The sequence below is a fragment of the Euleptes europaea genome, chromosome 19 (assembly GCF_029931775.1).
Source record: "Euleptes europaea isolate rEulEur1 chromosome 19, rEulEur1.hap1, whole genome shotgun sequence".
In the NCBI taxonomy this organism is placed as follows: domain Eukaryota; kingdom Metazoa; phylum Chordata; class Lepidosauria; order Squamata; family Sphaerodactylidae; genus Euleptes; species Euleptes europaea.
The window spans coordinates 13,761,933-13,886,442 of NC_079330.1; the positions used below are offsets into that span (position 1 = coordinate 13,761,933).

The window sequence follows — 124,510 nt, forward strand, 5'->3', positions numbered from 1 at the left end:
CTCTTTTCCTTGCCTGTTAGCCCCCATAGCCTCTCCCCTTTTCTGCTGCCTCCACACCCACCGACCCACTTACCTTTCACTGCCCCTGTCTTCGCCCTGGCGGCATTTGCTCAGGAAAAGTCTGGAGGAGTTGCATGGCAGATGCCACCACTGGGTAGGGTTCAGATGCATAGGGGCTGCCGCTGGCAGGCCAGGCTGAGCTGTGTGGATAGTGAGACTCCGGTGGATACCAGGCCTGGCCCTGCTCAGTCCCCCTCCATCAGGGGATGGGACCCTTTCCAGAGCTGGTATGGTCTCTACCCCGCTCCCACATCTTTCTGTAGCTTCATTTTGTGGATCTATTGGTCGTGTACTCTGGCTCAGTTCGGAATAAGATATGATACCCCCTTTCCTCCAGCTGACATAATCAATCTCCATTTGATCCTCACAACCACCCTGGGAGGTCGGTTAGGCTAAGAGTGATAGACTAGCCAGGGTCACACAGGGAGCTCCATGGATGAACAGGGATTTGAAACGGTCTCCCAGATCCTGGTCTCACACTCTAACTACTACACCATGCGGCAATGCAACCAAAATGGCTCCTACAAATATGAACCCCCGCACCTGTCACTCCAGAAGATAAAAACTACCCTGATTTTGATATGCAATTTTTAAAAAACCTGTTGAAGCCACACCACAGACTTTCTCAACAAGGTTACAATTAGCGTGTAGAATAGACTTATGCAACCTCAGAGAATCCCTTCATCAGTGAGTCACCCAGAGAGGTTCTCTTTCCCAAAGGTGGGAAATTCTGCCACGTTTCTACATTGGAAGCCAGCATGGTGTAGTGGTTAAGAGCGGTGGACTCTAATCTGGAGAACCAGGTTTGATTCCCCACTCCTCCACATGAAGCCAGCTGGGTGACCTTGGGCTAGTCACAGCTCTCTTAGAGCTCTCTCAGCCCCATCTACCTCACAGGGTGTCTTGGGGAGGGGAAGGGAAGGAGATTGTAAGCCAATTTGATTCTTCCTTAAGTGGTAGAGAGACTCCCTTCTCTTAGCAGACTCCTCTCGAGAGAAAACCATTCAAGTAGCCAAATTTTGCCTCCAGTCTAGTGGGATTCGTAAACGGCTATTTGAAAACCTTTCCCCATAGATCTTTCCTCCTCTTCTTCAAATCATCCCTCCCAGAATCATCAACTTTTATTATTTTATTTTATTATTTTAACCTAACTTTGATTTTTATTCAGAGCTGATATTGTATCAAAATAAAACTTTGAATCAGAGTTGGAAGGGACCACCAGAGTCATCAAGTCCAACCCCCTGCACAATGCAGGAAACTCACAACTACCCCCCACACACACACCCAATGCCCAGAAGATGGCCAAGATGCCCCCCTCCCATGAACTGCCCAAGTTCATAGAACTTGATTGATTGAAGTGGTAGAAAAAGCCGGCATATAAAAAACCCAACTCCATATCTTTAGCATGTAAAGAATCTGTAAGTTTGGCCATCCGCATATACATCCATAGCTTTTCTCTCCAATCTTTAATTGAAGGTTTATTTATTTGCTTCCAGTTCTTAGCAATTGTAATTCTAGCTGCAGCAAAACTATATTGGCATATGACTATCACCTTTATCTAAATTCTTTTTAGGAATACCCAATAGACAAAAGGAAGGATCTTTTTTTATTTTTGAGTTACTATTTAAAAAAATATGGCTATTGGCAAAAATGGATTTTACAGCTATAGTTAATGAATTATAATGTGTTTTTAATAAATGATTATTATAATAGATTTTTAAATACTGTCATAACACCACTCCGGGAGTCCAAGGGTGGAGGGCACAAAGGTGGGATGGTGGTGATTTGGGCACTATATATTTTATGAAGGATAACATACATTGTATTTCTACTGGATGTAATAGTGCTGTGTGATTTTGTATTTTTTTGTATTGAATTATGATTTATTTTTATTTTTTAATTATAAAAAAGCAATAAAAAAAAAAAAAAACCCAACTCTACTCTTCTTCGGAACGATCTAGTAACTCCTAGCTCAGAGAGACAGCAGAATTATCTATTCCCAGCACCGACGGGTTACAGAAAAATTTTGCGGGCTTAAAGGAACATTTATTTGGAAGGAGTTTGGGCACAGCCGTTCCAGAAGAACTCTCTGGCTGGCTGCCCCATCCTCTGCCTCCCACGATGCATCCAGATTTATGTCTGTCAAACTTTACCACTATTTTGCCTCCGCTGCTGTTTCCCCTCTGCCGCTCTGCAGCACCGGCAGACAATTTAATTATAAAAACAGCATACATACCACTTTCCCCATCCCAGTGTACTTTCTGTTCCCAACTCAATTAAGAAGGATGAGATGTCAAACCGCCACAAACTATCTAACTTTGGGGTTCTCCCCTCCTTCCTCTGCTCTTCCCACCTGCAGCAGCTTGGACTTTTCTGGGAATCCATCAATCAATTTGCAAGTTTTTTTTTTCCCAGGGTAGAAAACCAGCTCAACACGAGGTACATTGATTAGATCCGACAATTCTCTCCTTTCACGTGACTGGGTTTACTTTACTTGTAAACCTTCCCCGTCACTTGCCTGATTTAGACAGCTCCTAAGCAAGCAAAATAAAACAGTAAATTTCTAGCAAATAACAAAAGCCATCGCTTCGGCACCTGGGTGAAGATGTTATAAGGCAAAACTCAGCCTCCACCCCAAAGGTAAATGAAGGAAACGCCAGATTTTAACTCATGGGGTAGCTAGCATGGTGTAGTGGTTAAGAGCGGTGGACTCTGATCTGGAGAACCAGGTTTGATTCTCCACTCCACATGAGCGGCAGACGCTAAATCTGGTGAACTGGGTTGGTTTCCCCAATACTACACATGAAGCCAGCTGGATGACCTTGGGCTAGTCACACTCTCTCAGCCCCACCTACCTCACAGGGTGTCTGTTGTGGGGAGGAGGAGGGAAGGTGATTGTAAGCCGGTTTGATTCTTCCTTAAGTGGTAGAGAAAGTCGGCATACTCTTCTTCATTTGGCTTCAACCTGTATCTGAAGAAATGAGCGGTGACTCACAAAAGCTCATACCCTGCCAAAAATTTTGTTAGTCCTTAAGGTGCTACTGGACTCTTGCTCTTTTCTACTGCTACAGACAGATTAACACGGCTACCCATCGTGATCAGTTTCAATCAACTTGGGTGGGCTTCAGTGAGTACAGTGCCTGAATGCTGCAGACGAGGGAAGTTAGATGTAGAAATAAAAAGTTCAGAGGCGATCGGTTTGAAATGGGACTGTTCAGGACACGAAGAAGCTATCTTGAATTTAGAGAGCCTGGGTTCAAATCCTGCCTTGGCCATTTGGCAAACCACCATTTCATTCTTGGTTCCTATGCATTAAAACAATAACAGGATCTATCACACGGGTGGGGAGGGGCTGTGGCTCAGTGGTAGAGAATCTGCTTGGCATGCAGAAGGTCCCAGGTTCAATCCCCGGCATCTCCAGTTAAAGGGACTAGGCAAGTAGGTGATGTGAAAGACTTTGGCCTGAGACCCTGGAGAGCCACTGCCGGTCTTAGTAGACAATACTGACTTTGATGGACCGAGGGTCTGATTCAGTATCAGGCAGCTTCATGTGTGTTCATGTGTGTGTCTGAGGATGACCTTCATAAAGGATGGCTTTTTCACCATTTCTGCAAGGATGAACTGGGATGTGCGGACTCTGCTATCTAGTCCAGTTGGTCCCACTGCCGCTAATCCAGAGGGTGTTCAACCAGAGCTCCGCCAAAGTCAGCTATTTTGTGCTGCCACTGATCTTGCTAAGTCCTGCAGAAAATGTGGCGGACAATGGTTTACATGGGTTCTCGTTCTCTGGATATTTGGATTTGCCTTGTTAAGCAGCTCAGGTAATAAATCCCAGCTTAAGGGAGGCACGAGCCAAGAGAACCCCTCCCCCCCAGTGCTCTAAGCCTGTGAGACTGAAGCAACCATGCCAGTTGTGACAGGGCAAGACCTGGACGAGATAATCAGGCCTTCTGCTGGTGTGGTGTAGTGGTTTGGAGCGGTGGACTCTGATCTGGAGAGCCGGGTTCAATTCCCCGCTCCTCCACATGAGCAGCAGAGGCTAATCTGGTGAACTGGATTTGTTTCCCCACTCCTACACACGAAGCCAGCTGGATGACCTCGGGCTAGTCGCAGTTCTCTCGAACTCTCTCAGCCCCACTTATTTCACAGGGTGTCTGTGTGCGGAAGGGAAGGTGATTATAAGCCGGTTTCATTCTGCCTTGAATGGTAAAGAAAGTTGGCATATAAAAGCCAACTCTTCTTCTTTTAAGTGATTCAAGCCGCCCAGATGCTGTACAAGTTTCGCATGCTTCTGTACCCCATGGGATGTTTCATCCGCCCAAACAATCTCTGGACATTTTTTTAAAAAACAAAAGGAACTCGACACCCACTTAGGTTTTACAGAGTTACAAGGCAGACAGCCTTTATTCACAATATCCCTTAAATAAATTAAATCCATATATATATATATTTATATATATTCAAGAGAAGTGGAATGGAGTGAAGAGAGACCAACTGACATATTGAGCAGTGTTTTAAGCTTGCAACTAGGAAGAAGCAGCTTCTTGTGTTCACAGGAATGGGAATGAAATATGAAGTTGCAGAGATGCCAGGGGCCGAGGCCCCAATAAGAGCTTTTCGGCTCTTTGTAGAATGCTTTGGTACTGGGGGGGGGGGCAGGGGGGGAAGAGAAGAGACAGATTTACAGAGACCAAACATCATAACCACAAGTACCAACATATTCCTGCTTCTATTCACCCAAACGTTTGGTTCATCTGTATTGTGTTGAGATTTCAAAACCGGTGGTGTACACCAGTCCTCGTTCACGCACTAAGCCTCAGAAACTGCAGGCCGTGGCTCTCTAACACCGCTTCGATCTCCCCTATTTCCCCTCCCACAGGAGATCTTTCTGATCTACATCATAGGCTGTGGGGGGCTTTTCCTGGAGGGGTGACTGGACGAACTACAATTATTGACATGACGGGTGATCCTTTCCCAGAGAGCTGGGGGAGGGGGGAGAGAGGTGGCTTCAAGGGCCACACGTGCCCTCCTCCCCCAGTCAGATCTGCAGTAGAATCTGGCCGAAATGAAGATTTCGAATGTAAATGCAGAGGGCAGCTCTCTCCCGGAAGCGAACGCTGTTGGAATGTCATTGCTGAGTCAGTGGCTGCATCTTTGCCTGGCGCTTGGCTTTGGTTTGGAGGTAGCGGCCCTTCCCCTCTTCGAAACGCCTCCGCTCATCTTCTGTTTCTACCTGTCGATTGAACCAAATATATATATATGTTATTGCAAAGCATCTAAAAACTATTCACAATGGCCTTCCTCCCCAGATCCTAAAGTTCCCCAGATCCTAAATGCCTGGTGAAACAAAATCTTTTCAAGGCTCCCTGAAAAGAAGAAGAGTTGGGTTTTATATGTCGACTTTCTCTACCACTTAAGGGAGACTCAAACCGGCTTACAATCACCTTCCCTTCCCCTCCCCACAACAGACACCCTGGGAGGTGGGTGGGGCTGAGTGTGACTAGCCCAAGGCTTCTTGTGTAGGAGTGGGGAAAAATCCAGTTTACCAGATTAACCTCTGCCACTCACATGGAGGAGATGGAAATCAAAACCGGTTCTCCAGATCAGAATCCACCACTCCAAACCACCGCTCTTAACCACTACACCATGCTGGTTCAAGGAACAGCTCTGGAGTATTTCTTCTGGGAGGCTGTTTTCTATGCAGACTATTACCACCCCAATTTCCAGTGGGGGTCAAAGCAAACAACCTGAAGCAGAGCCTCACCTCTCAAGTTCAAATCATGGCCCATGTGGGGGCTACTTATGGGAAAACTACTCCCTGAATATCCCAGACCCAGGCTGTATGGCTGTTCGAAGGTTCAATATAAGCATCTTGAAGTTAGCCCCACAGCTACCTGGTAACCAGCGGAGCTCTTAATACAGGCTCCAATTTGCTCTGCAGAGTCAGCTCCAGTCGAAAAGACACGCTGCCATGTTCTGGATGGTTCCAGGCAGCCTCCAAGTGCAAACCCATGGAGATCACATTGCAGTAGTCAAGGGGGAGAACACACGCACACACACTACCCTGTCAAGTGCGGACAGCCAACGAACAGCAGACGCAAGGAATGAGCTCATTGCAAGAGTCTTGCTGTCCTCCTCTCCCTCTGCTGGGCAGGAAGCCAAGGACGATGACTATCTCACATCTTCCAGTAATGTGGTTAATTTTACGTGAACAAGCTCTGCTGAAGATGGGATGATTCCCTTTCTCTGCTAGGATTGCTAAGAGCATGAGGGGACCCTCCTTGTGTGCCTCACTGCAGAGTGGCATTCAATGCACTGGCAAATCCTTCAAAATCCTCCATGAAAACCCTCAAGGGTATAAAATCAGGACCGCTTTATGTGGGGGAAGGGCCATAGCTCAGTGGTAGAGCATCTGCTTGGCATGCGGAAGGTCCCAGGTTCAGTCCTTGGCACCTCCAGTTAAAGGGACCAGGCAAGGAGGTGATGTAAAAGACCTCTGCCTGAGACCCTGGAGAGATGCCAGTCAGAGTAGACAATACTGACTTGGATGGACCCAGGGTCTGATTCAGTATAAGGCAGCTTCATGTGTTCATGTGATGTCATGCTCCTCTAGGAATCACCGGATACTCTTTGGGGAGGGGCTGTGGCTCAGTGGCAGAGCATCTGCTTGGCATGCAGAAGGCCCCAGGTTCAGTCCCCGCATCTCCAGTTAAAGGGACTAGGCGAGTAAGTGATGTGAAAGACTTTGGCCTGAGACCCTGGAGAGCCACTGCCGGTCTGAGTAGACAATACTGACTTTGATGGACCAAGGGTCTGATTCAGTATAAGGCAGCCTTCATGTGTTCATGTGGGGGGGGGGGGAGGGAAGCGGGGGTTTGCTCACATGACCTTTTCAGATCCTGAAATGGAAAGTTCCAATGAGACTCTAGCTGCTGCTAGTTAATACAGGGTACAATCCACTAGGATGGGGGTCCCTAACCTTATTGAGCCTGTGGTCACATTTGGAGTTCTGACATGGCACGGTGGACGCAGCCACAAAATGAATGCCACAGGAGGCGGAGCCAGCCACGAAATTACTGTCACAGCTTAACTTCAGCAATAGTGCGGGTCCTTGTGCTGTGGTGGCAGCTGCAGCCCAAGCAACATTCTAAAAAATCTGTACAGCCAATCCAGTCTCCAACAGTCGATCAAAAGCGTTGCTGGGCAAAAGCCGTACCTGGCCCCACCCACTTCCTAAAGACACTTGGGCACCACATTGGGGTCCCCTATGCTAGGAAGCACTCCCAGCGTGGTGTAGTGGTTAAGAACGGTGGTTTGGAGGGGTGGAGTCTGATCTGGAGAACCGGGTTTGATTCCCCGCTCCTCCACATGAGCGGCGGAGGCTAATCTGGTGAGCTGGGTTGGTTTCCCCACTCCTACACACGAAGCCAGTTGGGTGATCTTGGGCTAGTCACAGCTCTCTTAGAGCTCTCTCAGCCCCACCTACCTCACAGAGTGTCTGTTGTGGGGAGGGGAAGGGAAGGTGATTGTAAGCCGGTTTGAGTCTCCCTTAAGTGGCAGAGAAAGTCGGCATATAAAAACCAACTCTTCTTCTTTCCTGTGCGAGCCCCCCTGAAATGAGTTGGGGGTCCCAGCATGCCTGAATTCTTCACCGCTCCTGCACATTTCAATGGAGCTTGTGCAGGAGAACTTCCCAGAGGATTGCGCCTTATGGATCAGATCCATCTCTTATTCTGCTGGCTTTATTGGTGTTCAAAATCCACCAACGAGGCCCCGGGGCACCTAAAAGGAACCAATTCATCTCTATGCACCAGCCAACGAAGCCTTGGGGTGGGGTGGGGAGGAAACAGCTCTGGAATCTTTGCTTTTTCCAAAGCAAGCAACAAGTCAAGGACTTCCTAGCCTCGGTGTATACACAACGGCTCAAAACCAACATGTCTATTTGGTAATAACTTAGCAGTTTATAAACACTTCTCCCCCTTCAAAGACCAAACCACAACAATACTGTGATTTATAGAGGTTAGCATAGAGAACTAGATGCATATTTTCACAGAGTTGGATCAAACTGTTTAGACGCTTCTGGATAACTAAGAAGAGGAAGAAGAAGAGTTGGTTTTTATATATGCTGACTTTCTCTACCACTTAAGGGAGAATAAAACCGGCTTACAATCACCTCCCCTTCCCTTAGCCCAATTTGCAGAAGTGTCTCGGTTGTTATTTCTTTTTTTAAGTGTTACAAAAAAAGAATTACAGTCTGAGTCTTATAAGAATATTTTAGTCCATGTTTCTGGTTTTATCTGGCTAAGGGCCGTAAATAAACAATCTGAATCTGAACCCTTCCCTTCCCTTCCCCACAACAGACACCCTGTGAGGTAGGTGGGGCTGAGAGAGCTCTAACAGAGCTGTGACTAGCCCAAGATCACCCAGCTGGAGTAGGAGGGGGGAAACTAATCCAGTTCACCAGATTAGCCTCCGCTGCTCATGTGGAGGAGTGGGCAATCAAACCCAGTTCTCCAGATCAAGAGTCCACCGCTCCAAACCACTGCTCTTAACCACTACACCAAGCTGGCTCGAACACAAAGCGATCGCTTTTTCTAAACTCCCCCTCCCCCAGGTGCATTTCTGGCTGGCTCGGCCGCACCCATTCATTGATCGGGAACATCTGTATGGGGCATTCTCCATTAAAAATGACGGAGGCTGCTCGCGACACAATAAAGCTGAAAGGCCCGGCGTAAAAAGGAGATAAAAAATCAGGCAGCTGCAGAGATTAAAAATGCGAGTTCTGTTTCCCTTCTGCGAACCGCTGGGCGATACTGGGGCGGGGGAGAGGAGGGGCTGGTATTCCACATCGTGACCAAACAGGTGAGGAGGGATGCTGGCCCAGCACAGCCAGGGGTTCGCCTCTGCTTAACCCAATAAATGCAAGTTTAGACCAAGGGCAGGCTTGCGGTGTGCAGCTGTCCGAAAGCGAAACAAAAGGAAACATAAAGCCTGCCAGACTAACTTTCTAGGGTCAAGTGGCTGGATAACACACCCACACCCAATCCAGAGCAGCAAGCAAGCAAGCAGGAGGAGGAAAAGAAGAGTTGTTTTTTATGCCCTGATTTTCTCTTCCTTTAAGGAGCCTCAAACCGGCTTACAATTCCCTTCCTTCTCCTTTCCCCACAACAGGCACGTTGTGAGGTAGGTGAGGCTGAGAGAGTTCATACAGAACTGTGACTGGCCCAAGGTCACCCAGCAAGCTCCATGGGGAGGAGCGGGGAATCGAACCCAGTTCTCCAGATTAGAGTCCACCACTCTAAACCACTACACCATGCTGGCTTTTCTATCGAAAGACACTGGCAGCGCAAACAAATCCAGAGAGGGTTGAAAGCAAGAAAGCCAAGCCCATGTATCTTAAAAGGTAAAGGTCCCCTGTGCAAGAACCAGGTCATTCCTGACCCATGGGGTGACGTCACATCCCGACGTTTACTAGGCAGACTTTGTTTATGGGGTGGTTTGCCAGTGCCTTCCCCAGTCGTCTTCCCTTTACTCCCAGCAAGCTGGGTACTCATTTGACCGGCCTCGGGAGGATGGAAGGCTGAGTCAACCTTGAGCCGGCTACCTGAAACCGACTTCCGTCGGGATCGAACCCAGGTCGTGAGCAGAGCTTGGACTGCAGTACTGCAGCTTTACCACTCTGTGCCACGGGGCTCTCCACATATCTTAAGAAAGGCAAATTATACCACTCTGAGTTGGGGGAGGGGGCAGGGTTTCTCCAGTACAGCAACCACCACTAGCCGGTTATAGTGGTGAGCAAATCCCACTCAGAGACTCATCCTGTAGCATGCTCTTTCTGCCTTTCCTACGGACGAGGGCCTGTGTGATCTTTCCACCACAGACTACGCACCCTGGACAGGGGCAAGGCGCCCGGCATTCGTACGATTGCCAACCTCCAGGAAATAAATGGAGATCTCCTGCTATTACAACGGATCTCCAGCCGATAGAGATCAGTTCTCCTGGGGAAAATGGCCGCATTGGCAATTGGACTCCATGGCCCTGAAGTCCCTCCCCTCCCCAAACCCCGCCCTCCTCAGGCTCCTCCCCAAAAACCTCTCGCCAGTGGTGAAGAGGGACCTAGCAACCCTAGGCATTCTGCATACCAGCCAGTCGATGCGATTATCCCAAACTCAAACACAGAAACATATCTCATCGGCCAAGCAAGGTCATCCATCGCTTCCCAAGATGGCGGCTAGCTGTCCCCACTTGTCTGGCTTCTTGTGTAGGAGTGGGGAAACCAACCCCATTCCCCAGATTAGAGACTACTGCTCATGGTTATGGGTATGGGACATTCTTGCTGGGGGGTGGGGGGTGGAACAGGGCTGCTGAGGGTCACCGGGGGCTTTCAAAGTCCTCCTCATGAACACATGAAGCTGCCTTATACTGAATCAGACCCTTGGTCCATCAAAGTCAGTATTGTCTGCTCAGACCGGCAGTGGTACTCCGGGGTCTCACATAGAAGTCTTTCCCATCACCTGCCTGCCTAGTCCCTTTAACTGGAGATGCCGGGGATTGAACCTGGGACTTTCTGCATGCCAAGTAGAGGCTCTTCCATTGAGCCACGGCCTCCTCCCCTCCTCCAGTCCCAACCTCACCATATATAAAACACATAATTTAGCACCCAGAGCTCCTGGAATTTTGTCCTCCAGAAGAGCCTCAAAACCCAAACACATATTTCTGAGCATCGCACAGATGCCCACCCGGGAAGTTTGTCCCCTGTGGAAAGACCCTTGGGGAAGCAGCAGCAGCTCTTCCAAGTTCTGACTGATAACCGGCAATGTTTACAGGAGAAGAACATTAGCTGGGCTTCGGAAGCATTTTAAAAACACACAACACGCGCATGACCTGCTAATACTCTACAGATGCTCGATGCAAGTCAACAGCTCTTTTGTGCGAGGAAAGGATCGACTTAGCCCCTCTTCAACTGGCACAGGTCTTCGGGGTTGCTATAGAAATAGCAGTGGAGCGGTAGGTGCTTTGGAGAGTTAGCGGCGTGCGGTCACAATAACAAAGGGCTAGTGTGGGGGGATGGCATTGACCAAAAAGAAAGAGATTCCTGCGTGGGCCTCAAAACCGGTAAGATGAGCAAAGAAAGACACCGAGCCTTGTGTGAATGACATGTCAAGAGTATACCTGACTTCTCCCTGCCTTAAAAAGGTAAAGGTCCCTTGTGCAAGCACCGGGTCATTCCTGACCCATGGGGTGACGTCACATCCCGACGTTTCCTAGGCAGACTTTTGTTTACAGGGTGGTATTCCAGTGCCTTCCCCAGTCAGCTTCCCTTTACCCCCAGCAAGCTGGGTACTCCCTGCCTTACAAAACAAAAAAACAAAACATGCCCTGGAATAGGATAACCCCCCTATTTTAAAGTCTGAATAATAGCCCTCAGTATCCAGAAGGTTCGGGGCAGATACATTTCTGTACTGAGTTTATCGAAGAAGAGGAGGGGGAGGAAGAAGAGAAGGAGGAGGAAAAAGAAGAGTTGGTTTTTATATGCCGACTTTCTTGACCTTTTAAGGAGAATCGAACTGGCTTACAGTCTCCTTCCCTTCATCTCCCCACAACAGACACCTTGCCCTGGTTCAATCCCCGGAATCCCCAGTTAAAGGGACTAGGCAAGTAGGTGATGTGAAAGGCCTCTGCCTGAGACCCTGGAGAGCCGCTGCCAGTCTGAGTAGACAATACTGACCTTGATGGACCAAGGGTCTGATTCAGTAGAAGGTTGCTTCATGTGTTCATGTAAATATGTTTGTAGATTTTACAGCAATTTAAAAAACCCTCTTGCTTTGTACAGCCTAGAAATTGTGGAATGGAGCAACTGTTCCTTTTTGCTCTCGCTCTGGAGGGGCTTTTGGGAAGTCTGCCTAGGAGGACGATGGCTCTGGCAGGCTGATTTATGTTTCTTATTGCCGTCCTTTCCTTAATCCTGCTTTTATTGCATGTTGTGGAAAGCAGCTTCAGAACATGTATGGAAAACAAATAAAGGAGATTCTCAACAAGGCCTGCCCACCTCCCTCCGGCGAGCGCAGGGGGCTATGCAAAAAAGCACAGCTGAGCGGCTGATCTTCAAACTCCAGGAGAGCCTTAATGAGCCCCGGAATTTAGAAAAGCAAAGCCCTCCTCCCCTTCAAGCAGCACGTCCCAAAAAGAAAACATTCCCGACGAAACAATCGCCTCCAACTCGGATAGCAGAACGAGAGAGCTTTAAGCAAACAACAAAGGAAGGGGAAAGGCAGAGGACCAACAAATTATATAAGCGCTGTTCTGACGGCAGGACTCAAACCGGGCTTTGAAACGCTGAAAAGATCGGTGCAGCGGGGAATCGACGAGGCATAATCGAGGAACGACTCTCTCTCACCCGATCCTGGACAAAAAGTGCTGCCTGGCTGAAAAGAGCTAAAAATAGACCCGAAAGGGGAAATAGAATTGACAATAGCAGGTAGGGGAAAAGCCAGCCGGGGAGGAAAGGAGGGGGCACAGATATGGACTAGAGACCGGCTGGCCTCCGGAGCTCCATCATTTCTACCTGAACGCTTATAATTCAAAATAGCAAAAAGGCAGCTGGAAAAGGCAGCTTTAGAAACCATCAGTTAAAAAAAAATTCTCCAGTAACACCCTGGAGAATTACACATTTAGAGAGACGCAGGTTCTCGGCACCACGTTTACCTAACAAGGCAAATGCAGAGGTATTTCCAGGGGAAAATAGGGGCACAAGAGGGGTAGGGGTGTACAAAGCCCTTGTTACGCCTGCAGATTCTACCCTGCCAACCTCCCCCTCCCGGCCATTTTTAATTGGTTTCCCCCCACCCCAGAGGACGACTAAGAAGTTAAAAGAGTCCAGGAAGAAGCCAAGCTGCAACAGTGGAAGGACTACAGCAGGGATGGCAAACCTACGGCCCGGGGGGCAGGTCCGGCCCCTTGAGAGCTCTTATCCGGCCTGCGAGCCAGCCAAGGCAGGCCACCCCCGCCCAGTCCTGGGCTGGCGAGACCGCTGCAGGCTCGCCCACTGAGACAGCCATCCCCGCCCCCGCTTTCGACCTGGGCTGGCGAGGCATAGCCTGGCCTGACTAAGAAAACAAGATTCTGTTGGATAAAGCCTGGTTAAAAAGAAAAACCAAAAAACCTTAGGGACACTGCATAGGAACTAAACTGAGCAGGGTGCAATGTCTTTATAAACAAGAAAATGGATTTGTGTGGCCTTTCAACCCTAGAAGCTGAGAAGCAAAGCACAGTACCAGAGGGTGTCTGCAATGCTTTGTTTAAAGAATACATTGAAATGCAGCTGGAAATGCTTCCCGGGGGTTTCTTGTCTGCACGAACATATTTCTGACCAACCATAAGGCTCTCCTAGGATGCTTATGCCTCTAGAGAAATCTAGGAATCTGCACCGAATGTAGAAAAAGAGCCACGAGGATTCTGCCAGGGGAGTAGGGGGACGGAACCGCAACGCTTACCACCAGCTGTGGGACAGGGAGTGGTTTCCCTTCCTTATTCAGGGACACATAGGTGAAGAACGCACTGACAGCGCGGTATCGCTCCTGCGACTCGTCCACAAAAGGGTCGGCGTCCACAAAAACCGAGATCTCCATAGACTTGTTGCTTGTGAAGGTCATGCGCCCCGAAATCGTGATCACGCTGCCTGCGGGACAGAGTGGAACAGGTTAGCCAAGGGTTCCGACAGAGGGGCAATGGTGAGAACGCATGATTTTCTGGAACGCCGAGCGGTTTTTCAGACACAAGACACAAAATCATTTTGGAACGATCTTTTCTGGCACTTTCAGCTGCTGTTGAGAGTGTACAGAACCGTGAACTCTAGTAACCCACCCTAAGTAAGGATTTCCATGCAGCTAGGGAGGATCTCTATGCCCTTAACACCGACAGATGATTTGGTTTTGAACATATGAAGCCAGCAAACCAGAATCTAAAGAGAGAACGGCCAAAATACTGCAGACACCACTTTAAGAAATGTTTTTCTTTTTCAACTGTTTCTGTAGCCCAGGGGGACTTCAAAAAATCCACCTTTTCCTGCCTGTGTTCCAAAGCACCTAATATAATAGGCATGTTCCTCTGATCCTGGAGAGAACAGGTATGCAGCATGACTAGTATCCATTTTAACTAATAGCCATGAACACTTCCAAGAAAATATTTTAAAACAACATGTTAATTTTAAACGGCACCCCATGAATCGAATGAATGTTCTTGGTGTTCTGTGCCCCCCCCCACAAGAATTGTGATTAACATGTTTTCAAAATTCACAAAGACCTACTAGCAGAGATCCGCCTCCCAGGGTCAGAATTCCAAAGGTACCCACAGGCTGAACATGCTTAGGGACCCCAGCTGTAGCGCCTCTGAACAGGCCCCACACCTGCACCTTGGATCATTCTGTGATTACCACATTGTTTCCCAACCTTTTCTTTGAATTTTGAAAACATGTTAATCGCAATCCTTGGGGGTCTGGATCTATCGCAGAACACCAAGAACATTCATTGGATTAGTACATTTAAAGAGAAGAGGGGTTTCTTCATGGCTCACTTCTTATATTTGAGATGTCAACAGGGTTGCCAGGTCCCTCTTCGCCACTGGTGGGAGGTTTTTGGGGTGGAGCCTAAGGAGGGTGGGGTTTGGGGAGGGGAGGGACTTCAAGGCCATAGAGTCCAATTGCCAAAGCGGCCCTTTTCTCCAGGCGAAGTGATGTCTATCAGCTGGAGATCAGTTGTAATAGCAGGAGATCTCCAGCTACTACCTGGAGGCTGACAACCCTAGGTATAACCAAAGTAATGCATTTTAAAATTAATATAGTTAGGCAAATAAAATGGGGGGGGGGAGAGATACAACACAAACCATTTTAAAATGAGAAAATTGAAATGACTGTTATATGATGGAGAAGGAGAAGAATTGATTTTTATATGCCAACTTTTTCTACCACTTAAGGGAGACTCAAACCGGATTACAATTGCCTTCCCTTCCCCTCCCCACCACAGACACCCTGTGAGGTGGGTGGGGCTGAGAGAGTGACTAGCCCAAGGTCACCCAGTTGGCTTCGTGTGTAGGAGTGGGGAAACCAATCCAGTTCACCAGATTAGCCTCCGCCGCTCCTGTGGAGGAGTGGGGACTCAAACCCGGTTCTCCAGATCGGAGTCCACCGCTCCAAACCACCGCTCTTAACCACTACACCACGCTGGCTCCACACTGATCTTAGATATTTTGTTTGTTTTATCCGTATTTTGTTTTCTTTCTGCTTGTGACCTGTTGGTCTTTGAGCAGTAAATAAATGGGAACATGGAACACAAAACAGCGGCGCATAAACTATCCATTAAAAGGGGAGGGGGAACAGGAAGAACCGCAAAGTCAGCTGGTCTCCCCGCTGTTCGGCAATGGAAGAAGAGCACCTAATCAGCTTTGACATTTAGGAGAGAAACAGCACGTTCCTCCTGCTAAGCAGGGCTATTATCTGTAATTTCAAGCCTCTTTTGTGATGAGGAAGAAGGGAAGTGGATTCCTTAGCAAACAAGTCTGAGCCCCAGAGTGAAGAAGAATTCTCCGGCATCCGGATGAAAGGAAAAATGCAGGCAGCGGCCAGGGTGGAATTTCCAGCTGTTCGCTGGGCCGTTGAGGTGAAGATGTAGCAAAGCTGCGGATCCCAAACAAAGCGCTGTAGGGATCAAAAGAGCCTGGCTATTACGATCAGGAGATGGCCTGGCCCCCCACGTGTGCGCAGTGCGCAACTTGACAACTGGCAAGCATGAACTGGAGCCTTTAGAAAACAAACAAACATGGCACCCGAGGTGACATGCAAGTTCTGCTGGGGACCACCCACTCATACATGGTGGTCCTCATATGAGGTTATTGGTCTGAAGCTTTCTTTTTTACTGCCTCGCAACCAACCAATATCTTCCCCTGTGGGATAAAGGGAGATAAGAAGAAAAGAAGAAGAGTTGGTGTTTATACCCTCCTTTTCTCTACCTTTAGGAGTCCCATAATACTAGAACACGGGGTTATCTGCTAAAGCTGGAGGGTGAGAGATTCAAAACAGATAAAAGGAAGTAGTTTTTCACACAACGTAGAGTTAAATTGTGGAACTCCCTGCCTCAGGATGTGGTGATGGCTGCCAGCTTGGAGGGCTTTAAGAGGGGAGTGGACATATTCATGGAGGAAAGGGGTATTCATGGCTATTAGTTAGAATGGATACTAGTCATGCTGCATACTCATTCTCTCTAGTATCAGAGGAGCACGCCTATTATTTTGGGTGCGGTGGAACACAGGCAGGATGGTGCTGCTGCAGTCGTCTTGTTTGTGGCTTCCTAGAGGCACCTGGTTGGCCACTGTGTGAACAGACTGCTGGACTTGATGGGCCTTGGTCTGATCCAGCAGGGCCTTTCTTATGTTCTTATGTTCAAAGCGGCTTACAATCGCCTTCTCTCCCCCACAACAAGCAGCTTATGAGGTAGGTGGGGCTGAGAGAGTTCAGAGAGAACATATATGAACATGTGAAGCTGCCTTATACTGAATCAGACCTTTGCCCCATCAAAGTCAGTATTGTCTACTCTGACCGGCAGTGGCTCTCCAGGGACTCAGGCAGAGGTCTTTCACATCACCTACTTGCCTGGTCCCTTTAACTGGAGATGCCAGGGATTGAACCTGGGACCTTCTGTGTGCCAAGCAGATGCTCTACCACTGAGCCACAGCCCCTCCCCTAACTGTGACTGGCCTAAGGTCACCCAGTAGGTTTCATGCGGAGGAGTGAAGAATCAAACCCGGTTCACCAGATTAGAGTCTGCCTCTCATGTGGATTGAGGAAACAAACCCAGTTCTCCAGATTAGAGTCCGCCACTCTTAACCATTACGCCACGACGGAAGAGCGCCTGGTTGTCTAGTCTCTGACTATTTGTGTTGGAGTGTCCCCTGCCTTCCCCTCACCTGCAAGCCCAAAAGCTGCTTATGAATCACCTTGCCCTCAGGGGCAGAGAGCGAAAACAGAGCTGCCTCTGAGATAACAAGATTGAAGAGGGCCGCGTAAAGAGAGCAGGAGAGAGCGGAGATCGAAGCCTCTTCTGACAGGTAGGCAGGGCAGCCCTGGTACACAAAGCCATCTTTTACCGCAAGCATCCTCTTCCACTACAAAGGCTGTGCCATTCTAGCCCTCCTACATACCTGTAGCCATAACTGATCTTTTACAAAACACACGAAAAGGTTGAAGGTTTTCCTGTAACCTGTACCATGTAAGGGGGCTGGGTGCACTGTAGATTTTAAAAACTGCTCCGGTCATTGTTTGTTTAAAACATGGATTCTACTAGAAGGGTCCTGGGATTAGTGAGACCCTGCCAAAGTGAGGAAAAGGGGGAAGTGAAACACTGTGCGTTCAAGACAGTGTTTCTGGGGAATGGGAATCCTCAACGGTCTCAGTATAATAATAAAACTCATTTAATACATGGAGAAGAAGAGGAGTTGGTTTTTATATGTCGACTTTCTATACCACTTAAGGGAGACTCAAACTAGCTTACAATCACCTTCCCTTCCCCTCCCCACAACAGACACCCTGTGAGGTAGGTGGGGCTGAGAGAGCTCTAAGAGAGCTGTGACTAGCCAGCGTGGTATAGTGGTTAAGAGCGGCTGACTCTAATCTGGAGAACTGGGTTCGATTCCCTGCTCCTCCACGTGAATCCTGCTGGGTGACCTTGGGCCAGTCTCAGTTCTCTCAGAACTGTCTCAGCCCATGCGGAGGCAGGCAATGGGAAAACCGCTTCAGAACGCTTCTTGCCTTGAAAACCCTACGGGGTTGCCGTAGGTCAGCTGGACCTGGATGGCACTTTCCACCATCAATAAATAAACAACGTAATCAAGTCCATTACCTGGGAAGGGGGTTCCACTATTTGTGCGCGTCTAGTGAAAAGATCCTCCAGGAAAGTTTAAACCAGGGGCGTCGATCTGAATCGTTACGAGGGCTGGATAAGACATAAATGCCACTTGGTCGGGCTGCGCCATGCCTCGCCAGCCCAGATCAAGTGTGTGTGTGTTGGGGTGGGGGGGAATTGGCTGCCTCGTCTGGCTGGCAGGCCGGATAAGAGCTCTCAAGAGGCCAGATCTGGCCTGTGGGCCTTATGTTTGACCTGGTTGGCCACTGCATGAGCAGACTGCTGGACTTGATGGACCTCGGTCTGATCCAGCATGGCTTTTCTTATGTTCAACACCCCTGGTTTAAATGAACAGCCATGAGTAAGGAACCAACACTTGGAAGGGGTTGTTACAGAGCTCAGAAACCACCCTTTGCTATAAATTTAATATTTTCCAAATTAAACTGGAACCAAATACATCATCCCGCAATCCCACCCCCCAAGGCTATGACTTTATGGGTGTGTATCTGACCCCACTAACAGATTAGTTAAGCTTTTTTCCTCACTGTAGGCAGTTTAAGCCGTATATCTGGCAACCTGCTAAAGAAAGGGACCAGATGAGAATACCAAGGAAGGAAAGGGCTCTCTTCACCCCATCCCACATCACCAGGAATATGGGCCACGGATGCAAAACGTCTTCCCGTCGCCAACGAGAAGCACAAGCTGAGCTTGTGAGGAGGAAAGGCTCACATTTTATTATCTTCATCGCAGAAAAGGCCCACAGGACCTTCGCCCAGCTGGCTGCAGCCGGCGACGCACACCTCCCTGCCCAAATGCCCATTTACCGTTACGGCAAAAGGCTTGACAGAGAGAGAGAAAGAGGCAAGTCCCAGAGTTCATGTAATTTTAAACTCCGCTCGCGAAAGCCGTCCACCCCAGTCACTCGCAGCTGGTGAGCTGTCACTTCTGGTACCAATTCGCCTCGGGAAAGGGACAGACAAGCGGCAATTATTCCTTACTGCGCGCCCTGGCGCATGTGGGAGGGTGCCAAAGGAAGCGGCTCCTTCCCCAAATCCAGCTCCGAGAAAAAAAACAGTCAGAACCTCGGCAACGGCCTGGCTGGGCACGCGCCACATTTCCGGTTTATGGAGCGCCCTCCAGATGCTGGCCACAAGGCTCAGGGAAGGACCCCTCGAGGCGAACGAGAAGACGGCGCATCCCATGTACACACGAGCAAGCCTAGCAATACGGGAGGGAATACTTCCGTGGATCCAGCCCCGTGGAGTGGAGTGTGGTGAAAGAGTAAATATTTTGGCTGGGAATTCCTGGGATGGAGGCAATCTGTTCCCCCGGGTGGAAGAAGCCAGGCATCACCAATTTATATAAGAACATAAGAAAGGCCATGCTGGATCAGACCAAGGCCCATCAAGTCCAGCAGTCTGTTCACACAGTGGCCAACCAGGTGGTTCTAGGAAGACCACAAACAAGACAACTGCAGCAGCATTGTCCTGCCTGTGTTCCACAGCACCTAATATAATGATCCTGGAAAGAATAGGTATGTATCATGACTAGTATCCATTTTTATGAGTAGCCATGAATAGGCCTCTCCTCCATGAACATGTTCACTCCTGTCTTAAAGCCTTCCAAGTTGGCAGCCATCACCATATCCTGGGGCAGGGAGCTCCACAATTTAACTATATCCGTCTCAACAGCCTGTATTTCATATCTGTCAGCCTGCACACAGCACAATAATTCCTCATCTCATTGGCTTTTGAACATTTCTCCTCCAAACAAGGAGTGTTTTGTGGGAGGGTTTGTACTGGATTTATACTTCCATAGTCCATTCAATTGAGGAAGGGGGTTTGTATTTTTTTTAAAGAGGTTTACCTTAACTAGATCACTGCAGATCTCTGATTACCCCAAACACAGCCAGGACTGCAGGTGGCTTCGATAGAAAGGAAGAGTGGGGGTTTGAAAAAATGGGGCCACCGTGATCTGCTGCTGCTGCTGATTTTCATGGGATTTTTCCACTGCCGTCAAGAACAGCGCGCTGAACTGGAAAAGCCGGTTTCTTGGGAGACAGTTTTTCTCCACTCGGGGGGTAAGCTGCTCTGACCCACATTCTCAGTCTCTCTCTCATAAAGCTTTAAAAAGCTTTCTTAATCCAATGTAGCCTTTAGAAGTCTCTGTGTCTTACGCTGCCAGAACAGCAGAGCTTCGTTTGCAGCACAGGGCTATACCGTATGGAGCCCGATTCAGTACCATCGTGCAGGATCCCGCCACGAGAATGTGTTATTGCTTCGCTCCTGAAGGATCGGAGCTTCAAGATTGGAGAAAATGGCCACTTTGGCAACTGGACTCTACAGCGGTGAAGTCCCCCCCTCCCCAAACCCCGCCCTCCACTCCCCTCTTAAAGCCCTCCAAGCTGGCAGCCATCACCACATCCTGGGGCAGGGAGTTCCACAATTTAACTATGCGTTGTGTGAAAAAATACTTCCTTTTATCTGTTTTGAATCTCTCACCCTCCAGCTTTAGCACATGACCCCGTGTTCTGGTATTATGGGAGAGGAAGAAAAACTTCTCCCTGTCCACTCTCTCCAAACCATGCATAATTTTATAGACCTCTATCATGTCTCCCCTCAGCCGCCTTCTTTCCAAGCTAAACAGCCCTAAGCGTCTTAACCGCTCCCCATAGGACAGTTGCTCTAGTCCCCTAATCATTTTGGTTGCTCTTTTCTGCACTTTCTCAAGCTCTGTAATATCCTTTTTTAGGTGTGGTGACCAGAGCTGTACACAGTATTCCAAGTGTGGTCTCACCATAGATTTGTACAAGGGCAGTATGATATCAGCAGTTTTATTCTCTATTCCTCATCTCATTATGGCCAGCATGGAATTTGCCTTTTTTACAGCAGCCGCACACTGGGTTGACATCTTCATTGAGCTATCCACTACCACCCCAAGATCCCTTTCTTGGTCTGTCGCTGCCAGCATAGATCCCATCAGTGTATATGTGAAGTTGGGATTTCCCCCCCCCCAATATGCATCACTTTACACTTACTCACACTGAACCAGGAACCACCAGGGTCATCTAGTCCAACCCCCTGCACAATGCAGGAAATTCTGAACTACCTTCCCCCCACACTCCCAGTGACCCCTACTTCATGCCCAGAAGATGGCCAAGGTGCCCTCCCTTTCATGATCAGCCTAAGGTCATAGAATCAGCATTGCTGAGAGATGGCCATCTAGCCTCTGCTTAAAAGCCTCCAGGGAAGGAGAGATTACCACCTCCCGAGGAAGCCTGTTCCACTGAGGAACTGCTCTAACTGTTAGAAAATTCTTCCTAATGTCTAGACGGAAATTCTTTTGATTTAATTTCAACCCGTTGGTTCTGGTCCAACCTTCTGGGGCAACAGAAAACAACTCGGCACCCACCTCTACATGACACCCTTTCAAGTACTTGAAGATGGTTATCATATCCCCTCTCAGTCTTCTCCCCTTTAGGCTAAACATACCCAGTTTCTTCAACCTTTCCTCATAGAACATGGTCTCCAGACCCCTCACCATCTTTGTTGCCCTCCTCTGGGCCCCTTCCAGCTTGTCTACATTTTTCTTAAATTGCGGTGCCTTTGAGCAGGGCCTCCCCATAGCTTTCAGGCCGTGTGTGTTTGTCTTAAGGGGAGAGCCAAGCAGTCAGGCATACTGGCAAGTCCTTAACAAGAACGGGTTTTAAAGGTCAAAGGCAGTACCCTGAACTGGGCCTGGAAGCCAGAATTGTGTATGCGACCTGATTGTGCGGAAACATGTGTGTGGGGGTACAGAATAAGATACTGGGTGCAAAATTCAACTTCCTGAGAACCTTGGCTTTCCCGTTTGCTTGTTTATTTGGGGAGGGGAGTTTCCAACCCTAATGACTACCCAAACTATGCTGGAAAGCATGTGGACGATGCCAAATGGAGCGTTAAGCACGCAGAGGAGCAACTGAACACGATTTCCAGCGGTTGGGGGATTTAGTGCCTTCCATGGCTCCCAGCTCCTCCCTGACAGCTGCAAAGCGGTCATAAATTATGCAAAAGGAAGAGAAACAGTGGAGAATAGGATTAATTTGCATAACATATACAGGCAGCAGAAGGAAGCTTTCCTTGGCGCAAGAGTTGGCTCACAAGGGCGTGGAGTTTTTATGTTGCTGGCAGCGTGAAAGATGCACAGCTCTGCTGGAAGCGGGCCTCAGCATTCTATACTAGATACAGTTGGGGAAGAAAAGTCTTACCCTCTCGTACTACAAGGGAAAACCCAAAGAGCAAAAATGAAGAACAAAATCTAGATCACAGGCATACCTCGGAGATATTGCGAGCTCAGTTCCTGACCACCACAATAATAAGAAGAGGAGTCAGTTTTTATATGCTGACTCTTTCTACCACTTAAAACAGACTCAAACCGGCTTACAATCACCTTCCCTTTCTCTCCCCACAACAGAGACCCTGTGAGGTAGGTGGGGCTGAGAGAGCTCCTGTGACTTGCCTAAGGTCACCCAGCTGGCTTCGTGTGTAGGAGTGGGGAAACAAATCCAGTTCACCAGATTAGCCTCCGGCGCTCTCATGGAAGAGTGGGGAATCAAACCCAGTTCTCCAGATCTGAGTCCACCGCTCCAAACCACTGCTCTTAACCACACCACACTTGCAATAAAGCAAGTCACGTGAATTTTTTATTTCCCAGTGCATATAAAAGTTACGTTTACGCTATACTGTGGTCTATTAAAGGTGCAACAGCATTATGTCTAAAAACTTTTAAAAATATTTTTGCTGCTAAAAATGTGACACAGAGACACAAAGTGAGCACATGCTGTTGGAAAAATTGTGCCTAAAGACTTGCTTGATGTAGGATTGCCACAAACCTTCAATTTGTAAAAAATTAAATATCTACAAAATGCAATAAAGTGAAGCGCAATAAACCGAGGTATGCCTGTACATTTTTGCCCCCTCCGCCCTAGAATAGAGTCAACCATATCCGAGGAGTTTGGGGAGGGGCCATGGCTCAGTGGTAGAGCATCTGCTTGGCATGCAGAAGGCTCCAGGTTCAATCCCTGCCACCTCCAGTTGAAAGGACCAGGCGGGTAGGTGATGTGAAAGACCCCTGCCTGAGACCCTGGAGAGCTGCTGCCTGTCTGAGCAGACAATATTGACTTTGATGGAGCAAGGGTCTGGTTCAGTATAAGGCCGCTTCATGTGTTCATATCTTATGGGAGGGGCCATAGCTCAGTGGTAGAGCTTCTGCTTGGCATGCAGAAGGTCCCAGGTGCAACCCCCGGCATCTCCAGTTTAAAGGACCAGGCAAGTAGGTGATGCGAAAGACCTCTACTTGAGACCCTGGAGAGCTGCTGCCGGTCAGAGTAGACAATACTGACTTTGATGGACCAAGGGTCTCATGCAGTATAAGGCAGCTTCATGTGTACATCATGTGAGCGTAGCAATCAGCCCAGCAGATTCTTGTACCTGAAGTCACGGCTCAGATGCCTCCTCATCCCCACAGCCAGCAAATCAAAACATGACCAAGTTAAGATGCGGCATCAACAAGGAAGGCGAAGGTGAAAGGCACCCCTTGCTACCTGAGTGGCTTTATTCAGTGAGGTACCTTTTTTAATCTTCTCATGGAAGTTGATGGCATCCACAGATGCTGTGACTATGTTGGTCTTGCAGTGGCGAGCAGCGACAATTCCAGCTACCTCATCCATCAACTTCATAGTAACACCTGCAAAAAGAAGAAGATTGGACAGAGCTTTGTTGGGATGTCACTAGTCATTGTCGGGAGCAAGCCTAGAGCTTTGATGAAGGAATACTAAGTCCGGTCTCTGCAAACAATGGGCTACCCATACATCCATCCTCGACAATCCAGATCTTTAGTACTGTAGACATTTTAAAAACTTTTTCAAATAACGAAAGGAGTCTTGAAGCCCTTCCTCTCCTCACAACAGACACCTTGTGAGGTAGGTGGGGCTGAGAGGGTTGTGAGGGAACTGTGACTGGCCCAAGGTCACCCAGCAGGCTCCATGTGGAGGAGTGGGGGATTGAGCCCGGTTCTCCAGATTAGAGTCCGCTGTTCATGTAGAGGAGTGGGGAAACAAACCAGGTTCACCAGATTAAAGTCCGCCGCTTATGTGGAGGAGTGGGGAATCAATCCCGGTTCTCCAGTTTAGAGTCTGTTGCCATGCTGGCTCTTACCTTTTCCTGGCAACTAAATTCATCCAGGGCGTGCCTGGGATACCCACCTGTAACCTACACAACAACAGAGCATACCTTTTTGCATATGTCATAGGGAGGTCTTTCCATCCCCACTGAGTTCTCCCACACATCTGAGCTCAGGGGATTGAACAAGGAGGGCTTCAAAGTAGAGACAGCAGCATCCCAGTGGGTCTGAGCCCCGGTACCTCTGTCCTTTGGAAGTAACTGACTGCCAGCATGGTGTAGTGGTTAAGAGCAGTAGACTCTGATCTGGAGGACAGGGTTTGATTCCCCACTCCTCCACATGAGCGGCGGAGGCTAATTGGGTGAACTGGGTTTGTTTCCTACACATGAAGCCAGCTGGGTGACCTTGGACTACTCACACTCTCTCAGCCCCACCTACCTCATAGGGTGTCTGTTGTGGGGAGGGGAGGTGATTGTAAGCTGGTCTGATTCTTCCTTAAGTGGTGAAGAAAGTCGGCATATAAAACCAACTCTTCTTCTTCAGCCTATACCAAGCGGTCCACGACTGTCTTCTAGGAAAGACTATTTAAATTTCAAACTGCAAACTGTTGGTTTTGACAACTTAAGGTGGCCATTTAGCCTTCAAAGAAAGCGTCACTGGTTTTAACAAGAGAATTAATGGAAATCAAATTTTAAGGGCCTGGGAAATGGTTTTTCTTCTTTCTTTTTTTAGTGCCTGATCAAAGGCAACTCGCCTTCTTTCTCCGGGCTTTAATCGCTTCTTTCTGCAAGGTTGCGGAACATGAAAGGAGCCCCCCACCCACCCCCAACTCGGCTGCAAACTGTGCTACTCGATGCAGGCCAGGCACGAATTGCAGGGCAAGCGGAATATTCATTGCTGCAGGTAGGACAGCTGGGGGGAGGGGGAGCGAAGAAGAGGAGAGCAGAGCGCCGGCAAAAGGAGGAGGAAACTTAGCCCTAGAGGCAAAGCTGGCATTCTATCATCGCTTCTCCGTTGTGACAGATTCCCCGGCGGTTCGAAGCCTGTGTCGCGGCAGTCCCTTGACAGAAACAAAATGATTACTGGGGAGATGCAGCGCTTGTCATTTCGGTGCTACAGCTCGGAACCCAGAGTTGGGCGGGGGGGAGAATAGACTTATTATCTGGATGTGTAGTGATGGCCTGAAGTCACTATCAAATGGGAGGGTGTGATTTTTCTCCATCAGCTGGGAAAAGGGAGCTTAGATGCACCCCTTCTTCCAGCTCCTGAGAGCCAGCATGGTGTAGTGGTTAAGAGCGGTGGTTTGGAAAGGTGGAATCTGATCTGGAGAACCGGGTTTGACTCCCCACTCCTCCACATGGGCGGCGGATGCCAGTCTGGTGAAACGGGTTGGTTTCCCCACTTCTACACGAGAAGCCAGCTGTGTGACCTTGGGCTAGTCACACTCTCTCAGCCCCAGTGACCTCACAGGGTCACAAATCTAAGCTGCCCCACCTTATGACCACACAGGATCCAATGCTTATTGACTCGGTAGCAAGGGTTGTTCAGCTCGTAACTAGAGAACGCGATTGTTACTCTGCACCGTATAACAGTTAAGTCAGGATTGAATAACCAAGTAACCCATTTAGTGGGATTTGTATGTTCTCATAAAAATGATTTTATAGTACATTTTATTGTATAGTATCTGCATGCCCTTATATCATGATTTTATTGTAAACTTCACTGTACAATTTCCCTTTTAATGCCAATAAAGGCTTTCGTATTCGTTCTATTCGCCTAGTCACAGCTCTTTAGAGCTCTCTCAGCCCCACCTACCTCACAGGGTGTCTGTTGTGGGGAGGGGAAGGGAAGGCGATTGTAAACCGGTTTGATTCTTCCTTAAGTGGTAGAGAAAGTGGGCATATAAAAAACAACTCTTCTTCACGTTTTGCTCGGACATTCGACAGAAGCATTAATGCCTTCTCCTGCAACATGCTCAGACCCTCCTTCCCCCCGACACCCCCATCAGGAATGAAACTCCGACAGCCCACACATCCTCCACAAAAGGCCCACTTTTGCCCAGAGAAACCGGCAGAGGGAAGAAGAAGAGTTGGCTTTTATATGCCGACTTTCTCTACCAGTTAAGGGAGACTCAAACCGGCTTATGCTCACCTTCCCTTCCCCTCCCCGCAACAGACACCCTGTGAAGGTAGGTGGGGCTGAGAGAGTTCTAAGAGAGCTGTGACTATCCCAAAGTCACCCAGTTGGCTTCCTGTGTAGGAGTGGGGAAACCAACCTCGGTTCATCAGATTAGCCACTGCTGTTCATGAGGAGGAGTGGGGAATCAAACCAGGTCAGAGTCCACCGCTCCAAATCACCGCTCTTAACCACTACACCACACTGGATAGCGTGGACTACAGCTTTCATCCGGACTGTGCATGCTTGAGATGTGCCAGGGGATGTGCACCAAATCCCCTTTGGGCCTACCGTCCAAATGCGCCAGACCAGCTTCCAGTCCAGGCAAACAGAAATCTAGCCCAGCAGGAAGGAAGCTCCTTCTCCCCTCTCTTTGTTTGCCGGGTTCATTTTCTACTTGCAGGGAGTTTTTAACAACAGAGTACGTTCCAAAACTGTGCCCTCCCCCTGCTGTCAGTCCAAAGAGGTACAAGTCCGTTTTCATCCTCAGCGTTTTACTATCTTGTCCCCACCCATGTGTGTCCGTAATCAGGCCTTCGTTACTGCAGAGGGAAGACGAGGTCCTGGAAGAGCAGGAGGCAGAGCTGCTTCTCAGGAAGAGGAACCATCATCCCAGGCCCTGGGGGAAGGGCCGTAGCTCAGTGGTAGAGCATCTGCTTGGCATGCAGAAGGTCCCAGGTTCAATCCCCAGCATCTCCAGTTAAAGGGACTTGGCAAGTAGGTGATGCGAAAGACCTCTGCCTGAGACCCTGGAGAGCCGCTGCCGGTCAAGGTAATCAATACTGAGTTTGATGGACTAAGGGTGTGAATCAGTATAAGGCAGCTTCGTGTGATCAAATTATGCATTTTAGGGGCGGGGCTGTGGCTCAGTGGTAGAGCATCTGCTCGGCATGCAGAAAGTCCCAGGTTCCATCCCCGGCATCTCGTTAGGGACGAGGCAAGTAGGTGATGTGTAAGACCTCAGCCTGAGACCCTGGAGAGCCGCTGCCAATCAGAGTAGATGATACTGACTTTGATGGACCAAGGGTCGGATTCAATAGAAGGCAGCTTCGTGTGTTCATGTGAGGAGCACAGCAGAAGGCTCAGAAAAGGGCCATCAGGGCAGAAAGGGACGCAAAGGCTGCAACGGAGGCAGCCGAGATGGACAGGGTGATGGCAGAAACCGGGGTTCAGCGCAATAGGGAGCCTTGGCACCAAGATGAACGGAGCAGGGTGACATGATAAAGAGCGACAGGGAAAGACTTTCCTCCCCGTCTGTCCTACCCCAAGACCCAAGCTGCGGGCACCAGGGGCTTATCCCGACACTCCGTACGTGCCGCCGAATCAACCGTCCCTGGGTTTAGCGGTAAGCTGCCTGTCGCGTTCGGTTTATTATGCCACGTCGCTTCCGGCGTATTCCGTCGAGATCCAGCCCCCCTTGGCCCGAAGCAGGGCAGCGTCGCCAGCATCTACTGACAGAATAGCTAACAGTTACTAAAAATACCCTCGCAAGCTCACGCTCACGAAAACCGTGACTTCCTTTCCAGCTCCTTTTTGCTGCTTTGAAAGCAACGGGGTTGGGGGGGGGGAAGCGGCATTTGCTCCCCCTGTAACATGCAAGACCCTCGTGTCCATGACATCGCCTCACTTCCCCTGCCCGTCAGCCTGAGATAAAGAATGGAGGTCACATGATCATAGTGCCATGCTTCCACCCAATATGGGGTAAAGTAAGTAAGAAGAAGAGTTGGTTTTTATATGCCGACTTTCTCTACCTTTTTAAGGAGAATCAAACTGGCTTACAATCTCCTTTTCTTCTTCTCCCCACAACAGACACCTTGTGAGGTAAGTGGGGGGTGAGAGAGTTCGGAGAAAACTGTGACTAGCCCAAGGTCACCCAGTGACTTCATATGTAGGAGCGGGGAAACCAACCTAGCGCACCAGATTAGAGTCCGCCGCTTATGTGGAAGAGTAGGGAATTGAACCCAGTTTTCCAGATTCGAGTCCGTTGCTCTTAATTGTGGATTATGGGAGAATTTTATTTGCTTCATTGAAACCATGAATTTCTAACCAACAGAGACACAAAACGGCTTACATCATTCTTCCGGCAGCCATTTTATCCTCACAACAATCCTGCGAGGTGAGCTAGGCTGACAGCACATAACTTGCCCAAGGTCACTTAAGCAAGCCTCCATGGCAGAGTGAGGTTTGTACCTGGGTCTCCCACATCCTAGTCCAATACTCTAACCACTACACCACAATGGCTCTCAAGGTCATACTGAGATGCTGGGATGGGGGCTGTGGAACAGTGGAAGAGCCTCTGCTTGGCTTGCAGAAGGTCCCAGGTTCAATCCCCGTCATCTCCAGTTAAAAGGAAGAGGCAGCAGGTGATGTGAAAGATCTTGGTCTGAGATCTTGTAGAGCCACAGCCCATGGAGGGGCTGTGGCTCAGCGGTAGAGCCTCTGCTTGGCATGCAAAAGATCCCAGGTTCAATCCCTGGCATCTCCGGTTAAAGGGACTAGGCAAGTAGGTGATGTGAAAGACCTCTGCCTGAGACCCTGGAGAGCCGCTGCCGGTCTGAGCAGACAATACTGACTTGGATGGACCAAGGGTCTGGTTCAGCATAAGGCGGCTTCATGCGCTCATGTGTTCACTGTCCATCCTATGACATCAAAACTGGCCCCCAGCTCATCACCCATTCACCCATTTCACAGAAGGCCAATCAGCAACTAGAGGCCTTGTCAAAAGACACCCGGGCTCAAGCGGTTTGGCGCGCCTGCTGCTCTCCCCCTTTTCTACCCATTTCCGTCTGTTTTCCCCAGGGCTTACAGACGCCTCTCGTCTGACAGACAATTTTGGCTGCCGCCCAAAGATGAAGAATAATTACCAAGGTGTTTCTCGGTAATTCTGTGCTCGGTATCAGAAAATGAGATGTGTCATTTCACAGATGACAGCCAAACTGTAGGAAATCCATTTGCCAGGAAAGTCACTCCAGTCCCGTCCCCCCCTCCCCCTGCCATCTATTAACATGAGGGAATGAATGAAAAAATGCGGAGTGGGCTCATGTGCTCTTTTGCTCATGAAGGCACAGAGGACAGTAAGCCACCATTTTTGGTTGGTTTGGAAACAGAATAATGATGGATTTTGAAAAGCTGTAAAAGTTTGCCCGTGTGCAAAAAGAAAAGGGGGGGGGAAAGCACCATGCACCAGTCTGATACTGTTTTCTAATTCTGTAACCTCAGTAAGTAAGTACATATTTTATTTGTAGATAGCCAAGGCCATTACAAAGTAAATAAGACTATAAAACAAGAGGAGGAGAAGGAGAGTTGGTTTTTATATGTCGACTTTCTCTACCACTTAAGGAAGAATCAAACTGGCTTACAATCGTCTTCCCTTCCCCTCCTCATGACAGACACCCTGTGAGTTAGGTGGGGCTGAGAGAGTGTGACTAGCCCAAGGTCACCCAGCTGGCTTCATGGGGAGGAGTGGGGAAACCAACCCCGTTCACCAGATTAGCCTCCGCCACTCGTGAGGAGGAGTGGGGAATCAAACTCGGTTCTCCAGATTAGAGTCCGCTGCTCCAAACCACTGCTCTTAACCACTACACCACGCAGGTGATGAAGATAAAAGATAAAATACAAAATGCCATATAAATTATGATAGAATACAATTAAAATATACCCTAGCTGGCCATCAGTTCTGGCTAGTTTATACTCTGGCGCCAGTTTAGCTCTTATCTGTTTAGCTGCTGGAGTGAAAAGTGACATTATTATCTCTGGTCCTACTGCATTATCAGATGATTTATGATGCCCGATTGAACCGATTTGTTAATATTTTGTAATCTGCCTTATGTCTCAGCAAGAAAGGCAGGCTACAAATGAAGCAAATACATAGAATTCTTTTGTTTCAAATATTTATATCCCACCCCCTCTCCTAGGACTCAAGATGGCTAACAAAGGAACAGCGGGCTGCAAGAACACAAAACGTGAACATCCATTAAGGTAAAAACAACGCAGGATTAAAGACACTGCCAGTTCTGCCAAAACCAGGCCACCTTTCCCCAAACGTCCCGAAATAAAACCATCTTATGTGCTTTTGTGACCGCAGAGAGCAGACGCGCCCTCGGTTTCCGCTCTAGTAAAACAGCCAGGTATGGTTCACCCAGCAGCAATAGGGAATTTTTATCAGTAGGTTAATTCGATGCTCTTTTGACAAAGTTTTCTCCTGGTACCCATGCTAAACGAGGCCAATTGCGTTTCTCAACCCAGAGTTCTTCTTCCTCCCATCTCTCTTTTATAGGATTTGCACAAATGTATAGGGAAATATTGGTCATGTCTTGCTTTCTTGTGTACACCTTGAACGAATGTCAAACTGCACTCTAGAGATCGATCACGATGGGTAGCCGGGTGAGTCTGTCTGTAGCAGTAGAAAAGAGCGAGAGTCCAGTAGCACCTTAAAGGCTAACAAAATTTCTGGCCGGGTGTGAGCTTCCGTGAGCCACAGCTCACTTCTTCAGATGCCCAGATATCTGAAGAAGTGAGCTGTGTCTGACAAAAGCTCACACCCTGCCAGAAATTTTGTTAGCCTTTAAGGTGCTACTGGACTCTCGCTCTTTTCTACAGCACTCTAGAGATAGAGTTCAAGACACGGCAGGGGCTGAGCCAATCCCGGCTCCATACGAGCATAGGAAAAGATTTCCCAGTTATGAGCCCTTGACCTTCATTGCAGGGGAGTCCCACCATTATTATTTCTTTACTTTAAAAGCCACTTTTCTTTACAAAGAATCCAGAGTGGCTCTCGATGCAGCTGGTGACGGACGGCAAGCTACGGCAGCGGTTTCCGCTAATCCCGGTCCCCGATCTTGGTGAGAAGAGATGTTTCGCCAGTCAATCAGACCCTCATTTGCACTACGCAAAGAGCTGCGCGCACATAAACACACACACCGAGGCCCAGAGTGCAAGCAAACAGTTTGCTCCTGGCTGAGACATCTCCAAGCGCTCCTCTCTTCTCGCCTGCTGCGCCATTATTACTAGCCTGTCAGTGACAAATGAAACCGCATTAACCCCGATTTACGGAGGGGGGAGTTAAAATGTGGCATCCGTTCCCCTCCCTCCCCGCTAGGTGCGGCGGCCAATTAATCATGCCACCCAGGGGAACGGCCAGCCCCGCATGTATCACAAGAGCAATGAGGAGCTGGTATGGGAACGGTAGCCCCTCTAGGCGCCTGTGAGGAAACCAGCATGGTGTAGTGATTAAGAGCGGTGGTTTGGAGTGGTGGGCTCTGATCTGGAGAACCGGGTTTGATTCCCCACTCCTCCACATGAGCGGTGTAGGCTAATCTGGTGAACCGGGTTGGTTTCCCCACTCCTACACATGAAGCCAGCTGGGAGACCTGGGTTCAAATCTTCCCAGAGCTGTGAAGCTCAAGCCAGGCATTCTCCCTACCATCTAGCATACCTCACAGGGCAGTGGGAAGAAACCCAGGTACGTCTCCACAGAGCTCTTTGGAAGAAGAGCAGGATGCAAACGGCACCTCTTGAGGCTAAGATCCCAAGAACCCACATGTTGTTCCAATCCCAAAACAAATTCTACAAAGAGACTTTGAAAGCCAAATGCCTTGACCGTGTGAACTGTCTGGGAGTCCTACGCCCTCTTCCAAAATTTTATTACATCCACCTTGGCAAATGCGTCACAATTGTTCTTACTTGCCACACCAAGAAGTCCCGTTGTAACCATTTGCAGGCAAAAAGAAAGGGTGGGAGAGAATGTCTCTTAAAACTTCCTTGCTTGGAGGTAATTTTTATGCTCTGCAGCAGATCAGGCGAGCAGCTGTTTACAAGCCCGTCTCACATCTGGTTAAATACACTGAATACAGAACACTTGTCATTCGAGTTACATAAGAACATAAGAAAGGCCATGCCAGATCAGACCAAGGCCCATCAAGTCCAGCAGTCTGTTCACACAGTGGCCAACCAGGGGCCAATAGGAAGCCCATGAGCAAGATGACTGCAGCAGAATTATCCTGCTCGTGTTCCAAAGAACTAGTAGCCATGGATAGCCCTCTCCTCCATGAACATGTCCACTCCCCTCTTAAAGCCTTCCAAGTTGGAAACCATAAGAACAGCCATGCTGGATCAGACCAAGGCCCATCAAGTCCAGCAGTCTGTTCCCACAGTGGCCAACCAGGGGCCTCTAGGAAGCCCACAAACAAGACGACTAGCAGCATTATCCTGCCTGTGTTCCACGGCACCTAATATATTAGGCATGCTCCTTTGGTCCTGGAGAGAATAGCTATGCATCATGACTAGTATCCATTTTTTACTAGTAGCCATGAATAGCTGTCTCCTCCATGAACATGTCCACTTTTGTGGGAATAAGGTGGAGTTGTGGGGATAGGGTGGGCAGAAACACAAGGCCTTCATCTTGTAGACTTACTACACATATGCACCACGTTCCCCCGTTATTTGGTTTACAGCATAAACACAGGAGACCCACTAAGACCCATTACATCCAAAACCTAAGCAACTGCCTTTCAACAAGCCAGTTCAACGGAAAGCGGCCAACAACTTCCAGGTTTCGACCCTCGATTGCACAAATAAGTGCTTCGAGAGGCAGAAAGAGAGTATTTAGCCGGACAATTCTGACCGTGGGCATAACGCTGCCAGCAAAAAAGGCTTCCATTTCATTCTATGGCTTGATATGTGAAGGGCCCGTGCTTCTCCGAAGAGTACTTTATTTAATTATACAGGTCTAGATAACCAAGGAGCTCCTTGATAATGAGGAGTTCCTATAGCAACCACTCTTTTTGACTAGCGCCGCTGGAGTCCCCGGTTCACCTGCCTGCAAGTAGAACATTTCACTTTTTTAAAACTAAAAAAAAGAAAGAAGAAGCTTCGTGTCTATCCAGGTCGCTCGATCGCTCAACAGTTTCACCTATAATTGAAAGCGGAAATATCATTTGGGGGGAGGGTGCGCCCCGTCTCTCGTCTCGGGAGCTGAGGCGGCCCCTGGCCTCGCTCTACCCTCCATCTACCCTCGATCCTATTCGTCCTGTCCGCACCTTCTGCGCAATAGGGCGCACTCAAGCCATTCCTTCTTGGACCCAGGTGGCCATTTCCCCAGCTTTCGCCTGCTTCCCTGCTGCAGACTCGATTCCTCTCTGCTCGCTTGCCTTCCTCCCAAACACCTTCTCAAAACAGAGTTCTTCTGTTGTCTCCACGCTGAAAGCCAGCGTGTTGTAGTGGTTAAGAGCGGTGGTTTGGAGCGGTGGACTCTGATCTGGAGAACCGGGTTTGGTTCCCCACTCCTCCACATGAGCGGCGGAGGCTAATAGAATCATAGAGTTGGAAGGGACCACCAGGGTCATCTAGTCCAACCCCCTGCACAATGCAGGAAATTCTGAACTACCTCCCCCACACACCCCAGTGACCCCTACTCCGTGCCCAGAAGATGGCTAAGATGCCCTCCCTCTCATGATCTGCCTAAGGTCATAGAATCAGCATTGCTGACAGACGGCCATCTAGCCTCTGCTTAAAAACTTCCAGGGAAGGAGAGCTTGCCACTCCCAAGGAAGCCTGTTCCACTGAGGAACCACTCTAACTGTTAGAAAACTCTTTAATAAACAATCTGGTGAGCTGGATTCGTTTCCCCACTCCTACACATGAAGCCAGCTGGGTGACCTTGGACTAGTCACACACTCTCAGCCCCACCTACCTCACAGGGTTGCTGTTGTGGGGAGGGGAAGGAAAGGCGATTATAAGCCGGTTTGATTCTCCCTTAAATGGTAGAGAAAGTCAGCATATAAAAACCTCTAGCCCCCTCTGCTGCTAGGGTCTGATGCCAAAGCTGGGACCATCTTGACTGTCAGAGCTCCCTCTGTAGCTCGAGACCATGGCGGGATTTCACGCCCGCTTCTCATGCGGTGCCTCTCGCAGCTTTTCACACACCTTGGGACTTCGGCGGGATCTCTCCAAGAGCTTGTGACTCGCACCCCCTTTTAAAAATAGAACATGGTGGCAGGGCTATTCTTGACGCTGCGCTTGTTGTCTCAACCTTCCCGGCTGTTAATTGCACCTGGATTTCTGTTGAGATTCCAATTAGATGCTTGTTTAGCGGAGGATGATGGGCCTGCAGCCGGGAAGCCCGATGCTACCCTATTAAAACGACAGGTGCCAGAAACAGAAGCACAAAACCCGTGCAGCGAGGCTGACAATGCCTTATCAGCAGCATCCTCTTTTTCCTTTCTCCAACCGTTCAGTCTTGGTGTCTGGGAAAGCCACAAATTGCACACAATTGCCATCTTCAGGGCAGGGAAATTGGTGGCATTCAGTCAGAGAGCCAGCGTGGTGCCGTGGTTAAGAGCGGTGGTGTGGAGCGGTGGACTCTGATCTGGAGAACTGGGTTTGATTCCCTAGTCCTCCACGTGAGTGGGGGACGCTAATCTGGTGAACCGGGTTGGTTTCCCCACTTCTACACATGAAGCCAGCTGGGTGACCTTGGGCTAGTCACAGTTCTATTCTCTCTCAGCCCCACCGATCTCACAGGGTGTCTGTTGTGGGGAGGGGAAGGGAAGGTGATTTGTAAGCTGGTTTGATTCTGCTTTAAGTGGTAGAGAAAGTCAGCATATAAAAACCAACCCTTCTTCTCCTTCTCCTGTGGAATGGAACTGAAGGGAGAGGAAGCCGTTTCTCGTCCAGCCCCTCCGGCCTGCGTTTTAATCTTGTTTGCCGTCTAAATCAGTGTCACTCCACACAATTAGGCCTAATGGATCGCAACAGATACGTCTGCAGAAAGCAATTCCCATTTCTCCGCCGGTTATCAAACGATCTTCCAGGACAGCAAGCGATAATCTCCAGATGCGCCGACCCGTCTCAAATCTAGGGCAACTTTGCCATTTTGATTGGGGGGGAAAGCATTGCTGTGGTTCGAAAGACTCGATAAGAACATCGGCACAGCCGTGCTGGTTCGGACCGAAGGTCCAGCTAGTCCAGAATACCATTTCCACCAGTCATATACCTCAGGGAAACTCCTAAGCAAGACCCACACACAACTGCTCTCCTGCCGCTGACTGCTCCCCAGCAGCTGGCAATTCGGCCTTCTGCCAGTGAACCTGGCAGTCCAGTTGAGAAGAAGAGTTGGTTTTTATATGCCGACTTTACCACTTAAGGGAAAATCAAACCGGCTTACAATCACCTTCCCCTCCCTTCCCCACAACAGACACCCAGTGAGGTAGGTGGGGCTGAGAGAGCTCTAACTTGCCCAAGGTCACCCAGCTGGCTTCGTGTGTAGGAGTGGGGACTCAAATCTAGTTCACTAGATTAGCCTCCGCCACTAACCCCCTGCTCATCTCTTCTGCTGAGATCTGATCTTTGATTGAGCCAGGGTGGTGTAGTGGTTAAGAGTGACAGACTCTAATCTGGAGAACCGGGTTTGATTCCCCAGTCCTCCACGAGCGGTGGACTCTAATCTGGAGAACCGGGTTTGATTCCCCACTCCTCCACATGAGCGGCAGACTCTAATATGGAGAACCGGGTTTGATTCCCCACTCCTCCACATGAAACCAGCTGGGTGACCTTGGGCTAGTCACAGTTCTCTCTGAACTCTCTCAGCCCCACCTACCTCACAGGGTGTCTGTTGTGGGGAGAGGAAGGGAAGGAGATTGTAAGCCAGTTCGAGACTCCTTAAAAGGTAGAGAAAACCAGCATCTAAATACCAGCGCTCCTTTTTCTTCTTCATCTTACAAAAGCACAACGATATCATAATGTGGCCAAAATGGCTCACAAAATGGCTCTACATGAACACATGTAGCTGCCTTATAGTAAATCAGACACTTGGTCCATCGAAGTCAGTATTGTCTACTCAGACCGGTAGTGGCTTTCCAGGGTGTCAGGCAGGGGTCTTTCATATCACCTACTTGCCTAGTCCCTTTAACTGGTGATGTCGGGGATTGAACCTGGGGCCTTTTGCATGCCAAGCAGATGCTCTACCACTGAGCCACGGCCCCTCACGGTCCTACAATCTTAACAAAGGAGACCGGACACAGCCTTGCCTTCCCGCAGCCCTTCTAGCGAACATTTCCACACAAAAGACAAGCGATCCCGCTGGCTGAGCGGTCACAGGTGCCGACGCCACTGCAAGGCTCAGCTGCTGGAAGCGTCCAAAAAGCATCTGGCAATTACTGAACTACGGCTCCAATCAAGAGCGGCCCGTTTCACCCCGACACATGCCGCCATTCCTCTTTGTGGGTAAATGGGAAAATTGCACTGCTCTGCTACCTCTGGGCGGCTGCTCGGCTCGTTTCTCCTTTCGCAACCCTCCGCGAGCGATTTACCTGTCACGGCAATTGTGGAGGACTCTGCCCAGCTAGAAATTACAAGTATATACGAGTGTGCCCCAATGGAAATAAATCGCACGTTGTTAACGTGGCTGCCGATGAGACGTTGCACTGTGGCGCGGGGGGGGGGGTGAGAATCCAGGTGCCAACTGAGACTTTTACATAGGGTAACAGATGTTGCTAGGACATTTGGAACAATCCAGCTTCCCCGCATATTTGCCTGGGGTGAATTTTTCTGGCCGGAGCGTCAGTTTGATGTAATGGAACCGTCCAGCCAAAGCAACAGGAATGCCAAGACAAAAGCCACTGGGCCATGGCTCAGTTTGTAGAGCCTCTGATTGGCATGCAGAAGGTCCCAGGTTCAATCCCCGGCATCTCCAGTTAAAGGGACTAGGCAAGTAGGTAATGTGAAAGACCTCTACCTGAGACCCTGGAGAGCTGCTGACTTTGATGGACCAAGGGCCTGATTTGGCATAAGGCAGCTTCATGAATCAATCTTGGGGAGGGGCCGTGGCTCAGTGGTAGAGCCTCTGCTTGGCATGCAGTAGGTCCCAGGTTCAATCCCCAGCATCTCCAGTTAAAGGGACCAGGCAAGCAGGTGACATTTAAGACCTCCGCCTGAGACCCTGGAGAGCTGCTGCCGGTCTGAGTAGACAATACTGACTTTGATGGACCAAGGGTCTGATTCAGTATAAGGCAGCTTCATGTTTGTTCATGTGTGTGTTCAAAATTCTACACTGAGCAGCAAGAGACTAGTACAGGAGCTTCTTCTGGCTTGTCAGAGGCCCTGGACAGCGAGACCAAAATCCAGACCAACAGGAACCGCTCCGCAGATCAGGATACTCATTGTTCGGTAGCCTAAGATGGAAGCTTAAGAAGGTGGAGTCCAGCGTTTAGCAGGCAGGCTGATCCTGCGATGCATCCGGCCAGCATTTTCACTCAGTCTTGGCCAGCACCCTTCCTTACTGCTGTCTGACTTGGCTTTTGTACAGTCAAATCACTTCATCCCTAACATAGCCTTTATGGTGTCTAAAGGGGACCTCTGCCCTGACCTGGATGGCCCAGGCTAGTCTGATCTTGTGAGAAGCTAAGCAGGGTCGGCCCTGGTTAGCACTTGGATGAAAGACCACCAAGGAATACGAGGGTCATTATGCAAAGGAAGGCAATGGCAAACCACCTCTGTTAGTCTCTTGCCTTGAAAACCCTACTGGGTTGCCCTACGGGGGGCCGTGGCTCAGTGGTAGGGCATCTGCTCAGCATGCAGAAGGTCCCAGGTTCAATCCCCAGCATCTCCAGTTAAAGGAACTAGGCAAGAAGGTGATTTGAAAGACCTCTGCCTGAGACCCTGGAGAGCCGCTGCCGGTCTGAGTAGACAATACTGATTTTAATGGACCCAGGGTTTGATTCAGTATAAGGCAGCTTCATGTGTTCAAGCTGGCTGCGTCTTAATGGCACGTTACACACACACACACACACACACACACACACAAGGGGGACCTCTACCTTTCCTTTTTAACAGCAGAGAAGTTGGCTGGATGCAACCCACTAATCCACTGACTGTTTGCCAGTCATAAGGCCTCATGTGACACCATCTTCTACTTTCTGCACCTGGATCAAGGTTGGTCCAAATCTTGAGGGTTCCCAGTACAAACCCCAGAATCCCTACAGGTTCCAGTGCTGAAATCTCTGTGGCACAGAAATGAAAAACCCTGCCATGTGAGAGTGCAGTGCAAAACACAGATGCAAAGAAATCAGAGAGAGGACAGAGCGCTCACAATTAGCAAGGGCTTAGCTAGAGAGGGGCAAGGCGTCTTTTCAAATTCACCATTCCAGTATCAATGTGAGACATTAAAACCAACCCGGACACAGCATAGTGACTTACCTCCATGGACAAATCCATGCATAGTGCAGTCGGATGGTCCCACCAGGTGGATCAAGCTGGACTGACTGTGGCCGACTGTGTATGGCTCTAGAGCAAGGAGAGGGGAAAAATCACAGATTGAGAGGTAGTGTTTCAAGACTTGACCGAAGGCATTCCACAGCCCAATCCGTCAAGCCATTCAAAGCAGGACACTTTGCATTACACCCACTAGATGGAAAAACTTGTTGCAGAGTATAAGGTAATGTAAGAAGTCTATAGGAGCCCCGTGGCGCTGAGTGGTAAGCTGCAGTACTGCAGTCCAAGCTCCGCTCACGACCTGAATCCGATCCTGATGGAAGTCGGTTTCAGGTGGCCGGCTCAAGGTTGACTCAGCCTTCCATCCTTCCGAGGTCGGTTAAATGAGTACCCAGCTTGCTGGGGATAAAGTGTAGGACGAATGGGAAAGACAGTGGCAAACCACCCTGCAAACACAGTCTGCCTAGTAATAGGATGTCACCCCATGGTTAGGTAATGTCACCTGACTCACAGGCAGGCAAAGGCAAAATACCTCTGAATGTCTCCTGCCTTGAAAACCCCACGGGGTCACCATAAATCAGCTGTGACTTGACAGCACCAAAAAAAAAACCCGATGCCATAATCCTACACAATTGAAAGAAATAGTTCCGAAGGTATCAAAATGCCTCCAACTGGATGCGCCTGCTCTGGGGCACGACCATGAGAAACAACCTAGAGAGCAGTCGTTGTGTGTCCTAGATCCAAGCAGTAGAGATTCTGAGGCCCTGCAAATAACACCAATGAGGCATCTGATAAAGGAGGTTAGTCGGCATCCCAGCCATTCAGGCCAGGAGCATACTAAAATGTTGCTTATAGACGAAAATCCACAGGTTACAGCAGGAACGGCTAAGTTTTGTGCAGCGGCCCGCAGAATCCGTCAGACACTGCAGAGAACATCGGTAGGTCAATAATTTTAAATATATTTTAATTTTAAATATATATATATATATATATATATATATATATATATATATATATATATATATATATATAAATGTATACATTTTAATTTTAAATATATATAATTTTAAATATATAGTTTGCAAAGAGGGCAAACAACTTTTTTTTTTTTACTATTTGCATAAACTTGTGGGTAGAGTTTAATACCAAGGGTTTTAGTGGTAAATTGTGAAGAGCTATGCTGGTCTATGACTGTTTTTAATAAAGATTGATTGATTGATTCGGGAGGTTGTGTTACCGAGGCCAGCCAAGTCAGAAAATTTGAAACTATGAATCTACAGAACCTTTACTAGGGCTACAGCAGAACAGGGAGGAAAACGTTTTCCAAGAGCTGCTTGGTGGAACAGCTGCAATCTCTTCTGCCTGTTTAGTTTTTCTTTCTCTTTCCAGTTTAAAAAAAGTTGTGTTTTGGAGAAGGGGCGTGGCTCTGTAGTACAATATCTGCTTGGACGTGCAGAAGGTCCCAGGTTCAATCCCCGGCATCTCCAGTGAAAAGGATCTGGTAGGAGGTGCTGCGACAGGCCTCGGCCTCAGACCCTGGAGAGCTTCTGCCAACCCAAGTAGTCAATACTGACTGCGAAGGACCAATAGCCAGCTCAGTAGAAGACAGTTTCCTGTGTTCATGTGTATTCCAGGGCACCCTAAAGCATCCTTACATATGCAATGGAAAATGCAGAGATCTTCATTTTTGCATGGCTGCTGTATTGGAATTTGCAAATTTCCCAAGCTGCCTCTGCGGTGAAATACAGAACCGGTATCTGTAGTCTCGGAAAACAGGCCACCGTTGCACCATTTGCCAACTAGCCACGCCCCTATCTGGCTGCTCACTGGTTGCCTTTCACCGTGAGGCTCCGCCCCTTTCAACAGAGAAGACCGTTGACACGGGGAGGCTGAACCAATGATGTACATTCACGTATTAAAATGTTTAGATGCCACCGCTTTTCATTGAGCTGACTGGGTAGGATAGCCTACAGAACACAATTCTGTCCCCGGGGAGCTAAGCCTAGCCCAGCGTTATCCAGCATTATTAAGTAAAATGAAAAAAGACAATAAAGCTTTTTGCTGGAAATGTGGTACCGATATAGGCACATTTATGCATAGCTGGTGGTATTGTAAAAAAATTAGGATATTTTGGCAATTAGTTTTGAATGAGACTAATAATTTGATTAAAATAAAAATTAAGAGAGATCCCGCCTTTTGCTTATTGGGCATTCCAAAAAAAGAATTGGATAAAGCTGACAGAGTCATATGTCAATATAGTTTTGCAGCTACAAGGATTACAATTGCTAAAAAAATGGAAGCAAACAAATAAACCTTCAATTAAAGAATGGAGAGAGAAATTATGGATGTATATGCGGATGGCCAAAATTACAGCATCTTTACATGGTAAAGATATGGAGGAATTTAAAATTACATGGTCAAAGGCCACTGCATATTGGGATAAATCGGCAAAAACGGATCTTAAGAATTTAGTTAACGAATTATAGTATAAAGTGATTTTAACTAATTTACAACAATGTGATTTATTAATCTTTGTCATGACACCTCATCGGAAGTCCATTGGTGATGGGCACAATGGTGGGGGGAGGGTTTTTGATCTAAGGCGTAATATTTAGTTTTATATGAATAACAATGTATAATAGAAGTTTACGTTCTATATATGTATATGTATTTTTTTTACATGTATACTTTTTTATTTTTTTTATTTTTTTATTTTTTTTGTTTTGATTTATTATAAAAATGCAATAAAAATTTATTTAAAAAAAACTGAACACATTCGGAACCCCCACCAACCTGCTCACAGATCAGAATAGCCTTACCTTTTCTTTGCCTATCTGTGAAGCGAGGAGAGTAACAGAAACAGACAGATAAGCAGTGTGCATTATTGACAGATAAGCAGTATGAATTACTTGCAGAATCACAAGGCTGGAAAGTGTAACTTCCATACTTTTGGGCCACTTCCCCCACCCCACTCCCAACTGCATCCAGATGAAAAAACATGTCATTAGCAGCGGAAAGGACCAAACTCAGTACAAGCCCCCAGGCCAGGAGCAGTTACAGGAAAGGAAATGACTTAGTAAAACCAAACCCAAATCACAGTGAACCCAAGAAAATCTCAGAGTATGATTCATCACAGTGGGTAGCCGTGTTAGTCTGTCTGCAGTAGTAGAAAAGAGCAAGAGTCCAGTAGCACCTTAAAGACTAACAAAAATATTTTCTGGCAGGGTATGAGCTTTCGTGAGCCACAGCTCACTTCTTCAGATACTGAAGAAGTGAGCTGTGGCTCACGAAAGCTCATACCCTGCCAGAAAATATTTTTGTTAGTCTTTATGGTGCTACTGGACTCTTGCTCTTTTCTACTAGAGTATGATTCAGTGAGCGACAAAAGATTCCCTGGGGGCTAATACGGATTTGGCCGTTCCGCATGGTAAAATCCAGTCCCAAAGTGAACGGAACGTGGATTGAAAGCGCATTGTTCGGCGCGTGCGAAAGCGCGCTTCGCCTCTATTGGGATATGCAAGTCTCAGCATCCAGTCGTGAGAGAATTAACTGCTTCTGTGTTAGAACATCGCCTATAGGGCACCAAGTAAAGCAGTTGATTCTAAAAGAGGGAGTTTAACTGACGCTGTGCTATATCTAGGTTCAGTGGTCGTTGTTGTAGTTGACTTAGCTTTTCCATAGTGTAGGACTTATATCTAGTATGTTAGTTAAGGAATACATCTTTAAGCTAACATAGCATCTGTTATTATTTACTCTGCTTAATGTAATGTTGAGTTGTTAATTGCTTATTAACAAAGTCATAAGCATATACATATAGAACATAGATGCCTAAAATGTATAAAATACATGGTGTGTATAAAGCTTATAATAAAGTTATACTTATTCAACAAAATCTCTTAGGCCAAATGCCAGTGTCATTTACCAGGATAGTTTTAAAACCATTACCTGGGTTAAATATTTGGCAACCTGATGGATTTTCTCGATATCCAAATCTAAATCTGATAGGAGAAAGGGAACGATCCAGGGTTCATAGGGAATATTGTACTACGTTAAGATAGGTGTGATCCATGTAGCTCTTGTTCAATTTTTGCAAAATAGAAGTAAGTGCCCTAAGATTTCTATTTCGCTGGTTCCACAATCACACAGGCGGTCGCTAAAGGGGATTTTAAAAAAGCGGCCCTTTAAAACCTGTGTGGGGAATGTGTTTATTCTTGCTAATAAATGTAATGTATAATACCCAACAGTCTCCAAGGGAGGAAGGCGGGTTTTTCTCACGTAGCTTGTCGGTGGAGCAGGACAGAAGCAGATGTTGGATTTTCCCCTTAATTGCAATCCTGGATGTGCAAGAGACCATCCGGGGAAAGCACGAGGTGATAAGGGCAGGGGGTGTCACGCCCCCCTCAAAACAGGGAGGAGCCTAAGCAGATTAAAAAAAACCAAAGATGCAGGAAACAAACAAAAGTGCCTTTACCGCAAGCTCTCTGACGACAAGCTATACTCTTCCTCTTAAAAGTTAACCTGCGAAAGCAGAAAAAGCTGCCGTGGCCCCCCCGGGGATATGGCAGGCTCTATCGATTAGAGAAGCATTCACGGTTTCTCGCCCATCAATTGTTGGCAATGAACGGTTTGAAAGGACGACTTCCTGAGTACATCAGGTGAGTAACCATCCTCCCTCTTCTCTTCAATATCCTTGCAAATGTGAAAATCAACAATGTCAATGTGTCTTCCCCTCTGACTTCCCTCTTGGTTGAATGTGAAGAGTTCCTCCAGTCGTTGCCCCTGTCTCTGGCTGTAGACACATTGCATCTTTGTTCCAGCTGCTCTCCTCATCTTTTGGTTCATTTCTCAGCTCCTGGGTTAGGCAAAATCAACCAGGGAATTCTGATAGGAAATTCTACCGTCGCCCAGTAGAGAGGATACCTTGGACTTACTGCATCTTGGGATATGCTGTTTTAACACAGTCCAGAGTGGGGACAGGTATTTTATGGCACATTTCCCTGAGGTTACCCTGTCTTCAATGTTTTCAGCAACTTCAGTGTGTGAAATAACTGGCGACTCTACATAAGGAAGGGGACAAATCTATACCCCTACCCGGATATTTTCAGGCGTATCACTAAAATGAGAGCTGACACAGTTTCCGAAGCGTTAGAATGTTTTGCACGCAATACAAAGAATCTCACAACGAGCCAGGGCCGTTGGTGGCTGTATCTAAATCCAGATGTGCAGGTGGGAGTGGTTCCCAACTACCCACAGCTAGAACGGAGGACTTGCTGCAGCAAGCGGAAGATCTTTGCTCTACTGACCAAGCAAACACAGTGCATGTGAGGAGGAGGAGTTGGTTTTTATATGCCGACTTTCTCTACCACTTAAGGAAGAATCAAACCAGCTTACAATCACCTTCCCCTCCCCACAACAGACACCCTGTGAGCTAGGTGGGGCTGAGAGAGTATGCATACCCAGACAGGACCTGTCCTTGCTCTTCTGGCTCTATTGATTCATTAGCTCATGCCCTCTTGGAATGCTGCTTGGAATATCTCTCTCTCCTTTTAACATATAAATCTAACGCCTCTGTGTCTGACATAATGCCTTTTTTTATTAAGCGACAGGGAACCCAAGGCTACATTGTCAGTGGCGAGATTGATTTCGGTCCTTATATCCCTCAAACATTAGATTTACACTGCTCAAGATCAATGGATCAAGGAGCTTCTAAGGGATAAAGGAAAGGAGAGAGCTGTGACTAGCCCAAAGTCACCCAGCTGGCTTCACGTGTAGGAGTGGGGAAACAAATCCAGTTCACCAGATTAGCCTCTACCACTCATGTGGAGGAGTGGGGAATCAAACCTGGTTCTTCAGATTAGTCCACCACTCCAAACCACCACTCTTAACCACTACACCACGCGGGCTCCCCTGCCTGACCAGTTCAGAAGCTTCATAGGGCTTTCCAATTACTGAGAAAACTCATACTACTAGGTGCACCCACTGAGGTCTCCATAGCTTATGTGTGCAGAGCCCCAGGTAGTTAATTTGGCTCAGTCCTAGCTCCGGGCCATGACACACCTTCCTCCAGAATGTGCATACTTTTTTATATGGAATGTGTAATCTATTCGACATCGCTCTCCATGTGATTTCCAGACACCGGCGAGAAGGGCCACTTAGGAGAGCCGACAGCCGCATCCCGATTCAAAATCCCTCCAACAAAGGAAGCCGGCTGCCGTTCTCCAGAAACTGTATTTTAAAAGCCCCCTGTACTCTACAAAGAAACGGAGGAGCGCTCGCTTGCCCTTTTTGATGGGTCGCTAGGCAACTGCAGCACCAATTCTGTGTGCTGTTCCGTGTTCTAAAAGGTAGCTAAAATTAAACGGGGGGGGGGGAAGGGGCTCCGTTCGGAACGACAAAAATAGCCTCACGGGTCACCTCTTTCATAACTCCTACCTTAGCGAGGCTGCGAGTTCATTTGGTCTTGTGCTCTGACGGCATTCTTGACTTAAAAGACAAGCACGGATCGCCGGTGTTTGCTATTTTGCAAAGAACCCCACAGAACAGTCTTTCTTAATGCATTGCCCCCCCCCCCACATTTCTGGGTTGTATATGGGTTGATGCATGATGCCTATAAACACCAATCCATTGGGAGGGACACATTTAGAATCATAGACTTGGAAGGGACCACCAGGGTCATCTAGTCCAACCCCCTGCACAATGCAGAAAACTCACAACTGCCTCCCCCCACCACACACCCCCAGTGACCCCTACTCCATGCCCAGAAGATGGCCAAGATGCCCTCCCTCTCATGATCTGCCTAAGGTCATAGAATCAGCATTGCTGACAGATGTCCAGCTAACCTCTGCTTAAAAACCTCCAGGGAAGGAGAGCTTACCACCTCCCGAGGAAGCCTGTTCCACTGAGGAATCGCTCTAACTGTTAGAAAATTTCCAGACACCAGTGAAAAGGGCCACTTGTGAAAACCGACAGCCGCATCCTGACTCTAAATCCTCCAACAAAGGAAGCCTGCTGCCTTTCTGGATTGCATGTGTGCTGATGCATGATGCCAATAAATTCCCATGAGTTGGGGGGCACATTTCTGGGTTGCATGTCTGCTGATGCATGATGCCTATGAACACCAATCTGCAGGCAATCCAGGCACTAAAATAGCTAGCTTTGCATTCCTGTTGGCAGGAGGGAAGCGTCTCCGGAAGAACCACTTCAGTACCAGGAGGTGGTAGACTCCAAAGGGAATGATAGATTCTGCACAAGAAAAGTAGACGGACTTCTTTGGAAGCGTCCACTAGAATAGTCTTCCAAGAGTTGTTTTCTGCTGCCCCAGAACTTGAAGGGCTGTCATATAGAGGAGGGCGCCGAGTTGTTTTCTGTTGCCCCAGAAGATCGGAACAGAACCAAAAAGTTGAACTTAAATCAAAAGAGTTTCTGTCTAGAAGTTAGGAAGAACTTTCTAACAGTTAGAGCGGTTCCTCAGTGGAACAGGCTTCCTTGGGAGGTGGTGAGCTCTCCTTCCCTGGAGGTTTTTAAGCAGAGGCTGGATGGCCATCTGTCAGTGGGGCTGATTCTATGACCTTAGGCAGATCATGAGAGGGAGGGCATCTTGGCCATCTTCTGGGCATGGAGTAGGGGTCACTGTGTGTGTGTGGGGGAGGCAGTTGTGAATTTCATGCATTGTGCAGGGGGTTGGACTAGATGACCCTGGTGGTCCCTTTCAAGTCTATGATTCTATGAGAAAGCCCACTCACCACTTTTACATCTGGGGGTGCGCTGTGGTCCACCAATGGGTGTCCTGGGGATTGAAAGTACTCCCTGTAATCTGTCTAATAGGGGTACTGGAAACGCATCTGAACTGTCAGTGTCTTATCTAGATCAAGATGGGTACCACGACTGGGTGCTCAGTTGAACCTGCAGATCTGGGGTCCAGCACAGCATTGGTTGGGTACAAAAAAAAGAGCAGCATTCTCAATCACAGAGATGAGCGGTGGACTCTAATCTGGAGAACCGGGTTTGATTCCCCACTCCTCCACATGAGCGGCGGAGGCTAATCTGGATTTGTTTCCCCACTCCTCCACATGAAACTAGCTGGGTGACTTTGGGCTAGTCACAGTTTTCTTAGAGCTCTCTCAGCCCCACCTACCTCACAGGGTGCCTGTTGTGGGGAGGGGAAGGGAAGCAGATTGTAAGCTAGTTTGACTCTTTCTTGAGTTGTAGAGAAAACCGGCGTATAAAAACCAACTCTTCTTCTACTACTACATGCATACTTCCTCTACGAGTAGAACGTCATGCTCGCAAGCCATCAATAGCACAGGCACAGGGCCGGTACACTGGTGCCTGCTCCTCCATATGCATTCATATGTACGCAGTGGGCTCAAGTGAACCAAAAGAGATTTCAATATTCAATTATATAAAAAGAGAAACAACAGCGACAGTTTTTCCTGCCAAGAACACCCAGCGCTTCGACGAGATGATCCCAACAAAGCTCACCCCAGGAGGAGCTTCCGCGGCTGCTCAAAGCGAATATCCTGGTTTACCGCCAGGAGATGGCTACCCTGCTGCCATGTTTGGAACAAGCTTTGTAAAAGCCGCCGGGCGGTAGCAAAGTTCAACTCTGTATGGACCCCAGCAAGCAAAAGGCTGATTTGAACAAGAATGAAAGGCAGGGAATAAAACAGTGCTAATCATAAATCCATTATGCTGGTATGGCAAGGGTTGGTTGTTGGGGGACCAAGGAGCCATGAAGTTGGTCCCACGAGAACACATTTAGACCAGCCTTGTAAAAATCGTTCTGAGATCGATTCAGGCTCCTGCCAAATAGCTCCCATTCCTCTCCCTACACCGAGAATAAAACTGAAATAAGATAGGAAAGGAACTGTGTCGCCCCTCTTAATGGTGCTTTTTGAACTACAACAACCCAAAACTTAACACGGCTGCTATCAAAATGTAGTTTATTCACAGGGGTCTTCACTAACAGGACGGTCTCCCAAGATCCTCCATTACACCTGCCCATACAAGATGATTCAGGTGACCCCCTTGTGGGGATGGCCTTTGCCCTGTAGGACAGGGGTGGGGGACCTTTTTCCCCCTAAGGGCCATTTGGATATTTATAACATCATTCGCGGGCCGTACAAAATTATCAACTTAAAAAGTAGCCGACCAAGCCCCAAGCAGGCAGCTGCCCCAGATGACCCCCCCCCCCGGGGCACGGGCAAGCAGGCAGGCATCCAACTGGTGGCACACTCACCAGGACCTACAAAGGGCCAGACCAAATAATTTTGCGGGTCTTAAACGGCCTCCGGGCCTAACGTTCCCCACCCCTGCTGCAGGAAGATTCTTTCTGTGTCCTCTAATCCCACATGATACGGATACTGTGGACTGCCAAAAAGACAAATAAGTGGGTTCTGGATCAAATCAAGCCTAAACTGCCCCTAGAAGCTAAAATGATTAAACTGAGGCTGTCGTACTTTGGTCACATTAAGAGAAGACAGGAGTCACTGGAAAATACAATCATGCTAGGAAAAGTTGAAGGCAGCAGGAAAAGAGGAAGACCCAACATGAGATGGATTAACTCTATAAAGAAATCCACGGCCCTTTGATTGCAAGATCTGAGCAAGGATGTTAAGGATAGGACTTTTAGGAGGACATCGATTCAGAGGGTCGCCATGAGTTGGAAGCAACTTGACGGTATTTAACACACGCACACATACTGATGATGATGACATCAATTGACCACACCCTAGAATAAGGATGATCATAAGAACAAACATACTTTTCAAATCATCATCTAGCTTAGGGTGAGCAGGTGAACCTAACTGCTCGCCAAACCGTTCAGGTTTTCATATGCTTTCTTGACTCGTTGCAATCGTTGGGAAAGGCAGAATATAATTATTTAAAGAAATAAATCGCTTCCGAAGGGAAATGAATTCACTCAGATGGTCTTTTTTCTTTTTTACCTGGATTGATTACTGGCTGGATGACATCCCCATTTCTCTCCTTGGTTTCCAAGCGCTCCAGCTTCTGCTCCTCGTAGCGTCTCCTTCCTTCCTCCTCCTGCTCCTTCCCTGCATACTGACAGGAAACAGAAGGACCATCTGTTTATTCCAGGTGGTATGCCAAGTCCGGAAGCTGGAGCCAAGGAATGTCCCCCCTCCCTTTCGCTGTTACCATTTACCTTGCGGTTACGAACTTCCATCACAGACAAAAAGAGACACCCCAGAGGACCAAACATTTAGTTCCAGAGCTCTTAAATATCACTTCATTAAGCTTCATAAAGCAATTACTGACATAAGCATTTAAAGATATTGGGTTGGGTATTATCAACCATGAACGAAAAAACGTTTGTGGAATGGACTTCTCACCCCTGTTCTGGTCATGGAAGATTCCTCTCTCGATGTACGAGCCGGAATCAAGAGCCTAGAGGACAGCATTGCCTCTCAGTTGGAGGGCCCCGTCAACTGCAAGACCCCACCAATCTCTGGCACCAGCCAAAATAACCCACCGAGTCTTTGGGACAAAATCAGTCATTACCACCACAGGTGGCAAACATACAAACATATCCTCTCTCCACAGTGCCATTTCTCAACAACAACAACAACAACTTTAGTTGTTAATCTGAATCGTGGAAGCAAAATAAAACCACACACAAATAAGCGTGCATAGATATATTTTGTTTGCAGAACTGGACTAAGTCAGGACGAGCATATGAACCGTCCAAGTACGCCTTACCTGAATGGGAGGAACTTCCAAAACCTTGTGCACGTTCTGAAGAGCGAGAGGCACGTACCACAGAGTAGCTTGATTCGTCACCTTCTTTACGCCTTTGGAGGGGAGGAAACAAGCCATAAATAAATAGCTCAGTATGAGGGGGAAACTGAAACATCTTTTTATGACCTGCGTGCTCTTTCAAGCTGATAAAAAAAAAGTTACATTAACTGCTTTAGTGGGATGTATAGCAGTCCCCGTCCCCAATCAGCTCGGCCCCACCAAAACAAATGCTAACACTAAGAGATGAATCTCCCTTGCCCCTCTGCTCCCCCTTCTAGTATTTGCTTTTTGCTTGCTTGCAAGCCTGAGGGTGACCTTGGGCCAGTCACACATTCTCAACCTCGACCCTGGCAAGTATTTGGGTGGGAGACCGCCAAGGAATACCAGGGGTGGGGCAAGGAGGCGGCCAATGGCAAACCAACTCTGAACATCTCTTGCCCTGAAAACCCCACCAGGAGTCGCCATAAGTCAACTGTGACTTGACACCAAAAAAAAAGAAAGCCTAAGGGCAGGAGCCCAAGCCCCTTGACGGACATCCAAGTAGGGTTGCCAACCTCCAGGTACTGGCTGGAGGTCTCTAGCTATTCCAACTGATCTCCAGCCGCTAGAGATCAGTTCCTCAGCAGCGTGTGCTCACTTCGTGTCTCTGTCTCACATTTTGGTAATACTCTCAACAGTTCAAATTTTTCCATCATTATTACAGTACATTTTTTGGACATAATGCTTTTGCACACTTAATATACAGCAGGCTTGTCCAAACTGCAGCCCAGGACTGCTATGAATGCAGCCCAACACAAAATCGTAAACTTACTTGAAACATTATGAATCAGCTATCGTTAGTGCACTTTATGTGCGGCCCAAGTTAGTGTTAGTATATTATATGTACGGCCCAAGACAATTCTTCTTCCAATGTGGCCCAGGGAAGCCAAAAGATTCATGGACTACAGTATACTAGAAACATAACTGTTATATGCACTGGGAAACCAAAAGAATTGTGTGACTCGCTTTATTGCGACATTATCTTTATACTGGTGGTCTGGAACGGAACCGGCAATATCTCCGAGGTATGCTTGTATTTGCCTTTCAGGAAAAAAAGATTTTAGGGCAGCACACAGACATGGGGATCTATACATGTTCATCCTTCCTCTTACTTTTTTTTTGTTTTAAGAAGACTGAAAATGGTTGTAAAACTGCTATGGAGATCTCCTTGGTGGAGAGGGAAGAAGCGTATTAGTGACTGTGGCTCAGCGGTAGGGCACCTGCTTGGCATGCAGAAGGTCCCAGGTTCAATCCCCGGCATCTCCAGTTAAAGGGACTAGGCAAGTAGGTGATGAAAAAGACCCCTGCCTGAGAACCTGGAGAGCCGCTGCTGGTCTGAGTAGACAATACTGACTCTGATGGACCCAAAAGGTCGGATTCAGTAGAAGGCAGCTTCATGTGTCATTCAGTAGGCAACCTTCATAATCACCCTTCGCAGCCACTCGGCAGAGGGCTTCGACTCGAACGGGGGGGGGGGGAAATGCAGACAAGCAGCTTTTCAGAGCTACGGCCTGGGGCAGGCAAAGGTACACTTGTATCCAGTGCGGTGAAGAGGGCTTTCTAAACCGGTCTCGCCACTTTTGACTCGTTTGGCTTGTTTGCAGCCAAAGATGTGCGAGGGGACCCCACGCCATCACAAACAGAAGCAGAGAAAGGTATTTAAAAGTAGGCCAATCTGCGGTATTTAGACGACAGGATTTATGAGGTTACTTCGGCACGTGCCGCGCTGCCAAGGATCCGCCAATCACGACGACGGCCTCGTCCCTCCAATGCAAGAAAAAAACGTTTGCGCCACACTGATTCAGAGTGGATGTGACAACTTTGCTTTTGGGAATTAGATTCTCTTGCTTACGCCCAGTGGGGGGAACAAAGCCCACCCCGGAGAGCGGGTTGCCATAGCAACAGCCATGTAAAGAAGGCTCTCGTGCTCAGGATCCAAACGACACAAAAACCGACTAACTGCTATTTTTCTTCCGCCACCCCCCCCCCCCGCGAACAGAAACCCGATCAGAAAGATGCGAATTCCCCGAGCCGACACTTTCAGGAGCCTCTGCAGCAGCGCTTCAACCTACTGGTGCTATCCCCCACCCCTTAATTGCATCCAACCCAAATTAATATTTAGACATTTGGCGTAAGTCAAATGAACAGTGTCGGCTGCTGAGCCGGCTTGGCTGCATCTGCCGATAAGCACAAAAGGGAACTCGTAGTATTGTCGTCGCTGCAGACTGGGGTCGTCTAGAAACTTTTGAGCGGGCCAAACAGGAATGACGGAAAGAGGTCTGCCGGGCAAGGTGCCAAGCCCTCGCGAGATAACCCTGTCTCCTCCCAGAACCCTCAAATGCCTCGGAGTGCTCGCTATTGGGAATGGGTTGATCATTGTCAGGGATGCTCTAGGCCAGCTGTTCCCAAACCTTTTGAGTCATGGAGCACTTTTCAGGTTAGAAATCGTCACAGAGCACTAATTTGCACCTGGCACCTCTATACGAAACCGAATGACAGTAGTATTTTTCTTTCCAATCTCTTCAGCGAGGTGCAGTGGTTTGGAGCGGTAGACTCTGATCTGGAGAACCGGGTTTGTTTCCCTGCTCCTCCACTCGAAGCCAGCTTGGTGACCTTGGGCTAGTCACAATTCTCTTAGAGCTCTCTCAGCCCCACCTACCTCACAGTGTGTTGTGGGGAGGGGAAGGGAAGGCAATTGTAAGCCGGTTTGATTCTTCCTTAAGTGGGAGAGAAAGTTGGCATATAAAAGCCAACTCTTCTTCTTCTTCACAGAGTACTAGGAGATGTTTCGTGGAGCACCAAGTGCTCCTTGGAGCACAGTTTGGGAACCGCTGCTCCAGGCTGATCCTGCGTTAAGCAGGGGGCTGGACTAGATGGTCTTCCAACTCAATGATTCTATGATTCACCAGATTAGAGTCTGCCGCTCATGTGGAAGAGTGGGGAATCAAACCCGGTTCCCCGGATTAGAGGCCACCGCTCCTAACCACTACACCATGCAGGCTCTGCTGGCCACTGATTGCTGCCCTGCCACGTTTGACAGCTGCCCGATTCAAAGACACCACAGTGAAATCCACGAGACTGCAAGAATGAAAAGGTCAGTTTTCATTTCCAATTGAAATCTGAATAGGAAACAAGCATCTCATTGTAAAAAGGCACTTCTATAATGGCATTTTCAAGAAGAAGAATAGAAGAAGAGTTGGTTTTTATATTGCCGACTTTCTCTACCACTTAAGGGAGAATCAAACTGGCTTACAATCACCTTCACTTCCCCTCCCCACAACAGACACCCTGTGAGGCTGGTGGGGCTGAGAGAGCTCAAAGAGAGCTGTGACTAGCCCAAGGTCACCCAGCTGGCTTTGTGTGTAGGAGTGGGGAAACCAACCCGGTTCACCAGATTAGCAACTGCCACTCATGTGGAGGAGTGGGGAATCAAACCCGGTTCTCCAGATCAGAGCCCACCGCCCCAAACCACCGCTCTTAACCACTACACCACGCTTGCTCTCAGACAGCTCTGAGGCCTGACTCAGCTCACAGTCGGACTGCGAACGTTTGGAAAAACAGGGGCTCTCTCTCTCCCTTACCTGCCTAGGACTGTGCATGCTGATTCATCTTTAAAAGCAGCCTCAGATATGTGACTTTTTAAAAAAAAACACGCCATAGGCAGGGATTCACTCAGCTCTTGCAACGGCCTACAGTTAATCAGCAATGTCTGTCACCGAGTGGGATGAACTTTTGGCTCGGGTTTGATCTGCATATTCTCTTTCAAGGCAGAAATAACCATGGCGACACATTTTCATCTTCCCACACATGGGCCGGGAGCACAGAGCGAGACATCTGGTTTCCCCCCCGCCCCTGCACCTGCTGCGTTTTTACAAAAATCCAGCGTTCGGATGTCTCGACTTTGTCAGAGCAATGGGTCTCAAGAGCAAGACCCGTGTTTCGTTTCGGCAAGGACAGATTCCTAGGGACAAGGGAAATTTTGCCAAGGAGTGGGGTGGAGGGGTGGAAGAGGAGGAGGAGAGCTAAGCCAGAGAACGGGGAATGCAAAAAGACAAGGAGGTGGCTTGTCTTCCTTTAATGCCACATGTGCCACATCCCATGCCATATCTGGCATCTGGGGAAGGAACTGAATTCCAGAGGGCTACTTGAAACATCACTTTTTGATGTGTCTGCTGTTATCTTGAGTCTTGAAGCACAGTTGTTCAGTATGAGGAGTGGTTAAAACCCTTAGGGCTGTTTAGCTTGGAAAGAAGGCGGTTAAGGGGAGACATGATAGAGGTCTATAAAATTATGCATGGTGTGGAGAGAGTGGACAGGGAGAAGCTTTTCTCCCTCTCCCTTAATACTAGAATGCGGGGTCATCTGCTGAAGCTGGAGGGTGAGAGATTCAAAACGGATAAAACGAAGTAGTTCTTCACACAACACATATTTAGATTGTGGAACTTCCTGCCCCAGGATGTGGTGATGGCTACCAACTTGGAAGGCTTTAAGAGGGGAGTGGACATGTTCATCATGGAGGAGAGGGGTATTCATGGCTACTAGTTAAATGATGCTACTAGTCATGATGCATACCGATTCTCTCCAGGATCAGAGGAGCATGCCGAATATATTAGGTGCTGTGGAACACAGGCAGGATGGTGCTGCTGCAGTCGTCTTGTTTGTGGACTTCCTAGAGGCACCTGGTTGGCCACTGGGTGAACAGACTGCTGGACTTGATGGGCCTTGGTCTGATCCAGCATGACTTTTCTTATGTTCTTACCCAGGCTGCTAACAAACAGTTTTTAACTGCTTAAATGCAAAACAAGGTAACCTCCAGGCTCAAAAGGAATACAAGCATACCTCTGAGATATTGCAGGGTCAGTTCCCAACCACCACTGTAAAGCTATAAAGCTAGCCAGCGTGGTGTAGTAGTTAAGAGCTGAGGACTCTGATCTGAAAAACTGGGTGGGTTTCCCCACTCCTCCACATGAAGCCAGCTGGGTGACCTTGGGCTAGTCACATTTCTCTTTGAGCTCTCTCAGCCCCACTTACCTCACACTGTGTCTGTTGTGGGAAGGGGGAGGGAAGGTGATTGTAAGCAGGTTTAATTCTTCCTTAAGTGGTAGAGAAAGTTGGCATATAAAAACCAACCCTTCTTCTTCGTCTTTTCCTAATGTCGCAATAAAGCGAGTCACACAAATTTTTCGCTCTCCTAGATAACCCTTCCAGTTTTGTTTCTCTGATTCTACATGACATTTTTCCTCCATCTATTATGGGCTACGCAGCACAGCACTTCTTCCAAGAGAAATACAATGCTGAGGTTTAAGAACCCAAGAGTGCCTCACCTATAGCATGCATATAGAAAGATGAAAAATTGCAAAGAGAGGAATAAGCCATATAGCTGCATTCAAGAAGGTTAGGAAATCTTCTGCACCAGTGAAGATCTGGAGGAGGGGAGTACTGCGAAGGGAAGATTAGTGGCCAGGCCAGGATGCTTGTAAATTAAACAAGCATCCCCTGTTGGATGCACTTCGAGAGGAATAGAAGAAATGCTGACTATGACAGAGAACCATTCTACAACTAGAAATATTCTTGCAAGATCTTAAGATACAGATATTGGGTTGATTTAGATAACAGACAATGGAGGGGCTGTGGCTCAGTGGTAGAGCATCTGCTTGGCATGCAGAAGGTCCCAGGTTCAATCCCCGGAGACTCCAGTTAAAGGGACTAGGCAAGTAGGTGATGTGAAAGACCTCTGCCTGACATCCTGGAGAGTTGCTGCCGGTCTGAGTAGACAATACTGATTTTGATGGACCCAGGGTCTGATTCAGTATAAGGCAGCTTCATGCGTTCACCACAAAAATCAGCTAACTGAACAGAATGCGAGGCAGGACGAGTCTCAGAAGCCAAATTCTTGATGTAGCAGCTGTTCTTTTCCTCTGCGAAAAACTGGGAAAGAAAAGGTTCAAGCAAACAAAAGTTGGAAGACTGTTAGACACGGGGATGCACGGTTTACCTGTGAGGATGTTTTCAGACACCACGTTCACTTGAACTTCTACAGAGCGCTTAGAAGTGTAGGTGATCTCAGCACTGACGTGAGCAACTTCCCCAATGCACACCGGTGAAAGGAAGTCCGTGCGCTCCACGCGGGCGAGGGCAGCTACACAGCGCTCCTGGGAACACAAGTCAGACAACACGCACACAGGTTATGGAAAGAAAAACACACAGCACGTGCCCATACAGCACCCCTAACCAGCTTGATTCACTTTTGTAAAAAAAAAAAAAAAAAAAAAAGAAGCACAGGCCTCAAAGAATGTTCCACAGAGATTTTTACAATGAAAAAAGAAGAGTTGTTTTTTATATGCCGACTTTCTCTACTACTTAAGGAAGAATCAAACCGGCTTACAATCACCTTCCCTTCCCCTCCCCACAACAGACACCCTGGGAGGTAGGTGGGGCTGAGAGAGCTGTGACTAGCCCAAGGTCACCCAGCTGGCTTCATGGGTAGGAGTGGGGAAACAAATCCAGTTCACCAGATTAGCCTCCACTGCTCATGGGGAGGAGTGGGGAATCAAACCCAGTTCTCCAGACCAGAGCCTGCTGCTCCAAACCACCGTTCCAAACCACTACACCAGACTTCTCATTTTGTCTGTTCTCCCAACATCAAGAGCGACAGACAGAATTGAAAATAAGCTGTGGAGAGCAGGATGAGACCTACGAATCTTTTATCTCCCACTCCCACTGAATTATTCTAATGACTTTGGAAGTGGTCTCCAATCCCACCTAAAGCCGCCCGAGTCCTCCTGATCACGAAGGAAGCAATAAATAATTAATTGAAGCTCTCCCTCTTCCCGGCAAACCCATTTCAAATTTGTCCACAAGGAAATGGCATCGCCGTGCTCCTCACATTATGCTCTAGTGCCACCTATTGGCAATTTAGCTTAGTGGGGGTTTCCTCCTGCCCCCAAATGGATCAGAACCTGGTCTTTTCCAGCATCCATAGGCAGAGGCTTCAAGAAACTGATTCTGAAAGAGGAGGGCCCCCAAATGTGCTTTCGGGGCAGGGCGAAAGATCAGTACCCACTTTGCAGCTCGGCTTCGTTTAGCCTTCATCTGGATGCTAACTTTGAGAGAATGAAGACCGTAACCTTTAACTCTGGACTGGAAAGAATGACTGTCACATGGTATGCCACTCATAAGCAAGATTTGGGAGAGGGAAAAGAGGGAAAGCAGCCACACCGTACTCCCTTTTATAGTGACTGCCAAGCGTGACAGGGTACCTGAAGGACCGCCTGAGACTAACGTTGTCTTGAAAGGTTTTTCATAGAAAGTTGAATAGATATTTATTCTAGAAAGTCTTTTAAGTGGCCGTGCCATTTCCCTTTTATTGTATCCTGCAATTAAAGTTTTATGGGGGCCAGATACACTAATGTTTCAAATTCTTTTATGATTTCCGAGAGCCATGTTGGGTGCTCAAGCAAGGCAGAAAGGCAGGACAGAAAATTAAAAGATTTTAAAAATGAGATGTGGGTCGGACTAGCAAAAAGAGCGGGGTGCCTACACCATTGAGGAGCCCCGTGGCGCAGAGCGGTAAGCTGCAGTGCTGCAGTCCAAGCTCTGCTCACAACCCGAGTTCGATCCCGACAGAAGTCGGTTTCAGGTAGCCGGCTCAAGGTTGACTCAGCCTTCCATCCTTCCGAGGTCAGTAAAATGAGTACCCGGCTTGCTGAGGGTAAAGGGGAGACGACTAGGGAAGGCACTGGCAAACCACCCCGTAAACAAAGCTGGCCTAGTAAACATCGGGATGTGATGTCATCCCATGGGTCAGTAATGACCTGGTGCTTGCACAGAGAACTACCTTTACCTTTATCTACCTACAAGCTCTAGATCTTTCAGTACAATAAGGCATGCTTTAGCGTGCCTTCAGGGAGGTCTACTTCCTCCCTTAGGTCTCATCATAGTAATTCTGGATGTTCGCATGTGGCCGCATAATAACTCATCAGGGGAGAACGAAGAAGAGTTGGTTTTTATATGCCGACTTTCTCTACCACTTCTTAAGGGAGAATCAGACGGGCTTACAATCACCTTCCCTTCCCCTCCCCACAACAGACACCCTGTGAGGTGGGTGGGGCTGAGAGAGCTGTGACTAGCCCACCGTCACCCAGCTGGCTTCATGTGTAGGAGCAGGGAAACAAATCCAGTTCACCAGATTAGCCTCCGCTGCTCATGTGGTGGAGTGGGGAATCAAACCCGGTTCTCCAGATCAGACTCTACCACTCCAAACCACCGCTCTTAACCACTACACCGCGCTGGCTCTCATACGTTTCTGGCTAAAATTGGTGAAGGAACGGTTCTTCATAGGTATTAAGCGGCACATAGACAGCCTTCATCTTTATTACACCATTCATAATTTGCTTCTCCCTTCTCCTATGTCCTTTGAGCATAAACATTCAAACCAGGAGTGAAATTCCACACCAGGCCAGCAACCCTAGCCCGTGAGCCACCAAGGCAAATGAGGCCTACCAACTGCGTATGGCAAGCCCCCAAAGTCCACTGCGTAAACTGAATGTTTTTGCTCCCTAGCTGAGCACGCATGGATAGTTGCGTTGCAAGAACCTGTCATACCACAATGCGTAGCTAATAAGCTGCGCATCATCAGAGGGGGCAGCATTGTTCAGGCATCTCCTACGCCACAGTAGACCGGCTGTACAGATCCTACAGCTAGCGCAACCATCTCCATAACCACCCCAAATACCACCTTCTCCCCCCATTGAGAAGCCAGCGCGGTGTAGTGGTTAAGTGCGGTGGTTTGGAGTGGTGGACTCTGATCTGGAGAACCAGATTTGATTCCCCACTCCTCCACATGAGCAGCGGAGGCTAATCGGGTGAAAGGGGATGGTTTCCCCACTCTTACACATGAAGCCAGCTGGGTGACCCTGGGCTAGTCACAGTTCTCTCTGAACTCTCTCAGCCCCACCTACCTCCCAGGGTGTCTATTGCGGGGAGGGGAAGTGAAGGTGATTGTAAGCCGGTTTGAGTCTCCCTTAAGTGGTAGAGAAAGTTGGCATATAAAAACCAACTCTTCCTCCTCTTCTTCATTGCTAACTGATTCATAATTGATCACCCTCGAGAATGACACGCTGTAATCCTATCAAGCCTAACTGTGGATTAGCTTGCTGACGGATTTAGGAGGAAAAAGAATTAGCCCAAGATAGGACTAGACCGAACAGCTGCCGCTCCCCCAATCTGGGTCACCAGCTGAGCCTCGGAAAGAGTTAAGATGCAGGTCCGTTCTCTGGCGCTACTCTAATTGCTCATTATTGCTGCACCTTGAAACATGACCTGGACCGGAAGCAAACACTCCACCGTACAGTAATAGTGGGACCTGGGAGTGCCGGTCACAGCCACGCTACTCGGAATTTAGCCAAGCTTCCAAAGAAGAAAAAACCTGGAAACACAGGTTTTTCTGCAGAAGACTTGGAAACCTGTGCAGGTTTAGAAACCATACAGCTTCCATACTGGGCACATAGGGATGCATATACCGGCAAGTAACAAATGAAGAACAAAATATTCTAGAAAGCAAGACAGAGAGTAATATTTTGAAGTTGCTTATAGAATCATAGAGTTGGAAGGGAATACCTGGGTCATCAAGTCCAACCCCCTGAACAATGCAGGAAATTCACAATTACCTCCCCACACACACACCCAGTGACCCCTACTCCATGCCCAGAAGATGGCCAAGATGCCCTCTCTCTCATGAACTGCCTAAGTTCATAGAATCAGCATTGCTTCCCACCTCTGGAAGTCCTTTCACCCTAAAGTCCAAGTGAAAGCATAAAATTCTTCTGCAGGCAGTAAATAGTTTTTTAAAAAAGAGGGGGGGGAAAGAACATTTCCTTCCTGCTTTGCAGTTTCCCATTCTCTTTTCGGCCTTTGCCACGCCCATAAAACCAGAGGCAGGGACAATATTACTTGCTCTACAATACAGCGCCTGTCTGCTACAAGCATTTGGAAAGCATTAACTGCTAGAGAAATGTTCACAACAGACATAGCACAAAGTGGGAGGGGCTGGTACATTAAAAGGGCTCTCTGTGATCTGGGCACAGAGGCATACTGCAGCTCCCTGCAGGAACGCCACTGGTAAAGCCACACACTATTCATAGAGTCCCAGGACACTGGTCCATTGTGCCATTCAAGAGCCTGCAAAACGGCTCCATTGAGCAAGGGACCACGTGCCCGACAAAATGGACAGCTAGAGCTAGAAAATGACCCACGCGAAGCCATCCACACGCTGAGTATTTTGTTGTGGAGTACCGGGCGGCCCTGCTCCTGCCGTTTCACTGACCCCCTGTGCCTGGCTTTCCTCATGGGGAGACCCAGCTGCTGTGAAGCTTCCCTGTTCCATCAGGAACACATGAACACAAGTACATACCCCGGACTGAGAGTTGCAGTGGCGAGTGCTAATGATGGCGCCCGCTTCCTCGATCATTTTCAAGATGGTCCCCCCGTGGACGTTCCCGGCAATGTTGGCATCATCTGGGCGCATGATCCTGCGGAGGAGTGAGGGAGAGAAGCCATCAGACCCCCTGTTCGAGCAAAGAGGCAGAAATAGTTGAAGCTACTGGAACCCTTAGTTGTTTTCAAGCTGTCAGACCCGCCAATTTCATCATCAGGCAACAAGAGTTTCAAGCAGCCTCCAGACATTATCACCAAATATACTATCATAAATCCTTTGCACGGGTGGCTCTTCTCTTTCCTGGCTTAGCGGGCATCCAACAGAACTTGTGGTTCTAGCAATGATCCGAATGGACCTCTTTCCTCAACTCCAGCTCCCATCTAGAACACACATGAGAATCAAACACCGAACCATGATTTCAAATGGATTTACGAGCCATGGTTTTGACTGTGGATATGCAAGGCAGCCAGCATGGTGCAGTGGTTAAGAGTGGCGGACTCTGATCTAGAGAACCAGGTTTGATTCCCCACTCCTGCACAGGAAGCCTGCTGGGTGACCTTGGGCCAGTCACAGTTCCCTCAGAACTCTCTCAGCCCACGCGGAGGCAGGCAAGGGCAAACCACTTCTGAACGCCTCTTGTAATGAAAACACTACAGGGTCGCCATAAGTCAGCTGTCACTTGACGGCACACGCACGAACGCAAGGAGGAGAGGGCAGAAAGAATCTGTCGCATTTCTTCCTTGCTGCCACCAACCATGAGAAACAGAAGTTTGTGTTCTTAATACAATGCCAACAAAAGGCTTCTACATATCGAATGTGGATTTCAAACTACACATGAACACATGAAGCTGCCTTTTACTGAATCAGACCCTTGGTCCATCAAAGTCAGTATCGTCTATTCAGGCTGGCAGCAGCTCTCCAGAGTTTCAGGCAGAGGTCTTTCTCATCACTTACTTGCCTAGTCCCTTTAACTGGAGATGCCGGGGATTGAACCTGGGACCTTCTGCATGCCAAGAAGATGCTCTACCACTGAGCCACAGCTCCTCCTTCATTATCTCAGAAGTACCCACACAAACAATGCCATATTACACCCAAACAAAAAGCTGAATCCTTTATTGGGAGTTGTCTTACAGTTAACATTTTCCCATTTGATGACCAGCTGCCCCTACACACTTATAAACAGATAATTAACAACTTCCTCTAGATAAAACACAGTCCACCACAGTGTACCTTCCATTCATGCACTCAGAGCTTAAACAGAACCTAGGAAATCACAGTACAACACACAGACCCACAATCCACACCCAGGAAGAGAGTCTGAAGGTGGCCATACCGGATAAGCAGAAATAGTATCCGAACAGAGGAAATCTGGTTCTTCCTTGTGATTCAGGGCTTCAGATCTGTGCATTTCTACTTCATTTTTTGCATCACGCCAACAGCACCCTGAAATCACAATGATGACCCTCCTCACCAATAATTTCTCATCTTCCCTCATCAAAATAGGAAGGTGGCATCGCAGCCAATCAGGGAAGCTAGTTTAAGAGTGAATCACCATAGAAACCCTGTAATCTAAAGGCAAAAAGGAAGCCAGTGGTCCAAGAACAACAGCAGACAGGAAAATACGGTTAGATCGAGATCTTCAGGTCTCCACATGAAACTCAACCAGCCAAGAGAACCACCCTAAGAGAACAAGGCAGGTCCAGATATACTGAAGAAGAGTTGGCTTTGATATGCCGACTTTCTATGCTATTTAAGGAAGAACTAAACCAGCTTACAATCACCTTCCCTTCCCCTCCCTACAACAGACGCCCTGTGAGGTAGGTGGGGCTGAGCTCTAACAGAGCTGTGACTAGCCCAAGGTCACCCAGCTGGCTTCATGAGTAGGAGTGGGGAAACCAACCCGGTTCTCCAGATTAGAGTCCACTGCTCCAAACCACCACTCTTAACCACTACACCACACTGGCTCTCTGATTGCATGCATTTCCACTGGCCCTTGATCCTGTTTATGCATCACCTGAATGCTAACGTAAGTCTTACATTATGCAAACTCAACAGATATATGTGCATTATTTGGGGGAAAGAAGATCTGAATGATACATTTCCCCAAAACTTTAAGCTTGAGAAACTTAACAGCCAGTGTGGTGTAGTGGTTAAGAGTGTCAAACCAGTGTCAGGGAGACCCAGGTTCAAATCCCCACTTGTGCCATGGAAACTTGCTGGAGAAGGGCAGGGACAAGATAGTAACATTCTTGGTTGCAACAGGCAGGGGGAATGATAGCTGAAAACACAGCAGCTTCTTACCTAGACAACTCAGATATTGAGGAGAGGGGAGACATACTGCCTCCCCATTTTTGGCAATCTTGAGGGAGTCTTTAACTTGGTAATGCTCCTTGGCTTGCCTGTGGACACCCCCCCCCCCAAAAAAATGCATAATTATCCACACACCTTGTGGGACCTTCCATTTTACATACATAGCTTTGATGCACTAAGGTCTATAGCCCAATGTGCCTCAAAGGTCCAATGCAGACAATGGCATTGACTTTACCTGGCTCCACATCTTTTTATTTTACAGAAATGGAGAGGCAGAGATTTAACCAAGGCTATGTGATGAGGCCTTGGCTGAGCTGGAATTTTCAGCTTGCGGGTCCGAAGTAAATACGCTGTCCGCCAGAGCGCACTAGGTTCACTCCTATTCCATGCTAGCTCTAATGAAGACAGTTTTTGCATCTGATCACTTACCTGCCGAGTTCTGCATTGACCGAGAAGAATTTTGTTCCCTTCCAAAAGCCCCCCAAACACCGCCACACTGTCAGCATCGCCTTGGTAAGATCCGAGACCGCTCACATGAAAACACCCAAATGAGATCTGTTTCCTTTACTCAGATCTATTTCCCCCTCTCTTACCTGTCAAGAAATTTTAGAAATACCCTGTACACGCATTAGTACAAGCTACGCACTTCGAGCTTAATATTTCTGGCACTATTGACAGCGGAAGATACGTAGAGAAAAAAATTCCTCTGAATCCAGACAACAGACTAAATGCCAAAGAGACTTTATCTCTGTCAACAAAAGAAGGAATGGTTGACTGTTGCTGTCTTGCCTCCATGGTTCAAGGAATTGTTTTAACATCCTACTAACCCTTCATGGGATGTTCTAAAGAAAGTAGGCTATCCAACAGACTGTTAAATAATAGGAAGCATCATACTCTTTCAGTTAGCCTTACTAGGCCTCAAAAGATTTCCAGATAGACCTCTGATAGACTCAACTGGGTCAGGCATAAGGTCATCTGACTTTTCCTGAGAACTAAACTTGCTGTTGGAAATTGCTTTGCCAACATAGAAGAAGAGTTGGTTTTTATATGCCGACTTTCTCCACCACTTAAGGAAGAATCAAACCGGCTTACAATCACCTTCCCTTCCCTTCCCCACAACAGACACCCTGTGAGGTGGGTGGGGCTGAGAGAGCTCTAAGAGAATTGTGACTAGCCCAAGGTCACCCAGCTGGCCTTATGTGTAGGAGCAGGGAAACAAATCCAGTTCACCAGATTAGCCTCCGCTGCTCATGTGGAGAGGTGGGGAATCAAACCCGGTTCTCCAGATCAGACTCCACCACTCCAAACCACCGCTCTTAACCACTACACCATGATGGCTACACCACATAGAAGCAACCCCCCCCCCGCTCTTGCTTAGAAAAAAGGATTTTCAAGATGATGCCAATTTTCCTCCAGGCCAGATTGGCCATGGATCCTGGAAGATTTTTTGTTGTTGTTGTTGTTATCTTTAGGGCATGGAGTAGGCGTCACTGTGGGTGTGGAGGGGAGGTAGTTGTGAATTTCCTGTATTGTGCAGGGGGTTGGACTAGATGACCCTGGTGGTCCCTTCCAACTTTATGATGCCAAAGAGCCTGCTCTGATTTAACCATGCTTGTTCCTTATCCCGCCATTTAGTTGAATGTTCATTAGAATATTAAAAAGGACGCATTGCTTCAATCCCTTTTTATTTTTTCTGTTAGGAGAATGATCCAGTCCAAGAATTCTCCCCCTTTCATTTGGACAGAAGAGCGGCCAGCTCTTGTAACTGGGCAGCTACCGACGCATAGTTGTCCTAAGTCAAGAGTTGTCAGATCTCCCCAAAAGGGATATCTGTCACAATACTTGCCTGAGAATTTGGGCAGGCGAATTTAAATAAACGACTCAGCAATTTTCTTAGCAATGACTCAAAGAATCTGCAACGGTAGCCTAGCCGTTACTTTCCAGCGAGCTTCCTCACCATGACAAAAACAACAAGACGACAGTGCTTAAAAGTGCTTAAAAGCATTTTTCAGGGCAAACAGTGATAAATCCTGAATTGAAACTCAGCTCCTACTGCACGCCCAGGCGTGCAAGTAAAGCAAAAAGAAGAAGCAGCGTTGGTTTTTATACCCCGATTTTCTCTCTTTAAAGAGACTCAAACTGGCTTACAATCATCTTCCCTTCCTCTCTCCACAACAGACACCTTCTGAGGTAGATATGGCCGAGAGTGTTCTGAGAGAACTGTGACTAGCTCAAGGTCACCCATCAGGCTTCAAGTGGAGGAGTGGGGAAACCAATCCGGTTCACCAGATTAGACTCCACTGCTCTTAACCACTACATCACATTGGCACAGAATGTGAGATGGAACACAAAGGGAAAAAATAACCACAGCAGGGAAGCTAGAAAGACTGAAAGAAGAGACCAAGGTACAGGTTGAGTACCTCTTATCCGAAATGCTTGGGACCAGAACGGTTTCAAATTTTGTATTTTTCCGGATTTTGGAATATTTGCATATACCTAATGTTATATCTTGGGGATGGGACCCAAGTCGAAACACAAAATTCATTTATGTTTAATATACACCTTATACACATAGCCTGAAGGTAATTTTATACAGTATTTTTAATAATTTTGTGCATGAAACAAAGTTTGTGTACATTGAACCATCAGGAAGCAAAGGCTTGCGTGAGGGGATCTGTCGGCTCAAAAAGTTTCAGATTTTGGAGCATTTCGGATATCGGATAAGGGATACTCAACCTGTTATCAGGACATAAAGATTAAAACAAAGCAGGAACTAGAAGACGGAAAGAAACATCTCTTTGTGGAGATAACCGTTAATCTCCAGCTAGCAAGGGACACCCAATCAATTGGCGTTATCAAACGTTGCTTGGTATTGCATTCACTTTCTCCACTGCTCAAGATTCTTTCTCTGTTCTGCGTTCACTGTGTTGGAGATGGATTACCTGCCTGCCTTTCCTGGTATGTATAATTAAGAGGCCAAATGTGTCACAGGAGGCATTATTTGGTTTTACGCATGCGCTATGTCATGGAGAAATTCCACTCAACAGTACCGCTCTGGATAAATTGAGCTGGTCCATGAACATATTGTATAGCCTGACTAATGGGCTTCATCCCAGAATCTAAAGGCTACTGTAAAAGGCCAGAAATTGGACTGTAGTTATTATTTTACATTAACCAGAGAGCTGGGCCATAGAACCATACTGACAGATTCTACTCTAGTCTGGAGAGAAAACTAGAAAGCTATACAGCTTTGCTCCGAATACCTTTTCTCCCTATCATCTAGACCAGTGGTTCCCAAACTTTTCGGGCCACCACCCCATTGGTTCCACAAACCCAACTCTAGCGCCCCCTATCCTATCCTATAAAAAGCATTATTCAAAATAGGGGTTTGCACGATGCACTAAAGAAGATAACAATAAAATTTCAAAATAGTAACAATGAATTGCACATTAAATTCAAAATCAAATTAAAACTTTTTAGTTGAAATTTATTCAACAAAACTGATGAACTTGATCCAGTGGTACCAGCTCTTCAAAGTCTGGAAAAAAATTCTGATAGTTTCCACCAAATTTGCCAGCATGGTGCCATAGCTTGATCTATTGTAAATTAGTGAACAACACAGCTGAAGGGGCCCACCTCTAACGCCCCCCTGCTGCCCTCTTGGTGCCCCCCCAGGTAATCCCCCCACCCCCTGGGGGGTGGTACTGCCCACTTTGGGAACCAATGGTCTAGACATTTACTGCTAGCAAACATCAGGGTGCATAAAGAAGTCCTGAGATGAGATTTTGTAGGGGGCAAAAATCAATTTCTGCAGAAATGTTCCAAACACAACCCATGTTAATAGCTTTTATTAGGACAACCCAGTTACCGCAACAAGACCACGACCAGAGGCAGGCCACCACATTACATGGGACGAGTGATAATTCCACATTCCTGCCCTCAAAGGCTCAGTGAAAGCAGCTGCAGGTGGTTCCAGATGGGGGGAGGAAGGTGTTATCTAACACTTTTCTTTGTGGGGGGGGGGGGAAGGTATTGCCTAACAGTTTCCTCTCAAGCCATTTGTCTGCTCTAGATCTTCCCCAAGTTTAACACAGTTGGATAAGAATTTAAGATAAAATGGCAACCTTTATATAATTATTACTCACGTGCCTGAAACATCATTTAGAGAATAACCAATAAGATTGTTTAAAAAAAAGAAACTAGCTAGGAAAGTTTATGGTTCGTTCTGATGCTTTTATTGCTTAGACTTATCAACGAAGTGATGAGGATGTAAACTATTTAAAAGCTTGGATAAAGACACATTTTGGACACATCTTGTTTTTCCTTTTTATTTTTCCCTTTCCTCCTTTTTCTTTCTGTACCCTATAATATTAAAAAAAAGATCTTCCCCAAGCTGCCCCATCATCTTACTCCAGTTTTGCAGACAGCAGGGAAGTAAAGAGTTAAAAACCCCTCCCAGCCAGACATCCTTTGTGGCTTCCTTCCCTGACTACAGTCAAGAACCAAACTTCTTGTAATGCATAGATCCAGTTGCTATGTGAACCCCTGCTTCTGTTCCCTCTTGAATATTCAACACAGTCATGGGTTTTACTAATAGCTGTACTTCACTGCTATGAAATGGACGGGGTACCAGAAACAGCCATGAGTAACCCATACCAGGAAGAGATTGCTTCTGTACAGAAAGCAAACCAGCCAGGAAGACCATAACATGACTTTTTTTTTAGTACCAGTCTTTAAAGAACAGCTTCCAAGTTGGTGCTGGAAGCCCACGGAGATATTTATAAATGCATCGAATGAAACATTTATTTTACACTTAAGCTGCAAACGCAACGCCTAACCCTCCGACAGCCCAAAGCCAGTGGAAAATCTAGTGAGTCAGCACAGGAGAGAAGCGCCACTATAGCACAGAGGAAGCAGCAGATGTCTCTCTTAAGGACCTTTCGTGTAAACTCCCCACAGGGAATAAGCAGATTAGACTGCCTAGAGGCTGCAGCCGCCTGGCTTGAAAGCCTAATTATTTTTACAGGCATATTGCTAGCCGCACACAGGGGGGAAAAGAAACCGGAGCCATTTAGCCATTTCCGGCTGTCGGCACCATTGGATCAGAGAGACCATAGTTGTTTTATTGATCTGCTAAACTAAGGGGTTTTTTCTCTCTCTCCCTATTGACAACAACTGGCAGCAACCAGAGAGGAAATGCGACCTCTCACAAACCATACCTCGGTAACCGCAGAAGGGAAGAAAGACGGAAGCTCACTCGAACGCTGAAAATCAGCAGTTGCGTGGTTTTCCGTTCCAAGATCACCCCAGAAGGCGAGCAGAGATGAGGCAAGCTACGGTAATAGGCAACACAATTGGAGCGCCTGTGCAAAGACTGAACTCAGGTCTGCCCATCCCTTGCCTTTCAACACAAACGTTTCCCAACATCCATTACATGCAACTGCAAACGGCCACTCTTATTTCAGATCACCCCATGACAGGTGCAAAAAAACAGGCCAGGCCATACTTGAAAACTGTATTGCTTTCGATGTGTGCGTGTTTTTCTTTTATCTGGCATTACATGCCAAGCACCAGATACACAGAGGTCATACCAGTGGACAAGACACAGCAATCTGTACACAATGTCTTCCTAATGTCCGTCTAGACATTAGGAAGAATTTTCTAACAGAGTGGTTCCTCAGTGGAACAGGCTTCCTCGGGAGGTGGTAAGCTCTCCTTCCCTGGAGGTTTTTAAGCAGAGCCTAGATCAGGGGTGGGGAACCTTTTTTCTGCCAAGGGCCATTCGGATATTTATAACATCATTCGCGGGCCGCACATTCTGGCCCTGCCCCCTTTAACCCCTCTATTATCGCCACTTCCGCCCTCAGCCCTCTTGTAGTGCAGAGGAAATAGGTTTCTCCACAGCCCAGGTGGGAAAGGGTTAACATAGTTTTTTGGGCGGTCCTAGCAGCTTCATAGCTAACGACTCTTCTGCAAGGGGGAAAGAAGGTTCCTTTTCTCGGCAAAACAAACTCACATCCACCTTGAATAGAGGCTATTCCTGTCTGCGGGAGAGGGCGGATCGCCAGTCTTAGATCCTTCTGAGCTAGAGATCTGCCAGGACCCACGAAGGGCCAGACCAAATGATTTTGCGGGCCTTATACGGCCCCCGGGCCTGACGTTACCCACCCCTGGCCTAGATGGCCATCTTTCAGCAATGCTGATTCTATTACTTTGGGCAGATCATGGAGGGCACCCTGGCCCTCTTCTGGGCATGTAGGGGTCACTGGGGGTGTGCGGGGGAGGCAGTTGTGAATTTCCTGCATTGTGCAGGGGGTTGGACTAGATGACCCTGGTGATCCCTTCCAACTCTATGATTCTATGTCTCTTGAACCAAAAAACAAAGAATCTTGTGACACCGTAAAGGCAAACAAATTCATCGAAACACAAGCTTTCACGGGCTCAAACCCACTTCATCAAATGCTCGAAGATCCACTTCAAGCAGCTGAAAGAAGCAGGCTTTAGCTCAGAAAAGCTTCTGCTTCAGCAAAGCAGTTAATCTTCAAGACGCCACAAAACTCCTTTTTGTTACTGACGACACATGCCACAATCAGTTTGGAAATGGCCCAGGCTAGTCAGATCTCAGAAGCGAAGCAGGATTGGCCCTGCTTAGTACTGTGACAGAAGACCCCCAAGGAAGACCACAGAGTTTTTACACAGAGGCAAGCAATGGCAAACTGCCTCACTTTGTCTCTTGCTTTTAAAACCCTGTGGGGTCACTGTAAGTCAGCTGCAACTTGATGGGCCTTTGCACCACCAAATTTTGAAATATGACAATCACCCCTTAAGAGCATACTGATGACAGATGTGACTGGAAGCATTCACTGGTAACTGACCAGGACCTGGAGGAAACTTACGGGTTTGGGGACACTCAGCCTGGCATTAGGAGCATTCCTATGTGAATGGCAACATTAAGATAACAGATATACATCCACTGGAAAAAATAATAATATCTACTTAAATGTGTTATGTGCACAAATACACAAACCCCATGCACACACGCTCCTCATACCAGGTCCGGATCGCCTGAGCCCATTTCACATACGAAAAGGACAGTTGCTCCAGCACTTTCAAGGTTCAGAGGCCTCCACACTCATCTTATTGAAGGAAGAAGAGTTGGTTTTCATATGCTGGCTTTCTCTACCACTTGGCAGAATCAAACCGGCTTACAATCACCTTCCCTTCCCCTGTGAGGTAGGTGGAGCTGAGAGAGCTGCGACCAGCCCAAGACCACCCAGCTGGCTTCCTGTGGAGGAGTGGGGAAACCAGCCCGGTTCACCACATTAGCCTCTGCCGCTCATGTGGAGGAGTTGGGAATCAAACCTGGTTCTCCAGATTAAAGTACACCGCTCCAAACCACTGCTCTTAACCACTACATCACGCTGATCCTGTCAACATTACTCCAAATGTCAATTAGTGTACCAGCCCAGGGAGCTCAATGTTCAACCCCCCCCCACCGCCAAAACACTCATCCAGGCAAAGCCCTCTGGTTCAGCCTAGCCTACCTCGCTGGGCTGTTGTGAAGACAACACACCCTGGGTCCAACCACACTATCACAAAGCTCATTCCCACGAGGCCCTCTGCTTCAGCCTAGCACATGAACACATGAAGCTGCCTTCTACTGAAATCATAGAACAGAATCATAGAGTTGGAAGGGACCACCAGGGTCATCTAGTCCAACCATCTGCACAATGCAGGAAATTCACAACTCCCTCTCTCCCACAACCCCAGTGACCCCTGCTCCATGCCCAGAAGATGCTCTCCCTCTCAGACCCTGGGTCCATCATGGTCAGAATTGTCTACTCTGACTGGCAGCGGCTCTCCAGGGTCCCAGGCTGAGGCCTTTCCCATCACCTGCTGCCTGGCCCTTTTAACTGGAGATGCCGGGGATCGAACCTGGGACACATGAACACATGAAGCTGCCTTATACCGAATCAGACTCTTGGTACATCAAAGTCAGTGCTGTCTGCTCAGACCAGCCACGGCCCCTCCAGGGTTTCAGGCGGAGGTCTTTCACATCACTTACTGCCTGGTCCCTTTAACTGGAGATGCCGGGGATTGAACCTGGGACCTTCTGCATGCCAAACAGATGCTCTACCACTGAGCCACGGCCCCTCTCCCTGGCTCTCCAGGGTCTCAGGCAGGACCGTTCACATCACCTGCTGCCTGGTTCTTTTAACTGGAGATGCCGGGGATCGAACCTGGGACACATGAACACATGAAGCTGCCTTACACTGAATCAGACCCTCGGTACAGCAAAGTCAGTGCTGTCTACTCAGACCCTCCAGGGTTTCAGGCAGGGGTCTTTCCCATCAGCTACCTGCCTAGTCCCTTTAACTGGAGATGCCGGGGATTGAACCTGGGACCTTCTGCATTCCTAGCAGATGCCCTGCCACTGAGCCACAGCTCCTCTCCATGGCCTCAGGCAGGGCTCTTTCCCATCACCTACCTGCCTAGTCCCTTTAGCTGGAGATGTTGGGGATTGAACCTGGGACCTTCTGCATCCCAAGCAGATGCCCTACCACTGAGCCACGGCCCCTCTCCATGGCTCTCCAGGGTTTCAGGCAGAGGTCTTTCCCATCAGCTACCTGCCTAGTCCCTTTAACTGGAGACGCCGGGGATTGAACCTGCCACCTTCTGCATGCCTAGCAGAGGCTCTACCACTGAGCCACGGCCCCTCCCAATCGGCATTGTCTATTCCGACTGGCAGGGGCTCTCCAGGGTCTCAGGCGGAGGTCTTTCCCATCACCTCCTTACCTAGTATCTTTAACTGGAGATGCTGGGGATTGATCCTGGGACCTTCTGCATGCCAGGCAGATGCTCCACCCACTGAGCCACGGCCCCTCTCTATGGCTCTCCAGGGTCTCAGGCGGAGGTCTTTCCCATCACCTACCCGTCTAGTCCCTTGAACTGGAGATGCCGGGGATTGGACCTGGGGCCTTCTGATTGGCCAAGCAGATGCCCTGCCTCTGAGCCACGGCCCACCTCTCAGGGCTGCTATGGGGACAAACCAGGGAATGGGGAAATCCCACCCTCACCACCCCCCACGCTCCTTGCAGAAAGGGCGGCACGCCAGCCCTGCCAGGGAGGCCTGGGTGGCTATACCCGGGCGGTGATGCCAGCGTCGGGCCTAAGGAGACCACTCGCGCCCCCTCCCCCAAGCCCTCTGCCCATGCTCAGAGACCCACTCGGGGAAAACCGCCTCAAAATGGCGCTTCCGAGCAGGAACGCCCCACCGCGCCGGTACCTGCTGATCTGGATGGCGCCCGGGCCGGTGGGCGGCATGGTGGCGGCGACCCCGCCTCGGTCCAGAGCCCGGGCGGGCTGCATGAGGGGGGCGGAGAGGCGGACGAGGCCGGCGGGAGGGAAGCGCCGAAAAGCCGGCAGGAGCGGGCGGCTGAGGGGAAGGGGCGAGGGGCGGGGCCTCCGGCGCGGGACACGCCCCTCTCTCCCGGGATTGGCCTTCCGCGGCGGTCCTCGCGGCTGAAGGGAAGGGGCGAGGGGCGGGGCCTCCGGCGCCGGACACGCCCACCTCTCCCGGGATTGGCTTTCCGCGGCGGTCCTCAGCCGGCTCGCCTCTCCCCACCCCTCCACCCCCGCTTCGCTACTCGAACCCGCTCCCCATTGGCCGGCCTCCTCTCCGAGCCACGCCCAGCCGAGGAGGCTTGCCCATGCGCACTGGCGCACGTGACTCCGCAAAGGGCTCCTTAGGGAAAGGAGAAAAGGGCAAGAGTCCAGTAGCACCTTAATGACTAACAACAATATTTTCTGGTAGGGTATGAGCTCCTAGGGAAAGGAGAGTCGCCGCTGAGGAATTCGGGATCTTTTTATATATATATATATTATTTTTATTATATATATTATATATTATATTATTATATATATATTATTTTTATTATATATATATATATATATTTATATATATATATATAATTTTTCAATGATTGCTATACATCTCATTTGACAATACAGCCTATATACCAATCTTTAACTCGATTAAAAATTATTAGGTGCATGTCTTCAGTATTAAGAATAATTAATCATAATTGACTTCCCCACCGACTTCCTCCCTCCCTACAAATATCTGGTGTCTCCTTTGTATTAATATTTTCTAATCCTTATATGTCGTTATTTTAATGTTACACTTTCCCCTTATTTAATATATTTCGATAAGAAATAATAATATGATATTAATAATAAAGAGAGAGAAAAAAGAAGAAGAAATCATTTAAAAAATAAAAACAGAGAATGGGAATTCAGGATCTTGATCGGGCGCCTGAGGGGAAAAGAGAAAGAAGAAGGGTTGGTTTTCATTATGTCTGCTTTCTCTACCACTTAAGGGAGAATTAAGCCGGCTTACAATCGCCTTCCCCTCCCCGCAGCAGACACCCTGGGAGGTGGGTGGGGCTGAGAGAGCTGTGACTAGCCTAAGGTAACCCAGCTGGCTTCGTGTGTAGGAGTGAAGAAACTAATCCAGTTCACCAGATTAAGAAGAAGAGTTGGTTTTTATATGCCGACTTTCTCTACCACTTAAGTGAGAATCAAGCCGGCTTACAATCGCCTTCCCCTTCCCGTAGCAGACACCCTGGGAGGTGGGTGGGGCTGAGAGAGCTGTGACTAGCCCAAGGTCACCCAGCTGGCTTCTTGTGTAGGAGTGGGGAATCAAACCCGGTTCTCCAGATCAGAGTCCGCAGCTCCAAACCACTGCTCTCAACCACTACACCACACTGGCTCGCTGGAAGCAGCAGGTGTGTGGCTACATTACCCTGAATATGGAGGGGGGGAGTTAAAGAAGATTTTTCTTCCCTCCCAGCCCTGTTTAGCAATCACAGTCTTCCTGCTGGGGAGGGGCCGTGGCTCAGTGGGAGAGCATCTGCTTGGCATGCAGAAGGTCCCAGGTTCAATCCCCCGGCATCTCCAGTTAATGGGACTAGGCAAGTAGGTGATGGGAAAGACCCCTGCCTGAGACCCTGGAGAGCCATGGAGAGGGGCCATGGCTCAGGCAGAAGGTCACAGGTTCAATCCCCACATCTCCAGCTAAAGGGACTAGGCAAGTAGGTGATGGGAAAGACCCCTGCCTGAGAGCCATGGAGAGGGGCCGTGGCTCAGTGGTAGAGCATCTGCTTGGTATGCAGAAGGTCCCAGATTCAATCCCTGGCATCTCCAGTTAAAGGGACTAGGCAAGTAGGTGATGGGAAAGACCCCTGCCTGAGACCCTGGAGAGCTGCTGCCGGTCTGAGTAGACAATACTGGACCAAGGGTCTGATTCAGTGATAGAATAGCGTATGATCGAATGAAAACCAGAAATGGCTCTCGGTCTGGGAGGGAAAGCGACGCCACAAGAGGGTGGCATTATTATTGTGGAAAGGTAGCGCTGTTAGTTTGTGGGGGATGCAAAATAAAACGGAAGTGCGAGGGCACCTTAAAGAATAACAATGTTTATTTCAATATGCATTTTCCTGAGTCACCGCTCACTTCTTCAGATATGTGTGCAAATACAACTGTCAATCCTTCTCATGGGGCAGGTTACGGGGGTGGGGGAGAGAGGCAAAGGGTTGGTTAGCCACATGAACACATGAAGCTGCCTTATACTGAATCAGACCCTTGGTCCAGGGTCTCAGGCAGAGGTCTTTCGCATCATCTTCTTGCCTAGTCTCTTGAACTGGAGATGCCGGGGATTCAACCTGCGACCTTCTGCATGCCAAGCAGATGCTCTACTATTGAGCCACAACCCCTCCCAACGCTTGAGATACTGCCTCAGGATTTGTAGTTTAACATGGCAATGCTAAAAACACTTTCCTGGGAGTAAGCCCCTACTCAGTAGGATTTGGGTGGACCTGTTTAGGATTGACCCTAATCGTTTTAGCCACAGTAGATCTGATATTCTGATTTGCAAGTGGGTCGCCATACCGCATCCTCCCTGTAGATGGAGCTAGCATTCAGCAAAACTGCTGTAGCTTCCTGCAGCCTCCCTTTCCCGTGCCATATGGAAGATGCAGCACAGTTCACTACATTCAGATCCAGGAGAGTCAGTGTGGTGTAGTGGTTAAGAGTGGTGGTTTGGAAAAGTGGAGTCTGATCTGGAGTACCGGGTTTGAATCCCCACTCCTCCACATGAGCAGCGGAGGCTAATCTGGTGAACCGGATTTGTTTCCCCAATCCTACACATGAAGCCAGCTGGGTGACCTTGGGCTAGTCACAGCTCTCTCAGCCCCACCTACCTCCCAGGGTGCCTGTTGTGGGGAGGGGAAGGGACGGTGATTGTAAGCCAGTTTGACTCTTCTTTAAGTGGTAGAGAAACTCGGCACATAAAAACCAACTCTTCTACTCCTTCATTCAGGCAATTAAAATTTGGGGGCAAATGTCTCAGAGCTCAACCCCATAGCAGCGGGGACCTGCTTCCATTTTGCTCGTTCTCTGCAGGCCTCTCCGTGAACCAGGGACCGAAGGGCTGCAGAATAGATGGTCAGTGACTGCATTTCTCCCTCTATGCTCAGGATCCAACAAAGCAACATGGGTGCGCACGGGGTGGTGGTGGAGAGGGATTGTACACTTCCTTTGCATTTCTCCTCTGCAGTTGCTTGTGTTTCCACACCAGGTATTTTGTCCAGCTCAGGTACTAACGTGGAGCACAATTTTTTAAAAATCAGTTCCAAGCAGCTCCGCCAGCCTCCAGATAAGGCCTGAAATTCACAACTGATCTCCAGCCTACAGAGATCGATTCCCCTGGAAGAAACAGCAGCTCTGATGAGTGGACTCTTCAGCATCCCTGCTGAGATCCCTTCCCAAGCAATGCTTCCAAATCTCCAGGAGTGTCCCAAGCTGGAATTAGCAACCCATAGATCTTCCAGACCCCACCCCCCATCCTGATCTCTGGGAAGTCTACCCTGTCAGGGACAACCCCCAGCACCAACAACCCATTGCAACAACCAAGGGATCTGCAGCCTTTTCTCTCCAATCAAAACACCGACTCAAATGGCTGGTTTGTTTGGTTTAAGTCACAAATTAAAAGGATGGTGACTTCCCTCTCAGCCTCTGCATTCCTTGCCTCTAGAACAGGGGTGTCGGACTCAATTGTTACAAGGGCTGGATATGACATAAATGTCTCTTGGTCAGGCTGGGTTGAGCCATGCCTCACCAGCCCAGATCGAAAGTTTGTGTGTGTGTGTGGGGTGGGGTGGGGGTGGCTGGCTCGGCTGGCTTGCAGGCCAGATAAGAGCTCTGAAGGGGCCGGATCCGGTCCATGGGTTTTTTGAACACGTGAAGCTGCCTTATACTGAATCAGACCCTCGGTCCTTCAAAGTCAGTATTGTCTACTCTGACCGGCAGCGGCTCTCGAGGGTCTCAGGCAGGGGTCTTTCACATCACTTACTTGCCTAGTCCCTTTAACTGGAGATGCCGGGAATTGAACCTGGGACCTTCTGCATGCCAAGTAGATGCTCTACCTCTGAGCCACAGCCCCTCCCCTTATGTCTTATGTTTGACACCCCTGCTCTAGAACCATCAAGTTAACTGGCTGCCTGACGTCTAGTCTTTTTGCAACATGTCTTAGGGGTTGAAGTTGGGATGAATCCCTGCTGGGATATAGCTCAGATGTGAAGCTAAGGTGGGTCAACAGGTGAGAACCACTTTGATATAGTGATCAGGGTGTCAGATTGGGGCCTGGGAGACTTAGATTCACGTCCCTGTTCTGCCATAAAACTCACTGGGTGTCTTTGAGCCAGGAGCTCTCAGCCTAACCTCCCTTGCAGGGTTGTTATGAGGACACCTCTGCCAGGTGAACCATGGATGTTGCCCTCATTTCTTTGGAAGAAGGGCTGCCTTGGAAACAATTGCACTGATGGATTGAGGAAGCGCAAGGTTTGAAAACTCTGCAGTAGGCAGTACCATAGGATCAGCAGTGGGATAAAGAAGGTGAGGCTGAAGTGGCAATGCTGGTGCCCTGCAGCTCCATCCTTTATTGCTTGCCCTAGATGCTGGAATGGGGGGCTAGAGGGTATTGCCCAGGCTCCAGGGTTGCAAGATTGAGCCCCTGTGATGTCTACCAAAACTGGCATAATGTTTGCTCTGAAAAAGAAATGACTTGGCTTTTCAGGGATCCTATGTGTGTGACGTGCAGTCAAATCACTTCTGACAACTCATGGCAACTCTATGAATCAACCTCAAAAATGTCCTATCATTAATAGCCTTGCTCAGTCTTGCAAACTGAGGGCTGTGGCTTCCTTAATGGAGTCAATCCATCTCTTGTTGGATCTTCCTCTTTTTCTGCTGCCTTCCACTTTTCCTAGCAGTATTGTCTTTTCCAGTGACTCTTGTCTTCTCATAATGTGACCAAAGTACAACAGCCTCAGTTTAGTCATTTTAGCTTCTAGAGACAGTTCAGGCTTGATTTGATCTAGAACCCACTTATTTTTTGCTATTGTTGTTGGCAGAGCCAATGTGGTGTAGTGGTTAAGAGCGGTGGTTTGGAACAGTGGATCTTAATCTGGTGAACCGGGTTGGGTTCCCCACTCCTACACATGAAGCCAGCTGGGTGACCTTGGGCTAGTCACAGCTCTTAGAGCTCTCTCAGCCCCACCTACCTCACAGAATGTCTGTTGTGGGGAGGGGAAGGGAAGGTGATTGTATGCTGGTTTGATTCTCCCTTAAGTGGTAGAGAAAGTGGGCATGTAAAAACCAACTACTCCTACTCCTATCCCTCCTCTTCTCCTCCTCCTCCTTCTTCCATGGTATCCATAACACTCTCTTCCAAGAAATCAGGACCCCTGTACTGGAAGCCAAACCTTTCTTCTTTACCTTTTAAGCAGGCTGGATGTCTCTAAGTATGCCAGGATTGAGACCTGAAGTCAAAACACTTCCAATGCTGGGATCCTGACCCGCATTACCCCCATGGGGCAACCTTTCCCCAGGCAGTTAGGCCAACAGAAGGGACGAGCGGACAGCACGTGCCGTTTAAGCCTCTCTTCTAGATTCATGTCATCTGAGCCAGAAGCCGGCTGTCAAGGGGGATGGAGGGGGAGACAGGCAGCACGAGTCCCTATTGTCACAGTATAAAGATCATTCCGATAACGATCCCCCGGGAACTGATAACCAGCTGTCCCCCAACGAACGGACCGAAGCAATAGCGAATGCTTGGCTGTCAGGCAAGCTGAGGTTTTTTTTAAATTGCTCCACCCCACCCAGTGTCTAAAATTGAGTAGGGCACCCCCATCCCCCTTGCCAACCCGGTTTGATTCCCCGCTCCTCCACATGAGCTGTGGATGCAAATCTGGTGAACTGGATTTGTTTCCCCACTCCTACACACGAAGGCAGCTGGGTGAGCTTGGGCTAGTCACAGCTCTGTTAGAGCTCTCTCAGTCCCCACCTACCTCACAGGGTGTCTGTTGTGGGGAGGGGAAGGGAAGGTAAGACGGTGTGAGTCTCCCTTAAGTGGTAGAGAAAGTCGGCATATAAAAACCAACTCTTCTTCTTCTTCAGAACTGATGACCGGTAAAAGGTTGTTGTTGTTGTTGTTTTGGGAAATAGGGTTTGCCAGGGCAGCACGAAAGGCAAATGATAGTGCCAAGTGGAAAGTAGGCACTGGCCTAGAACGCCAATGTGGTGTGGTGGTTAGCATCAGACTAGGATCTGGGAGACCCGGGTTCAAATCCCCACTCTTTAGACCTTTAAAGCCTTACATGGTCTGGGACCTTTGTACCTACGGGACTGCCTCTCCTGGTATGCCCCCCAGAGAGATTTGCACTCAATGAATAATAATCTGCTGGTAGTCCCCGTACTGAGGAGCATGCGGCTGCCCTGGACAAGGGCCAAAGCCAACAGTCTCCCTAGTAACGTCAGGGCCCTGTGGGACCTAAATGAGTTCCACAGGGCCTGTAAAACGGAACTGTTCTGCCAGGTTTAGAAGCGGCGGAACCTAATCAGGAGAGCCGCCTATGGTTCCCAACTCCTCCACATGAAGCCAGCTGGGTGACCTTGGGCCAGTCACAGTTCTCTCCGAACTCTCTCAGCCCCACCTACCTCACAAGGTGATTGTTGTGGGGAGGGGAAGGGAAGGCGATTGTAAACCACTTTGAGACTTCTTAACGGTAGAGAAAAGTGGGGTGTAAAAACCAACTCTTCTTCTTCAACTGCCCGGTGCTTCTAAAAATTTCTTGCCCCAACAAGTTGTCTGAGTCATCATTTACCAGGCTGGTTCTAGGAGCAAAGGATCGAGAAAGGGCGTTAAAAGTGGTGGGTATGCTCTGGGGTGGGGTCCCTTTGTCCCCCCTCCCCCAGCACGGGCTCGGGATGCCCCTCTAGCACTTTGACTATCGTGGTTCTATCTGACACCTCCCCCAAGTTGAAAAGAAGAACTGGTGGTTGTTGTTCCTTCCAAACCCTGCCGCTGCAAGATTTCCTCTGTGTTTTCCCCTTAGGGCCACCCCACCCTCACACCCCCTTTGGCAGTTTTCCAACGCAGTCCTAAAAAACTCTTTCCTGAGAGTAAGCCCTTTTGAATAGACCTGAACAGGATTCTGAGTAGACCTGTTTAGGACTGCTGGCTTGAAGGTGCCTCCGGTCTATCCTATTGAAGGTGCCTCCAGTCTATCCTAGTGCCTCCGGTTTATCCTACTGTAGGTGCCTCCTACAGTAGGAGCCCCGTGGCGCAGAGTGTTAAGCTGCAGTACTGCAGTCCAAGCTCTGCTCACGACCTGAGTTCGATCCCGACGGAAGTCGGTTTCAGGTAGCCAGCTCAAGGTTGACTCAGCCTTCCATCCTTCCGAGGTCGGTCAAATGAGTACCCAGCTTGCTGGGGGTAAAGGGAAGATGACTGGGGAAGGCAACTGACTGGGGAAGGCAACGGCAAACCACCCCACAAACAAAACAAAGTCTGCCTAGAAAACGTCGGGATGGGATGTCTCCCCATGGATCAGGAATGACCCGGTGCTTGCACAGGGGACCTTTACCTTTACCTTTTTAGGTGCCTCCTGTCTATCCTATTCCCAGTTTAAGAATGCATGGGGAATGCCGCCTGGAACCGGCTCTATCCCGTCTTCGCTACTCACCAAACGCCTCTTCTGGCCTGCCCGTGGACTCTTCTGCAGCCGTCGGGCCAGCTGGTGCGGTGGAGAAAAGGGAGCCGGGCTCTGCGGGGGGGCTTCCCGCACGTGCCGCGGACCGAGCCGGAGTCCCCAAGGCGGGTGGGCGCGTGCCGGCCCTTCTGGCTTCGCCTTTCCATCGCCCCAGGGGCAGGCGAGGAACGCGGGCTGGTCTCTCCCTGCCTGTCTCCGGTTTGGGGGCCGAGGCGGATTCCACCGGAGGGGAGCAGGGGTCTCCCTGAAGCCGGAGAGACCAGGGCGCGCGTGGAAGGGAGGGCGCGGGGACGTCTTGCTGGAGAGGGCCGTCGGGGAGGGCGCGCCAGTCTCTCTGCAGGGCGGAAAGGTGGGCCTGCGGCTCCGCGGCTGTTGATTTGGGATGGGTTGTAGGGCTGTAGAGGCGTGTGGTTGTGTGAGGGAGGTGACAGACAGACAGACAGACAGACAGACAGACAGAAAATATTTGTCAGTTTTGCATCGCAATCCTAAAAAACTGTTTCCTAGGAGAAAAGCGCAAGAGTCCAGTAGCACCTTAAAGACTAACAAAAATATTTTCTAATAGGGTCTGAGCTTTCGTGAGCCACAGCTCACTTCTTCAGATACAACTAGAATGTGAATCCATCTGTCTTTAAGTAGAGATGGATTCACATTCCAACTGTATCTGAAGAAGTGAGCTGTGGCTCACGAAAGCTCAGACCCTACCAGAAAATATTTTTGTTAGTCTTTAAGGTGCTACTGGACTCTTGCGCTTTTCTACTACTGCAGACAGACTAACACGGCTACCCACTGTGAATTATCTTTCCTAGGAGTAAGCCATATCGAATAGGCCTGAATAGAATTCTGAGTAGACCTGTTTAGGGCTGCTCGCTTGAAGGTGCCTCCGGTCTATCCTATTGAAGGTGTCCCCGGTCTATCCTACTGATGGTGCCCCCGGTCTATCCTATTCTCAGTTTAAGAATGAACACGAAATGTCGTCTGGAATCGGCTCTATCCCGTCTTCGGGGAGAGGGAGAGAGAGAGAGATGCTGGTGCTGCGGAGTCTGTGGAAAGGTTTTGGAGGAAGACACCGCTCGCTTCCCGCCCCCTCCAGGAGCCTCGGCTGGCTGTTATAGCTGCCTCTTGTCCCCCGAGCGGCTGAACCTGGCGGAGGGGGGTTATAAGGTATGGGCAGGGGATAATCTCTGCCCCCTTCCTGCAACGGCTTGGAGGGGGGGTACATAATGGGGGCTCTGGGCTTTGAGAGGAGGGGTGTCAGATCCTCGACGTAGCTGGGGGCGTTAGAGAAGCTGCCGGACAAAGAGGAGAGTCGGATCCAAACATTGGGGGCGGGGGAACAAAGATGCAAGGTCCGGTCCGCTCCCAGATGGGCCAGGGACGCGGTCAACGGCTCAAACTCTTCAATTTCATCCTTGGGGGGAGATGCCAGATCCCCTCCTCCACCCCCCAAACCACCCTGCGGGGGGGGGTGGCATGGGCTAACGTGGCGTTCAGCACCCTGGAGAGCGTCCAAAATCATCTCCCCCCTTTCCTCCCCCCCTTTCCAATAAAGGCTCAGACACCCCAGCCTTCCCACCCCCAAGGGGAGACAGCGCGTGGCTTGGGGGCTCTGGGGGGGCAAAAGATGCCGTTGGGAGGGTCACAGAAGCGACGCAGAGGAGGGGTCGTGAAAGGGAAGGGGAGCTCAGAATAAGCCAGTCAAAAATGGGGCGGGCGGGGAGGCAAGGGGATGTATTGTTGTCAAAGTAGCATCGGCAGCTTTCAAAGGGATTAGAGAAAGCCAGGGAGAGCCGTCAACGGCTATTAGTCCTGACAGATGGAGCCTCCATGTTCAGAGACAGTGTATCCGTTAATATCAGCTTCTAGGGAACGGACAACAGGACAGCGGCAGCTTGCCTTCCTTGTGAGTTCCCAGAGGTGTCCCACTAGTTCAGCGGGGGACTTCGCTAAACCAGTCCTTCTCTCGGGCCCTAACCTATCTCCAAGGGTTGTTGTGAGGAAGGAAGGAAGGAAGGAAGGAAGGAAGGAAGGAAGGAAGGAAGGAAGGAAGGAAGGAAGGAAGGAAGGAAGGAAGGAAGGAAGGAAGGAAGGAAGGAAGGAAGGAAGGAAGGAAGGAAGGAAGGAAGGGAAAGCGGTGTAGGGCATTCTGAACCCTTTGGAGGAAGGGGAGGGGTGAAATACACTAGGCAGGCTCACAGAAACCGCTTGAGGGTGGTGTAGTGGTTAAGAGCTGTGGACTCTAACCTGGAGAACCGCGTTCAATTCCCTTGTTCTCCACATGTGCTGTGGACTCAAACCTGGTGAACTGGGTTGGTTTCCCCACTTGTACACATGAAGCCTGCTGGGTGACCTTGGGTTAGTCACAGCTCTTTTAGGGCTCTCTCATCCCCACCTACCTCACAGGGTGTCTGTTGTGGGGAGAGGAAGGGAAGGCTATTGTAAGCCAGTTTGATTCTCTTTAAAAGGTAGAGAAAGTCGGCATATAAAAACCAACACTTCTTCTTCACCAGAGAGAACCCCAGTTTTTCCTTTTGGGCTACAGTTTTCAATTAGAAGCAATACAGCGAATCTCTCTCTTTCCCTCCCCTTCTCTTTCTGCTTCTCTTTTTCTTTCTCTCTTTCCTGTCCGCTCCTAGGGGCACTCCCTTCTCCTTCCAAAGAGCCTAGCAACTCTGTCAAGAAACATCGGAGGGATCTGAAAATAACCCCGCGCTCTCCAGGGGCGACCCAAAGATCATTGCTGGCCGTTTTTCATTAATCCGTTTACGCACGGGGAAGTTTTGCCTTGGATTTGCTCAACCGTAAGCCCCCATGCAGAGTTTTGAGAATTCGGATGGGGGAAATGTGCATCTAGAGAGCGGCAAATCCAAGGCAAAACCTTCCGTGAATAAATGGCCAAAAATACCCCCCCCCCTTGCAGAGTTTTGAGAACTCGGATCGGAAAAATGTGCATCCAGAGAGCGGCAAAGGCAAGGCAAAACCTCCCATGCGTAAATGGATAATCGAGCCACCAGGCTCTGGGCGCGTTTGGAGACCAAGCGCAGCCGGCTGGCTCTGGCGCGTGCCTCGCCGTGGGGCGAGGAAGGGCCGGCGTGTGCCGCTTCCCCTCCCTCCTGCCGGGACACGCGCCCAGCCGTTCCCCCCTGGCCCTTGGCGCGTGCAAAGGCCGCCAGGGTCTAGGCGATCCCAGGATCGGTGGGAAAGTGCCTGGGATTCATGACGGCGGACAAGCTGGCGGTGGCTTCCGATAAAAAAAACAACCCGAGCGTCCAGGCTGCAGGGGAAATGGGCTATTTCCAGGCTGGCCTCGATCCGCCGGTCTCGCAGACCGCCCACCCGGGACGGCAACCTTTGCGCACGAGAGGAGATCCTGCGCAAAGTTGCTCCGAGAGCCAGCGCGGTGTAATGGATAGAGTGGCCGACTACCGAGGCGAAAACGCATGGAAGGTTTTTGCCTCGGATTCGCCGCTCTCTAGATGCACATTTTCCCCAGCCAAATTCTCAGAACTCAAAAATGAGCCCCTCATGCAGTGTTTTGAGAATTCAGATGGGGAAAATGTGCGTCTAGAGAGTGGCAAATCAAAGGCAAAACCTCCCATGCGTTTTATGATTCTGCGTGGCGCGGGTTCGAATCCCATTTCTGCCCCGGAAGCTCGCTGGGTGACCTTAGGCCGGTCACAAACTCTCGGCTTGGTCTCCCTCACAGGGCTGTTGTTGTGAGAAATGGAGAAGGGGAGAGCGATGTTCTAAACGTCGCGTTGAGTCAGAAATGGGGAGAAAAGCGGGATGTATGCACACATACATAAAAGCATCGTCAAATAAATGCATGGAATGAGTTTTTCGGGATTTGCTCTCGGTCTTTCCCAAGCGCCCAGTTAACATGTAGCTCGGCCAGTAAATCACGCTGGACTTATTTCTGAGTAAATATGCATCCGTGCAGATGCACCGCAAGTGTTTCCCCAAATGTTCCTGTCTTTTTCGGTACTTACCATTCGTTCATTCGTTGGTTCTCTCTCTCCACCACCCCTGCGCGCATTTAAGGCTAGGAGACAGAAATACAATCTCATACCTGGTAGCTCTCTTCCAAGGCATCGCCAGAAAGAACTCACCTGGCCTACATCAGCTTGCCTGGAGGGGCGGAGAATGGCAACTTGTGGCAACTTGTGGGGACCCTTTTCCGTCTCCCCCGTTGTGTTCCTCGGTCCCCCTTTCCCCTTCTCTTTCGCCTCCTTTCTGCCAAGGCACCCCCCTCAATCGTGACGCCCCCCTTGCAAAACCATTCATTTAAGATCAAAGGCAGGCAACTTATCATGGGCACCCCCACCTCAATTCTCCAAAGCGCGCCAATGGTTGCGATTCCCTCGAATCCCCGACGGGAGGAGAGAGAAGCGATAGATTGAAAGACACCCCCCTCCCCCCAGTTTCCTAAGAGTCACAGACGCCACTTAGCCCCCCCCCAACTAAATCGTGCCCCCAAAGCCTGGATCATCTGGAGGGGAGGATAGTGTTGGGGGGATATTGGTGTGGGAAGGCGCGTTCCTATTAAGCCCCCACGCACCCCCTCGGCTTGGGAAGCAGCGAGGTCTCAGGGGCTCAGAGCCACATAATCCCCCCCAAGTGGCTTGGGGGTGGGGTCTGCAAAAATAAAGGGCGGGAGAGAGACCCTAACTCTACATCAGAAGAATGGACGTGGTTGTGGGGGTCAAAGAATAAACTGGAGCCCAGCGGATAATGGGGGGGAGGGGGCTGCAGATGGAGTGGGTCCAATTCATTCCCGGGCGGGTCAAGGACGCGGCAACATCTGAAATGCCATAATCCCTTTGGACCGGGCCCAAGAGAGGCAGGAGGAAGGGACAGCCCCCCCCCCGTCCGTCGGGGCGTTAGAAGGGGGGCAGTAGGGGCAGGCGGGGTCCCCTCTACCATGGGCCTGGAAACGCGCGCCGCTTCAGCACCCTGGAGAGCGCCCGGAGGCGTAACAGAAGCGAGTCTCCGGCAGGCAGCTTCAACCTAGGAGGGGGAGGAAGTTAATACCCAGGGGTGGAGCACCGGGGGGGGGGGGGGTTAAGAGTATTACTAATGCAGCTGTTTACTCCATTTATATTCCTCCTTCTTCACTGAGACTCAAAGCGGACGCTTTGATCCAAATGCAGGTTTTGCGCATTGGTTTTATTCATTTCTTTTCTAGTTTGGATACATTTATACACCGCTTTTCTCCCTAGCTGGGCACCCAAAGCAGTTTAAAATGTTGTTCTCCCTTCCTCCATTTGAACACTGTTCTGAGACCTGTTGGTTTCTGGCTGGGGGTGGGGGGGAGCGGGGTCAGGGAGACACAGGAAAAACCCCTCCCAAACAGTCGTCCCCTTTTTGAAAGACGGTTTATCTTTCCCATAATCTCTCCTAAAGGGAAGAAAAAACCGCTCCGGGAGTTTTAGGCCATTTATGCATGGAAGGTTTTGCCTTGGATTTTCTGCTTTCTAAATGCACATTTTCCCCACCTTTCTCAAAACTCCATGCATTGGAGGTTTTGCCTTGGATTTGCCGCTCTGTTGATGCAAATTTTCCCCATCCGAATTCTCAAAACTCTGCATGGGGCTTATTTTTAAGTTTTGAGAATTCAGATGGGGAAAATGTGCATCTAGAAAGCGGAAAATCCTAGGCAAAACCTCCCGGGCGTAAATGGCCATAGAAACATAAGAGTTGGAAGGGACCCCAGGGTCATCTAGTCCAACCCCCTGCACGACGCAGAAATCCACAACTACCAGAGGAAGGCAAAAACCCTCCAGGATCCCTGGCCAATCTACCCTGGAGGAAAAATCCCTTCCAGAAGGCTGGCTTCTTGAAGGCAAGGGGCGAGGGGAGGGCTCCCCGTAAGTGAACCGGCGCCATTCCCGCCTATGGGGCAAAGTAAAAAGTGGGGCCTGTGGATGTGAAAGCCGATCCGCGGTTCAGGTATTAAGGGAGGAACCGGCGCGTGTCTGCTCAGGCTCCGTCCTCACGTGAGCCCTTCCAGCCTCGCGCGGAGTCTTTCGCTAGGATCGAGCCCCTAATGGGACGTCCCGAGAGGCGCCTTGGGCCGGTCGCGATTCAAAGGGGGTGACCTCTTAAACCTCCTGGGGACCGGCTTGGGGGGGGGGGATTCAAGGGGGGGAAAGGAAGCTAAGCCCGCCACGCCGGAACAGATGGGCCGGGACTCGGCTGCGGGCGGGGCGTCCCGCCGCGACGCGGTGTCTCCAGCCCGCGCCTGGGGAGGTGGGGCTAGACGGGGCGGACCTCCGGCTGTATAAAACCAGCCCTATCGGGCGGGGAAAGGCGAGTCGCCTCCTCTCTCTCGGTCCGGGCGGCAGCTCCCTCTCGCTCCATGTCTCCGCACAGCGCTGCTCTCGACCCCGCACGGAGTTACCGGCCCAAGATCATGGGGACCGCCAAGAGACCCGGGGAAGCCACGGTGCTGCGCAAGGTGAGAGCCAGAGGTCCCCCCTCCCCCTCCCCAGGCATGCTCCCCCTCCCCGGGCGGGATCCCCCTTCCCCTCCTCGCCGGACTGACCCCCGACTGCTTTGTGCCCCCAGAGCCTCAAGCCGCTGATGGAGAAGCGCCGTCGGGCGCGCATCAACGACAGCCTGAACCAGCTCAAGACCCTCATCCTGCCGCTCATCGGCAAAGACGTAAGTCCCAGGAAGGGGCTCGTACCCCGGGAGACCCCCAGGGCTTGGAGGGGGGGTCGTGGCCCGGACTGGAGAAGGCGGCTTCTACCAGGCGTGGGCGAACGAGCCAGCCCAGCGTCTGGCGGGCTCTTTCCTGGAAGTTCCCCGGCGCTGCGGTCCTTCAGATACACTGCCGCTGCCCGGGGAGGTTTCTTTCCATCCCTGTCGGCGATATCTAGCTCTCCGTGCACGGGCCCTGGACTCTGGCTCTCCTCCGTGCTGGGGGAAGCGCTTCCTTGGCTTTTCTCACCCCACCGGGCAACCCTGGCGCTCGGGATTCTGTCCCCCGCAAAGAGTGAGCCCCACAGTTCCGTGCTCCCGAGGGCCCAGAAACCCCACGCCCTTGTCCCCCGATCTTCCGCCCCCAGCCTTCACGTGCGCGCAGCTCCAGACGTCTCCCTGCTTCTCCGGAGCTTTTCAAGCCTCCTGCTTGCGCTGCAGACGGTCCCTCCCGCCGCTCCTTCCCCACACTTTGCCATCTCCGTTCCCTGCGCCCCTCCATTAGCCCCCCCTTACCCCAGCTGGACCTACACAGTCGCCTTCTTTTTGACTTCCAGGCAGGGCCGGATTTAGGCTTGATGAGGCCCTAAGCTATTGAAGGTAATGGGGCCCTTTATATGTCCAGCTGTCCTTTGTCAACAACAAATTGTTGCTGTTTTTTGTGTTGAATATATGCTATATGGTAATTTATGGACCTAATATGTATCTAAAGCCATTTGCACATAACAAAATATGTATTTTATCAAAGTAATTGATATTACTGTATGTAGGTTTTATTTTATTTGGTTTTTATCTTATATTTTGGAAATGTACATCCAGTTTTTTTCCTTTAAATTTTTTTTGGGGGGCCCAAGAGAGTGGGGCCCTAAGCTATAGCTTGTTTAGCTTATATGTAAATCCCGCACTGCTTCCAGGTCAGGCAATCCTTCACTGCCATTCTCAGCCCAAGTCCTCTCCTGCACTCTCCGAGCTCAACGTGACCCCTCTGTCCCCTCCAGGGCTGGGCATGCTGAACTCCTGCAGGTGGCCAGTTACCCCCCCTTTTTTTCTGGCCTTATTCCTGCTTCCAGGGCCTACTGCTGGACCCCCCCCCCCATTTATTCTGCTCCTTTTTAATAATCTGGTGAACCGGGTCGGTTTCCTCACTCCTCCACATGAAGCTTGCTGGGTGACCTTGGGCCAGTCACAGTTCTCTCAGAACTCTCTCATCCCCATCTCCCTCACAAGGTGCCTGTTTGGGGGGGGGAGACTAACACCTGGAGTTAGTCGGGGTATAAAAACCCACAGCTCTTCTTCAAATATCTGAAAGCAGATGAAGGATATTGTCATGACCTTCGCTGGTGTCCACTGAAAGACCACCAAACAACCTGCAAGCTTTTGAGCTATTCAGAGCGCCAGATGTCCCGTTTTTAAAACGGAGGGGGTGGGGCAAATTCTTTGCTAATGGGCTATTTCTTTCCTCCTTCTTTCTGTTCTCTGCTTTGCAAGGGATCCAGGGATTCAGATTAGAGCCTGGGAGAGATCTAAATTACACACGGCGCTGAGATTTTCTCTCTCCCCCCTCCCCGCATAGCCTTTGTCACACATTGGAATCGGTTTTGCCTTCGGCACCATGTAGTCTAATTCATTCCACATCAAGTCCCGCTCACCAGTTGCTGCAAACTGCAGACTCCAGGCTTGTCTATCATGCCCTGGGACATCATATTCTCCCCCCCACAACTTTGTACTCCACACCCTACTTGGTGAAGAGTTCTGGGGAACTCAAAAGCTTGCTTGTTACCCTGTGACTTTGGGGTGAGTCCTGATAAAATGTCTGCCATGCTCATTTTTGCTTATAGAATGGGCCCTGGATGTTACATAGACATTTACTTGTCTTCGCCTCGCAAAACAAACAAAGCAACCTCTCCCCATCTCCTTTTCCAGAGTTCTCGCTACTCCAAGTTAGAAAAGGCAGATATCTTAGAGATGACCGTGCAATTCCTCAAAGAGCTTCCAGACCCGCGTGCTTCAGTTTCTGGTGAGTGAAATGTCATTCAGACATTCCTATAAATGGCTTGCTTTGGGGATGGCACTTTGCAATACAACCCTTGATGCTGGGACAGCTGCATGTGTGAATGGACCTCAGTGAACAACCCAATGTCTACAGTGACTGGCCAGTCCTGCCTGCACACATGGGACTAGCTCGTTCACACGTGCGAGGGACCACAACGGGACGGTTATTGTGGGACGGACATGTATGTGTGAAGAAGCTTCAGAGAGGAGGTTGGAGAGGAGGGTTAAAATACTCCAGGAATGGAGCTCTCTTTTAAGAAGACATTGCTCAGCAGAGGTGCATACACAGGAAGTTCAAGTCCCTGGTGGCAGGAATTGCCTCCTCTTGAGACTGTGGTAAGACTAGTAAGAAAAGACGGTGCTATGCCGTCAAGTCACATCTGACTTATGGCAGCCCCTGGTGGGATTTTCAAGGCAAGAGACATTCAGAGGTGAACACATGAAGCTGCCGTCTACTGAATCAGACTCTGGGTCCATCGAAGTCAGCATTGTCTACTCAGTCCGGCAGCGGCTCTCCAGGGTCTCAGGCAGAGGTCTTTCACATCACCTACTCGCCTAGTCCCTTGAACTGGAGATGCCGGGGATTGAACCTGGGACCTTCTGCGTGCCAAGCAGATGCTCTACCACTGAGCCACAGCCCCTCCCCTTTGTCACACAAAGGTGGGTTGCCATTACCTGCCTCCAGGTTGCGACCTCGGTATTCCTTGGAAATCTTCCATCCAAATGCTTGCCAGGGCCGACCCTGCTTAGCTTGTGAGATCTGACGAGATCAGGCTAGCCTGGGGCTATCCAGGGCAAGGCACTGCTGTGCCAGATGGACAAAATACCCTTTTGCGGTCAAAGGCAAGACACTGTCCCAGGGAAGCCCTGTGTTGGCTAGATTCTGGAATGGACGTTCGTTTTTGGATTTTCTGCCTCTTTTAATGACATTCGTAAGCAACACAGTGCTCAGTGCTAGGGAACCTGCCTTGCGTGCAGAAGGTCCCAGGTTCAATCCCCATCATCTCCACTTAACAAGATTGGGTAGCGTGAAAGTCCTTTGCCTGAGACCATGGAGAGCTGCTTGTGGTCTGGATAAGCAACGCTGATTTTAACAGCCAAGGGTAGAATTCAATATAAGGCAGCTTCATGTGCGCCCCTTCCTCGGTGGAACTGGGGCCATTGGCAAGAAGGGTTTGATGGGTTCTCTAACATTATCCCTGCTTGCCTGAGACCCTTTTGATGACCATGGCGATATTCTTGTTCTTGGCAACTTTGCAGAAACTTTGTTTTTAAAAAGTCTAAGACGACAGAGGGAAAGGAAGGAGAGATACAATGGCTAGTGAGTGATATGACTGAGATTCACTTGGATCCCTTGCAAAATCCGTATTTTCACTGAAATGGATTTTGGCAAGCCCCGTTTAACCCATAAATTGGCCCAAATTGGATAGTGATTCACCAATGGAAAAAAAAGGTCACCCATGGGCATTTCTAGCTTCACAAGAACAGTGTTAGTTGAGGGTGTGTTGTTTACAAATGTCATTAAAAGAGGCAGAAAATCCAAAAACACACGTCCATTCCAGAATCTAGCCAACACAGGGCTTGTGTTTGCATCACAAAATGACAAGGAAGAAAGACTGATAGCAGAACGTTGCAAGTAATATGGATCTGTTGCCACAAACGGCAGCCTCTGTATGGAGTTCCTCCCTCCCCACAACATGTAATATCATGTAACCCATGTTCCAGTGTGTTTTGATGGTGTGTTTTCCTGCCTCTGCTCCACATTATTTGCTGCTGCCAGTGGAGGGTGGGAAGGCGGAGTCCCTCAGCCAAAGGGTGCTTCTTTGCCCCAGCGCCCTGAGAACTTTGTTGCTGACCCAGGTCTTTCTCCCACAGCCTCTGCAGGCGGTTACTGCGAAGGCTACCAGGCCTGCTTGTCCCGCCTCACCAACCTCCTGCCCAAATTCAGTCCGCTGAACCCAGATGCCTGCAACAGTCTCCTGAGACATCTTCAACAGGCCAGCAATGAACGCCACTGGATTCGGGACTGCAGCAGCCCAACAGACTTGCCCCTGGCTCAAAGCCTGGCTGCGCCCCTCTGCCCAGCCAGAAGGGCCCCAGAAACCTTTTCTCCACGCTTGCCTGCTGTGGTACAGCCAGCTCTCTGGAGGCCCTGGTAGCCCCATGGCACCTCACGGCTAATTCTAAAGCCCGGCTTGCGCCTTATTCCCCAAACTGACTGCACGGGGCACGCCGTGCTGCTAGTGCCTTGAGAATCACATTTATGGAAAAACTACGAGGCCCAAGTCTTCACACAATGCATAGTTAAACTGTGGAGCTCCCTGTCCCAGGATGTGGTGATGGATGCCAACTTGGAAGGCTTTAAGAGGGGAGTGGACATGTTCATGGAAGATAGGGCTATCCATGGCTGCTAGTCAAAATGGATACTAGTCAGGATGCATTCCTATTCTCTCCAGGATCAGAGGAGCATGCCTTTTATATTAGGTGCTGTGGAACACAGGCAGGATGCTGCTGCAGTCGTCTTGTTTGTGGGCTTCCTAGAGGCACCTGGTTGGCCACTGTGGGAACAGACTGCTGGACTTGATGGACCTGGGTCTTATCCAGCAGGGCCCTTCTTATGGCTGCTAACTTGGAAAGCTTTAAGAGGGGAGTGGTCATGTTCATGGAGGAGAGGGCTATTCATGGCTACTAGTCAAAATGGCTACTAGTCATGATGCATACCTATTCTCTCCAGGATCAGAGGAGCATGCCTTTTATATTAGGTGCTGTGGAACACAGGCAGGATAATGCTGCTAGTCGTCTTGTTTGTGGGCTTCCTAGAGGCCCCTGGTTGGCCAGTGTGTGAACAGACTGCTGGACTTGATGGGCCTTGGTCTGATCCAGCAAGGCTTTTCTTATATTCTTATGTTAAGTCCCCTGCATGAGTCACCACTCTGGCCTGCCTTCCTTCCTTCTGCTGAAGATAGAATATCCTGCCTCCTCTTCTTGGGGTGTGAGGGATTATTCAGTCACTCTTTGGGCGGAGACACGCAGCATTGTGAAAGGAGCCAGACAGACGTCTCCGTTCTGCCGTTGCCTCCTTCCAACCAGGAGGCATGCCCAGAGCAGTGACTCCTGAAAAAACAAAGGGTTTTCCAAGGGAGGGGAATCCTTGCTGTCGAAACACAGACGGGAAATCCAGCCCCCCCCTCGCCTGCTCCTTCGTTCCTGTTTGCATAGCCATTAGCATGTGCATAGCTAACGCGCCGCTATTGTTTTGCATGGTTCCTTCAGGGGATTCTTCTCGGCTACTGAAGAGCAAACACAAAAGGTCGCGTTATAGGGGCTCTTAAGTAATGTGGAAGAACCCCATGGTGCAGAGTGGTAAGCTGCAGTACTGCAGTCCAAGCTCTGCTCACAACCTGAGTTCGATCCCAACGGAAGTTGGTTTCAGGTAGCCGGTTCAAGGTTGACTTGGCCTTCCATCCTTCCGAGGTTGGTAAAATGAGTCCCCAGCTTGCTGGGGGTAAAGGGAAGATGGCTGGGGAAGGCACTGGCAAACCACCCCGAAAACAAATTCGTCCTAGAAAACGTCAGGATGTGACGTCACCCTATGGGTCAGGAATGACCCGGTGCTTGCACAGGGGACCTTTACCTTTTTAAGTAATGCGGAGCAGGTATGTGCTGGCTTCGCAGTCACTTCCGGAATGAGGGTTCAGCTTATAAAATTCAAAAAAATATGCGGGGCAATTCAGCCTGGAACGTGCTGCTAATTACCATGCAAAAATGGCCTGTGTGTTTTTGGCCACAGGGGCTAGGAATTGGTGGCCAGTAAACCCTACGGGTTGTGAATTGTCCCTTTCCTCCGGTCTGTGACTTGCACAAATCCAGCCTGGCTTGAGCCAAAGGCTGGAAAGCACTTTAATCCTGTATATATATCAGAAGATTTAATACTTAATAAAAATGGTCATGATTGGTTCAAACACTGTCGTCTCTATCTACATTTTGAAACTTGGGTATCTTGGTGTTAACTCAGGTTCTTGCATTTTTTAAAAATTGCTATTCTAGTCCAGAGTAATCTTTATTTATGTAGACCGCTATTTTAAATAATATGACCTCCTTCTATCACATTTTCATCCTAACCTTCCTCCGAAGAGCTCAGAGCGGCATACTCCGTTCTCCCATCGTCCTTTTATCCTCAAAACAACCCTATGAGGTAGGCCGAAAGAGAGTGATTGGCCCAAGGTCATTTGGGGAGCTTTCACAGCAGAGTGGGGATTTGAAACCAGACCGTCCAGATTCTAGTCTCACTCTAACCAATACACCACACTGCCCCCAGTGTCTAGAGGCACCCTCATTTACGGTCTGTAAGAACTTAGCTGTTCTTCCCTAGGAACCTGCCCCATAGCCTATTCCTAGAAGGTTTAAAGGGAGGGGAGGTAGCAGGGTGTAGCCTGATCTCGTCAGATCTGGGAAGCTAAGCAGGGTCAGCACTTGGGAGACCTCCAAGGAAGACTCTGCAGAGGAAGGCGATGGCAAACCACCTCTGCTTCTCACTTGCCTTGAAAGCCCCTTGCTGGGGTCGTCATACGTCTTGACGGCACTTTACACACCCTCTTACAAACACATGCACATACAGAGGGTTTAAAAATAACAAATCATCTCTTCCATACTTTGCAGTGCACACAAACGTTTGTGGTGCAAAGAGGAATTTCCCCAATAGCTTCACCTAGGGTCCAGCAAAGGAATACTGTCATGGAGGGTGGGGGTGGCAGTCATTGTGGGGAGGTTCATTCTCTTCTGCTAGATCACCCATGAGCTCTATCCAGGATCCTGTTAATACAAAGGCTCCACCCTGGGGCAGGAGCTGTCACAATGGGGAATGCCTCTGAGATTGGCAGAGTGCTTTCGTTCGTTACTGAGCAGACATGACCATACTTTAAGACATCAGGATGGTCCTCCAGGCCAGAGGGTGTGCATTTCAGGGAAACAGGAACAAAAAATGTGCCTGATTAACCCCAAATGCCTATGTTTCAACATACCACCAAACGAATCCCAGTTCCTGCTTGTAAGGAGGGAGTCAGTGGGAACTTGGCTGCTACTCTGCAAATGGAAGGGAAGAAGGAAGGGAAAACTGGACCTGAGTGATAATATTTAGCACTGAGAGAAAGAACATCAAAATTGTCATACTGGGGTCATATTGAAGATGTTTCAAGCTCAGTATCCTGTTTTGATAGGAAGCAGGGCATGGCTCCCTCTGTCCTCCCACTCTTATTGATGCCCAGTCTCCATTATTTACAGATAGACTGCATTTTAACATGAAAGTTCTATTTATTGTCATCTGAGCAATTCTCCATGCATTTGTCAATCTGCTGCCCAAACCAGCAGCCTTTGCTGAAATCTTCTGGCAGGGACTGGGAACGGACGAGGGAGTCACATCACGAAGAGTTTCGCTTCGTCATCCTGACGACAGTACTGCAAGGTAGGCCCCTCCTTTAGCTGCAGTAATTTACAATAACCTCAAGAAGCAGGGCAGGAAGGGAACAGAGAGAGGAAGGCAGGACAAGACCTCATGACTTCTTACCGCTGAAGCACTCCCTTTCCTTCTATGGATGCCACGTGTCACTTTTGCCAGTCTCCTTGCCTCTGAAACAGACGCTTTTCTCAGCAGAAGATGCTTCCTCAGGATTCAGGTGTCTCTCTCTCACACACACACACATACAGAGCCCACTTGGATGGAGAAGGATCAGAAAGGCAGACCAGTTTCACAGTTCACCTCTGGGACTTTGTACTGGGAAGCTGGAACTTAACCCAGGCTTTGGGCTGGCTGTCCCAACATGCCCCGGCATGAGCGCTCGCTACCTCTCCAATGGCTTTGCCTGGTCTTGTCTTCAGACTCCCAGCCTTGTGAATCTGAGACGGATTGCTGGGCATGTACCTATATGGGAAGGAAGTGTGGTGACTGGGAAAGGCAGGCTAGCAGGGTCGAATCTAGGGGGGCCAGGGAGGGACGCCTGCCCTGGGCAGCACACGGGGGGGGGGGCGGCAGCAGCAGATTATATAAAGGAAAAAAATATGTATATAATATATGGGGGGGATAAACTTTTACTTTTGCCCCCCTTTTAAAAAAAAATTGGGCACAGAAAGTTAACCCCCCCCTTTTTGCCCTTCCCATAGCCTTTTTAATTTTGCACCCTAAAAAAAACAATTTATACACACACACACACACCACACACACACACACACACATATATATATATACATATACATACACACATACAGAGATCCGATCCTGCAGGCTAGCATGGCATTTCCGTTTGTTTTAGTGGTTCAAGGGTCGGACTAGGATCTGGGAGACCCAGGTTCCAATCCCCATGGTGGCATGAAGCTTACTGGGCGAGCTTGGGCCAGACACTCTCTCTCAGCCTGACCTACCTCACAGGGTTGTTGTGAAGGGTAAAATGGAGGCAAGGAGACTTATACACACTGCCCTGAGCTCCTTGAAGAAATGTTGGAATAATAGTGTGCTAAATAAATGGCCTGATCCTATTCCAAGTTAGATGTAGTTGTCTGCAAGTTGTAATATGACTGGGCCAAAAGGTTCCCATGAGCCCGAAGAATTCACAGAGGAGGCTGCACTGTATGTTTCCTTCGCATCACCTACCGCCTGATCCTTTCAACTGGACGTGTGGGGGATCGCACCTGTCTCCTCAGACTGGCAGCAGCTCTCCAGGGTCTCAGGTGGAGGTCTTGCACCCCCCCCCCATTAACTGGACATGCAGGGGATTGAACCTGGGACCTTCTGCCTGCAAAGCCAATAGACTTGCTAAAAAATACAATATCTGCAAAGCTCAATGAAGTGAAGCACAATAAAACAAGGTAGGCCTGTAACATGCCTTTTTGGGGATGGGGCAGGGGGTCTTTGGACCAACACGGCTACCTGAAACCTCAGTCATTGCTGGCATAAGCAAAAACCGGGACTCCTCAGTCATTAAAGATGTTAATCAGCCTAGCAAAACCAGAGCGGTTACCAATTACCACTCTCGTGAACGGGCTCCCTGCTTTTCTTTATTACCTTTGAATTTGATATAATTACACGGCACCCTGTGTCCCCTGCATTTCATAGCCCTTCGGCCCTGCTCTTGATAAGATTTTTTTCATAACCTCCAATATAAACATCTGCCTAGCGAGGATCCCACTCAATGCAACTGATGAAGCGAGCTCTAGTCACATGAACACATGAACACATGAAGCTGCCGTAATCTGAATCAGATCCTTGGTCCGTTGAAGTCAGTATTGTCTACTCAGACCGGCAGTGGCTCTCCAGGGTCTCAGGTAGAGGTCTTGAAAATAGCGTACTTGCCTAGTCCCTTTAACTGGAGATGCCAGGGATTGAACCTGGGAGGGACCTTCTGCATGCCAAGCAGAGGCTCTACCACTGAGCCAATGCCCCTCCCCTCCATGAAAGGTTTATCTTGCCAAGGGTGATTTCAGGTGAAATGATGAGCATGCTGACAGGCGTTATCCCCAGATCGCTCTGTGGGGTTGCACAAGCTCTGGCGAGGAACTGAACGCTCCTGGTCCCGTCTGGAGGAAAGCCCAAGCCAAGGAGCCATAAAAGTATGTTCACCCGCTGGCACTGTGAAAGCGCAGGATCAGCAGGCAGGGGTGAGATACAGAAGCAGCTGCCTGACAGCTGTCCTCTGGAGAGTCACTGCCCCTGCCAGACACACCCTCGCATCGAAAAGGGCCTTTCTTATTTAAAGCTAAAACAATAAGAAATTCCAGTTCAGACCCGGACCAGGAAAGAGAACAGTGACAAGGCAGGATTAGTCTCATGCCTACAGGGTGAATTGTGTGGCAGTCGCTGCCACTGGCTCACAAACTACGGCGCCGCTTGGTAGAAAGCAGGGGACAGCCCCCCATTGAATAGGCTTGGGTAACCCCAACTCAGGAGGCCTGTGGCGCAGAGCAGTAAGCTGCAGTACGGCAGTCCAAGTTCTGCTCACGACCTGAGTTTGATCCCGACAGAAGTCGGTTTCAGGTAGCCGGTAAAATGAGTGCCCAGTTTGCTGGGGGTAAAGTGTAGACGACTGGGGAATGCAATGGCAGACCACCCCGTAAACATTAGTCTGCCTAGTAAACGTCATGATGTGACATCACCCCATGGGTCAGTAATGACCTGGTGCTTGCACAGGGGACTACCTTTACCTTTAACCCCACCTACGGCTGTCGGCAATATACTCCGAGTGGGATTGTCCAGAAATGATCAGTCAGGCTCCAGTGCAGCCCCCGGCCCAGAGCAGCCGGTAGTCAGGTCTGCATCTTCAGCCAAGCCAGAGAAATGCATGCTATGACCTATAAAGGCCTGAACGGTGCACTCCTAAGCAAATTTACAGCCGAGTCCATTGAAGTCAACGGGCTTAGAAGGGTGTCAATTGTTGTAGGTTTGCAGGATAACAGTCCGGACCCAGCATCTCCTTGTGTGTCCCCCACTCACCCAAGCAGCAAACGGTTCTGGGGGCAAGGCAACCCAGCTCCAGACTGTTACTGGGCCATCCTGATTGAGGGACTGAGGTTGATTATACCCCGGTCCCCGTCTTTCTCCCCAGTCGGCTCCCCAAAGCGGCTTACGGCAATTGTTCTCCTTACCTCTATTCTATCCTCATCATGATAACCCTGTGAGGTAGGTTAGGCTGAGAGAGACAGAGAGAGAGAGAGAGAGGGTGACGGGCCTAAGCTTTTATGCCCTTTGGAAAGAAAGGAGTCTCAGAAAGTTTTTGCAATTTGTGCTTTGTTTAGGACACAGGTGGAGGCAATGAGGGACTCCTGCAGGGCAGCAGATTCTCCTGCCCCCTATCAGATATCCAGAGAGGGAATGAGAGCCAGCTCCTCCAAGTTTTTCAGCCAGGGCGTATCTCTGTGCCTGGGTCTTTCTCTCCCTCCAGTTCAAAAACTGGCACACAGTCCTGCGATCTCCTTTCAGCTTGCAGAGGTCCTCTTCTCCAAATTTCTGGTAGGTATCTGACAGGAATATAGTACCGCCTAACAATTAAGACAGAGAGCCAGCATGGTGTAGTGGTTAAGGTGTCGGACCAGGATCTGGGAAACTCAGGTTTGAATCCCCACTCTGCCGTGGAAACTTGCTGGGTAACCTTGGGCCAGTCACACACTCTCAGCCTCGACCCTGGCTAGTATTTGGATGGGAGAGCACCAAGGAATGCAGGGTTGTTGTGCAGAGGCAGGCAATGGCAAACCACCTCTGAACGTCTCTTGCCTTGAAAGCTTTATAGAATCGCTGAAGTCAACTGTGACTTGACAGCACAATAACAATTAACATAGATTGAGGAACAATAACTCTCTTTCTTTACAGGTTCTGGATGCACCAAGGTTGCCACATTTAGCACCTGAAGCTGCCTTATACCAAATCAGACCATGATGGTCAGTCTTGCCTTCTCAGACTAGCAGAAGCTCCCCAGTGTCTCAGGTATGGGCCTTTCACATCACCTGCAACCAGATTCTTTTACTAGAGATGTTGGGGATAGAACCCAGGACCTTCTGCATGCAAAGTGGATGCTCTAACACCGAGCCCTGGCCCCTTTAGGTCAAACTCATAGTTACCAACCCATTCACAGTAACCAGTCGACAAAACCACATTGGGGGGTTCCTTTGCCCGCATGGACACCACCCAGGCCCATCTTGGCCTGTATAACCAGATTTTCTGAACAAAAAAATTCCTTAATTGTCATAAGAACATAAGAAAAGCCCTGCTGGATCAGACCCAGGCCCATCAAGTCCAGCAGTCTGTTCACACAGTGGTCAGCCAGGTGCCTCTAAGAAGCCCACAAACAAGACAACTGCAGCAGCACCATCCTGCCTGTTTTCCACAGCACCTAGGATAATAGGCATGCTCCTCTGATCCTGGAGAGAATAGGTATGCATCATGACTAGTATCCATTTTTATTAGTAGCCATGGATAGCCCTCTCCTCCATAAACATGTCCACTCCCCAATCCCAACTCGGCAGCTATCACCACATCCTGGGGCAGGGAGTTCCACAATTTAAGTAGACTCCAAAATCCTGTTAGTCTTTAAGATTCTACTGGTCTCTTGCTCTTTTCTACTGCTGGACTCCAAATTTAGTGTAACTTGCAGGGTCATCTTACAGACTCTATAAAATAGAGAAGGGGGTCAAACAGGGTTGCATATTAGCACCTCAACTGTTTAATTTTTATATTAATGACATAACAACTTGTCTTGGGAGTATGGATTTTCACCCTCCAAAATTAGCGGACAAACACATTTCTTTACTGCTGTATGCAGACTCCAAATTATTAACCGGACATCAGATTGCACCCCATATACCAGGCTTGCAGAACGCTCAGCAACGATGCAAGATGCCAAATGGGGGCCATTAGTCACTGGAACACTGAAGAAATCCTCGTTCTCAGCTCTCGCTCCCAAGCAGGTGCAGGGAGCAGTGAACCTTGGACGCAATTGCTTAATTACAGGTGGTTGGCCTCGTCTCACTTCCACCCTTTCCTGACAACCCAAGGCTATATTGCAAAGCGATTTCCCAAGCTGAACGAGGAGGAGGGAGAGAGGAAGAGGCCCTTGGGGAGAATGTCAGACCTGCCCTTTTTCCCAGCCACCTCCTATGCCTCTGGGGACTGGATAGTAATATCTATATTAGCAGTGTGTGTCTGAAAGCAACATTTTGCCAAAATCCTGCCTTGGTCACACCTCTGTGAGTCTCTCTCTTCATGATCCTGGTTGCTGCCTGAATTCTTTCTTTCTTTCTTTCTTTCGTTTACTTCATTTATAACCCAGCTTTTCCCTCAATGAGGACACAAAGCAACTTACATCATTCTCCTTTCCTCCATTTTATCCACACAACAACCTTGTGAGACAGGGTAGGCGGAGAGTGTGTGTGACCAGCCCAAGGTCACCCAGCAAGCTTCCATGGCATGGGGGTATTTGAACCCGGGTCTTCCAGATCCTAGTCTGACACTCTACCCACTACACCAGTGCAGTCTGTTTGAATGCCAAGAAGGATTTCTTTAGTAAATTTTTAAGCCATCTCTCCAGGGACCTTGCCCGAGGGGGCTTATAAAAGAAGAACAGTTGGTTTTTATATGCCAACTTTCTCTAACACTTAAGGAAGAATCAAACCAACTTACAATCACCTTCCCTTCCCCTCCCCACAGCAGACACCCTGAGAGGTAGGTGGGGCTGAGAGCTCTAAGAGAACTGTGACTAGCTCAAGGTCACCCAGCTGGCTTTGTGTGTAGGAGTGGGGAAACAAATCCAGTTCACCAGATTAGCCTCCGCCATTCATGTGGAGGAGCAGGGAATCAAACCCGGTTCTCCAGATCAGAGTCCACCACTCCAAACCACCGCTCTTAACCACTACACCATACTGGTGTAATAAAAACAAAACATGAGAAGTTATCAATGAAAGTCCAGCATTAAAATCCAGCATCACAAACCCAGCTGCTGCATTAAAACATACACCATTGAGTTTCAGACTAAAGGCAGACTAAAATGGTGTATAAAAGACCCTTTATTAAAAGTCTGGGTGAATACTTTTGTCTTGGTGCCCAAAAGAGAGCAGTGCAGGCACCAGGCGAGCCTCAAGGGGAAGGACATTCCATAAACCAGGTGCCACTACTGAAAAAGCCCTGTTTCTGGTTGCCACTTGCTTCATCTCTGCAGGCAGGAACACAGAGAACAGGGCTGTGAGGCAGATCTTAACTGGCAGGCTGGACAATATGAGAGAAGGAAGTCCTTCAAGGATGGGAAGGGAAGCCAGCAGCCTTACTCATGCGAGAAAGGTCCCCAGTGTTTCTCCCTCCCCCATGACCAGCATAGGAGAACCTCACTGCCTTAGAGCAGCATCTGTGCCTTCAGGACGCCGGCGTCCATTACACCAACCCCACCCGCATCTCAGACCTATTTGCATGCTTAGAAACCAACACGCCTGACACTAAGGAAACGGAGCAAAAGACTGCCCTGCTTAACAGGCTTTGAGTTAAGACTGATTGTGGGCATGCTGAGTAGAGCAACATCTGGCCAGCTGCTCAGATGAAGGGAGAATTAAGAGTCTCCTCTGGGAAGGGAATGCCCAGATGGCAAAAAAGGTAGCCAAATTTTGTGCAATAGCATATAAAGTTCAACCCCTAATGTTGGGCAACTGCAATTAGATTAAATCATTTGGTCAATTTTAGTCTATTATAAATTATTTGGAAATTTTAATTAGGAATGTTTTTGGTTGAACTGCTATAATTTTTTACCTTTTGTATAAATGACACATGTGATTTACTGGCGTATGCTGCATTAATAATAAATCTGAAATCAACTAGCCAGCTAGTAAAATAGACTTGGAAATGTACAGGACTTCAGGAGGCAGGTTCTTTTTGGTCGGTTTCAAGACTTTGGTACTTCTTGTATGCCATCATCATACCCCAGTTCCCATGCTCCAAGCAGCCTGCCCAGACGTGGTTTTAATCATCATCTATTATTATTATTACTCTTTAAAAACATTTTTATGCCACCTTTCCACCTAAATAGGGCCACCATGGCAGCTAACATGAATACATCTGAACATTAAAACTTCTTTCACATCACCCAATATTTTTAGCGGGCCATACCGGGAATTGAACCTGGGACCCAGATGCTCTACCACTGAGCCACCATTCTTCTCCTTTGTTTCACAGTAGTGAAGGGGAGGGGCTGTGGCTCAGTGGTAGAGCCTCTGCTTTGCATGCAGAAGGTCCCAGGTTCAATCCCCGGCATCTCCGTTTAAAGGGACCAGGCAAAGAGGTGATGTGAAAGACCTCTGCCTGAGACCCTGGAGAGCCGCTGTCGGTCAGAGTAGTCAATACTGCCTTTGATGGACCAAGGGCCTGATTCAGTAGAAGGCAGCTCCATGTGTTCATGTGTTCAAGTGTGTGTCAGTGGAAGGATTCCCTGTGTAAGGGCCGTCAAGTCGCTTACGACTCATGGCGACCCTATGAATCAATGTCCTCCAATACGTCCTATTGTTAACAGCCTTGCTCAGGTCTTGCAGACTGAGGGGCGTGTGGCTTCCTTTATAAAGTCAATCCTTCTCATGTCAGGTCTTCCTCTTTTTTTGCTGCCTTCCACTTTTCTTAGCATTATTGTCTTTTCCAGTGACTCTTGTCTTCTCATAATGCGACCAAAGTACGATAGCCTCAGTGTAGTCATTTTAAAGATGGCAAACAGGTTGCAATCAGGAAATTGGTGTTGGCTGGGGTTACCAGCCTCCAGGTGGGGCCTGGGTTTTTCCCAGAATTGCAAATGATCTTTGAACAGAGAGCAGTTCACCTGGGGAAGTTTGGGATGGCAGACTCTATGACCTCATATCCCCACTGAGCTGCCTCCCTAGGCACCACCCCAAATCTCTGGGGATTTCCCAAACCAGAGCTGGCCACACCAGGCTGGGCCTAACAAGATTCCTGACAGTGCTTTTGACAAATGGATAGACATCTGTCCCATCTGGGGAATTAGGCCTATTCGGGTTGCCAGGTCTCTCTTCGCCATTGGCGGGAGAGCCAGCATGGTGTAGTGTTTAAGAGTGGAGGTTTGGAGCGGCGGACTCTGACCTGGGGAACCGGGTTTGATTCCTCACTCCTCCACATGAGTGGCGGAGGCTAATCTGGTGACCTGGATTTGTTTCCCCACTCCTCTGCATGAAGCCAGCTGGGTGACCTTGGGTTAGTCACACGCTCTCAGCCCCACCTACTTTACAGGGTGTCTGTTGTGGGGAGGGGAAGGTGATTGTAAGCCGGTTTGATTCTCCCTTAAGCAGCAGAGAAAGTCGGCATATAAAAACCAACTCTTCTTCTCTCTCTTCACCACGAACGGGAGGTTTTTGGGGGAGGAGCCTGAGGAGGGCAAGGTTTGGGGAGGGGCGGGATTTCAATGCCATAGAGTCCAATGGCCAAAGCAGCCATTTTCTCCAGAGGAACCGATCTCTATCAGTTGTAATAGCAGATCTCCAGCTAGTACCTGGAGGTTGGCAAACCTAGGGCCTGTCCAGGCAGTCCCTGCTGTCCCGCCAAGGCTCTCTCCATGCCTTTGCACCCTCCTTTCTAGCTCTGCAATCTTTCTGATTCACTGGCCGGATCTCCGGCGCTCCAGAGCGATGCCTGGGCATGTTTCGGGGGAGACGAGCTGCTCAGCCACCCACACGGTTTGTGGTAGGTGAGTAAGCAGTTTCGCTCGGCAGTTCCAGGGAACCGGGCGAGGCCTCCAAGCCCCTGCGGGATCAGTCTCCGAGTGTCGACTTCTGGACAGAGCAGCGTGGGAAAAGGCACCCACTGCCTTGCCTCTACTAGGCCCAGTGTGGGCTTGGTGTTTGTCTGTCTGTCTCACCGCTCTAGGCAACCACTGCTCCATCTCTCTGGGATGGAGCCTGCTCGTGCTGATCTGGCACCTCGCGCCTCCAGCTCACACGGGGAAGGTGCCAGCGCTTGGCAGCCCTAGATTAGGCTGGCGCTGTTATACTCCGCATTTAATCATCCCTGCAACTCATTTTGATTCATTTTCTTTAATGTCAACAGTAGAGAGCCAACATGGGGGGGGGGGTTTAAGAGCGGCGGACTCTTAAGCTGGAGGACCACGTTCAGTTCCCCACTCCTCCACATGAAGTCTGCTGGGTGAACCTGAGCCAGTCACAGTTCTCTCTGAACTTTCTCAGCCTCACCTACCTCCCAAGGCGAATGCTGTGGGGAGGGAAAGGGAAGGAGATTGTAAGCCGGTCTTATTCTCCTTTTAAAAGGTAGAGAAAATCAGAATATATAAACTAACTCGACTTCTATTCTCAGGGTTGCCAACCTCCAGGTAATAGCTGGAGATCTCCTGAGACTACAAATGATCCCCACAGGATAAGAGATCATTTCAGCTGTAGAAAATGACCGCTTTGGAAGGTAGATTCCATGGCATTATACCCCATTGAAGTCCCACCCCTCCCCAAACCCCATCTTCCTCAGCTTCCGCCTTGAAAATCTCCAGGTATTTCCCAACCCGGAGCTGGCAACCCTATTTATGCATGGGATGTTTAATAGAGAATGTGTATGAAACAGTTTTTATCCAGGTAATGTATCTCGGTGCAATTTTATCCCTTTTAGATACCATTTTCATATTTATTTTTTACGTATGTAAGGATATTTTGTAATGGCGTACGGCTAAACAAATAAATGAATTCATTCATTCACACATGGGAGGTTTTGCCTTGGATTTGCCATTCTCTAGATGCACATTTTCCCCATCCAAATTCTCAAAACTCTGCAGGTGCTTACACACTTGCCAAATAATGCACTTTCAATCCACTTTTGATGCTTTTGGTAGCTGGATTTTACACAAGTTACACATGGGAGGTTTTCCCTTGGATTTGCTGCTCTCTAGATGCACATTTTCCCCATCTGGATTCTCAAAACTCTGCATGGGGGCTTATTTTTGAGTTCTGAGAATCCAGATGGGGAATAGCTCCAGTGCAAGCTCTTGTCTGGATCCCAGCCTAAGACCTGGCTGTTTGCAGGTAGGCTGCCCTGGTGTCGCGCTACTAAGTGTGGATTTTCCCACGTCACGGCTTGTCTTAATTTATGCATGGGAGGTTTTGCCTTGGATTTGCCTCTCTCTCTCTAGATGCACGTTTCTCCCATCCCAATTTTCAAAACTGCATGGGGGCTTATTGTTGAGTTTCGAGAATTGGGATGGGGGAAAATGCACATCTAGAGAGTGGCAAATCCAAGGCAAAACCTCCCATGCATAAATGGCATATCGGCTGGAGATCAGTTGAAGTAGCAGGAGATTTTCTGCTACTACCCGGCAGTTGGCAACCCTAGGTGAAACCCACTTGCAAACTACCATTAAAGTGCAGCAAAAGCGGATTGAAAGTGCATGATTCTGTTGGAAATTGGGCTATCCCTAACGGTGTCACTTGCCTCCACACTCAAAGGGGGGGGGGAACTGACCAGATAGTCAGATAGATAGATGGGAGGTTGTTAGTAGTTGCAGCTCTCCCCTCATTTCCTGCTCTTTGATGTTTAGAGTTATATTGTCAGGGACAATATCCTCTTCCCTCTCTCTTCCCCTCACCCTCTTCGATGCAAGTCGCATAGAGCCGGGCTCTTCATGAGCTCAGGCCTTGCCACTCCAAAGATGGAGTGGAAGGCAGTTAACTTCTCCTATATCTAAGAAATTAGCTAGATAGATTAGGATAGGGGACCCTGTATCTTTCCTATCCAAAGTGTATTTCCACAATAAATGTATTTAGTTTGATTAGAGCAAACGACTGCTGCTTCTTCATTTTTCACACACGCACGCTTGAGTCAGCTCCCGCTGTTTGCTAAGCTTAAGCTTAACGCACTCTGCTAAATATTAGGAATATGAGACTACGCACATTCCAACATTTTCAGCATGTACGAAAGCGCCCTGCATGGGGGCTTATTTCTGAGAATTCGGATGGGGGAAATCATGCGCACCTAGAGAGGGGCAAATCCAAGGCAAAACCTCCCATGCGTTTGCTCCCTGTATTTTGCGTCGCATTAGTAGAAAAGAGCAAGAGTCCAGTAGCACCTTAAACAAAAATATTTTCTGGCAGGGTATGAGCTTTCATGAGCCACAGCTCCCTTCTTCAGATACAGCTAGAATGTGAATCCATCTGTCTTTAAGTAGAGGAGAGTGAATTCAGACAAGACAAACACTCTCCTCTTAAAGACAGATGGATTCACATCCTAGCTGTATCTGAAGAAGGGAGCTGTGGCTCACGAAAGTTCACACCCTGCCAGAAAATATGTTTGTTAGTCTTTAAGGTGCTACTGGACTCTTTGCCCTTTTCTACTACTAATGCTTCTCTGAATTCACTCTCCTGTACTGAAAGACAGATGGATTCACATCCTAGCTGTATCTGAAGAAGGGAGCTGTGGTTCACGAAAGCTCACACCCTGCCAGAAAATATGTTTGTTAGTCTTGAAGGTGCTCCTGGACTCTTTGCCCTTTTCTACTACTAATGCTTCTCTGAATTCACTCTCCTGTACTGAAAGACAGATGGATTCTCATTCTAGCTGTATCTGAAGAAGGGAGCTGTGGCTCACGAAAGCTCACACCCTGCCAGAAAATAGGTTTGTTAGTCTTGAAGGTGCTCCTGGACTCTTTGCCCTTTTCTACTACTGCAGACAGACTAACGCGGCGACCCGCTGCGAATTGGCATGGCATTGTCATTCACGTTTGCGGCCGGCCAATCAGGCTCCGCTTCTGCTCGCCGCAGCGCGCCCCTCCTCCTCCGGGCCCCGCCCACTGGCCCTTTTTTCCCACGCCCGCGTCACGCGCCGTGCGGGAAAGCCTCCTCCTCCCCTGCCTGGCAAGGGTGGCAAGCGGCTGCAAGCGCGAGCAGCCGGCCTGACCCCCGCAGCCCGAGAGTGCCTTCCTGCGCCCGCGGCCACGAGCCGGCTCCCAGTTTCGGTCTGCCCGCCTGCGCTGGAAAGAGGCCGGGCGTGGCGAGGAGGCAGCAGGCCCCCAGGCTGGAGCAGGAAAGAGCTGTCAGCTTTTTGTTCTAGGGTTGCGGTAAACGGGGGTTAGGAGCCCCGTGGCGCGGAGGGTTAAGCAGCAGTGTGCGAGTGTGTGTGTTAAGTGCCGTCAAGTCGCTTCCGACTCATGGCGACCCTATGAATTAAAGTCCTCCACAATGTCCTATACGACTATCGAAAGACCTATCTAACTATAAACCACAAGCATGACAATATTACACAATATTCCATAATACACAGAATACTCCATAATACACACACATGTAGTGTGTAATATTGCCATGCTTGTGGTTTATGGTTAGATAGGCGTTTGTGTGTGTGTTAAGTGCCGTCAAGTCGCTTCCGACTCATGGCAACCCTATGAATTAAAGTCCTCCAAAATGTCCTATACAACTATCGAAAGACCTTTCTAACTATAAACCACAAGCACGACAATATTACACAATACACAATATTCCATAATACACAGAATACTCCATAATACACACACGTGTAGTATGTAATATTGCCATGCTTGTGGTTTATAGTTAGATAGGTGTTTGCGTGTGTGTTAAGTGCTGTCGCTTCCGACTCATGGCGACCCTATGAATGAAAGTCCTCCAAAATGTCCTGTCTTTGACAGCCTTGCTCAGATCTTGCAAATTGAAGGCCGTGGCTTCCTTTATTGAGTCCATCCATCTCTTGTTGGGTCTTCCTCTTTTCCTGCTGCCCTCCACTTTTCCTAGCATGACTGTCTTTTCCAGTGACTCTCGTCGTCTCATGACGTGACCAAAATACGACAGCCTCAGTTTAGTCATTTTCGCTTCTAGGGTCAGTTCAGGCTTGATTTGATCTATAACCCACTGATTTGTTTTTTTGCAGTACTGCAAAAACGACCTGAGTTCGATCCCAACGGAAGTTGGTTTCAGGTAGCCGGCTCAAGGTTGACTCAGCCTTCCATCCTTCCTGCCAGAAAATATTTTTGTTAGTCTTTAAGGTGCTACTGGACTCTTTCTCTTTTTTACTACTGCAGACAGACTAACACGGCTACCCACTGTGAATTGTCCTAATACATTTCAATACATTTACAGAAAGGAAAAGAGATTATTACAAATTGCTAAATCAGGGGATCTTCCATAGTCAGGGGAAGTCTACCTTGCTGTCTCAATAGTTAGGTGCAAATGTAGATGCAGAAAGGTGTGTGTGTTAAGTGCCATCAAGTCGTTTCCGACTCATGGCGACCCTATGAATCTATGGCTGTTACCGCACTAGGTATTCCCAGCAATGTATTAAGAGTTTGAAACTGTTATAAAAAATACTGTTTTTTATAACATTTCCAAACTCTTGATACATCGCTGGGAATACCTAGTGCAGTAACAGCCAATGTCGTCCAAAGTGTCCTATCCTTAACAGCCTTGCTCAGATCTTGCAAATTGAGGGCCGTGGCTTCCTTTATGGAGTCAGTCCATCTCTTGTTGGGTCTTCCTCTTTTCCTGCTGCCCTCAACTTTTCCTAGCATGACTGTCTTTTCCAGTCACTCTTGCCTTCTCATAATGTGACCAAAATATGATAGCCTCAGTTTAGTAATTTTGGCTTCTAGGGTCAGTTCGGGCTTGATTTGATGTCAAACCCACTGATTTGTGTTTTTGGCGGTCCAGGATATCCGTAACACTCTCCTCCAACACCACATTTCAAAAGGAATGGTCGCTTTAGCCTCCTTTATTCCCTGTTTCAGCCAGGATCGAACGCATGCGTTTCGCCCAACTTTCTTTCCATCCTGGCTGAAACGGAATAGAGGAGGCTAAAGCGACCATGCGTTTTTGACCATAGATGCAGAAAGGTAGAACTATTTTAAAAAAATAATAACATGGTATTGTATTGTATTTGGGGAGGGGCTGTGGCTCAGTGATAGAGCATCTTCTTGGCATGCAGAATGTCCCAGGTTCAATCCCCAGCTGGAGAGCTGCTGCCAGTCTGAGTAGACAATACTGACTTTGATGGACCAAGGGTCTGGTTCAGTCCAAACTAATGTTCAAGTCCAAACTAATGCATTAACTGGTATAAAATAGTGGAATCTATATTTCTGTTTAGTAATAATTTTTAACATGGATAGAAAATATCCAAGTAGTAAATAGGGTTGCCAGGTCCCTCTTCGCCACCGGCTGGAGGTTTTAGGGGAGGAGGGCGGGGTTTGTGGTCGGATCCAGCCCATCGGCCTTCTGTTTGACACCCCTGCCATAGACTGGCTCACGGTCACCCAGTGAGCTTCCATAGCACGAGTGGGGATTCGAACCTGGGCCTCCTAGTCCAACACACGAACCACTACTGCGTGGTGTAGTGGTTAAGAGTGGCAGTTTGGAACAGCGGAGTCTGATCTGGAGAACCGGGTTTGATTCCCCACTCCTCCACATGGGTGGCGGAGGCTAATCTAGTGAACTGGATTGGTTTCCCCACTCCTACACATGAAGCCAGCTGGGTGACCTTGGGCTAGTAACAGCTCTCTCAGCCCCACCTACCTCATGGGGTGTCTGTTGTGGGGAGGGGAAGGGAAGGTAAGCCGGTTTGATTCTCCCTTAAGTGGTAGAGAAAGTAGGCCTTTAAAAACCAACTGTTGATCTTCTTTTCCTCCTCCTCACTGGCTATGACAGTAGCTCTGAGCGGAGATTTGCTTTTTGTGAGACATCAGAGGACCCTCAGGAAAAAAAGAGATGCTTCCTTCTCATGTCAGTCATGAATTTCGAGCAAACCTCTTTGGTTTCTCTTCCAAGAGAAGCAGCTGGGGAGCTCTGAGCTGGATTGGGAACTGGTCTTCCTTCTAAGAACCGCCTCATGCAACAGAGAGGGCAAGCTGGAGCAGGCCTGTAAGCCGAGACTGCCCCGGGCAGACTGGGGTGCATGCCAGCGGTTGAGCATCCAAACCTTTTCAGTCTGGACATGAGTAGGTCGCACGTCTTATGATTCTAGCAAGAGGGATGGGACTGGATGCCATGCTTTCTCTGAAGGGGCTGGGGCTCAGTGGAAGAGCCTCTGCTTTGCATGCATAAGATCCCCGGTTCAATCCCCAGCATCTCCAGTTAAAAAGATCAGGCAGCAGGTGATGTGTAAGACCTCTGCCTGAGACCCTGGAGAGTAGCTGTCGGTCCGAGTAGACAATACTGACCTTGATGTTATATTGTGTTTATGGTTTAATGTTTTTTGTTTGTTTGTGTTTGTTAAAGAATAAAGCTTAAAAAAAAGACCTCTGCCTGAGACCCTGGAGAGCAGCTGCCAGTCAGTGTAGACAATACTGACCTTGATATTATATTGTGTTTATGTTTTAATGCTTTTTGTTTGTTTGTAAAAAATAAAGCTTTTTAAAAAAGACCTAAGCTTGAGACCCTGGAGAGCTGCTGCCAGCCTGAGTAGACAATACTAACCCTGATGTTCTGATTCAGTATAAGGCTGCTTCATGTGTGTTCTATGTTCCGTCCTCCACCCAGAGATGCCATTTGGGTGGAAATGCCTACCAAACCTGGCACTGAGTGGGCGACTCCGCCTGGGGGAAAGGAACATTACTAGGAGGCAAGAAGCATTTCCTGGAAACCTGAACAGTGATGTAAAGAAGATCTTGGTAGTGAGGGGTGCAAATCAGGCAGTCAGCCATTTAATGCCCTTGCTTCAATGAACTGAGATGTATAGTCTGATATCAGGATATTAAAAATCCACAGAGGAAAATCGGAGGTGATTGTTTATGGAACTTCGGCTGAGTTGTAATAAGATGCATAGTGCAGACAGACTGCTGCTTTACTCCAGTGAGAAAAATGCCAAACCAGGCAAAACTTCAAGTTAGACACCTCAGTGAGGAGCTCTTCTTTCCCAACCCTACTTTCCTGGCTTAGAGCAAATCGAAATCTTCAGCTGCTGCCAGCAAGAGGAGTAAGCAGAGATCTGCAAGTTTTGGTCTTCCTATTAACTAAAAACCAGTGTGGTGTAGCGGTTAAGAGTGGTGGTTTGGAGTGGTGGACTCTGATCTGGAGAACTGGGTTTGATTCCCCACTCCTTCACAGGAGCGGCGGCAGCTAATCTGGTGAACTGGATTTGTCTCCCTCTCCTACACATGAAGCCAGCTGGGTGACCTTGAGTTAGTCACAGTTCTTTAAGACCTCTCTCAGCCCCACCTACCTCACAGGGTGTCTGTTGTGGGGAGAGGAAGGGAAGGCGATTGTAAACCGGTTTGATTCTTCTTTAAGTGGTAGAGAAAGTCGGCATATAAAAACCAACTCTTCTTCTTTAATTGTTTTTTAAACTCCTTCTTCTAAAAAGAAAAAGTTCCACATGCTATTCTGAGGTCTCCTAGCTGCTCTGTACTCTGAGCATAAGCCAGTTGCCAGAACCGAAGACAGTAATTCAACAACTCCTTGATTAGGGTTGCCAACTTGCCAGGAGAAAAACGTCCTGTCCCTTTCGTAAAGATTTGATGGGGTGTTATTTACTAGATGATGTGATTTACCGCCATGTCGTTAAAAGCTTCCACTGCCCATTTCCACACATTAACCGCCACGAAGGAAGAGTTGTGTAATAAGGACAGAAATACCATGGGCGATCGCAGCACACGCTGTGATAAGGCCGAACAATTTTATGTGTATGTTATTACAGGCCAGCAGTAACCAAAAAAACCCCCTATATATTGTCAACTGGTCCAGCTGCAGTGGAAAGAACATTCCTTGCAATTAATTAGGACTTTGCAAGGAATCCAATCAGTTTATAAAACCTACACGTGGGTGATTGAAATAAGCAGTGGTGCTTTCTTTCCTAATAATATGGACATAAAATTTATTGTCTTTCCTCTCTGAATTTATCTGAGGAATAAACCTGTTTTTAAACAAGATGGATTCCTGCAAGAAGCACACAGGTTATTTGGATCCCTCATTTGTGTTAATAGTATTCTTAATTTGTGTTCAAGTACGTTCATGAACCTATGTTTAGGAGGGTTTTGCCTGTGTGTCTTTGTCAGTGTGTAAATAGCACATATAAAGTCATTCAATCTTCCTATAGCGTATGCAGCCCTGTCATGGAGAAAATTTCCAAGGAAACCCAGTTTGGCTTACATCCCTGAACTGATGGAGTTCTACAATGCTGCCCCCATCCGGTCAACGCTTTACACTGCTTTTCTTCCGGCGCTGATGCTTTTTAGTTAAGGATTGCGTTGCAATCTGAAACAAACAACAGTGACAAAAATAAGGATTTTTTAAAAAGGGCTTTCCCGTGTCTCTGATCATAATTGAATCACCTGGCTTGCCTAGTTAAAACTGAAGGCAAAAAGGTTTACGTTTAGACTCTATATGTCCCGATTAATTCCTTCTCGCTGAGTTTTGTGTGTCTGTCATTCATTATTGTATGGGAAAGGGTTGATAAGGAAAACATGCCTTGGCTGCCTGTCTCCAAGTCGGCCATGCTGCTGTTGCGGGTGCTATTTTTAGACCTTGGAAACTTAATTATTTAATGGGGGAGGGTATTTGTTTACACTTTTTTTGGGCAAGTTGGCTGTCGACCGACATTAGATCATCAGACTTTGGTTGCATTTTATTTTTATTAAGCTTGAGTCTCAAATGCCCAAGAACAGCCAGAGTGATTCAAAACTTACTCACCTGCTCCCAAATAGTTAACTGGACAAACTTCCCAGCAAGTACGTTTAGGGGCTCAGTCCTGATGATATTTGGGGGAACCATTGGAAAAGTGTTGAAGCAAAACAGGCCCCGTACATGCAAAGTTCAGTAAGCCATAAATGAAGCCCCATGACCCTGGGGGGTGGGGGCGAGCAGGATTTGCTGAGGTCAAAGTGGGGATTCTTTGGTGGCTTGGAGTTTTCTTTGTCTCTCCCCCTCTCCCAGTTTACAGAAGCCAAAACAATTTTGGCAATACATGCACACAAATATATGCAATTTGAATGTTCCTTGGTGCACAGTTATCTGGAGCTGAAGAAGGAGAAGAAAAGGTGGTTTTTACATGCCAACTTTTCCTACCTTTTAAGGAGAATCAAACGGGCTTACAGTCTCCTTCCCTTCCTGTCCCAGACAGACGCCTTGTGAGGTAGGTGAGGCTGAGAGAGCTCTCAGAGAACTGTGACGGGTCCAGAGTCACCCATGTGGCTTCATGTGTAGGAGTGGGGAATCCAACCCGGTTCACCAGATTAGAGTCTGCCACTCAGGTAGAGGAGGGGGGAATCAAGCCCAATTCTCCAGAATGGAGTCCCCCGCTTTTAACCACTGCACCACGCTGGCTCTCTGGACATAAACAGCCCTGAGAGGAGAGTGTTTCCTGCCCTGCCCTGGATGAATCCAAATCAGTTCTCCAAAGCCCCAGTCTTGCTACGCATGACCATTTAATGGGGAGTGAATATACAAAGCTGCCTCATACTGAGTAGGGTTGCCCACTTCCAGGTTATTACAACTGATCTCCAGCTGATAGAGTTCAGTTCACCTGGAGAAAATGGACCCTCTGGCAATTGGACTCTATGGCATTGAATTCCCTCCCTTCCCCAAATCCCGCCCTCCCCAGGCTCCGCCCCAAAAACCTCCCACCGGTGGCAAAGAGTAACCCTAATACTGAGTCAGACCTTTGGCTTGTCAAGGTCAGTATTGTCTACTCGGGCTGGCAGCAGCTCTCCATGTTACATGTTTAACTGGCAAGGCTGGGAATCGAACTTGGGACCTTCTGCATGCAAAGTGAGTGCTCTGCCACTAAGCTACAGCCCCTCCGCCAGGGCTTTTAGCCCACAAAACAGATGGATTCAATCACTGAGAGTCTTTGCTGGGTTTCCTGGCTTCTTGGAACAAGCAGGGCCTCTGGAAGATGAAGGGAGCCCAGCAGGACTTGGGATTTCTCGGCTGCCTCTTCCGTTCTGCCTGACATTTAGGCTGGGGAGGACTCTGCGCAGTCCTGCTTAATCTCTGCCTCCCTTGTGTTTGCAGTCGGACCCTCCCACTTCATTAAAAGCCATTGCCTCCCCCCTCCCCATACACGCAAGCCAGGCACAATAGGAGCTCCACACAACCAGTTTTTGAAGGAGAGCCTTAGGAGCTGAGCAAGCCGTGGTGAGCCACTCCCTGGGGGCCTCCTGACCTTCTCCTGGCTGGAGAAGGCCCGGCAGAGCTGACTATCGACTCAGCTGGGGCCTCTGTTCCTCTGGAAGGTCTCTAATGGGCAGCAGTGCCAGTTTGCTCGCCATTTTCTCTGGGGCCCTTTCCTTTGTCTGCACCGTTGGCGCTCTCTGCACAGACTGCTGGCAGGTAAGGAGAAAATATCCCCTTCTTTGGAAAGAGCCCAGGGGAGCCAGGCTGTGACATGGGGATCGGAAGGGGACTTAATGTTGTAATATCTATGGTCTGATATTACGATACTTCGCAGAGTGCGCAAGTATGCAATCAGCGCAACACATGCGTGTGTGCAAGTTAGAAAAACAAAAGAAGCATCAGACATCCTTTCTAATTAAACTAAACGCATTTATTGGTGAAATACAATGAGTATAGGAAAGGACAAACAGGGGTCTTTATCCTAATCCATCTTGCTAGCTTTCTAGTTATCAAAAGGTATCCTGCCTTCTCTTTCCATTGTGGGATGAGAAGGTCTGAGCACGGGAGCTCGGCTCTAGCGGCTTGCATGGACGAGGGGAGAGGGAAGAAGAAGGAAGGGAAGTTTTCTCCTGACAATATAACTCTAAACATCAAAGGGGACAGGAAATGGAAGAGAGAGAGCTGTAACTGGAGAGGACCTCCTGTGTCCTGTCTATCTATCTGACTCTCTGGTCAGTTTCCCCCCCCCCCCCGAATGTGGAGACAAGTGACACCGTAAGAAGGGCATATTTTTCCAACACTCTCAGTTCTCCTGGGGATGGTGAGTAGAGGATGTGGCTCAGTAGTACAGCATCTGCCTTGTATGCAGAAAATCCCAGCTTCAGTCCCTTGCATCTCCAGTTAAACATGGTGGGTAATGGGAAAAGCCTTGATATCCTAGAGAAGAAGAAGTAGAGTTGGTTTTTATATGCCGACTTTCTCTACCACTTAAGGGAGACTCAAACCAGCTTACAATCACCTTCCCTTCCCCTCCCCACAACAGACACCCTGGGAGGTAGGTGGGGCTGAGAGAGCTCCAATAGAGCTGTAACTTGCCCAGGGTCATCCAGCTGGCTTCATGTGTAGCAGAGGGGAAACAAATCTAGTTCACCAGATTAGCCTCCACCACTCATGTGGAGGAGTGGGGAATCAAACCCGGTTCTCCAGATCAGAGTCCACCGCTCATAACCACTACACCACGCTGACTCCCTACACCACACTGGCTCCATAGAGCCAGCCAGAGTAGAAAATACTGACCTTGATAAAATGAGGGTCTGACTCAGTATAAGGCAGTTTCATGTGTTCAGGGATGTAAGCCAAGCTGGGGGGAGTCCCCCTCCCCATATTTATGTAGTTTGTTAGTCACTTACCTAAAATACTGCGCCACAAAATGTGGCATGAAGTAGGTCAGCATGCTTATCCCCATGTTACAGCTAGCAAGGCTGAGGCTGAACAATTTCATGATCTCAACTATGAGAGTGTTCAGAGCTGAGCTGAGAACTTGGTCGGGGAGCACGGCTCAGAACTCATGCTCTTAACTGCTGGGCTGAACCGATGAAAGAAGTGTCAAACCGCTTTGTCGCGGCTGCAGTGTAGATGCTCTGTAAGTGGAATAAATGCATCCCCTTTTCTCTTTCAGATCAACAGCAAAGGCTCGGTGGTTCTCAGCATGCGTTGCCGAGGCCTGTGGGGTGAATGCGTTTGGGACAAATTTGTCAAGATCTGGACCTGTGATGTCTTCAGCTCTTACCTGAATCCACACCCTGGTAAGTTCTGCAGCCTGGATGCAAACTTGCTATTTTTAAAACATGTGCCCCCAAATGCAAGGCCTTCAGCCTGGCTGCCTCATAACCGGGCTGGTTCATAAGTTGCATCTTGTTTCAATCAAGATAGACTGCACTAGGACAGGGAGGCTCAGGAAGAAGTCAAATCATCTTAATCCAAGTGGCTGATTCACCACCATCAGGAACCCCCATAAGTCATAGAATCATAGAGTTGGAAGGGACCACCAGGGTCATCTAGTCCAACCCCCTGCACAATGCAGGAAATTCACAACTACCCCACCCCCAGTGACCCCTACTCTGTGCCCAGAAGATGGCCAAGATGCCCTCCCTCTCATGAACTGCCTAAGGTCATAGAATCAGGTGATCCTTCCCTCCCATTTATAAATTCATTTATGGCTTCAACTTTTCCCTTATTTTTTTAAGTAGAAATATTTTTATAAATGGTTGAAAACATCCCCCCATTTCATCTCTATATTGTTCCAAGGGTTTGCTTTATCCTGCATTCCAGTTTCCTCTAATTCCATTTCAACAACAAAAAATTCTGAAATGAGTTGTTAAATTGCAGTATGCTCAAAATAATATATGAAATATAGCTGTCGGTACGATCATATAAAGACTTTTTATTTGGCTGTGTTTTATGACTATAGACATGCACATTATAAGGGTGAACACAAATCAATCGACACTGTGATCCTAAGTAGAGTTACACCCATCTAAGTCGGGCTATTACCTCAGTAGGGATTCCCAGCGATGTATTAAGAAGATGCCTGCCACAGCTGCTGGCGAAACGTCAGGAAAGAAAATACCCAGACCACGGTTACACAGCCCGATAACCTACAAGAACCAATGAACTCTGACCGTGAAAGCCTTTGACAATATTTTGTTATAAAAAACATCGCTTTAAAAGGAGTTTTGGATGCCACGACTAAAAAATGGTTGGAAGATATCTTCACAGCTAAAGGGGCCAAACTAAGGCTGTTACCGCACTAGGTATTCCCAGAAATGTATCAAGAGTTTGGAAATTTTCTAAAAAATTCTGTTTGCACTTTCAGTGTATTCCCACCGAAGTATTAAGAGTTTGAAACTGTTATAAAAAATACTGTTCGCACTTTGGGGGTTACCGCACTTGTATTCCCAGCGATGTATTAAGAGTTTGAAAAGGTTATAAAAAATACTGTTCTCACTTTGTTTGGCCCCTTTAGCTGCGAAGACGTCTTCCAACCATTTATAAGCCGTGGTATCCAAAAACCCTTTTAAAGCGATGTTTTTTATAACATTTTCAAACTCTTAATACATTGCTGGGAATACAAAGTGCGGTAACCCCCATAGTTTGGCCCCTTTAGCTGTGAAGACGTTTTCCAACCATTTTTTAGCCGTGGCACCCAAAAACCCTTTTAAAGCAATGTTTTTTATAACATTTTCAAACTCTTAATACATTGCTGGGAATACAAAGTGCGGTAACCCAAATTGTGCGAACAGTATTTTTTATAACAGTTTCAAACTCGTAATACATCGCTGGGAATACATAGAAAGTGCGAACAGTATTTTTTATAACATTTTCAAACTCGTAATACATCGCTGGGAATCCCTAGTGCGGTAACAGCCTCTGTTGAAGTCAGTGGGTTTAGGATTGATTGTTAACTGTTCAGGATCACACTGAGAAAGTCACAGCAAGTTGTAGAGCCTATGCTGTGCGCTTTCTACGCAATTTGAAAATAAAAGCAGACCCGCAGAGAGAATCCCTAAGGCACTGGTTCCTCTTTGGAAACACGTTCCATTAACTCAGAACTCCAAAACCCAGGAAGAAATTAGGATGAGGGGGAATTTTGAGAGAATCTCTGTTAGTGAAACAGTTCCAAAACTGCTTCAGGGATCTTCGGTGCTTGTCTTGAGGGTGTTACTGGCACTAGCCAATCTGTCCTGTCTGCAATCAGACACAGGTTTTGTGAGCTTGCTGTAAACTTGCAGACTTGTTCTCGAAATGTCTCTTCTCTTTGCGCTTGCTCTTCTGCGATGGACACATGCAGTACCAAATCATTCCAGGGGGAGGACCCTAAGTCTGTGTGAAAATAGGTGCGGAAGTATTGCTGTTTGCTTGTTTATAGGTTGGTGAAGTGAAAACTTCCTAACCCTCCTCCTCTGTTTGTAATTTGCCCCCTCCCCTGGCCTAGAAAATAAAAACTGTTTTTGTTGCAAAAAATTGATTTTGGAAATCAATCCCTTCCTTCTTTACACACACTCTCATTGCCCCGAGCCGTTTTCCTGTTTTCCCTTGTTTATTTTTCCATTCTTTCCATAAGAGGACACAGACTCTCAGTCACTGCACATCCGCCTTGTGTACAGCCTGTGGAACTCACCGTCACAAGATGCTGTAAAGTCCAGAGAATCTTTTGAAAAAATAAACTGAAAACATGATAGGGACAAATTAGCTACTACAGTTGTTACTTTTTTGGGGTCAAATACAGAGAAAAGTGGATCGAGAACCTGTTCCTCTTAGGAAATTTGTCACCTATACAGTAGTAAATAATGTCCCCATAGTACATACAGCTAGTTATTGTTTACAGATTACTTTCTGTTAAAAAAGGGGGGGAAGCACATGGGTAGAAAATAAACTACAAATTATCTTGACACTGGCATTTTTTTAAATCTTATGGGGTTACTAAAATACCCCATGGAGTATCCCCGCCCCCCAAATGAGTTTATTCAGAAAATAGCAATCCAGTGAACATATGCTTTGGAGAGATAACTGACCTTCATGACACCTGCAAACATTTTTACTCATTACAGACATGGAAAATTTGGTTTGGGGTGGAAATATGCACCAAATGCAATATATGTAAGATGTTTCAAAATATGGTTTGAGGGTTGGACTAACTAATTCCACAATATGACAGTGGCTAGTCACCCAAAAAAGTACGCGAAGCAGCTGTATGATACGGCCATCTGCTGCAATGATGTGGAAAGCCGGGGAAGGAGAATTGATTCATTCTCAGAATACTAGAACGCTGGCACCAACTAGGAAAAGTTCCCTGCAGTCAGCTCAGGACACAGAAAACCAAACACTTCCTTATGCAGTGTATAATTATGGGATTATTTGGCTGTGGTGGTGCAGCCATTGATTTTGAAAACTTTGTGATGGATAGGTCTATCCATAGCCACTCTAGTGAGGAATGGAGCCTCCATGTTCAGCGCAGTATACCTTTGAGCTTTGGGTGTCAGACACCTTCCTGCCTCACTTGCATGCACCCAGTGGAATCAGACTGGTTGCTCTTGGAGATGCTGGACTGAAGGGAGCCTTGGGGCTGTAGTTGGGGAGCAATGCTTATATTCACATTTTATTTTTATTTTACTAAATTTATACCCAGCCGTTTCCCAAGCAAGTTGGGCTCAGGGCGGCTTCCAACAATCACATGAACACACGAAGCTGCCTTATACTGAATCAGAGCCTTGGTCCATCAAAGTCAGTACTGTCTACTCAGACCGGCAGCTGCTCTCCAGGGTCTCAGGCAGGGGTCTTTCGCATCCCCTGCTTGCCTGGTCCCTTTAACTGGAGATGCCGGGGATTGAACCTGGGACCTTCTGCATGCCAAGCAGAGGTTCTACCACTGAGTCACGGCCCCTCCCCAATCATAAACTGCCCTGAGCCCGGCTGAGGAGGGCGGGTTATAAATCGAAAAAATAAATAAAAATAAATACAGTACAACATAATATAGGTTAAAAACTTAGAACCAAAACATCATACTAATCAAGTTAAAGAGACGGCATTCTGACTTCCATACCTACTATAATAAACTTTGTCCTGATGGTGAGCTGGGATTATATAGATTATATTGGGAGGGTTGGAGTGCAGGAAGTGACGAGAGGGAGAATGAATCATCCAGCCTATAACTGCTGTCCACTATCAGAGACAGGATACTGGGTCAAACAGCCCCTCGGGTCTGCCCTTACAAGACAGGCCTGGGCGCTCCTGTGCTGGTTCCTTCCCTGCCAAGGCATGCCTTTCCCAGCTGGCCTCTAATGATTCATTAGGGTTTGGCCTTTCTGTCTTTTCCCAGTTGCCATCATCCTCACTAGAGCCTCCCTCATCACATCGTCCGTGGCCGGAATCGGGGCCTTTCTTTGTCTCCTCTCGGGGTGCCGGTACTTCAGCTGCCTCCAGGATAAGACGGCCAAACATCGGTGCCTCTGCCTGTCTGTGGGATTCTACCTTTTGGCAGGTTTGGTGTTTTTTTTTGTAATGACTGGGTCCTGGGTACTGCTTGCTTTCCTGTGGTGGTAGATGTCACTTTAATGGCATTTGAGTGCAAAATGCTCAAAGAGCTTCCCTGGGCAGCAGTGAATAAGCAAGCTGGGGAAAGGTTGCCTGCCCCCTTTTGCTGGAAAGAAGAGCATCGTTGCCCCTCATTGTAGAATCATAGAGTTGGAAGGGACCACCAGGGTCATCTAGTCCAGCCCCGGGCACAATGCAGGAAATTCACAACTACCTCCTCCCCCCACACCCCCAGTGACCCCTACTCCATGCCCAGAAGATGGCCAAGACGCCCTCTCTCTCATCATCTGCCTAAGGTCATAGAATCAGCATTGCTGGCAGATGGCCATCTAGGCTCTGCTTAAAAACCTCCAGGGAAGGCGAGTTCGCCACCTCCCGAGGAAGCCTGTCCCGCTGAGAAACCGCTCTGTTTGAAAATTCTTCCTGATGTCTAGATAGAAACTCTTTTGATTTAATTTCAATCCGTTGGTTCTGGTCCGACCTTCTTGGGCAACAGAAAACAACTCGGCACCATCTTTTGTTGTGTGTCTTTTTCGGAATACCTTGAGTTGCGGTAGAAATTACCGTGGTGCCGTGACAAAAACATTTGAGAAAAAAGTTATGTGGCTTCTGTGTATAAAGTTTGAACCGCTGTAAAAAAGGGGGAAAGCTATCTTTCAGCTAATCACACCAATGGCATCAGATTTGTCTGCCAGGCCTTTTGGCTGACACAATGTAATGCACTTGACGTGATTAGCTGAAAGATGCCTACTCTTTTTCCGTTAAGAGGACTTTCAGCAATACCACTGTGATTTCCCCACAAGCAAAAGACATTTGCCAGATTTCTGCTAGCCAAGACAATTTATACTCCAAATTATCCATAGAGGGTCACAAAAAGGTTTACTTTGAGCATTTGTGTGCGTGTGTGAAAGAGTAAGAATCATCGGCCCTCAATGAAGCCCACACTCTGTGTTTCTTGCTTCCTGATTGGGAGGAAGCAAGCCCAGAGCAGTGACTACTACAGAGATGCGACAGGCAGCTTCCAGGACAGACAAACACTTCTGCTGCATCTCAAGCTTGGAATGCAGTCACACCAAATGAAATGGAGTCTGAACGGAGGGGGTTCAGACTAGAGCAGCCGATCATTCAGAGATACTGTAGGCAGCCTCCTCCATGGGCTTTGTGCTCACAAGAACCTTTCATTGGTGATCGTCTTCGTTTCTTGCAGCTCTCGAGCAGCGCAATCTCAGCTAAACCTCACAGAGGGAGAACCAGAGGAGGGAGGGGAGGGTCTGTTCAGCTCCTGTAGGAATTCCATGGGCCTCTCGCCTATGTATTTGTGGAGCCGCCCCAGAGGACCTAATTCATTTCACCTTATTCTGTCCTTTTTACACGGAGCCCAGACTAAAATTCCTCGGAGCGATTCTAAAGGGCCTAAATCTTTCTCCAGATCCAGAGAAGCTGCTCTTTCTCCTATCAGACACCAATCCTGATGTTTCCTACAAAGTGTCACTCTTTGCTTTAGCAGTTAAGAAAATCCAAGCGAAAGCTGTTTTTAATCAGGGAACCTAAGATATTTAAATACTAGTTTATTGTGGGTCAGACTGTTTTAAAGTTATTTTTATGTTATTTTAATGTTATATTAATGTTTTGTATGGTGGATTGTGATGGCCTTTGGCCGCAGACAATAAACTTTATCACTTACTATCACCTACCTGCAGGAATTCACAGTACTCTTCCTTCTGTTTTAGGGTTTGCATCCTGCGTTGGAGTCATCCGATACTGTGTGTACGTGTTCTCCCAGCATCAGTACGAGGTATTTTCTCTGCTTATGACTCCGGCGCATTCTTTCAGCCCCTTTTGCGTCTTATCCATTTTGCACTTCACAAAAGACAGGTTTGGGAAGAAGGCGAAGGCTTTTGAGCGGAGGGCCAAACTGCAGTCGGTGGTTTCTCAGGAGGAGAGCCTGCGTGGAGTGGTGGATGGAGCGTTGGACTAGGATCTCGGAGATCCACGTTTCAGTCTTCACTCTGCCATGGAGGCTCACTGGGTTGACCCTGGGCCAGTCACGCCCACTCGGCCCAATCTACCTCGCACGGTTGTTGTGCGGTTAAAATGGGAGACGGATGCAAACCACGTTGGGCTCCCAGTGGGGAAGCAGGCGGGGAATAAACGAAGCCAGTAATTAGAAATCAGTAAATGTCGCACAATAAGGAAGCTAGAAACTGCCTCCTAGGCCAGCATGGTTGTGTTAGGTGGGAGGTGCGGCTGCTGGAGGACCGTGATCCCCCCCCCCCCGCTTCAAAGCAGTACCGGGACAGCTCTAATCTCTGCCACCACGCTGGCTCTTTCGCCTCCCAGGTACAACTTAGCTGCAAAAGAGAGAGGTAATACTACAGTGCAGAATCTGTCTCTTTTAAAAAATGCTGTTAAGAACATAAGAAAAGCCCTGCTGGATCAGACCAAGGCCCATCGAGCCCAGCAGTCTGTTCACACAGTGTTCAACTAGGGGCCTCTAGGAAGCCCCCAAACAATATGACTGCAGCAGCACCATCCTGCCTGTGTTCCACAGCACCTAAGATAATAGGCATGCTCCTCTGATCCTGGAGAGAACAGGTAGGCATCATGACTAGTATCCATTTTAACTAGTAGCCATGAATACCCCTTTCCTCCATGAACACATCCATTCCCTCTTAAAGCCTTCCAAGTTGGCAGCCATCACCACATTTTGGGGCAGGGAGTTCCACAATTTAACTATGCATCATGTGTTCTTTTCCTGATGAAGGAAACTGCGAGCAGGCTTCCTGTCCCGCATGCCATGATTACAGGTTCACTAGGTGGGGTGGGGAGGAGGAGCCAGGAGCCAGCTGAAATCGGATCCAGCCCATTTGCCTTCCCTATACTACCCCTGAGAACGGAAGAGCGAGAGACGCGTGCCCACCTACCACCTGGCCTCCCTTCATTGTTTTTTCCCCCTTTGCACCCTGCACAGCTGGGTGAGATACAATCGCTTTTTGCAGAGAGGAGAAGGCGGCGCCCTAGTATCATTGTTGCCTGGGGTATATTGTGAGCGACATCTTTTGTCCTTACTCCCCTTAAACCAGTTTTGCAGGTTTCCGTAGCACAAAAAAGCCTGCATGCCCTGTATGACCAGAGAGGATGGTTGGACGGGAGAACGAATGCGCACCCCACACAGTCAATTATATATCTCTAGTTGATGTTGGAATATCTCTCCTTCTTCCCCCTGCCCGAGTAATTTCACGTATGCAACAAGTGTTCCTTCACATCAGATTTTTCTCCTCAGGAGGAACTCTTAGGCTCCTTGTGAATTTCAGTCTGGGAAAAATGTTGCTGACAACAACACTGTTGTCTATTTGAACATTCAGACAGAAAACATGTTGGTTATACAATGCAGACTGCAAGTTCCTACAGCCTCAATTTGCCTGGGACCATACCGAGAAGGCTGGAAGGAAGGAAGGAATTAACCCTTCAACTTCCATTTGGTTTCATGATTTGAAATCTGGCTCCCTGTTCTGTCATTAGCACTCAAACAGAAAATGACGTGTGTTTGAAGGACACGTCTTTTCTCCTTGAACGTGCTAATATCAAAGCAGGGAGCCCAGTTTCAAAAAGCGAAACTAAGTGGAGACTGAGGGGTTAAAATGTCTCTCCCTTCTTTGCACTGCCCCCAAGGCAAACCGAGGCTGCTCAAGCCTGCAGGCTGCATGTTATAGAAGGGCTGCAAAGGGAGAACAGGAGGCATCTGGGCTTCGAGGTCCCAGCCCCTGCAAGACCTCAATTGCAAGAATTCCTATGCCGGATTCATCTATAAAGCTCATCTCTTTCGCCTGACCCCCTTTGAGCAGCGTTGGGGTTGCCCATCTTTGCTTGTGGGCTCCCCAGCTCAGTGTTTGCCCCCCCAACTTCCAAATGTTTCTTGTATCTCCTTGATTCTCCTCCTTCTCAGACCGGCTCTCTCCTGCTTATCTCTTAGGTGTCGCTGAGCATCCCTGGATTTCCGAGCTTCGAATACGGCTACTCCCTGTGGATGGCTGTAGCAGGCAACCTGGCAGCCCTCGCTGCCGCTTTCATGGCGTACTATGACGTCTGGCGCATGAAGACTCCCAGTGCAAACCCAGCCAAGGAGTATGCTGGGAATGGGATTGGAATGGTGCGCACCTATGTTTAAGCTTGGCTGCACCTTTGAAGCGGCAGGATGAAGGCAGGGTGATCAGAGAGCTGTTTATAAGTTTCACATGAGAAATCCCACAGATTCCAGGCTAATTTTATTTGGAGTCTTGTAGTAAAATAGGATCAACAGATGCTTTTAGGAGAGCCAGCATGGTGTCGTGGTTAAGAGCGGTGATTTGGAGCGGTGGACTCTGATCTGGAGAACCGGGTTTGATTCCTCACTCCTCCACGTGAGCGGCAGAGGCTAATCTGGTGAACTGGATTTGTTTCCCCTACACACAAAGCCAGCTGGGTGACCTTGGGCTAGTCTCTGCTCATAGAGCTCTCTCAGCCCCACCTACTTTACAGGGTGTCTGTTGTGGGGAGGGGAAGGGAAGGTGATTGTAAGCCAGTTTGAATATGAATATGCCTTAAGTGGTAGAGAAAGTTGGCATATAAAAACCAACTTCTTCTTTGATTGCCAGCTGGCCTGGGGAAAAGTGTGCTGTCCTTTTAAGAGAGGCTTAATGTGTGTAAATGGGCAGTGGAAGCTTTTCAGGGGTGGAGGTAAACAACATCACCTGGTAAACAAGATCCCATTAACAGTGTAATCCTATGCAAAGTTCATTGAAATGAATGGTTTAGACTGGAGTGACTCTCCTTAGGATTGCAGTGTAAATCTCTATTAAAAGGGCAGGACAATATTTGCATTATTTGGCTTGGGGGTGGGGAAGAGGTACCCATTTTGTGCCTGCCTGCCTTCCCCCCCACCCCCATGACCTAGGATAAAAGCAGGGGAAAGGAGCATTTCTGTAGTAAGGCTGTAGTATGACTTTCTGTAGTATGACTTTGGTACAAAAGTGTGATTTTAAATACACCCTTCTAAGCCCTTCGAGTTCAACAGACTCAGAAGGACACATAGCTCTGCTCGGGACTGCACTGTTAAATTTGGAAAGGATCACCACTTTCCCCCAGGAATTCAGCACTGTTAGAGATGGCGGAAGAGGTAGCATCCTGAACTCAGGCCAGCTGCAGTGGGGTGAGTTTTCTTTGCAAAAGTTGGACAAATGCCGCAGAGGCTGTCAACATATTAGGGGAGGCGGCACCCATGAAATCCCCTACCCGTCCCGGTGCTTCAGCAAAGAGCAGTGCCTCATATGAATACTGAATTATTTATTAAGGTTAAAGACCGGTAAAAGAACAAATACATAATCAGCGATGTTACATTAAAAAAACCATTACATATATTAAAACAAGCAAATATAATCCACTAAATTAATATAGAACTGTGACAGACTCTAGCACCTGCAAAAAATCTGGCCACTTTATCCATGGTGCAAGGGCCACGGTCCTAGAGGAAAAAGGATCAGGATCAGTTTATTATTACAGCGTTTGCCAGCAAAGGAGAACAAACATACCTTAAATACACTATAAATAGAAAATAAGCAATTACTAAAAACCCAGATAAAATATTTTCTCCTTAATTTTTTTTTTAAATGGCCAAAAATTTTAAGAGTGCCTCATGTGCAAAAACAGTAATCGGTATAAATCAAAGTTAAAAACTGTTGTGCTAAAGGATGTTAAATGACCAGCAGGCTTAAAAAAAAAAGTATGATTATTATTGGACCAAAGGCTTTAACAGAAAACAAAGTTGGAGACAAACATCAGAACCTCTTTGACGCTGGCCTCTGTTTGTTGCAAAACATTAACCCAAAGCGAAACAGACATTAAACCCTGGTAAAATCCTCTCTCTTGTCCTGGTCTGTGGAGTGGGAATGTGTATGGGGAAAGCACTTTGCACATGCTCA

At 48.6% G+C, this 124,510-nt stretch overlaps 3 protein-coding genes across 5 annotated transcripts; 2 read left to right on the forward strand and 1 right to left on the reverse strand.

Annotated features, from left to right (window-relative positions):
* Positions 1-5,120: 5,120 nt before the first annotated feature.
* On the reverse strand, positions 5,121-71,403 carry ACOT7 (acyl-CoA thioesterase 7). 3 transcript variants are annotated; one of them, XM_056865148.1, is made up of 10 exons: positions 71,321-71,403; positions 59,701-59,818; positions 55,285-55,441; positions 49,212-49,303; positions 48,440-48,554; positions 41,312-41,326; positions 38,478-38,564; positions 23,559-23,675; positions 13,554-13,738; positions 5,121-5,293 (listed from the first exon to the last, which is right to left on the reverse strand). In XM_056865148.1, exons 1-10 carry the CDS (start codon positions 71,401-71,403, stop codon positions 5,189-5,191), a joined length of 1,074 nt encoding a protein of 357 aa, XP_056721126.1. In that variant the 3' UTR covers positions 5,121-5,188. The 3 variants fall into 3 exon arrangements, with proteins under 3 accessions (XP_056721126.1, XP_056721127.1, XP_056721128.1); XM_056865149.1 differs by lacking the exon at positions 41,312-41,326 and having other exon boundaries at positions 71,321-71,376; XM_056865150.1 differs by lacking the exons at positions 38,478-38,564; positions 41,312-41,326 and having other exon boundaries at positions 71,321-71,376.
* A 14,100-nt stretch (positions 71,404-85,503) lies between these two features.
* On the forward strand, positions 85,504-90,058 carry HES2 (hes family bHLH transcription factor 2). Its single transcript, XM_056865456.1, has 4 exons — positions 85,504-85,602; positions 85,713-85,808; positions 87,771-87,864; positions 89,775-90,058. Exons 1-4 carry the CDS (start codon positions 85,504-85,506, stop codon positions 90,056-90,058), a joined length of 573 nt encoding a protein of 190 aa, XP_056721434.1.
* Positions 90,059-112,586: 22,528 nt separating this feature from the next.
* Positions 112,587-122,721, forward strand: LOC130491160 (claudin-16-like). Its single transcript, XM_056864838.1, has 5 exons — positions 112,587-112,676; positions 114,139-114,265; positions 118,339-118,500; positions 120,284-120,348; positions 122,527-122,721. The coding sequence occupies exons 1-5, from the start codon at positions 112,587-112,589 to the stop codon at positions 122,719-122,721; spliced, it is 639 nt and encodes a 212-aa protein (XP_056720816.1).
* Positions 122,722-124,510: the final 1,789 nt, after the last annotated feature.

Excerpts from the sequence above, each read along its gene's own strand:
- ACOT7 (XM_056865148.1), bottom strand. The coding sequence starts at position 71,403 with ATGCAGCCCGCCCGGGCTCTGGACCGAGGCGGGGTCGCCGCCACCATG. Across the intron at positions 13,739-23,558 it reads CCATGAGAAGATTAAAAAAG|GCAGCGTGATCACGATTTCG; the intron begins GTACCTCACTGA and ends TCTGTCCCGCAG. Across the intron at positions 5,294-13,553 it reads TCCCTGTCCCACAGCTGGTG|GTAGAAACAGAAGATGAGCG; the intron begins GTAAGCGTTGCG and ends TTCAATCGACAG.
- HES2 (XM_056865456.1), top strand. The coding sequence starts at position 85,504 with ATGTCTCCGCACAGCGCTGCTCTCGACCCCGCACGGAGTTACCGGCCC. Across the intron at positions 85,603-85,712 it reads AAGCCACGGTGCTGCGCAAG|AGCCTCAAGCCGCTGATGGA; the intron begins GTGAGAGCCAGA and ends TTGTGCCCCCAG. Across the intron at positions 87,865-89,774 it reads CCCGCGTGCTTCAGTTTCTG|CCTCTGCAGGCGGTTACTGC; the intron begins GTGAGTGAAATG and ends TTTCTCCCACAG.
- LOC130491160 (XM_056864838.1), top strand. The coding sequence starts at position 112,587 with ATGGGCAGCAGTGCCAGTTTGCTCGCCATTTTCTCTGGGGCCCTTTCC. Across the intron at positions 112,677-114,138 it reads TCTGCACAGACTGCTGGCAG|ATCAACAGCAAAGGCTCGGT; the intron begins GTAAGGAGAAAA and ends TTTCTCTTTCAG. Across the intron at positions 120,349-122,526 it reads TCTCCCAGCATCAGTACGAG|GTGTCGCTGAGCATCCCTGG; the intron begins GTATTTTCTCTG and ends CTTATCTCTTAG.